A 129953-nucleotide genomic window follows, 5' to 3' on the forward strand; every position below is an offset into this window, starting at 1 on the left:
GTACAGCAAATGACTGGAGTCTTGGGACTAGATAAGCAAGCAGGCACTCTTTTTTGGGGGGGGGCTGGGCTGGGGGGGGGAGGTCCGTCCATGTCCTCGGTGATGTTGGCAGAGTTGGTAAATCAGCATCTGATTTACTCACAGTTGCCTCCTTTGGAGGAGGCTCTTCATGGCTAGGAGAAGCCACAGCAGGAAAGATCTGATGAGGGGTGTCCGGTGTCACAGAAACAGAACATTCCTGTTAACCCATGCTCTCTTTCTAACTTCTGAAGAGTTCTTTCTCTTTAAACTGGACTTGGACTAGACAGCCTTTTAGACAGAGGACTGTCCTCTGTAAAGCAGGAAACATGGTCACCTTAGTTAGGGAATTAGCCAAGGTGATCCTTGAGTGCCCCTCTCATCCACCCTTGTGGGCCTACTGCAAATCATCCAGATCCACATTGGGATCCGTTTGTGAAAGGCAGGTAATAAATTTAATCATTGGGATATTGCTTAGGTTTTCTTTGTTGCTGTTGTACTTGGTTAAAATCTGCCCCTTGTTTTCAACCCTCTTTTTACCTACAATGGTGGTGGTTGTTGTTGTTGTTTTACAATGATGCACATTGGCTCCATGGCACTGTTCCACAGCAAAAGACATCCTCAGTGGGGCAATGCAACTGGATCCACAACCCTGCCCCTATTAAGGCAGCGTTACATGGTGTTTGCCGGTGCAATTGCTAAGTTTCTCACAGTCTGTGAGCTCCTTAAAACGAAAGGAGATACAAAGTGTTGCTATGCTTTCCCAGACGTATTTTTAGGACTCTCTTGCCCTCTGCTGGAAGAATTAAATATGCTGTGATGGAATGGGCTGTTGCATTTGGACTACAAAAAGCAACACCTGCCCTCCTTTTAATATATTTTATATACCACAGTCACTTGTAAACTTCTAAGGTGTCATCATAGGATTATTTTCTATTACAGTTATTCCTCTTGAACTGGGAAACCTTATTTATAGAACACCCTTCTAGTTGATGGTGAGCAGGAGCAAAGTTTTGCTTTGGAGGGAGATGCTGAGTTGGGAGTTCATTTGTGTGTAGGAAGAGAGAGGGAGAGTTGAGGTTGAAAGTGAACCAAACCTTTCTGTCATGCCAATGGGAATTCACTGTATTTTTCAGTGTATAAGACTATAGTTCCCCCCAATTTTTTTGAAGTTTAAAATTGGGGGTTGTCTTATACACTGAATGTTTAAAATATTTATTTCTTAATTTTGGGATCAAAAATAGGGGCTGTCTTATACATGGGGTCGTCTTATACACGAAAAAATATGGTATACTGTGAGAAGCAGTTAACCATGTTTTGCAAGTACAAGTGTGGGGAATTTTTGGTCCTCCAGATGTTGCTGAACTACAACTCCCATCATCCCTGGCCATTGGCTATGATTGCAGGGACTGGTGGAAGTTTTAGTTCAGCTACATCTGGAGGGCCAAAGGTTTTCTCACACATGAAGTACAGCAAAACACCTTACAAAGGGTGAGTATTCATTTGTTATAACATTTGTTAGTCACCAAAAGATTCCAGGACAGAGAACCAAAGTGTGAATAAATATTATTTCACACATGACCTTGTTTTGCTTTATCTTGCAGTGTTCCGGTTTATTGCAAATCCTATATCCTAAAAAGGCAATTTCACCTTCATATCTGCATTACAGACAGAAATTCAACAGGTACATTCATGAGGGGAGACAGCAGAGAAAAGTAATTGTCTTATTGTGCTATGGCTAAGTCTCCTGGAAGCATCCTTCCAGTCACTGTGGAAGCAAGACTAAATGGACCTTTGATCTAATTCAGCAAAGCTCTTTGTTTTTAGATGAAACATTTCCCTACCACTTAAATTTCCATAGCAATTATTGTTTGTGAATATGGCCTATAAACACATACAGCCGACCCTGATTTGTGCCCTGCCCCGTTATGACCCATCTCACTCCCACCCCCATTCCACCCTCTTCCTGGTCAAAAAACAGCACGTGTGTGCCTTAAAAGTGCACAAAATGGGAGCTGCCTGTACATTTATCCATAAACTTGAAGGCTAAAATCCTACACATACTTGCATGGGAGTAAGCCCCACTGAGTTTATCTTTTAGTAGACAAGCGTAGGATTGCAGTGAAAAGACTGCATAGCTATCCTTTACTCATGTTCAGGTTTTCTGGTCTCTTCCTGTCTTTCTGTCCCCCCCCCCCCTTCCTGTCTTTCTTCTCCGTTTTCCTCTTACTTTTTTTAACCTGTTAACTTTATCCCCCCCCCTTTTTTTCCTTGGTACTCTTAATTTTTATGGGGCTTTTTTCTATCCCAAGTTGTAGCAGGCAGTTGTCTACTCATCCAGTTGGCATACATCTGTCTTAGGAGACAATTGAAGATGATGCCTCCAGGGCATAGAGACCAGTAAGGGAGAGACATGTTTTGTTGCAGCTGGGGCAGATGAAGGAGTCCTGCAGGTGTACCATGGGGTTTCTTCTTTCTGCACTCCTTCCAGCAGTCATTCCTCTTCTGGTAACTGCTGTGAATACACAACCTGTCTCCAGGCTCTGTGGTCATCTGCAAGAGATTCCCACTTAGAAGGATTAATGATGCCAGCCTTCATATCACATCTTTGTAACAGAGTTGGTCTGCCAATGGACCTGGTGCCTGAAGCCACCTCCAAAAGGAGCCCAAGCCCTCTGAAATCTTGCTACCGCAAGGCAGATAGTGGGGGCGGGACCCAACTTTTGTAACATCTTTTAAAATTCTGTGTAAGATTCTCCTCGCATTTTACCCTCACAAATATTGCCCATTGAGGTCGGTTGCGCTGCCCAGTCCCTTTTGTGGGCGACGGGGAGGATTTGAACCTGGATCTCAAGGCCAGCCTTAGCCAACCTGGTGCCTCCCAGATGTTTTGGAATAGCGGGCACCAGGTTGGCGAGGCTACCCCCGGCACAAAAGACCATTGCCTTCTCCTTTCCCCCTTTCCAAAGCCTCCTCAACTCGTCATGCCCGCCTTGTTGCTAGGCAGATTAGCCGCTCGTCCCATTCCCTCCCTTCCCTATTGGCTGCAGGTGATTATCCATCCCACCTCTAATCCCTCTTTCTCCCCTCTATTGGCTCCCGAAAGCTTCCCTTCGCCCCTCCCTTCCCCTCCCCGCCTCTTCCCCCTCTGACGGCTCCCCCCCTCCCTCCATCTCAGCCAGGTAACGCCCAATGCCCGTTCGCCATTGGTCCGTCTCCCCCTCGGGGGTGGGGCCGGGGGAAACCGGCTCCAGGTGAGAGGCCGCCCTCTTGTTTACTATAGGCCGGCGGCAGGTAGAGAGGCTCGGGCGGGGGAAGCGAGCTGATTGGCTGCCGCTGTATATGCGTGTGCGGCGGGGAGACTGAGGAGGGTTGAGGAATAAATCCCTCGAGGGCTGGCCTCCGCCATGTTGGGAGGAGGAGTGTCGGCGGCGCGCTGCCGCTGAGGTGGGAGGGAAAGGTTGCGGGAGCGCGCCCGCCAAGTGACCGACCGAGCAGCCTACCTTCTAAGCCAAGGCGCGCTCGAGGCGGCGGGTCGGGTGTTACCTCAGGAAGAGGCGGGCGAAGGACTCTGAGCTCCCCCCCCCCCCACATCCCGACTCTCCCCTTTCTCCTCCCTCCTTTCGCTTCGGAAGTTGGAGCAAACTTCCAACGGGTGGGGAAAGCCCGAGACCTGAGGGAAGAGGAAGGATTCTGGACGACCCCCCCCCTCTAAAAAGTTTTGGTTTTCGGGTTGTTTGTGTGGAAAGAGCTTGTCCCTAAAGCGGGACTGAGGGAGGGGAAAGGAAAGGGAAAGGTGAGTCTCTTCTGTGGAGTTTTTGAGGGGCGGGTGGGAATTTATTCGGGTGAGGGGAGGAAAATTACTCTTTTTTGTGGCAGAGAAGACAGCGCTCGCCTGCCTCCCCCCTCCCGCAAACACAAGTCGGTATGGGGCGGGCGGGCAGGAAGAGTAAGATTCATATGAATTGGAGTATAAATTGCAATTGTTTTCTAGGCTTGCAAGCAGCCTTGTGCAGGTAGTGTGCCTTTATTGTGTTTAAAAGTTGCCTTTTTATAGAGAAGTAAAGAAATATGATTATTCCTTTACTTCTCTATAAAAAGGCAAATTTATGATTATTCCTTTACTTTTCTATAAAACTAGATGAATTGCTGTTATTGTTAGGTGCTTACAAACACATGGGTGTGTTGTGTCCTTTTGCAGATAGTTGATACCTGTTGTGATGGGGGACGAAGGATTTTTATGTCTGAGGAAACTCAGTACACACATTACACTAAGGAGTTTAAGGTGGTTGGGGAGCAATGTGACAGTATGAGACAGAGCAGGGGGTGTTTTTATTCTTGTTTCCTCTATTACCATGGGGATAGGTCCCAGATCTGAGGAGTTTACAATCTATACCTAGAAGCAGGCGAGATCTTTTAAATGGAAGCGGGGAGAAAGATGAGTTGAGAATGTATTTTTTGTTAGATGGGTTCCCAACCCCAGTTACTTGAAGGAGGTCTGAAGCAGTGTAACATTAAGAGAAAGGTTTGAGAGAGGGTGAGCTGGTTCTGTATCACTTTTTATTATCATATAGTGCCAAGCATGTACATGACATTTCAGGAAGAATGACAGATGTGGCTTACAGTCCAGAAAATGAAGGTGGGGCAAGCAAGGGGGACAAATATGCAGTTATTTCTGTTTCACCTGCTTGGGCTTAGTCACAGTAAGGTCTTGAAACGGAGTTGTGAGGAGGAAGTGGGTAAGTTTTTCTGGAGGTATGTGTGGGGTAATCTGGGTGACATTGCTAGTGGAAGGTAGTGAAGAGTTTGTGCTGGAGGGTTCAGCTTGGTATTGGAGGTACAGTGGTAGCTCGGGTTACATACGCTTCAGGTTACAGACTCCGCCAACCCAGAAATAGTGCTTCAGGTTAAGAACTTTGCTTCAGGATGAGAACATAAATCATGCTCCGGCGGTGCGGCAGCAGCAGGAGGCCCCATTAGCTAAAGTGGTGCTTCAGGTTAAGAACAGTTTCAGGTTAAGTACGGACCTCCGGAACGAATTAAGTACGTAACCCGAGGTACCACTGTAATGTGGATCAAATGCAGGTGTAATGTTGGGGGAGTGACTCCACAGAAAATTGGAAGGTTGCAATCTTATACAGTGGTACCTTGGGTTACAAACACGTCGGGTTACAAACACTTCAGGTTACAGACTCCACTAACCCGGAGGTAGTACCTCAGGTTAAGAACTTTACTTCAGGATGAGAACAGAAATCGTGCGCTGGCGGCAGCGGGAGGCCCCATTAGCTAAAGTGGTAAGGTTAAGAACAGTTTCAGGTTAAGAACAGACCTCGGAACAAATTAAGTTCATAACCAGAGGTATGTACACCCATAACTAGGAGTAGGATCCAATGAACACACACAGGATTGCACTGCTAGGAAAGTCCAGAAACTGCATAGCATTGTTTGTTTGTTTTTTGTTTTTTGAGGGGCAGGGTGGTGGAATTCCCTGAAAAACTGGTCTCCTTACCTAGCCTATGAAGGGAAAATGAGTTAAGACTAATCCAATCTGAAAAGTACCCTTGGGTGTGTTTGTGCATGTGCTAAAGAGGCTAGTATATCTATTGAGGTGGGGAGTTTTGCTGAGGAGACATTTGTTCAGGACAGGATATTCTAAGGGAGTCTTTTCCTTTTTGGCAGGGTGCCCATATCTGCTGAAGGAGTAGCCACAGGTAACCAAATGTGTAGGTCAGCACTGTTACCAGATTGAGGGGGGTATAGGATTCTAGTGGAATGCACTGTTCTGTGGTTTTAATGTTGTCTTTGCAAGTAATTGGCTACTAGGTTATGTTGACAGCTCATAGCCTCAAGGCATATTTTGTGAATTAGAGGGGTTTCTTGAAATCTACATAGTGAGGATTTTTTAAATAAAGTATCTTGGTTTTAACTTTCCTATCTAAATGTAAGTTCTTAAAAAACAATGTAGTGTTTTATGGCTTTGGCAAAGTTGTAGACAAAAACCTGTGTAAAAATCTTTCACACTTTCCCCAAAATGTACTTTAGTGTGAGGAAAAAAGTATCTGCAAGTTCTTTCCTGAGTAGGGAAATGTATGACTGTCCAGAGTGCTTACAAATATCTGAGGGGGGACAATTGCATAACATTGCATTCTTTTATCTAAAATGTGGATTCACATGCTTTACATGAATACCTTGACATGCCTTACACATTCTATATCAAAGCTTACAAAAGGAAGACTTTCAAAGCAAAAATTGCAATGCAGTTGTGTATAGCAGAGAGTTGATCTTTAGGGAAATGCGTAAGCTTTCATTCTTACCTAGAATGCCATTTTGTACTTTCATGGCTTCCCCGCCTATTTTTTGAGTGTATGCTTTGTAGAAAATGCTGTAAGCAGGAATAAAACTTGCTGAGCAGTCCTATCTTATTCCCACTCTTGAATCCCTAGACTGGACTTTTCTCCCTGCTTTGGATATTGTGATTTGGATATATTCAAACTCCTAAAGTTCCTTTTTAAACATAGGGAAGCAAATAGTTTTGTGATAGTTTCGCCAATGTTTTTTGCAAATCCAGAAGATAAAGATCACAGACCATATCCCCACCCCAGTGATTTTGTAGGAAGGTTAGCAAGAGTGCTGGGAAGAGAAGGTGTCAGGAATGGAGCCAGCAAATTTCTTTGCAAAAGAGTTATCCTTCTGTTTGCTAAGCAGTGATGGCTGACATCACTGGCTGGAATCTTTAATTTTCTATTGTTTCAACTTTGTTCCCAAATAGAAAAAAAGTAATTAGTCTTATTTTAAATGAGCATAGTCTTACATTTCAGAATTTTAAAATATATTTGCTAGGTATTTAAACAGCTTTCATGGAACTTTAGCAATTTTATAAAAATAAAGTATCAGGATACTAGAAGAAAACATGAACCTGAATTCCTCCATTGATTTGTTGGACTTACTTGGTGTCTGTTTAGTTTAGCACAATGTATATTCTGTTTTCCAATCAGTTGTTTGCTTTTTTGTGTATTTATATCTTTTTTGTTTGCCTGCAGCCTAATGGGGCTATTACCCTGGAAGAAGAAGCATGGAAACTTTGCCTGCTCATTTATTACAATACCCCATTTCTCCTGAATGATTTGGAAGACAAGTCTGTAAACTCAGAACCTATCTTTAACTTTGACTGCTGCATTAGTACCATGCCTAGCAGAATGGGATCAAAAATGAATATGAAGAGAGATTTCATTAGAGTAAAAACACATTATAATGGGTAAGCTATATCAAATGTTTTTTGCCCTTCATTTCGCTTATTGTTTATCAGGTTCTTTGCAACTTTTGTTTTGTCTATATTGGGTTGTATCCAGTTAAGTCCTACTCAGAGCAAAACTGCTGAAATTAATTACTGTAGCTTCGTTTAAGTAGGTGTTCTCTGACTTGGACTAGCCATTTTTTTTTACTTATAATGAATGAAATTTACGTATGTTTTTATCAATTTCTGTAGTCTGTTGCATTGCCATTGTAAGATTTGGGAGGAAATGCTAATGCTGTTTGCATGGTGGCTTGGTGCAAAACTTGTGTATCACGCTCTTCTGAACAAAGCGATGGGTCTTTCATTTTAGGCTGATAATACTACAATTTAGTACCAGAACAGGTATAGTGCTTCATATTGGGGTTTGTAGGTGGTGGGGTGTCAAAAGATTTTCAGCAATCAAGGTTCAGATGCCCATGCTTGCATAAGTTAAATTGTTAAGAACCAAGCAATGGTTGGAGCATTTGTTGAGCAAATGGTTGGAGCAATGGTTGAGCAAAGAGCATTTGTTGTAGGAATTTTATTTATACTTCATAATAACTATAGCAATGTTATCAGCAAAGGTCAGTCACCCTTCTATATTTTTGAACAAAAACATTTTCAGTGTTGGGCATAAATATACTCATTTAAGTTTTTGTAGCAGTAGCAGCAACCCAACAGTAGCTCTGCCTTGTGGTGGAAAGGAGTTAATAAGACCTCCCCCACCCTCATGTTGCTGCTACAGTCAATTTTAAAAAACCCAAGACACCAAGAGACTGTATAACACTGCATTACACATTCTAAACTGCTGTTCCCCCTGTGATGTGGGTTTGTTTGCATTAGCACTTTATTTAGTTTAATATGCTCGGGGTGTGTGTTTTGCATGAAATGAAGCATGTTGGAAAGACATGAATTCATGTCTTTGCTTCTGATTTTGGCCAGACATGTTATTGGCCACTCACAGTGGACCAAATACTAAAAGAGTGAAGTTTTCAGTTGTTTTCTCTAGGCAACAATCACTTCTTTCCAAGGAAAGATTTTAGAAAGGGCTTCAGAATTAATCGGGAAGTCTGTCATCTGAATCCAGAAAAAAAGTCTAAAGTCACACATGCACCAGAGAAGATCAAAAAGCACTTTCAAAATGCACCAGGAAGTCTCTTCTCCAATGTTTGGAGGAGGGCCTTCCTGGTTCATTTTGGGGCAATCTTTGTTTTCCCTGATGTTAATGTGTATTTCCCTGTAACACTTGTCAGTCATAATACTCACACTGTCTTGTCAGACTACTCACACTGAAAGGTGGTAGGACACTAATTACTCAGAAAAAAATAGTGCTTGCATATTTTGCAATATATCTGTTTCCCTACAAGGCACAACTATATTTTCCATTGTTGGGGCTCCCTTCTTGCCCTGGACCCAATACAGCAGTACCCACTATACTCCTTATTGGTGGGCCTGTACATAGGAAATCGCAGTAAACTAGTGTACACTAAGAGTTGAGCTGCTGGGTATAAACATGTTTTAGGATCTATAGCATTACATGTGTTTCACAAACAGCTAATGCTAACCGAGTTGAATGTTTTGACTTTGGCTTTGAACAATTCTCTCCCACCTCAGAGTTATATCAGAAACTGGTTTTCAGACTCCCTTGTGTGATGCTGAGCAGAGGCACTGGCTGCTTTTTTGTGAAAAGCCCATTGAAATGTTCTTGGAACTAGTTTCTCACTTCCTTGGACCCTGGCTGTGGCACATTCTTGTGCTTTTCTAAAGAACCTAGCAACTAGTACCTTGTATCTCAACTCACAATTTAACCATTGGATTTAAGATTTAGCCCCTTTAGCTTTAATAGCATTGGCAGTCACAACCAAAACAGTTGTTCTGGCAGAGCTCTCTGTGACTGTGATGTAATGGTGCTGCAAAGTAATGCCATGTTGCACTTTGCCCTCTGGTAGCCAGTGGTATACCATTTTGTATGCAGTTACGAATATATCATAGGAAATCTTATACAAATGCTGACTTCAAAAGAACTTGAGCAGTAGTGTGAGGTGGGAAATATCCAAAAACTGATTCCCTGCCACCACCACTTCTTTATATTTTCATTGGAAAATTTCCCTTTGATAAGTTCATTGGTAAGGATGAATGGATGCAAATTACAAATAACAGTATTAGGCAAGCTTCACAGTGTCACAAGTTTTGTTTTCTAAAAACAAGTAAAATAAACATGCTAAATCAGGTCACTCTAAGGCATTAAAACATTTTCTGATGCAAATTATTTTTTGCTTATGAAAATGTTTCAGTTCAAAATTTTCTGGAAAACCCACATCCCTGCATTTGGTCTTCTTGTTTGTTCCTTGTATGACAGACAGCTCTAGATATGTGATAGAAATAAAACAGCATGTTTAAAACTCAGTATACGTTCTGGACAGTGCTGGATTTATTTGTGTTGATCATTTAGGACTATAATCCTATGCACATGTCACTAACTTGGGAGTAAGTCCCACTGAACTTGGTGAAACATACTTCTGAATAGGATTGTACTTTAAGACTTGCATGTGAAAATTTCATTAGGAACAGCCTGTTCATTGGCTTAAACCAGAGTGATTAAGGTTAAATGAATTGTCAATCAGGCTCTTGGTTGTGCAGTGCAATAAGATTTTAGTGGGTTGCTGACAAATGCAGCCTGTACAGCGTTTTGGGGACATTCTTCATGGCATATTTTAGCTATAGTTTCAAGTAACACTCAAGTTTCACTATGTGAGGAATGACGTAGGGTTGTATCCAGCTAGGATTTACTTAGAGTGCTTCTATTAGAATTAACCTAATTTGGTCATGCCCATTAGATCTAACATTGGATGCAACCTTTAATTTTCATTGTTTAAAATAGTGATGTGTTTCTCTGTTAACTCTGAACAACTTTTAAGTTTAGCCTCTGTAAAATGGGGACATTGTAAAGCATCAAATAGCAAGATTTTATGCCTTGTTTGTGGTAAAGGTAAAGGACCCCTGGACAGTTAAGTCTGGTCAAATTCAACTTTAAGGTGCAGCACTCATCTCTGCTTTCAGGCCAAGGGAGCCAGCATTTGTCCTCAGACAGCTTTCGGGGTCATGTGGCCAGCATGACTAAACTGATTCTGGCACAATGGAACACTGTGACGGAAGCCAGAGTGCACGGAAATGCCATTTACCTTCCTGCCACAGTAGTACCTATTTATCTACTTGCACTGGTATGCTTTCGAACTGCTGGGTTGGCAGGAGCTGGGACAGAGCAACGGAAGCTCACCCGATCGTGTGGATTCAAACTGCCAACCTTGCAATCGGCAAGCCCAAGATGCTTGATGGTTTTAGACTATAGCGCCACCCGCATCCCTCTATAGTTTGTTGTTACCCTCACTGGAAAGGGTAAAGCTAACATTGCAATGTAGGGATCCCTTTTTACTCAGCTTGGGTTTATTGATCATTCGTGAAGGTTTGTATAAGTATTGCTTTATGAAATCATGGTATAAAATGTAGCATGGCAGAATGCAAGTGTGTGTGTAGTGGATTCTTATTTCTGTGTGATCAGACATGTCAAACTGCAGTAAGTCACAGTTATCAAAACTGCAAAATTAGTGTCAAGAATTATTCAGGAAAGTACTAAATAATTCAAAGTGTCTGTTCATGGTACAGTACACCTTTGATATTATGATTAAACAAATAGGCTAGTAATAAAAGCATTAGGGAGTTGTACCATTCATGATTGTTAGTGTGTTTCCATGGAAGCTTGGGAGGGTAGATGTTTGTATATCCTGGGTGTGACAGTGCTTAACATAGCATAAGTGATCATGCATAATCTTCCTTTATGGCAAGCATTCCTTGCTTTGTTTACATACAGTTCATAGAATTCTTCTAAATTAAGCCCTGCTGACTAAAAATGTTGAGGAATGTGATGAAGGTATTTTTTAAAGTACATGCTTATTCTTCCACACCATTATATCTTGTGTGAAATCAGTTGATGAGGCTCATTTGACAGCTATAAGGAACTGAACCTTTAGTGTCATTGCACCATTCCAGTGGAATGCTCCGCCATGGAGATTCATCAGGCATATTTTGTTTCAACTTTTAAACACCTACTGAATTTTTTTCTATTTTGTCACACCTATGTATGCATGCATATATACGTAATTTTATTTGTGTGCTGCCTTTCCACAGTTCAAACCATGCTCAAGGCAGCTTACAACATAAAAAATGTTGCAACAGAAGTAGTCCTGAACAATAAATTAAATATTAAAAAACCCCAGACTGAACAGTTTCCACATAAATTTCAACAAAATCTAAAATAAAGATTTTTAAAAAACACAGCTACAACCCCCTCCCCAAAATACCCCAGCCCCCCGGGCAATTAAGAATACAGTGAGCCCATTACTTACATGAGGGTTTGGTTCTGGGGGTGCACTCACAGAGGCAAAATCATGTAAAGCCAGGAACCCCCTGAACCATTCCTATTTGTCCAGAATGAGCCTTGCCCTTACTTACTGGCCTCTGGGAAGGAGGCACAAGGGCTCAGAGTGTCCTAGGGCCCTTGTGTGACTTTCCCAGAGCACAGTAAGCAAGGCAGAGGGCTTTAAAAGCTCTCTTTGCTGTGGGTTCCACTCACATTTATTTATTTGGTTTTGAGTCAGGTGTGTAAGTGGTGGGCCCACCGTACAGCTTTCCCTGAGAGTTACCTGATTTCTGATTGTAACTTTTTTATATGGTTTTTATTATTTTATGTATAGTTGTGAACTGTTCTGATTTATTTTTTTTAATGAATGAGTAGTATATAATTAGCAGATGTTGGGTCAGTAAAACTGTGAGATTCTGAAATGCAAAATCTTTAGGGCTGCTGATAGATTGCCTCAATCTTTGCAAATGTCTTGTGGTTTAATGTGAACACATGTAGCTATTGAATCTGAATTCATCTCTTTCAGGGATATCCTCATAACAAATCTGGGTGCATCCATCAACTATGGTGAACTTTGTGATGAAGTTAGAGAGATGTGCAATTTACAACAGGAACAACCAATTACCCTTAAGTGGATTGATAATGAAGGTATTTCAGACTCATGTAAATATGCTTCTGCAAATATTTCTCTGATGCATTTTACAGCACAGTTAATTAACTGGGTGTGATGGAGATACTAAATAGGTAACTTTTAATTTTGAATCATCGTTGGTTTTCAAATTTTCACTTAAGAGCTATCAAGGGATACATATGTTAATAAAGCCCAGATAATCAGGCATGTATTACAGCTTGCTCCAATCCATTCTGAAAATGTTATGTACTCTCTAATTCTGATGTGTGAAACATAACCTTCCTTTATGAATGTGGGTGTGATTCTTCCTGACATAGGTACTGTGCGCAGAAAGATTTGCATACAGCCAAGCACAATTTCTTCCCCTTCTCCCAGTATCTGTGTAGGCATCAGGTTATTATGGGGCAGAGGAGGCCTATGGTTGCCTCTCATACATACCTTTGCTGGAAATGTAAGCCCCTTTCTTTTGAATGCCTGATGCATTGTGATTGCACTACGGGTAGGATTTGTTCTGCCCTACGGCATGGTTGGGAAACTTGCCCTCGAGATGTTGCTGGATTAGAGCTCCCATTATCCCTAACCTTTGTTCATGCTGACTGGAGCAGATGGGTGTTGAGAGTCCAACAACACATGAAGGGCCACAGCTCACGGGGATTCCTTCTAAGGAGGTGTGCTTATGTGGAGAAGGATCATACCCATTGACTACCTTAATATGCCACATTTAACTAATGCACTGTTCATTTTTATTTTAAGTGCATTCTACCAGATTGTTTGATACTGCCCAGGTTTCTGTTCTTTAATTGTTTAGCAATACCCACACAAACTGGAAAGAGATCAGTGATTATACAATTGCAATGTGTGTTTCCTAATATGAACTTCAAGAGTGTGTATTGCTTAATAGACAAAACTTCTCCATATCTTTTTATATACTGCTCACATCATTTCATAGACACTTCTTGTTTGGCAGAAATTATAGAATCAATTTATACAAAGGCAAGTGGACACTGAAAATAGGGGTCTCTGAAATCTTGTCTCACCTCTGCTACTTCAGATACTGAGAGGAACATACCTCTTCCAAGTTCTGTGTGTACAATAATGACTCAGTTGTGTGCACTTCATTTGTACTCGCTTTCAAGATGATGCTTCAGCGATACCATGCAGAAACTTGATATTTTCTAATTGAGTGTAATTTGTTTGCATAGGACACGTGAGTTGAGAACTGTAGCAGTTCTAGGGTCTTTCCTGCAGATCTGTAAATATTCTCCAGGCTACTAGTGTATTATTCAATACTTAAATCTTCAGGCAGCTGCATCAAGTTCTGCAAGTGTGACTACTGCTACTGAATTGATTTATGGTGGATTGATAGGAGAGGTATCCCAAGTGACATGCCATTAAAAGCATGAACATAGTGCTTAGTCTTAATGCAAGGTGAATCATTCCCATACTTGCTTTTGAGTTTAGCTTTTGTGTGTGCTCCTATTTTTCTGTCGTTGAGTACATTTAAAGAATTTTGGAAAATGTCATGCTTTAAAAGCGTGGTATCATTCTCCTGGTTTTGTTTTTGTTTCCTACTCCCAGTAAACTTGAAAAAGCTTTGAAATGCTGAGGCATCCATTAAATGGAGTGAGCCTGTTTCCCAGATGTATTCAAGTGGAGAGTCACTGTGAAGGGGGCTTGTCAACCTGTCTTGCTTTTTAAGCATGCAGAAGTTCCATCAGGTGATTTTACCCCCATTTTTAAAACTGAAAGACCACTGGCAAGGGCTGCATGAAAGTTGTGCCAACAATAAGCTTGCTGAGTTGAAAGCAGTTTTTATGGTGAGCATATGTGTCATTTAAGCTAAGAAAGGAAGCTCTTGTGGCCCAGTTAAGGGTTCAACATGAAGTTTCTACCTATCACTATTTACTGAAGGAGAGAACCCACCCATGTACATATCTTGTACTATTCCCCTCACTGTGAAACAAGTGTTGCTGTAATACCCATGATTCTCAAATGTGAGATGGGCTTGTCTACAGACCCACTTCGTTGCTCTGAACTTAGCTGCTCTGGCCCTTTAATGTGGATCTCAGGTTCCTGAGCTTTCTTGATTGGCTCTTTTCTTTTTAAGTCTGTTGGAATTAGAAAATTAGAAAATTAGAATTAGAAAAAGCAAGTCTGGGAAAAGTCTGGTGTGTGGTACAATGTGACATGTGTTGGGTAACTGTGCCATGATCCTCAATATACTTAACAAAAGATTCCTGCACTGCAGAGCCCTGTATAATTGCTATCTGAAATCAGAGATCTTTCCTTGACTATCTGAAAGGGAGAAATTTTCCTCAACAGTAAAATCAGAATATTTCTTAGGGCTTTTGCTTATGGGTCTCTAATATCAAGGGTATATCAATTGATATTCATGTAGCAGTGTTCAACTTGCTACAGGAAAATCTGATAGAGTATTCCCTTATTGTTCGTATTGTATATTTTGGCACATTTCAGGCAAGGACATGTTAGATGGTCATTAGGATGCCTTGAGCAAGTCACAGTGGTTCATTTCACATATCTGCAGTGTGCTCTGTATAGGACTTCCCATGTGCTTGACCCAGAAACAGCAGTTAGTGTGGAATGTTGCAGCACAAGTTGCTGACAGGAGTAAGACCTTGTCAGCACATAACACTTCTGCTCAGATACCTGCACTGGTTGCCTTTTTGTTACCCAGCCAAGTTCAAGGTGTTACTATTGGTATTTAAAACCCTTAACACCTTGGGACCAGTTTACTTGTGGAGTTGCTTTTCCCATATGTGCCAACTCAATTTCTTTGATCTGTGGGACTGACACTGTTACAGGTGCCACAAAATGGTTATTCTGAAGTTGTGAGGAATTTGCTTTTTAACGTGGCAACATCTGCACTTCGGAATTCCCTGCCTGTTGACACCAGGCAGGCGCCTTCACTGTACTTTTTGGTGCCTGATTAAAACATTTTTGTTTTGGTTAGCCAATCCAGACACATAGATGTTGGCATGTTTTCATCTTTTTATCATTCATTTTAGCTGTTTTCCAGTAATCTGAATATTTATTGTAAACCGCTTAGAGGTTTTATTACAATCAATGGGTAAATTAATTTTTGTTAGATAAAAAATTCAGTTTACAGTGAACGTGGAGGTTGGTTCCCTTCTGTTCCTTCCCCAGTGGGAGCAACAAGTCACAGTCCCTGGCTTGGCATTACATCTGAACTGGAGATTGCAGTATGTTTCACTTCCAACAAACAATGATTGGTAAACCAAGAACAAAGTTTAGCTTCACATTGCGGTTTGCTGCACTCCAAACAAGCTCAGTGCTGGAGCCGAGTGTAATGCTTCACCAAGAATGATGGTTTATTGCTCCTGCTACAGAAGGAGTAAAGCAGGAGTGATCTCATTCATGGTAAGCTGTTCACCATTCTTTCCTGCCACATGTGAATGCTGCCGCTCTTGCTATATCTGCATATCCCGATCTCCTTGGAGGAAGGAATATCCATGTGACGATAGGAAAATACTTTGCAGTGTTATGCACTTGGATTTCAGTTAACCTTTTAAAATTATTGTAGAAGCTGTCTATTAAGACAAGGTTCAAGAGCTTAAAAGTAAAGCAACCATATTGAAAAAACGAATGTACATCTTCAGCTGAACAGTTCTTAACTACTGTCATTTTTATCAGTTTGTTCAAGGATGTCAAGAACTACATGTCCTTCCAGGTCAGAAAGAAGCATTATTACACCCACACGTTTTAGTCAAGCTAAAGCACTCAAGGAGGGGACCAAGCAGAGACATTGAGGCACGTGACCTGGGCAGAGTCCAAAGGACCACATAGACAGGCCTGAGGGCAGCATTTGATACTCAGCCTGAGGTTCCCCAGCCTTGATCTACACTTCATAGATACTAATTTATTGAATAAGAACCCTGTACCGTTTGAGAACTCTGAGGGAGAGCTTAAAAAATATTTTCTTCCAGTGATGCCAACTGAAGAGCCCACTGCTAGGGGTGGAATGGCCTTCGGTCCCCTTAATATCTGCTGGCAGGGAGCCAGCCCCACTCAACATTGAGTGGGTGGAGGAGGCAGAGTGCAGCATGGTTCAGTGGCTGGCTCATCCTGAGTGCAAGAGAGGAAGCTGCTCCATACTAGGCCTTCTTCCGATGATTCAATGTCACACATGCGCCGGAGAAGAGTATGCAGCTTTGCCCTGTGGTATTCCCCCCCCCCCCAAACCTCATGCATTTTTTCTGTAGTCTTTTATTGCTGTTATAATTTAGACTAAGCAAACACTTTCATTTCTAACGTTGTGAACTATGAACTTAGGAGGGTCTCTCTCCCTTCAGATAAAGCTGACTTCTCCCCTTCTATTTTCAGTCTGGAACTAGCAAGGATTCCATTTAGCACAGATAATTGGACCTAGCCTTCAGAGTGACTTGCTCAACTTCTGCATCTCCACACCTTATAATTTGTTCTAATGATCCATATATTTGGAGGAGTTGAAGCTCTTCTGAGCCTTATCCTTATTGCCAGATTTGGGAGGGGCACCACCATGGCAAGTGGATTTCTGGAAACTTTGTGCAACTAAGATGCCTATGGCAAGAATACCAAAGCACTATACCTGATATTCCAGATGCATAAGTAGACCCATCCCTTCTCAAAAGGGATGGAGATTATCTGGAGAAGTTCAGGTGTGAGAAGCTACTCTTAAAAAACCTATTTGACTACACCCGCCAAGTGCATGTGCAAGTACTTTGCATGGGCCTCTCTGAATCTTGCCTTTGTAGAGGGATCAGCTTCTTTCAGCAAAATCATGAGCTTGTTGTCACTGCTTGGTTTTGCTGAGATACTGAGTTAATCTATGTTTGGCGTCAAAGATTCCAACCTACACTCCTGACATTTCAAACACAACCATGAATTGTAGAGCCATGTAAATTTGGTTACTTATTCCTCCTTGTTCTCATTCTCATTTTCTTTCGGTAGGTGATCCATGTACCATATCATCTCAGATGGAACTGGAAGAAGCATTCCGTTTGTACTGTCAGCATAGAGATGAAGGGCTCATTATTCATGGTAAGTGATGGTGCTGCCTGAAACAATTTGTTTAAAGTTAAACAGCAATTTTATATACCTTTTTGTATGGTATCCTCTTAGCAGTCAGTTTTACTATTTGAAGCTTTCGACAAAAAGTCTGGCTGTGCTCTTCTTTTCTGTCTCCTTTTGGAAAGATTATATAATGCAAGTTTTGCTGCTTAAATCTTTCTAGTCCTGGATATGATCCTATCCCCTCACAGCATCTTTCTATTCCCATATATGATCTTATCTCTCACCACTCTCCAAGCATGTACATGTCTTTCTGTACAAAAAATTTAAAAATCCAACATGTGCATGTAATGCTCTCCATCTTGAAATAACCCTGTCTAAACATAGCTGGTATAGCTGTAAGATCTGTTTCGTTGGCCGCTTAGCATTGGGTCCAGCAGATATATTTGATTTGATTATTTAAATTCCGTACTGCTTAATATATTAAAATATCTCTCAGTGGTGTATAAAAAACTACGAAATTCATATGAATTGGCCCCAATATCCTCTGTTGCCTGTGTCTGCCAGCCTTGATGTTGTTTTGATGTGCAAGCTCATCTGTCTCATGTTTCAGTTTCCCCCTCTTCTACATTTGTACTTCTTTATTTTAAAGTATTCCTCAAAAAGCACTCTCTTTATCTAGTACTCTTCATCCTATAAATCAGCCTTTGTCAACCTTGGGTCCCCAGATGTTTTGGGACTACAACTCCTATCATTCCTAGCTTGCAAGGCCAGAGCTCAGGGATGATGGGAGTTGTAGTCCAACAACATCTGGGGACCCAAGGTTGAGAAACACTGCTATAAATCACTTCCTAGCACCTATTGCTTCTGCAGACATTTCCTAGGTCCTTTTTTTTGCCTTCTGTACTGACTGGATCATCATCTGTGCCATTTGAAACCCTGTTGTCTGCAGCTTTGTCCTAAACCATATATTTTTAAGACACTGCCCTGCCTTTGTATTCTTTAGTTGTGGACGCAATATATGATTATTGTTTTTGGATAAAACAGTGAATGGCTAAAAATGTAATTCATTAAGACATAAATATATACTTTATGTTTTATTGCAGTTTTCCCCAGTGTTCCAGAAAAGCCAGGCATGCCATGTCCAGGAGAAGACCGTAAGTACTTTAATGTGGTGGTCCATTCTTCTGTATGTGTTTGCATTACAGTATAAAATGCCATCTTATCATTGAAAATATTTTTGTTATGAGAAGCATGTTTGTGTCCTTCAGAATGCTTGTGATGTACTGTGAAGTGTGTTTGGAGGTATTTAATTTATTTCACTCATTATCACATTAATAAGTGGTAATACTTTCAGCATAGGTGAAAAGGATAAATTTATTGCCTGTTACATAAAATTGTTTAGTAGCTGAGCAGCATTTAAACTGATAGTTCTTTATGCACTAATCCTTCTACTTCTAAAGTTGTGAAAGTATTAAAATAGTATTTTATGAGAAGAAGTTGGGCCAGAGTTTCAGATATATGCATTAATGCATATTAATGCATTAAAGGGACGCGGGTGGCGCTGTGGGTAAAACCTCAGCGCCTAGGACTTGCTGATCGCATGGTCGGCGGTTTGAATCCCCACGGCGGGGTGTGCTCCCGTCGTTCGGTCCCAGCACCTGCCAACCTAGCAGTTGGAAAGCACCCCTGGGTGCAAGTAGATAAATAGGGACCGCTTACCAGCAGGAAGGTAAACGGCGTTCCGTGTGCTGCGCTGGCTCGCCAGATGCAGCTTGTCACGCTGGCCACGTGACCCGGAAGTGTCTACAGACAGCGCTGGCTCCCGGCCTATAGAGTGAGATGAGCGCACAACCCTAGAGTCTGGCAAGACTGGCCCGAACGGGCAGGGGTACCTTTACCTTAATGCATTAATATGCATTAATATGGGTACCTTGGGTACCTTACTTTTCCAAGTGTGGGTGGTATTATGCAAATAGATGCTGAAAGTGTCAGATGTATAGTGAGGTCAGTATAGTATTAGTCTTCTGGGGTTGAAATACTGCAGTTAGTTTGTTGGATCCAGACTAAGTTAGTTGCATTTCATTCCCACTGAAATCAGTGGGACTTAAAGCCTGTCCAACTTGTCTCATGGATTTCAGTAAAACCTTAGTTTCACGAACTGGATCCAACCAACTTTATCAAACTATAGTCAACTCATGGAAACAGTTGCAACTAATTTGTGTAAACTGCAGAAGACACTACTGAAGATAACGTTAAATGTTCATATTTCGGGGTGTCTGAATGTCACATTGTTGCATGATATCTATATTTTAAAGTACAAAAAAAATTGCACATAGCATCTCAAAGTTTGTAAACATTAAGTCTACATGCAAATAAGCACATGACTAATTCCTTGAGCCTGAGGGAGATTAGGATTTATGCTTCTAAAAAGAGCAGACCCTGTTGCTAAATGACATCAGTAGAAATTTGTAAAACATTTGTGATACAGCATTGTTGAGGAGGGCCTGCTGTTCAGGAGTGGGTGGTAGTTTTTAAAAACCTTGAGCTATTTTAGGCATTTACCCATAAAAACAAAAACAAAATGGCACAATTAGAGGCCATCTGCAAGCCACAATTTGAGGCAGAGTTATATATTTTATTGAACCAACCGCTGTGTAACTGAAGTCTTCCTTGGCAGGTAAATAAGCCATGTCTGTAAGATCCCAGGATATTATCTGAAGGTACATGAGACCACCACTTTGCGGAAGCTGAGCAGGTCTGGTCAGTACCATGGAACCAAATGCACACTGTCTTGGGTTCCATGGTGGAAGAAAGATGGGATATAAAATGTCTGGGGTATATAATGTCAGGAAATAAAGTTTTTGTATTCAAAAGTCTGGATATCCCTTTATTCATTCATCTCCTGATGTTGGTTCAATAAAATATATCTCCTTAACATTTTTTATTAGTCTGCCTGCCCACATGTTTATGTTAGTAAACTGGACTAAAAGGGGTATTTGTGTGTGGAGCTCAACTTCTATGAAGCTTCCCTCCCTCCTCCTGGACAAGATATGTTTATAACCCTCTTCTGTGGAATCAACATTAATAATAACCGAGAATTCTGGAAAGCAAGCAATTAGTCCTAGATATACTGTTGCTATAACAGAGCAGTTTGGACCATCTAAGAAAATTGAAACATACAGGTACCTTATGTGCACAGGTCCTTAGGCATGCCTAAAGCAGCATTTGAACAGCAGAACCCCTAATTCCCTTGAGTTTCAAAAGCAGACTACAGCTTATGTGTGAGGGGAGGGCTGCTGTTCAAGAATTACACATTCAGAGCCCCTTATAGGTATACAGTACAGAAGTAGTTGTGCCATTCCTCCTATGTAGTGAATCAAAGCTAGAAAGGAAAGAATCACATACAGGTTTGGGGTATTAAAAGAATCACATCCTGGAATTTACTTGAATAAACTCTAGTTGTCTTTTATAAACTGAGAACAAGGAAGATTTATTCCCTGCTATTTAGTTACAGGAAAATCTCCAAAGCATCGTGGCAAGATTGCTCAGTTTTCAATGACCTTAATACAGTGAAACTAGAAATTGGTGTCAGAGAAATGCTTGGTGATCCGATTCAATCTGTGTCCTCACTGACCATTACTGTTATGCATTCTGCTTGATGAGGGTAGACCTAGGATCGATTCACACAGCCCTTTTAGCATGTCAGCATGCAACTTGATGGTGCTCATTTCTGACAAGACTATTTCAACTTATAATAAAAAGTAGATTATCAGTCCTTGAATTTGCCCTTCGAAATCAGAGGCTGCTAGTTCACTTAGTAAAATCCAATTTCCTTTTTGCTTATAGGTAGTCAGCATTTGAGTAGAAAACTGGAGGCTGCGGATGATAATGTTACTGAGACAGGCTTGGCATGCTTTTAAACATTGAGGGTCATGCTAATATATCCTGAGATAGAAGATTGCAGTGAATTTGTGTACAAACCAAGATCTTAAAAGTCCGTATATTGTACTAAAATGCCCCAGACTTTCCATTCAGCCTTTGTTTAAATACCCTTTATGCATGGCACACCTTATGGAGTCTTAGGATAACAAATAAACTGGAGTTCGGATAGCCAGGGAAACAGAACTATGTCCTTGCAGTGCAGATGGTGTACTGTGAGTTTTCATAGTAGTAATGCCTGGAAACCTATGACCACTTATCTCAGAAATAAATGAAATCTCTCTGGGGCTTCTTTACAGGTCCCAGTCTCTTCCAGCTATGGTAAATGAAATAGTACTAGCTGTTGAAAACAAACACATTTCTGCATATATTAATGATTACGAAAAGTGGCTTTTAAAAAGGCCCCTAGACCAAAGCCTAATGCTTCATAGTTTGGATATAGCCCTTTGATTCCCTCATTGAATAACTATTCAAATGGGTACTTTTATTAGGGCAGCAGGTACTTTTGTGTACATTGTTGTGTGAGGCTGTGGTCTGAAAAGTGGCTTATAAATACTCTGAATAAATGAATAATAAAGACAGTTAGCTTAGTACCCATAGAGGTCTTGATTTGACAGGCACATATATAAATTATGGATCTGTATAGACTCGGTTGACCTAGTTCTTCACTGGTATGTAGAATGCTCACGCTACTGCTGTGTTAGTGGTCAGGTTGAATCACACTTGAATTGTTTGAAAAGCCTGCCTAGTAGGATGCAGTTGGTGAGTGACTTCTTAGGATTTGTCTTGAGAACGCAGATATTATCTGTATTCTATAGGTATGGAACCTTACTGGAAACATGGTGCTGAGAGAGCTGCCTGTATTACTAAGCATTAAAGATGGTTACCAACCAATAAATGGTATTGGCTAGGATTAATTATTAACTGTTCAAACAACTGTGGCCTGTACTGCACACGTGGACTATGCTCAAGTGTGAGCAATGCTTGTATATAAATTATCTGGTTTTAGTCAACGTCATTAGTAGCATTTTAAGTGCCTTTATACAGTCAACTGTAAAATAAAGTTTTATATGAGAGATATATAGTATGAATCTGCTATATTTATATTGATAAATTTCTCAATGTAAATAAAAATCTTTTATAAACATTGGTTTAATTGATTTTGAAATTCTCACTCATTCTTCTGTCTGGTGTTTACAGTAAGCCATATTTAAACTTCTACGCTGGAAGATTATTTTCAGGGATAAGTGAGAAATTTTAATTCTTTGTTCACTCAAAATATGCTACCACTTAAATTAGCAATCTGTTTGTGCAGACTAATTTTCTACAATTGTACAAAAATATGGACTTTCTGGAATGAGTTGAATAGAGAGCAGTTGGACAAATTGTCCCTCCCCTCTGCCTTACGACTCCACATATTTTATATTAGGTTATTAAAAAATAGGTATTAACATGATTTGTGACCAGAACCTTGATTTCTGGCCTTATTTTTTGAGTGTGAGCCTGCCTGTTTACATTTTTTGTTGCCATAAACTTTGGTATACATGAAAGCAGTAGTTGCTTCCTTAAATGCTTTTCACTTACTCTGATTTTTAGAGTAAACGTTAGTGATGGCTTTTTGCTTTGGTTCCGTTTGAAAATAAGATGTGATAACTATATTTTCCTATTAGCAAAGCTTTGTATACTATTAATTCAACAGGGCTAGTTTGCATCTGTTTCAAGCAGCCGTTCTAATTTGTGTTCCTGAAACATATTGAACTATATTTTGTTCAGAAGTTTAAATAAATATTTCAGGCTTATTTTATTTAATAATGTAATCAGCCTTTCCTCCTACTCTTATGAGAATCCCATCTGCAAACCACAACAGTCTGATATAAAATAGGATTTCACCATTGTTCAGTCTCTGAACTCATAGTGACCCTGTTTGTGTTCCCACCCCTTCACTTCCTTGTCTGAATTATCACGTGTGTGTAAATTCTATCTTTATTCCTTAATCAAAGGTCCTGGGCGTGACAACAGCAATTTCCTTAATCAGGACTGATACATATGCAGATCAAGTTGGAATTCTGATCTGTGGAGTAAGGTTGTAGAGTACTGGAGCTCCTTAATGCAGGTTCATATGTGCTAATTGATTCATGGATGTAAAATGAAATGATCTCTCTTGGATGTCAAATGTTACCCACTTGCCTTCGGGCCTTGGATGCATTTATCCGGGCTAAGTTTTTGGGAAATAGTTAAAACCACATTATGAAAGGTGGTTGAGGCACTCTGTAGGAAAAAGCAAGTGAAGCCTTCTCTACTACTTTATTGCCAAGAAACTGTCTCTGGGCTCTGTGGTGTTGGAGGAGTAACAGTGCAGCTTGATGTGGCTGCAGTATCATTTATTAAAAAACAAACTGTGGCTGGCAACTTTGAGTTTTGAATTGGCTTTTGGCTTCTGATTCCTTGCCTATGGAGAGCCATAACAATACCTCTGTTGTAGCTGCTTGCTGTGGCCTCGTGAATGTATATTTATTAGCAAAGTCTCTGTCCATAATATTACAGGAATATTTGTTCTTTCTGTCATCGGCTCCTTGACATCCATGCCATGTTTTAGTTTGTGCCTCAGCTGCTAGCTACAGCCTCCCAAGGGAGCCAGTACCACCCGTGCCTGGATACATGAGGCAGAGATGTGAAAGAGAGAGAACAGGATAACCAGGCTTCCATTAAATATTTGTTCTTAATGTTCAGGCTGATTCTGCCTGTCGCCCTTTCTGGGTGTCTAGTCCTATTCACACAGCAGCATCAGTGAAATAAGGGCAAGGGGAAATCTCATTGCATGCCTACTGCATTGTAAAGCATAAAGAATTACATGCTGAGGAAGCAAAAGAATAAAACCCAGTGAGTAATGCATTTCTTTTCTGTAGATTTTATGTGCCTTTACTGTGATTGTTGTGAACCGAAGCCATTGATGCAGTATGTCTGTGCATGTGGTGCAATAGATAATAGAAGTCAGCATTTTGCTTATCTAGCTGCCTTAGCCTACAGTCCTCCTCTGCAACCACAATTGCTACAAACACAGATTTCGCCGCTGCCTCTTGCGTGCACTGGGATGTGGCTGAAAGAGCTCTGAGACATAGTGGGGGGTGGGGGGGATTTGCCCTGAAAAGACGTGTTCTTGCCAGGTGACGGATTTTTTTGGGGGGGGGGGCACAGAGACCAGACAGAGGAGTATGCAGAGTGAGTGATGCTGCTGCTAAGAGAGATTAATGAAGGAAATGTATCCCAAAAAACCTGACGGTATGTGAGTTGGGGCCTGTTTATTTGAGAGTATTGTTTTCTTTATTTCACAGATTTGTTTAGTGTTTGGTTTAATTGGTTACATTTGAAAAAAAGCTTAAAATGAATTAGTGTATTCTGTCGTCATGCTGAGGAGAAGTCGAATGGTACTGCATTGCTACATCAGACTAAATCAATATGTATAATGGTCAAATTGTATTTTGTGCAGTAGCTGATGTTAACGTATGCTAGAGCTTTATTTGATATTTTTTAACAGAGGACTGGAAGGGAAGAATCATTTTGCTCTTGTTTACTGTATAGCAGCCCCCCTCCTCTCCAATGTCCTTTTCAAGTCATTGAGCCACAGAATCTGATCAAGGAATCTAATCATATTTATTCACAGGAGTCTTCAGCCATAAAAAGACTATCTTCTTTTGCCAGGTATATATTTTATATATGTATGTATTTGTATATTGGAGCCGGTTGTTGTTCCTTATGATCCATTTGCCGTATATTGTTGTTGAAAATTAAATTCTAGGTCTTAAATGGTTTTCTGGTGTTTAATCAGCATGTCCCCTTGGGAATTTTTGTTCTATCTGTGCAACATATTATAAGGACGTAGTACATGGTATCTCAAATGGAAGGAAATAACGGCTTGTGGCCTGTAAATATTGTGCAACTCATACGGGCAGGTTTTCCCTTTATTTGTTGCTGTATTAGCAGCAATGATTAGGTTATTCAGAGCACGTGAACAAGACCCATCCCCCAGTGAAGAAAAGAGTGACTGCGACTATAGAGGCAACTCTGAAGACATAGCTTTGCTTGCAGAGAGCATTTCTTTTGTACTGCAACTACAGTACTAAGAAATGAGGTTTATTGGTTAGACAGATTGTGTGTGTGGGAGTAGTACAACCGTTTTTGTAAAAAGTAAACAGTTACGTAGGTATTAGCTGTACCACTATTTATCAGCAGTGCTGAAATCCCTGATCTGCCCCTTTTAGTGTGCTTGTGCTTGTGCTTGTGTGTGTGTCTCCATCCCAACCCCCAAAGTTCATACATGTTTTTTATCTCTGAAAAATAAATGGGGAATGGCTGTCATATGTCAGATTTGTTTGTTTGAAACAAGTTACATGACTTCTTCCTCTTTAATTGCAGCAATACTTTTCTCTCTTTTCTTCGTTAAATCTGAAATGACCATAGCATAATAGCTGGGATTCAAAGAATCACACAACTATTCTTTATGTGCTCATGGTGGCATTTGGCTTCTGTTTCTCAAGTGGCAGCCCTTCCTGTCACGTGGCAATCTACTTTTAAAATCTGAGGGCTTTCAAAAGCAGGGTGTTATCTTACATATGGACCTGCTACTTCGGTCATACCTGTGTTTGCCCTTGACTGCATCTGAAGTACCTCTTTAGACATTGGTCTGTGTATGGAAACCTCTTTAAAGGGGTACTATTGGTTTGACTTTAGAAAGCACATGACCTGATTTTTACATTTCTAGTGCCATAGGATTGTATCAAACTACTGTAAGTTTTACTCACAGTAGACTCATTGAAACTAATAGACCTTAGTCAAATCCATTAATTTCAGTGGACTAGGATTATCATTGGCTGCAACCCAGTACTGTCACACACTTTAAAATGTATTGGTTTGCATATAGTGGAAGTTTAATTTTAGGGTGTCTAGTGCGTGGCTTTTGTTGTATGTTATACTACATAAAATTAAATGGCAAAGCTGGCGTATTTTCTTACACACATCTTAGCTCTGCCTTGTAATAAATTGCTCTGTCTTCTAGGGCCAGTGTCAAGGTAATTTTATTCAATCCTTTACTATCATCCCTTAGTTAGTAATAGTTAGTTTCAAAACCTGGTTAGAGAGAATCCTTGTTAGAGCTAGTCTTGGTTCATGGCTAATATTGGAGTTGACCTAATCCTTAAATAATAGTTAAGCCACAGGGAGAGGCAGTTTGTATGTGAGGTATGTGTGCACTGTGCAATCCTGTAACCTATAGTCATAGTTAAGAGATTGTGAGTGTTATATCTTCACTAGCACCTTGTGCTATCACCTAGACTTCATAATGCAATGTTCTTCTTAAACCTGTACAGCTATCTCAAGCTCAAGCCTTGATTTTTAATATATGAACTTTTGACAGACCTGTTAATAAATTGCTTGACTGCTTGTTGGCTCAGATGTGCAATTGTGCTGAACTTGTTAAATAATCATTTTTCTTTCAGGGGTAATAGAGTCATGAGCAGTGTGCTCTGGTAATGAGAATCTCAAGGATATCTATCATAGTTCTTAAAAGGTGAAAGGTCATACCTAACTGCCCACAACTCTTAATTCAGCAATCACAGCTTTGTAATAGAAAGTTCAGAAGAGGCAGAATCTACAAATCAGTGACTGTATTTGCCTTTGATGCCAAACCCAAGGTTGTGATCCTGTGGTTGCTGGATTACAATGTCCATCATCCCTGACTATTGGTCATGCTGGCTGGGGCAGTAATCTCAAGGTCACAGGTTCCCCACCCCTGCGCCAAACTGTGGTTCACTGTGATGTGCATGAGCCACAGTAATCATCAGACTCACATGCTCTCCCCTTCTGAATAACCAAGAGAAGTCTGGAAGCTTTTGCTTTCTGATTGCCATGCCATTCAGAAGTAGAATTCTGGTTTACCTATAATTAGTTTCAACCAACTAGCTTTGCATTTAAAAGTTGGTCTATTTAATATTAAAAATAGTATTAACCACAGTTTGTTGCTCTAGTGACCCAGCAAGCAGCAGCTAAAGAGTGAAACTGAAAACCTCCCAACTTCCAGCTAGACAAATCTGAAGCTTTCTTCAACCCTCTCCTGTTTTGCATGTTGCACTAAACCATGGTGTAAATGCAGCCACTGACTCAGTTTGTATGTAATGCTAAGTCAAACTATGGGTTAGTTTGAATAAGCAAATATTCAGGTTCCTGAAGAGGATATTATGGCTCATTTTCTCTTCCCAAATCATTTTACCTCTGGGCTGAGTTAAGGTACAGTTTGTGATTTAGCTCTCTCCAGACAAACCTTGAGTTGAAATCAAAGTTTGTCCTACGATTTATAGTTTGTGGTTGTCTGGAACAGTTGTACCATGAGCCCAGATTCAGATAACGTGCTAAGACAAACCATGGTTTAATTCAGTGCAGCAGCCAAATGATTGGAGAGAAGCAAAGTGGTGGTCCATATTTGCTCGTTGGTACTAAACCATGCTTTGGATGAGTGTCAGGTGCAAATGAGGGTGTTGTCTTCAGAGCTGAAAAAAAGAGGTAAAAATCAGTTTTCCAAAAGTTTAACTAGAAAATGTGCAGCATCTCCTATTGTGGAAAAAACCCACAAAAACCAGTCTATAGGCATATGTGTAATTCAGATATAATTGATAATGTTTAGAAACTTCAAATGTTTGCAATTTAATGCAGTAATAAATACCAAGCATGACCTATTATCATTAAAAATAATAATTACAAAAAAGTTTGACCTCTCTCCGGGAACCCACTTGTTTGCACTAAGTCATTGCTTGGCTTATCATTATGTGCAAACTGAGCTGCAGCAAGGACTAGAACAGTAGTGTAACTTTTGTTCTCAGGTCTGATTGAAAGTGAATGACATAATTCTGCACATCAAGCAATAGTGGTCAAATGTATACATGTATTTTGCTGTTGCTAGGGCAACTACTGGCCTCAATAATAATTTGAGAAACTTCAAGTAAGGCACTTAAAGTTTTATAGAAGTCTGCCAGCCCTCAACACCCAATTGCCATCCAGTTCTGTTAAGAAACAAATAGTTTATAATCTTATTTCTTCATGGTTTGACAGACAGGAGAATTGCATTTTGAATGTAATATATAAAATATTGAACTTCTGAGAACTCATGTATAGTCAGAATTGATGTTCAGAATTATTTCTTGGTTGAAACCAACAGATAAGTTGTGAATTGATTTAGTGTGAGGCTTTTCTTAATTATTATCAAGTAGCTTTAGTATCAAGGTTATGCAGAGATTTAAATAAAAACATAAGTATTTATAGAGTGCTTTACACATACTAGTATTATGTGTGAAATGTCAAAAACAGGTCCTCTTGTGGAGAATTGGCTGCATGTTACATACAGCTTGAAATCACTTTGCAGAACAGAAATTAAAGGAAACCAAAACAGCTGATTTAAACTGTTGCATTGTTTCCTAGAGTTGGACTATAAAGGAAACATCTGCAATTGTTTGTTTATAGTGACTTTCTGAAGCAAGTTGCTTTGCCCCTGGTGGAAATGATTGCCTTTTAATGTGGAGATGTCTAAAATTTTCTCTTGTAGTGGAAATTAAACGTACTTACATTATGTCAGTTAGGTTTGTAAATAGCCACCTGTGTGTTGAGTAAAAGTCACTTTAGGTGACCTGGCATGGAAGTCTTGCACAATGGGAAAAAGTTAATTCTCTTTTCTTTCAGAATCTAACATAGATATCTGTTGACAGATGGACTAATATAGATTTCTGTTAGATGATAACATTTGCAGATTTATTGCAAGGCTGCGTTAAGCACAGCAGCATTTTTAATTTCTGACTGTTAGACAAGCAAAGTGCTGCCAGCAGAAGCAAAAATTACTTAAATTTCAGACTTATTTGATACTCTTGTTATGGCTTAATGCTACCTGAAAGAGCCTTGAGCTTGTTCATTCCTCTCTCCGGTGTAGCTATGAAGAGATTAAAAGTCTTTACTTCTGTTTTTAGCTAACCACACTTTGGCATTATGTCTGAACCAGGACAAGCAGTGGTTAGCCTTAACTATGGTGTACCCTTGTGGTAGGTAGTACAGTATTCTCAAATAAGTATACAGATGTGTGTTTTTTAGTACAGCAGACAGACACAACACTTGTTTTGGAGAGCAAAAGAAAGTAATTCCTTTTGGACGTTAGTTTACTTTCTCTCTCACTGCCTTCATGTCTGTGCTGTGTAACTAACCTCTCACCTTCCCCCCCCCCCCAATTTTTTCTCATACTTCTCCCAAGTTATGCAGAAACAAGCCAACTTCAAATGTTGGTTAATGAAGCTAGCTTGCTACAATAAACCATAGTTAACTTATGTTTAGTGTTACATCTCAATATTAAACTGCAGTTCATTGAAAACAGAAATGAAAACTTCTGATATCCCCTACAAGAGGAGGAAGCAAATGAGCCCAAGGCTCATGCATGTAACATTGAAACATGTCCAAACCATTGTGTCTAAATCCAGTCACAATCTGGAATAGTGTGTGGTATGGCTTCAGCTGGCATACATTATAGTAGCATCTACTCAGGGTAGGTTTGGTAGGCCATCCTGCTATAAAAATATTAGTCATGTTAGTGTACTCTGTGTCTGGAAAAGCCTCTCCTGGCCTTAAAGGTCTGCTAACCCTTAAAGCTAGTACAGTGGTACCTTGGGTTAAGAACTTAATTCATTCTGGAGGTCCATTCTTAACCTGAAACTGTTCTTAACCTGAGGTGCCACTTTAGTTAATGGGGCCTCCCACTGCTGCTGCGCCGCCTCCGCACGATTTCTGTTCTCATCCGGAAGCAAAGTTCTTAACCCAAGATACTATTTCTGGGTTAGCGGAGTCTGTAACCTGAAACGTCTGTAACCAGAGGTACCACTGTACTGAGTCCCAACCTGCAGTTCTGAGCTGGTTGTATGTTTGTTTCATGATCTCTGTCCAAGATTGTATCCCTTTAAGGCTAGGAGGAAGGTGGGAGGAGTTCACAGTTGCCTCTGTACTGCATGGTTGCCACTTGAGTTCTTGCCTATGGCAATTGAGCTTCCTGCAAGTGAGCAAGCATGTCTCCAATGGGAAGGCTTCCATAAGACATAGATGGTTATAGAGGGGTGAAAGGCATTAAAGTGTGAGTTTCTGCAAGGCTGAAAGATTAATGGAACTGTGCAGCATGTATGCAATTGGACTTTTACAAGCAAGCATTTCTTTTAACAGGTAATTAAATGTGGGTCTTAAAGCTGTATATTAAAGAAGCATCTGCTAGCTTTCCATAGTTGAGTGTTTCAGTTAATGATGATAGATATGGTAACCTGTATAATTTTTTCCCTTTAAAAAAGCCTATTGGATTGCGTTTACTTGTGTTCAATCAACTAGGAATTGATCAGGCCATATATCTTAAACCTAATGTGGAGGGGATGACATAAGCTTGTTCTTGATAACTGAGTATGTGGATAGATACTAAAAGGCCCTGTGGGTGGGGCAGGACATAAAACATATTATTGGAATATGTTGTTTATAACTAACAGTTTTATCTGTTCTTATACTCATATATTCTGTTGTTAGGATCTTCCCTGGGACCTTAAGGTGAAGGATGGGTACGAAATCTAAAAAAATAATGAAATTTATTGCACTATTAAGATAGCATTGGTTTGCTGTTTCTACTATGTGTACTTATGAATATATGGAACATTAGTAGTGGATGCCATTTAGCAGTCTAAATAATGGAATATATGGTGTTTGATTTGAAATAATAACATGGGAAATGTAAAAGGCTATTCAGTCTATAAAAGTGCAGGAAGATAGGTCCTGTCCCCTGCCCCTTATGTGTTTAAGGGATGCACATCCCTGTTTCTTTTCCCTAATGAATATTTTGCTGTCTTCCATTGCATTCCTCAACAAATCCACTATGATATTTCCAAGTCTTCCTACTAGGTGTATTCAGATGAACACAATGCCCTATCCCTTAGCCATAATTACAGGAGTGTTATGGGATCCCACGCTTCTTTTCTTGGCATTCATCACAGCTAAGGGTATGTCAGCATTAATGCTAGTCATGGTTGACACATAGAAAGAATCAAGCTTTTTGCCCCTCCATTATATACACTGACTGACAGTGGCTCTCCAGGATTTGAGACAAGGATCCTTTCTTTCCCTACCTGGAGATGCTGGGAATTGAATCTGGGACCTTCTGTGTACAAAACAAATGTTCTCCATTGAGTTGTGTCACTGAGCTTACCAAGGCTTGCTGCTAATCATGGTATGAAGCTAGTTATCACTCTTGGTTAAAAAAAAAACCCAGATTAATGTTAACTATGGTTATAATCTGTGACAACATAAGCCTCAGTGTTAAAGCCGGTGGGGAAAGGGTCAGCTTGCTTTAGATATGGGAGGCCCACTGTCCATCCCTAAACCTTGAATAAGAGGAGAATAGTGTTATATCTGCATCAGTTCTGTGATACTCACAGGACAATTGCATGTATCAAGTGAAGACCTTAAAATTTTCTGCTGCTGCTGCTGCAGAATCCAGGGTTTATTCCATGAAGTCTTGTTGTGGAGCTCAGATTTGGTTGATAGTGCTTTCTTTAACTAAGTCCTAACTCATATGTCACACTGCAGAAGTGTTTGCTCTTTGTGTGCTGTGTTTTCATAGGATGAATGTTGCAAAATGCAGAAGTGCAAGTGAATGCATAGCCATGGATGACTTGTATGTGCCCACTGTGTTTTTATATGCATGCCTTTCCTTCACACTTTGCAGCATTCACCATCGCAAGCAGTATTGTATGTGCAGTAAATGCATCTGTTGCATGAAGCTTGAATCATACTTCATTCCCATTTCTGTTCTGTAGTGAGAGAATTTATTAGCTCAGCTAATTTTTTTATCTGCTGTTATAACAGCTCTTGTTTGCTTTGTGGTTTCTATCAGTGTTGCTGTTGATTATTATTTGAGATGATATGGGCTGGTTCAGTACCATGTGTGATACAATTCTCTTGTTGGGAGTTATTGGAGAGAAGCTGTCTTATAACCCTCTGCTCTGATACATAGCTGAGTGTGTAATAAATATATGTGGGTTATAATATTGTTAATTGTGACAGGATTGGATATGATTGCTTGGATGGTTGAGGTATTGTATGAAGTGGTAAATAATTAGATGGTTGTGTAAATGGGTGGTGAGAGTGACATTGTATGGTGAGGGTGACATTGTATGGGGAAGGCCATAGATTAGTGATACAGCATCCGCTTTGCACGCAAAAGATCCTAAATTCAGTCCCTAACACCTCCATATAGGACCGGGAGAGGGCCACTCCCCAGCTGATACCCCAGAGAGTTGCTGCTAGTCAGTGTGAACAGTATTGAACTAGATGGGACTATGGTCTGACTCAGTATAAGGCAGCTTCTTATGTTGCTTTGTGAAGTTGCTATAGTGTATTTTATATAGGTTGGGAGTTTGTAACATTTTGCCTAGTAACTTACTCAATATGTAAGTCAATACAGTGGTACCTCGGGTTATGAACTTAATTCGTTCCGGAGGTCCGTTTCTAACCTGAAACTGTTCTTAACCTGAAGCACCACTTTAGTTAATGGGGCCTCCTGCTGCTGCCGTGCCGCCGGAGCACAATTTCTGTTCTCATCCTGAAGCAAAGTTCTTAACCTGAAGCACTATTTCTGGGTTAGCGGAGTCTGTAACCTGAAGCGTATTTAACCTGAAGTGTATGTAATCCGAGGTACCACTGTATTGTACATTTATGTGGGTTGGATTTTTCTTACTGTAAATCATCTACAATAAATTTATAATAAAAAAATGGTGTATTTTGATGTTCCTTATTGTAAGCAGCTTTGAGATGTGTGGATACTAAGTGGGCTATCAAAAAATAAAATAAAAGCACTAGTCCTGAGATGCTCTGCAGGGAGGAGAAAAGGAGAGCAGGTGCATTGGAAGTCTGAAGCACCTGCAGAGAGATACAGGCAATGACCGATTTAGGCATATCCGAATGACATGTGATTGTGCACATGGACACAGTGCCGCTCCAAAACATCATAAAGATGTCACAGAAAGGGGCAAAACAAGATGGGATGGGGACAGAGCGGGTTTATGCATACTCCTCTGATGCGTGTGGGAGTCCGGAATGGAACCCCCATGCAAATCAAGGATTGCCTATACCAAATTCTCTCACATTCTACTGCGAAAATGTGTCTAGAGTGGAAGCAATTCCTGACAGGAATCTTCCTAATACAGTCTTATTAATGAAGAGGCAACAGAAGTCTCTTCATGCATAATGCCAAACTGTGGTTTGGTGGTGCATGATCAAGCCCTAAATGAACAAATTGCACTTAGTTGCCTCCTGGTTTGTGGCAAATCATCGTCTGCAGTTATTTCTGAAGGCAAAATTTGTTTGGTGCTGTGCAGTGGCAGAGCTTCATGCTCCGGCACTGGGGGGCGGAGAGCAAGCGGGGGCGGGGCTGGCACGTGTCCTGGGGGCGTGGCGCACCACCCGTAGGGGTGTGGTGCGCCACCTGTGCGGGCGTAGTGCCCAGTGTGGGAGGGGGGGCAGCCACGATGGCACCCCACTGGGATCACGCTGCCGGGGGCAGTGCACTCCCCCCGCACTCCTCTTCCTCCACCAGTGGTGCTGTGTGTTAACTAGCCTCTAGTGTGATAACTTGTGAGCTAAAGTGCTGATTAATTGCATCTTGTGTTTAACCCGTCTATAAGCTGGTAGACTCTAAACAAACCCATGCGTTAAAAAACTGGGCTAACCATACCAATAAATAGGCTTTATTAATGAATATGAAGGTCTTTATTCTACTGTAAGAACAAAATGATGGGAAGCTTGGAGGACCATAGTGGGGATTATTGGCTAACAAAACTAGATGTGACTTTATTAAGAGCATGTCCTTAATTACCTGCAACTCTGGAATATATAATGCTGTTTTATTAGATAAGAAACCATTACCTCTCTGTACACTTTGTACATCATCATCTCTTTAGAAGCAGCGGTGAGGTACTCTGGATCTCTTATTCTCTGTCAGCAAATTTAGTTGCCTCTTGAGAATCTGAGGGGTGTTGTTGTTGTTTAGTCGTTCAGTCGTGTCCAACTCTTCGTGACCCCATGGACCAGAGCACGCCAGGCACTTCTGTCTTCCACTGCCACCCACAGTTTGGTCAGATTCATGTTTGTAGCTTCGAGAACACTGTCTAACCATCTCGTCCTCTGTCGTCCCCTTCTCCTTGTGCCCTCCATCTTTCCCAACATCAGGGTCTTTTCCAGTGAGTCTTCTCTTCTCATGAGGTGGCCAAAGTATTGGAGCCTCAGCTTCAGGATCTGTCCTTCCAGTGAGCACTCAGGGCTGATTTCCTTAAGAATGGATGCGTTTGATCTTCTTGCAGTCCATGGGACTCTCAAGAGTCTCCTCCAGCACCATAATTCAAAAGCGTCAATTCTTCGGCGATCAGCCTTCGGCGATCAGGCTTCTTGATGGTCCAGCTCTCACTTCCATACATCACTACTGGGAAAACCATAGCTTTTACTATACGGACCTTTGTTGGCAAGGTGATGTCTCTACTTTTTAAAATGCTGTCTATGAAGGGATCTGAGGGGTAGGGGGTATTAATGTGATAATCTGGTAGGAGAAAGCACTTTGATCTAGCTCAGATAGATGGATTAGACCTGCTGACATTTTCAGCTGGACACGCCCCCCTGTTGCTTACCTGACATGAGACATTTAAATCTGCAACTGCCAAAGAACACCTTTGAAGCCTTATTTTCAGGTGGGATCAGATCTACCTGATGTCATATGACTTCAGATGATCGACACCTACTTATCAAATGTGGCCCACAGAGGGTTGGCCACTTTTTCATTTGGCTTGCCCAATTAAAGTGCTCCCCACCCCAACAGCTTTAATGCAAAGCAAAGTGCATGCGATGATATTAGAGTGTTGCCTATCCAATGTATATTTATCATGGATTTCTTTTCTGTTTCCTCATGTCTGACAAATGATACTGGACATACAAATGCTAGAGGGGCTGCATCTGCAGAGATCAGACCAAGCGACTTCCATAAGAATGTGATAACTAAAGAAATGCTTTATAAGTTTGATGAAGTGTGATTGTTTTGAAATGTAGATACAAAATGGGCTGTAAAACTTAATGAAATCATTTTGCCCCGTTTTCAAGAAAGATTGCTGTTCTAGTATTCTGTAGGATTATGCAAGGGTAGAAAGAATATTTAAGGATAAAATATTGCTTACAGGCCTTCATGAATCTGTTGAACTTGAACCTCAGTTTTTTTGAAAACCCTCTTGAAAGAATTTCTTCTGCTGGCAACTATAAATACTTTCTTGGAATATCTAAGCTCCTGAAGTGAAAGAATTGTACAAGTCTTCTGTTTTTAATTGAATGTCAATCACCCTAAGCTATTTTGGGCAGATTTATTACTCTAATGTCACCCAAATGAAGGGTTCTTCACTGCATTCTAATTTCATTTTAAAAAAAATATTGTACCTTGATACAATTTTAGAGTTCTCTGATAAAGGCTGGTGTGTTCCGGAAAATGTCTACTTGGTGTGCTTGAGTTGTGCTTTTCCTGAATAATTATCATTTATACTTGAGCTGGCCAACTTTTGTATTCTTGAAGTGATACTCTGTTCTTGTCTTAAGTGCTCAGACTGCAAAGTTAGTTGGGTTCTCTTTTTACTAGACAGTTTCACTCCTTGATGGACGGTTGGATTCTGTATGGATAGCTCAGTCAGTAAGCTTGTGACTCTTAATTGTCTGGTTGTGAGCCCCACATTGGGCAAAAGATTTCTGCATTGCAGAAGGTTGAACTAGATGGCCCTCATGGTCCCTTCCAACTCTGCAGTTCTATGATAAGTCGGTGAAAGGCCAGGACTATGTATGCAAAAGCCAAAGAGATATTGCATTTAGTTGGAGAATATTTCAATATCTTGAAACAATTGAGTTTGACTGCAGATAAAAAAACAATTGTGATGTTAATGGCATAGAGAATTTGTTTCAAAGTCCATATCCAGCCCACACAGCTAAATGCCTATATGCAGCACAATAAGTCAGCATTTGTTGTCTGTCTTATTGACAGCAGTAACTGTATCCTGCTGAAGTTACTACACTTTAAAGGTAAAGGTAAAGGTACCCCTGCCCGTATGGGCCAGTCTTGACAGACTCTAGGGTTTTGCGCTCATCTCACCCTATAGGCCGGGAGCCAGCGCTGTCCGCAGACACTTCCGGGTCACATGGCCAGCGTGACAAGCTGCATCTGGCGAGCCAGCGCAGCACACGGAACGCCGTTTACCTTCCCGCTGGTAAGCGGTCCCTGTTTATCTACTTGCACCCGGGGGTGCTTTAGAACTGCTAGGTTGGCAGGTGCTGGGACCGAACGACAGGAGCACACCCTGCCGCGGGGATTCGAACCGCCGACCATGCGATCGGCAAGTCCTAGGCGCTGAGGTTTTACCCACAGCGCCACCCACATCCCTTACTTACTACACTTTACAATACCATAAATACTAGGTAAGAGATATGGACGAGAATACGCAACCATGTTTGTATAACTATACTCTAGTGTATCTTCATTTCTGAATTAATTATAGTTGGCATATGCTATGATCCAGAGTGGATGGGTATTTAACAGGGTTCAGGCTCAATTGCTTCAGTGGAGTAACCCATGGATGCTTGTGGAATCATTGATTCACCTGAACCTTCAAGTATTTGCTGCAGCTGTTTGCTGTTGTGCAGAATATTGACTTTGAAGACTGGAAGCTACAGTTGGTTGAAAATACAGGCAGCAACCATTTTGTCCAGGGATTCTGTTCTGACTTGTTCCCTGTTCTTTCCTCTTCCAGGTCCAAAAGGACCTGCACATCAGCAATTGCGTGCCATTTGGACATGCCTAAAATGGGCGGCACCTTATAACAGCTAGGCTACTAGCTGGAATTGATAATTTGAAAGATATTTCACCAGTGCTTCATAGGCTAACTCACTTGGCACCAATGTTAATATATCTTTGATTCTTATGATTTCCCAAAGCCCTTGAACTTGGTGACCAATTTCTATGTGGCAATATTTATTGTACTGTTCTGTTGACATTACATTATATCTTTCTTTTAAAAAAGTGAAACACTGTGAAAATGTTTATTGAAGAGCTGTAAACAAATTCATGAAGTAATTCAGTGTTGTTGTTTTTTCTTGATTTGTTACAGAGGTTTTAGCATAGCATGAAACAGCATTCCTGGATATTGAAAAAAAATTCAAGATCAAAACACCATTAAAAAATGCCTACATTGTTTCTTTGTCTCCCACATGTTTGCACTTCCATGTAAGAAACAACAACAGTACAGGCTATAGGGCTATGCTACACCTTGATCGCCCAAGAAACAGAAAATGGTTCCTAATCTCTTAGGTGCATGACACAAATTTGCTGAGCCTCTCTATGTGCTACAAATACTTTCCTCCAGTCACAAAGATAATTTTAATTTCGCCCTAAAATGCTACCTGAAGGCTCCAACTACTGTAAATGTGTTTTGCTGCTGAAAATTCCATAAATTGATTCTGATAGGTACTGTTGCATTAAGTATATGGGATGTTCTCTTGGTGGTTGTTTTTTTTTAAAAAAAAATATCTTTTGGGAAGGGGCCTGTTTTAACTCATTTTTACAGCGTAGTATTTTATTTTATTTTTGTTTTCAGCAAGTGTGAGCAGATTTTCAGTTCTTGCACTATAGTATCGCCCAAGGTGTGGGAGAGTGCATCTGCCATGTAAAATGCTGGTGTCAATCTGATCTTGGGTTTGACTACACTTCCACCTTATAAAACCTGACATGCCATGCCCAATCTTCCTGATTACCTTCTTGTATGTTAGTCTGCTTTTTTAACATCAGCAAATGTGATCCTTTCTCACGCTTACAGATTAAAAGAGGCAATTCAGCTTGAGCAATGTGTCATGGCTGAGAACAGGCAACACTGAAATGCCATGGTTGCATGGTACAAGAACTCTAGGCTGCATCAACAGAAGTAGAGTGTCCAGATCAATGGAAACAGTATATGCACTTCAACACCCAACTATGCACGTTTAGCAATGCAGGACTAGAGTAGTCTAAGCCAAATTTCTACAGTGCATTGCAATAATGAAACCATCTACCCAATGTGATATGGAGTTCCAGCCTGGTTCCTCTTTCCCTCCTCAACTCAGAGGCAAGGCAATGAGAGAGCTTAATTGGCCTCAGTTACAGTTAAATTCAATTAGCTATGTAGAGCTGTGATGTCATCAAATTTACAGATGACACCAGACTGGGAGGTGTAGCCTGTACCACCAAAGATAGAATCTGGATTCAAAATGACGATAACAGATTGGGGGACTGGGCCAAAACTTAGCAAAATGAATTTCAATAAGGACAAATGTTAGGTTCTACATGTAGGCAGGAAGAATAAGCTATACAAATATAAGATGGGGAATACCTGGATTGCCAATAGTACACATGAAAAGTATCTAGGGGTCTTAATAGACCATAAGCTTAACATTAGTTTAGATTCCTGCATTGCAAGGTATTGGACTAGATGACCCTCTTTGTCCCTTCCAACTCAACAATTCTATGAGTCAACAGTGTAATGCTGCAGCAAAAAAGCTAATATTCTGGTTGCATCAACAAAAGTATCAATCAAGGGAAATAATAGTACTCCTCTATTCTGCCTTGGTCAGACCACACCTGGAATACTGTGCCCATTTCTGGGCACCAAAGTTTAAGAAGTCTATTGACAAGCTAGAGTGTGTGCAGAGGAGGACAACCAAGAGGATAAAAGGTCTGGAAACCAACCCTTATGAAGAATTGTTAAGGGAGTTGGGTTTGTTTAGCTTGGTGAAGAGGAGACTGATAGAAGAAATGAAAGTCGTCTTCAAATATTAAAAAGGCTGTCACATGGAAGATCCAGCAGGCTTGTTTTCCTCTGCTCCAGAGGCTTGGACACAGTGCTTTTTTTCAGGGGGTACTCAAGAGTATGCAGTAGCACCTCATTTTTGTTAAAAAGTGGGGCACTTACTGTAGCAACTTTATGGTGAGTACCAGCACCTATTTTTCTAGAAAAAAGCACTTATAGGATCCCAACCAATGGATTCAAGTTAGAAGAAAAGAGATTCTGATTAAATATCAGGAAGAACTTTCTGATGGTAAGAGCTGTTTGACAGTGGAATGGACTCCTCGGGAGGTGGTAGATAGTCTTTCTTTGGAGGTTTTAAAGCAGAGGTTGGATAGGTCATCTGTCATGAATGCTTTAGTAGATATTTCCGCAATTGCGGGGGTTGGACTAGATGACCCTCGGGGTCGCTTCCAACTTTACAATTCTATGGTACTACGAACAACATTCCTGGATACTGGAAACTATTACAAAATCAAACGGTATAAAAGTGCATACATCATTTCTTTGACTACCACTTGTTTGCAATTCCACATTAAAAAAACACAACATCTCTGATAAGAATATGAATTAAGCTCTGGGAATAGAAATCTGACCAGCATAAAACTGTAACAAGAACAGCTTTGGGCTTTCTTGGAAAGAGAGAATCTGAGAACAAAGAGAAAATTCAATTGAGCATGACATTCGGGGAGGGGGGAGAAGGGAAGAAGAAGGGAGAGAGAAAAGGAAATGAAGGTCAGGTTTTATATTCCTGAGTGGCTGTTTTCCTGGTGTACAGATATGTGGAAAGTTGTTTATAAATCACTATACAGGAAAAACTGAGTTTAAGAAGCATCTTTACCTTAAATGCTTTTTTCTTACAGAAAACTGGCTTAACCATAAAAGGGAAATGGTGTGATTGTTTTGACTTAGCGTGTGTAATAATTAGTGTTCTGTAGCAAGCTATTTTTCATATTTCTTACAGAGATTGGAAATAATGCATACTCTTTTTTTTTTTTTTTACTCAACAGAGAGCATGCGTAAAATCCCACTCCTTTTCCATTTTTACAGGGATCGGGACTACAGTGGTGCCTCGCAAGACGAAAAGAATCCGTTCCGCGAGTCTCTTCGTCTTGCGGTTTTTTTCATCTTGCGAAGCAAGCCCATTAGCGGATTAGCGCTATTAGCGGTTTAGCGGCTATTAGCGGCTATTAAAGGTTTAAGGGATTAGCGGATTAGCTGCTAAAAGGCTATTAGCGGCTATTAAAGGCTTAAGGGATTAGCGGATTAGCTGCTAAAAGGCTATTAGCGACTTAGATCCGCTGATAAGTGGCTTAGATCAGCTGTTAAGCGGCTTAGCGATCAGCTGTTTAGCGGCTTACGAACAGCTTTTAAGCGGCTTAGGGGCTTGGGAAAAAGGGGGGGGAGGGGAAAAAACCCCAGGAATCGCAAGACATTTTCGTCTTGCGAAGCAAGCCCATAGCAAATTTGTTTTGCGAAGCACCTCCAAAACGGAAAACCCTTTCGTCTAGCGGGTTTTCCGTCTTGCAAGGCATTCGTCTTGCGGGGCACCACTGTATTGCATATTTTGCAGTGTTCTTTTTAGGGGATGTAATCATTGGTGTTCTACTGTGACTGACTTCACATGAAACTGGAGATTATTCTCTCTGATCCATCAAAATAGCTTCTAGTATATTTTGCTAGAACTGGAAGGATGCACTTCAGATACATTTTATCAGTGATTGCACTTTGGGTGTGACAGCTACACTACAGCTTCTCTCAAATTCATTTTTTCCCCTTTGGTGTGTCCCATAAATCCTAACACCAGTGAAGCAACAATGAAAGAAATCAAAACCAGTTATTTGTGAATAGAGATCAACTTACCTTTTCATTTAAGTTAAACTAATTGCAGGTTAGTACTCGGCTTGCCCGGAAGCCAAGCATGCAATAATGGGTGGACTCTCCACCAGTCAGCTCTGGAAATAATAAGGACTCTGTATTCTGTCCAGATCAGGTATTTCTAATACTCCTGTGTATCAGGCAATTGAAAATAAAAACTACCAGGATTCTTATACTGTTGTACAGATCTATAGTGCAGCCACATTTTGAGCACACTGTACAGTATACTGTAGTGGTGGAAAATGAGGTGGGGGACCGAAAAACTTATGAGGAAAGCAAAATGATTGGTGCTTTTTAGTTCCGAAAAATAGCAAATAAGGAGTGCATGATAGAGGATTATAAAGCTATGTTTTTGTTCCTCATAATATTACGTGGATGTGTATTTTAAGTTATCATTGTGACTTGGTGTTTATATTTAGTTTTAATGATTTGTACTATTTTTGAAAGTTGCTTTGGACCACTTGTTTTTAAGCAAGTCATAATATAAATAATAATAGAACTTTGGGTCATCCAATGATCCTGATTGGCAAGAAATTCTGAGCAGACAAAAGGTGCTTCCTGACACAGTTTATAGTTAGTTTACAGAATTCACTGACATAAAATGTGGAGGGGGGCACTAGCTTAGGTTGCTTTCAAAGCGGGGTTAGACAAATTCATGGAGGATAAAGCTGTCAGTGGCTACTAGTAGGCCTGGGCAATGTTTCAGTACATCACCAGGACCAGTATGAGGAACAGAGCGTGATAGCGGCTTCACCCAGCGGTATATTGCAGGTGAAACCGACACTGCTCCTGATTCCCTGTGCTACCAGCATCACTTTCAACATTGGGCCACTGGTAGCAGTGGGACTCATGAGCAGCGGCTGTTTCCCCCGCAATATACTGCTGGGTGAAGCTGCCATCACGCTCTCCCCTTCATACCACAGATGGAGGAGCAAGCTGTATCGCTGGGCTGATGCAGCTTATTCCTCCCTCAGCTTCTTTAAACTGCTCCTGCCCCGCAGATGAGCAAGCTCTGATGCCTCCTGCATGAACCAGAGAGGCATGGAGCCGTTCAGGAGGGACATTGGGGCTCGCTCAGCTGCGGGGCGGGAGCAGTTTAAAGAAGCTGTATCAGCCCAGCGATACAGCTTGCTCCTCCATCTGTGGTATGAAGGGCAGAGTGTGATGGTGGCTAAACGTGCATGGTTGGGTGTGGAAGTGCATTCAGATACAGCATTTGTACATTTGTCTTGACTGGTTGGCGATTTGAACTCAGTTCTCCCCTGTGCCGCTCAGACGCTTGCCTATGAACAGTTTTGTAGCCTTTTACAAAAGGGTGTGAAAAGCACACAAGGAGAAGACATATTTCAATTTGATGGGTGGTGATGATTAAAATATTCATGAAACAGCTACCACTGCAGCCACTGTTTTGGCTCAGCAGTGATTTGAATATGGGCTCTCTTCTGAGTTGTCTAGAGCTTTCAAAATTGCCATCCTTTATTGTTTCTGTGCAAGCAAAACATCCTGCCTGCCCCCAAAGAATGCATTTTAAAGATAAATTACAGCGCAGTTTTTTGGGAGGCAAGCGAGGTGATGCGTGTACATAGTGTGGAGATACAAGGCTATATGCAGTGAGTTGTAGCAGACATGCATGATGAGTTGCCTATTTGTTCATAAATTCACTGGCAGCGTGAGAGCATTTGATTAAACACTGCATGTTTAGAAGACATTTTGAAGTGCCAGTGTGTTGGAAATTCTTTCTACATTTCCTTTAAATAAATAAACAAACAAACCAAAGGTCGTGGTAACAGGATTACCACTGCTGGAAGTGGACTGGAGCACAGTAACAATCGGTTTTATCACATTTGTCATGGAAGAGTTAATAAAGCTACCGTATTTATTAGCTGCTGAGTTTATGGGTGCTCTGTTTAAAATGTATCAATGCATTCCCCCCCCCCCCCCAATACACTGCAAACATGTTGAAATGGCACTCCACAACATAATTAGAGGAATACACAGTGGTCAGGAAAAGGACTGTGATAAGCCAGTAAATGGTTGGGGTATTGGTTTAAATGCGGAATTTGGCATGCAAAACTTGAAGAAATCTAGCGAAACATTGTGAAGTTTCTGTTAGTCACTCTTTGCCGAGAGCAACCAACAATTTATAGAGGGGAAGGCGACAGGAAGGGCAGGTGAAAGAAAGCATAGAAGGAAAGGACAGCTGAGTGAGAAGTTGCTGTGGCAAGTACTGGGGAGCCTGGCAGACAATGTTGGCCATAAATTGGAGCTGTGGACCAGAAATGTTCCCTGTTTATAATATTTAGGGGTCCTGTCCAGGTTTTTTTTTAATACTTTAATCTTGTGATTGATTATCTTTGCATTAATTTTCACTAATTTTCACAACCAATGCTTCTGAAGAAAAAAATTGCTTACTAGATCAGGGCAGTTTTGGTAGTAAGTCCAACTTGGGTTTATGCACAAGGAAATCTGCAGCGTTTCAGCCTTAGAGCTTGCTCAGAAGTGTCCCAAACCTTTTTCCTTGCTGAACTGGCTGGCTCCTCCAAGAGGTGGCACACAGACCCGCAGAGGGGCAGTCGTGACACAGTGCATGTAAGCACCTGCATTGTGTTTTCACTGTGGTATTCTGCTTCTCTGTGTTGCTACTACACAAGGCTCCTTTGAGAATGTGACTAGTTCTTGGTCCTCATTTTGCTCTTCACTCTGGCTTGGTCACTTAAGCATCTCTTGCCAAGACACCATCTATTTCCTCCCTCCTCACCCCAGAAGCCTTTTAGGTTGCATTAATCAACTAAAGCCTGAGTATAGTTTTGGCAAGAACTCATGCTAATTGAATGTCATAATTAGCATGCTTTGTTTCTTCACTTGGCTGTAATGTAGCAGTTTGGATGACAATGTTATGTTGTAATGATTGCAAAGTATGTTAACTGCTGAGAGTAACTACCATATAGATAAAACTCCTTCAAGAATATTGCAATTGTTTATTTTTGTCTGGTGGATGGATGGAAGGTAGCTGATGAAGGATGTTGGGTGGATATTTTAAGTTCTGACACTAGGAGAAGGTTTGTGAAGATCTATTTATATTAAGTGCCACTTGAGCATCTGCAGTCTAAAATTATAGTTAAATTGATCCCCAAGTATCACGTAATTGAACTCAGTAGTTGTACTGTCCAGACTTGCTTGAAACACCTAATCCTTGAATGGGGAACCTGTGGTCCTTTAGATGTTGATGGATTCCTGCTTCCATCATCCCTAACAATTGGCCATGCTTGCCAGGGCTTATGGGAGTTGGATTCCAACAACATCTGGAGGACCATAAGTTCCCCATGTCTGCTGTTACATAATGTCCTTGCATTTGACCAAGCCCTGACATAAATATTTGGTTTATAAAATACTTAAGGAGTATAAAAACATTGCTAAAATTCATTATTTCATGCTGTGGTTTTTGAAATAAAACCAAAACTGTCTTAGTTAGAAAAAAGAATGTGATGTATATATGAACATTTTAGAGGCAACAGTTTGGTATATGTATGGTGCCTTTCTTGGCTGGTTCTGTTGCATGTATTTGTAATACCTTTTCATGGCTGTAATTCTGTGCTACCAGTCATGCCGTAGGCAGCTGCAGTGAGCACTGTTGGGTGGTTTTATTTTACTTAACCTTAAATTGCAATGCGTGCTTGAAGCACCATTCTAAAGCAGAATTTTGAGTACTGCACAGCCACCTACATAGTCAAATTCACTTTATATACCACTTTTCTGAATACATGACACTCAACAGAGCATGACAAAAAAGGAAAGGAAAATATAAGTACCTACATCAGCAATCACTATCTATAATAACTCCATTTAAAAACAATTCTCTAAAGTAAACAGTATCGTAATAAAACACAAAATTCAAAAACATCCATTAGCAGCACCAGCACCACAGTAAACCCTTTTGAGGTGCTGCAGAGGGAGGTGGAGCCAGTCTTTAATTCCAGGTGTTGGTTAAGAACAGGGTAGAACATTTTCTGACCTGAATGGTGAATGCCAGCTAGTAGAGCCCTCTGCTCTGGTGATGGTTGCTATAATAGGGATGGAGGAGAATTTCATTTTTACCTGAAGTAACTAATTTGTACCTCCTGGGCTAATACACAGATCAGAGAGCACAGTTATGGTAATTCTTTGAACAGCATACATTTCTGAATTTTATGATGCAGTTCAAGCTGAAAAATAAAAGTCGAGAAATGTATGTGTGAGGGAAAATGGCTTATGAAAGTATATATTTTAGGAGGAGACACAAAGGAAAATGTGTACAAAATCCATATTAGGATAAATGCACACAATTTAAATGCAAATGTTTGCACATTGTTGTTTTTTTAAAGGGAATGGATTTATGCAAAACAGGTATGGCCAAATACAGACTGATCCCTTCATGCAAATAATCTTGATCCATTATCATTTATTCTTTAGTAAAAGAGTTTTTCCTTTTTTGTGGAAATGACCATTTTTCTTGTATAATCCACAAGAGTTTACAAAGAGCCCTCACTTGTTCTTTAGCAAAGCTGTTTTTAGGCAGAAGGACATTTTCAAACAGTACAGCTGGCAGGCGTCTTATATAATTAGTTGTACTTGCTGGTAAACAAACTCTTACACTATGGAAAGCAATGACAACTCCTACATTAATTATTCTATTCCATTCAATACTGTAAGCCTGCGTCAGAGTTTATCCCTTTAACAACAGCTTTGCATTCATATTCATTACACAGAGAAACTTGATTGATGATCGTAATTCACTTGCTACTTTGAAAGCCACGCAATACAAGAGACTATTAGTTAAAAAAATACATTTTTGTAAAGGCAACCTTATTCTATTATAGCTTAACTTTTAAAGTTCCATTGCTTAGCTTGATAAATAAGCCTCATTCCGTTCTTTGAACTTGTAAACTTGCAAGAAAGAATAGGCTCTTCTGCATAGAGTACAAAGCTCTTAACTATGGATGGGGGACTTCAAATGTATCATCTATTCATTCAGTATAAATTGTAATACTAAAATACTTGCTTCCTTCTCCTCATTTTAAGGTGTTGGCCATTAATCTACAGCTAGTTTCCAAGGACAGGTTTCATGCAATACTCACCGTGCAAATGTTTGAGAAACCAGTTCTGAAGTAGGAAAAAAATGTCATGAGCAGCTGGTGATAGGTATCAGTAATGCTGTTCAAAGGGGTGAAAGTTACTTTAACAAAATGACCCATTCGGTATTATATTTGTATCTTAATTCAAATGTTATGTAGAAATGTTATGTAGAAAGAGAGATGAGTGGTACCTCACCCTGAAACTCCAAATGACTGCTCAGTGGCTTCATGTAGATATCAAATTGCACTGGGGATAAGATAGGGGGTACCACGGAGGACTAACATACCCACCAGGGGGCCAAAATACACTTTTCCAATGATCCTCTCTGGACTGTAAAACAGTGCCCCGGGAGGATACCATAGTTGATAATATCAAAGGCTGACAAGAACTCTTTGGCATTACTCAGTGATGAAATGACAAGAATGTCCGCTGTAGATCTTAAATCACAACCAGGACAATTCAACTAGAGCCTCTCCTTCAATTAGTTATGTCATAAGTCATTCAGGACTTTATTTGCCAACACTAAAACCTTGAATTTGGCTCAGTGAAATACAGGCAGCCAAAGCAAACCTTTTTTCAAATTGGTTATGAGCAGCTGAACTTGTCAGTTTTCTGGCTGAAAGCAGCTGCAATCTCTAGACCATATTCAAAGGCAGCCCCATGTACTGTGCATTTCTGTAGCCTCAACTGGAAGGTTACCAGAACATGGGCTATTGTGGCCATGGTATTTCTGTCTGAGCGGGAAATATGCACTCGTTGCCACTGGGGTTACTTGATGCTTCAAATGACAGAGCAAGAGAGAGCTGTGTGTCAGCATCATATTGGTTACAATGCGCCCCATCCCACAGACAGGTGGATAATCCAGTTGTGGTCACAAATGTCTGCCACATCTTCTCACCTGGCATAACCATCCACCTGTGTTATGCACTCTGTTTTCTGTGACTCTTCAAATAGGTGTCTTTACCTAGTCTTTACCTTCCCCCTTTCCTCCAGCCAGACATAGACCTCATATTGACACCACAGAACAGACGAAGGAGCACTTAATCTGAAGTGAGAAATAAGATCCCCAGAAGAGTAGGAACACTATAATAATTCATAAACAAAATATCAAAGTTTTTAAAGAGTTGCATTCAAACAGTTGGCAGCAGGCTTAAGTGCAGATGCTCTAAAAGAGCAGAGAGGTGATGGGTATGATAGTGTGGTGTGAAAGAGCAGCAAAAGCTTTGCAGTATCTGGTTTCATACTTCTTGCAGCTTTGTGCACCTCAGGCTCACCTCCACCCCCCAATTCTGTGTATTTTTAACACACCTGCAACACTACACTTGGTGGTATAATCTTTTCTGAAAGATTTTTCAATAATGCCTTTTAAATGATGCAGTTATTGAATTTACCAGGAGAGGGTAGTCAGAACTGAATTTCCTGTAGTGTGAAAAAAGCTTCTCACATAGTTTCAGGATAATTTGTCTGAAATCATGTTGTTGTAATAATGCACGCAACAGTAGAGGACTTGTTGACCTATTCTCTGAAAGGGAATTCATAAGAAAAGCTATCAAATTGCTTTAGCTCATCAGTGGCCACCTACCGCCTGTTGCCCTACACTTAGATTTAAGTGACATCAGCATTTTAAAGATTATATTTAAATCCTGTCATTTCTTCAAAAAGAGACTATTCAAGCATTTGCTTGGCAGGGTGTGTGGTTGGATACAACCTTATAATCATATGTCACTGGTCTCAGTCAATTTCAACACCAAAGTACTGTATTCATTGGATGTTTTACTGGCAGAACTCTGCTTTCTGCATTCTTTTTTTGGAGGAGGAATGGCAGATTGCTTAAATGTAAATGTAAAAGCAAAGTATTGCAGATTGGATCCGGGCTAAGTTGAACTTCATTCCCATTGAGATCAGTGGAACTTAAGTCATGACTAACTTGATTTCTTTGTGACCTGATTTCAGATCCAACCCAGTATATCACTGCTGGTATACATTTTTTTCCCTTAAGGAAAACTTAATTTTAGCTGGGTATTACTAGAGATCAAATTAAGATTGCTTAGCTTTTTTAGTTCTGCTGCCTGCTTTGGGGGATAACCATATATACATTTGGGGGCCCTAGTGTTTGTTGCCAATCTATGTAGAATTGTGATCCAGTAAATGTTTTGATGTTCATGCAGACTTAATTTTATGAAAAGCTAAGCTTCTCAAGGATAAGTAAGTTTCTTCTTTCAAAAAAACCCTCACAAAAAACCAACAACAGCTAGGAGCTTGTTTAAGCCTTACAAGATGCACGTGGTTGTATTCAACAAAGTCCTACTCAGAGTAGACCATTTACATTTAATGAACTTTAGTTAGTCATGGACATTAACTTCAGTAGGTCTTGGCCTCTTGCTTGTCCTTTTCATTCTCAGCTTCCCAGTGTTTCATCCCTTTCTGTGTTCCATTTTTTCTCCTCTAAGAAATCACTAAACATCACAATTCGTCATTTTTCTTTGAGAAGAACTTTATTATGGTGAGCGTCACCAAGGGGCAATTTGAAATGTAAATTAAAACTAAGATTGTCTGTAGTTTAACATCTTAGCTATCTGGTAAAATATTCAATTGCTCCAACCTGTATTTGCGTCTGTATTTGTAACCCACTCTTCTTAATCCAAACTTGCCTTGATCCTGATGAGAAGAGCATCCGTGTCTGCTTGCTGCTACAGTGGTTTAGAAGGGTTAGATAGCTTTCTTTCTCTCTATCTCTCAAAAGAAAACAGAGATTCTCTCTCATGAAGCAGCTTGTAAAACATTCAGTTGCTTCCGTTACATATTACTTCTCCTCTAAAGTCCCACCTTGCAGTGAGAAATGCATTTATCAATTTACAGAGCCAGACAGGGGCCTTAAGCAACTCCAACAGAATCCAACCTTGGAGGAATATATTATTTAGTTCAGGTTTTCCCTATGTTGACTACTAGAGCTGGAAGTATGGAAAAGCAGAAATTCAACAGGCAGAGGACATTGCTCTGTTGACCAGGCAAGAGCAGAAGGCCATGGTCCTAATATTTAGAGTGCTTGCTAGTTACAGGTATTGATATTGCAGACTCCATTTTTCAATCCTAGGTAGCAGGTCTCAGCTTCAGGTTCCTGTTTCAAACCCCAGAGTCCCTGACAAGTATGTTTTTATAACTAGTTTAAGCCTACTCTGCTGTTTAGAGACCAGAATGTATTTAATTTTCCTCACCCCTTGTGACTAATACAGGCTTGTTTCTAGACTGTGTGTGAGTACTAAACAGCTGTATTGAGTGATCATGTTTTTTAAGACTAAGTGCTTCGAAGTAAATTAATTGGAACATTATATGAAATAAAACAGCTATGTGTCCTATGCAGGATGAACACAAGAGAATTAAGTTCAGCTTTTGACAGGAGTTTTACTTTCAGATTCCGGGCTTACAATATGCTGAAGTACAGGCAATAGTACTTTTGCTTGGGAATTCTAAGGTTTATGTACATGGTCAAATAATGTATAAGTCCATCATTTCTTAAGCTGTGTGCTGGGGACCACCAGCGGATATCAGGCTACTTTCGGGGAGGGGGCTTATTGCCACAGCCTGCCCAGTCCCTTACTTGTCTGTCTGTTCCCAGCTGTGCTAAGTGAAGATGGCAGGGAGGCCAAGACGTTGGGGTAGGTTAAGGGAGGTTTTCTTTTTCTAGGGGAAAGAGGTCAGAGGAAGTGTTGAGGGAATAATAATAATAATAATAATAATAATAATAATTTATTTATACCTCACCCATCTGGTTGGGTTTCTGCAGCCACTCTGGGCAGCTCCCAACAGAATTAAAAGCACAATAAAACACCAAAAACTTCCCTAAACAGGGCTGTCTTCAGATGTATTCTAAAAGTCAGATAGTTGTTTATTCCTTTGACATCTGATGGGAGGGAGTTTCACAGGGTGGGCACCACTACCAAGAAGGCCCTATGCCATAAGGAGATAAATTGATGATAGATATAAATAGATAGATAGATAGATAGATAGATAGATAGATGGGAATAAGAGGAGAAAGCTATTACAGGAGGAAGAAGAGATGAAAAACCGGCATTTGTGTGTGTGGGGGGGGGTGTCGTTATGTGTCCATTTCAAGAGACAATGAATTGTGCCTCTGTGGTGAAGTCAGACCACTGCATTAGTTGCACTGAAACGACCTCTCCAGGGAACAGACCTGGGCGGACGACAAGACACCACTTTCAGCCTCACAAATGAGGTCCAAAGGAAAGCAGAGCAATATGTTTGGCACCAGCTTGGCTGCAGGAGTTGCCAGAAGGAGGGCATACAAGGCGCCATCCAACTGTTTTAGGGACTCCACTCTGGATTCGTGTTGGGTTTAATCCTTAGCCTTTTCCTTCTCCTAGATGAGCTCCCTTCTCAGGTTGATGAACCCCATCTGGCATATCCATCTAGGAATGCAGGAGAGTACAGCACAGAGGTGGAAGTGAGACAGTTTTGGAATGCTGGAGGTCCCCTTTTCTATCTGCTTTAACCCCATGCAAACCCACCTACCTTAATACAAGCTGAGTTGCATTCCCACACTTCCAACAGTTTGTATGACACTGTGAACTATACTATAGCTAACTTCACAGGTACACATACTCTCAAAGAGGTGCTTGGAGCAGCTTTGCTTGGTTCCATCCTGTCCCATCCTCTGCTGCCCTTTTTGCCCGAGCTGTGGTTAGCCAAGGCCCAGCTTATTGTGTCATCTGAACTGTGGCTCGTAATTAAGCACTCTTTATTACTCACCAGAAGCAAAGATATCGCATCTAAGCAGTCCTGATTCAGACGGCCTAGTGCAGGTTCTTCAAGGGCTTCTGGTAGTTCCTGGAATTCTCCAATAACAAAAGGATACTAAAAATGCACGGAATTCAAATAAAAAATCTAAATTCAAAGACCACACCAATAGCAGATATGAAAAGCTTGTGGGCAGTTTGGTTGAAAAAATGGTGCTGCAAGGTGCCAAAAAAACACACCCATCGCTCAGTATGTTTAAAAAATCTCTAACGAGTCTCCAATTTGCCATTTAGGGCATGAAGAACTGTCTGAAAGATAATTGTGGAGGGCTGAGCACAAACCCATGTAACAGATTAAAAACTTGCATTTCATTTTAATTCACTGGGCCTGGAGTAAAAGAAAGTGCAAGCTGCACCAAGTTAACAATGATCAAATTATTCTGGATGGTGAAGTTGGGTCATGGACTGGTTGTAATCCTAATACTTTATCCCCCCCCCCCCCCAAAAAAAAAACAACAACCCTGAAAACACATTTAATGGTATTGTTAACTTTTTACTGTGTCTGGGTCATTTTTTTCTGTAAGACTTTGAAATATTTGGGGGAGAGAAGGGTATCAATTTATTAAATAAAGCCAGAAATAATAAATAAACATCCAGCCCAGAGATAAAACACAACCCCTCCCCAAAGGAACTTGATAGCAGCATAAAGAATCACTCATGAATAAGCCAGTGAAAGTAAGTAGTTCTTCAAGGTCCTTCTGAAAACACAAAGGCAATTTACAACACAATAATATACTTAAAATAGAAATAAAATATGATTAATAATAAATACCAACATTAAGCAGCTGATGGAAGAAGTTGAAACTCAGTTCCAGGAAAATTAAAACTTAGCAGGTTGATAGGTCAAAACTTCACCCCCAAAACCATGAGCTAGTTGGCATGTAATACTGTCCCAAACCATGGCTTAGTACAAATGTGCTGGTTCTTGGAAAGAAGACTTTGACCACTGCACACCTCCTCCAGTCCTGCTATTGTGAGCTAAGCCATGGTTTGTCTTAGTGTAGTGTTGTGTTTGAGTCCCAGCTCATGGTTTGCCTCTTTTTGACAAATCATAAGTTGTAAACCGAAGAACAAACCATGATTACAGTTGTGGTTTGTCTGGGCAAGACATTGAGGTCACATTAGATAGCTCAATGAAGGTGTTAACCCAGTGTGTGGCAGCCTCGAAAAGGGCAAATTATTTTCAAAGGAATTGAAAATAAACCAGCCAATATCTTAATACTGTTATGCAAATCTATGGTGTGACCACATTTGGAGTACTGTGTACAGTTCTGGTCACCATACCTCAAACAGGATATTGTAGAGTTGGAAAATGTTTAGAAAAGGGCCACCAAAATGATCAAGGGGATGGAGTGACATCCCTATGAAGAAAGGTTGCAGTATTTGAGACTTTTAGTTTAGAGAAAAGGTGACTGAGAGGTGACATGATACAAGTTTATAAAATTATGCATAGCATGGGGAAAGTAGGCAGAGAAAGGTTTCTCTCTCTCGTAATACAGTGGTACCTCGGGTTACATACGCTTCAGATTACAGACTCCGCTAACCCAGAAATATTACCTCGGGTTAAGAACTTTGCTTCAGGATGAGAACAGAAATTGTGCGTCAGCAGCGGGAGGCCCCATTAGCTAAAGTGGTGCTTCAGGTTAAGAACAGTTTCAGGTTAAGAACAGACCTGCAGAACGAATTCAGTTCTTAACCTGAGGTACCACTGTACTGGAACCTGGAAACATCCAGAGAAGCTGAATGTTGGAAGATTTAGGACTGATAAAAGAAAATACTTTGCCATGCAGTACATAGCATAGCCAAACTATGAAACTCACTCCCCTAGGAGGCAGTGATGGTCACCAGCTTGGATGGCTTTAAAAGAGGATTAGACAAATTAATGGAGGAGAGGGCTATCAGTTGTTACTAGCCATGATGGCTATGCTCTACTTCCACTGGTAGAGGCAGTAATGTTTGTGAATACCAGTTGTTCTGTTCCCTAGTTTCCCACAGATATCTCTGGTTGGCCAATGTGAGAACAGGAAGCTGGACTAGACACATCTTTGACCTGATCCAGCCGGCTGTCATTAAGTTATTATGTTCTTAACAGCTCCCCCACCAGACATCGTTGGACTACAGTTTTTGTCATCCCTGACTATTGGTCATACTAGCTGGGGCTGATGGGAGTTTGAGTCCAGCAGTGTCTTGTTTCTTCATCCCTGTCTGTTGGTGAGGGTACTGATTGAATGATTCTCCCACAGTGTTGTTTAAAGTTGTGGACTAGGTCCGATGCACTTCTTGAAGTATCCATCAGCAATCCTTGGTAGTTCTTGCTCTACCTCATTTCTTCAAATCACTTTGCATAGCTTGTCTCTGTGGTTCTTAAAACAGCCTTGTAAGCTGGACCAGTATTTATTCCCCTATTGCAAATGGAAGCCAGTGCCAAAGTGGTATCTTTCCAAAGACCACCCAGAATTGATGGCCAAGCTAAGCCAGAGACACTTAGTTAATTATTTTGACTATTATGTTGCATTATGCCAACTTAAAAGAAAATATAGCATAAGGGCCTTTTTGGTGGCAGCACCCTTCACTTCCAAAGGAGGGGGAAATAGTCCCATTATTTACATTTAGATGGGCAGTGTTAACATTCTTACAGCTTTTTGTGGTTTTAAAGTATGATTGAACACTGATCCTTTTGGTTTTGTTTTAGTTTTGATTTTTGTTACTCGGAGACCTTTGTTCTCTGGAGACCTTTGTTCGGGCTGGAAAGTTGTATAACCCCCCCCCCCAATAAAGTTAACCACTCCCCAAAATCTGAACTCTGAAGATTTTTTTCTTTAGTTGTTAGTTCTCTAGTTTTCGACAGGATTTGAAAGCATTTGAATTCTGCATGCTGCTTTAAGCATTTGCTTGAAGTCCTTTATTGGAATTAGCAATCTCTCCAACCAATGCCAGAATTCTGTCAACTCTGTTTAAAATCTTGAGTTTGAAGATATTTGCACTTAAGAGTCCCTGCCTCAAGGACATTTTTGTTATGAGCGCTGGTATTTCTGCTGTGAATTGCGTTGAGCTGCTGGGGGAGGGGATCTTCAGTGGCCTTGAAATAGACATTTTGTTTGCCTTGGTCTCTCTTAAATGCATTGGTGTTTTTTTTTTAAAAAAAATATTGTTTGAAACTTTTTTTCAATGTTCGTTATACTAATTAAGACTTGTAGTCCTAATGTGTTTTAAGGGCTTTGAAACACTGCACATTTTATTCCCAGCTCTGAGGTAATTCAAGAGATGCTGGCTTTTAAAGGACATTTACATAAGTGTTTAGTTGGTTCTGACTACATTTTAAGTTTTGTTTAAGAATTGCTACAGGATTATTCCATTTAAGGAGGCTCTGTCAAAATCAAAACCCTCCAGATCTTCATATGTGCCTCATTTAATTTAGGTGGCAGCAATCCAGAAGCTGCCACAATTGTCACTTTATCTTTGTGCTGAGTCCCCTGGTGTGTTTCTAAAACAAATGTAGTATTTTGGAACTGAATTATTGGGGTCTCCTACAAAAATTTGTAGGGCATTCCTACCTCCTCAGAGGAGTGCTCTTGTTCAGGACACCTGCCTGCCATCCTGGAGGGTGGAGTCTCGTAGTACTGTTCCCATCTCTTAAGGAGGAAATTTTTGTAGAAGAGGGTGCAGGAAAGGACAGGTGTTTCTTCACGCCAAGACTTTTTCCTTATTGCCGTTCTAGAGGGGCTAGGAATTATATCCCCGAATTATAAAGCATTGCTTCTAAGCATTGTCTCATACATACTTGGAGTTTTGTGTCCTGCTTGTGTGTGTAATACTAGTTACCTATTTTGTTTTTAGGAACACTAGTTCCACATTGCAGCATTCATGTGTGTCACATAGTTGGTTTCAAATGTGTTATTTCAAACCTTGGGCATACTGTTCTTATAGAAACTACTACAATTCCTTATGAATATTCTACTAATAGATGTTGAAATAAAAGCTCACATCAAGGTTTGTTTTTCTTAAGGCCTTCAGTTTCTGACTGGTCAAGACAGACTAGGCTTGGATGCAGAAAGGGGAGATTTCTTCAAAGGGAATACTGTGTAATAAATGGGCAGGATCTGGTGTTTTCAGGCCAAAATAAAATCTCTGTGGGTAATGAGTATTGGACAAAATTCATGCAGTATGACTCTTGGGCAAAACAGGCCTAATGAGACTTGTTTTGCTAAGTACTTTCAGAACAGTCACTTGCATCAATCTTAACTTGGAGGCTGCTAGAGTAGGGGTGTGGAAACTCAGACCTGGGAGCCAAATGTAGCCCTCTAAAACTCTCTGTCTGGCCTTGAGGACTCTTCTCATACTTCCTCCCTACTCACTCACACTCTCTCTCTCTCTCTCTCTCTCTCTCTCTCTCTCTCACACACACACACACACACACACACACACCACACAATCACTCACTCAATCCCCAGGCTACATCCATCTCACCAGCTTTGCCTCACTCACTTCTCAAGTACTTTTGCTTGGCGATAATGTGTCCTTGAGCTCTAATCATGCCTTCTGCTAGCCTGGGTGGAGCATAGAAAGAGAGGTGTGTGAGAGTAAAAACTAGCCTACTGTACAAAGGTAAAATGTGCTGTTGTTACTTCACTCACTTTTGCTTCTGTTTCTACTCTCCACAGGCGTTTATTTATATAACAGAATATATACACCACTTTATCAATAATCTAAGTAGTTTACATAGAATATAAAATGTTCATAAAAATACCGATACAATTAGATATTAAAAGCTAGTAAACCTAGTTTATCAACATATATGCCATATCAGCAATTATTTTTAAAAAAATACATAGTATTACATGGCTGGGTACACTTTTCTAAACAAGACAGTTTTAAAAACTGCCTAATATTAGTGGGCGGGCAATTCCTGGTAATAGGTGCCGCCATTCTGAAAGATCCATTTCTTGCAAAGAAAAAGTGGGGGAAAGAAGACCCAGGTAACTACCATCCGGTTATCATGACATTGATTCTAGGAAATGTCATCAAACAGATAAGTAAACAATCGGTCTACAAGCACTTAGATAAGGTTGCTGTGATTATTAAGACCCAGCATGCATTTCTCAAAAACATAGAAAATGGAGCAAGCTTGTTTTCTCCAGCTCCGGAGGCTAGGAGCAATGGTTTCAAGTTAAAAGAAAGGAAATTTCATCCATTGGTTTTCTGTTTTTACTCATTGAATGTATTGATGATCTTTGATTTTTAGTTAATCTGCTAGCTACCATAGGAGTTTTGTAGACTGAAGGGCTGTGTTTATTTAAAATAAATCATTTTTTCCACCCCTTCAGAGAAAGCAGAGCATGATGAGTGCTACTTTTCAAAGACAGTACCTTGTTTCAGCCGCCTACATTAACATTCTTAACCAGGACCCAAAAGACCCAAGACGCTGCTTTGGACTATTGTATTTCAAATGGCAACTCTTATGCACCATGAAAAACTGTTCTTAAAACGGAACAGACTCAAACTCTATTGTGAGATTACATAGTTGAAGGGGTCCTGTTCAAGGAAAAATCCAAATATTCCATATAAAAGTAGTTCTTCAAATCTTGACATGTATTAGCACTGTAGGACAGGTTTCTAAAACAAGAAAATGGCACTTTCTGTGGTACTCAGTTGCTCATTCTGTTATCTCCTTTAAATCTGGTTTTTATCTCAACTTTTTACTTTTCATTCTTCAGGGAGTGGAAATTGGTTCTGAATTAGCCATAACCTAACTAAAACTGCTACACAGCCAAGTCTAAGTAAACTTGTTCAGAAAACAGTTTCTGCGTTAGGAAAGCTATAGGTCTTTCATTAGTGGTGAAAAGAGCTTTTGTGCATATTTTGATAGCAAAATAAAGCAGAAAACACTTTTTTTTTTTTTAGTACTGAATTCTTCAGATTGTCTCTTCATATCAGTTTGGCTAGAGTGGCTGTGATCCCAAATAAGTTCTGTCAGCACAAATCTCATCTCAGAGGTTGTAGTTTATTATGTCAGGATATTTGAAGACCGCCCTCGTAAATAGATGAAATAATATTCAGTGTTCTCTGAGAAAGTCCAAGAACTCGCATGTACATTTTTTTTTAAGGAAAGCATTGAGCGGACTTCTTAAAATTTGTAACCTGAAAATTATTAAATAGGATGTAATTGTGTCTCTCTTAGGGCACAATTCAGTTCCTACTGTAGCTCCCAACAACATGGCTTTCCCAGGAGTAACTTTTAATTTTAAAAGTAAGGAGTGTGACTAATGAGTTTCACTTTTGCCACATCCTGCTACCTAGCCAATTCACTAGCAACAACTTTGTACACCTGGCCTCTTCTCCTCTGCTTCCTTTTGGGAAATTGTAACTAGTTATTATAGACTGCTGTTTGTGGGGTATGAGTAGAGCAGTACATCTTTCCTTTCCCCCAGTGTGGACTGCTAGCGAGTCCTACTGCTTACAGCTGCCATCGCCTCTACTCCACCTTACCTCTGGGGTGGTAATTGTGAATCTAGACATTTATTTACTCTGTTTATATCACCCCTTAAGGAGCCACATCATGTTCCTCATGTCTGCTCGTAATCCTGTGTGAAAGGCAATATATAGTCCATTGGGTAGCGTGTTCTGGACTCTGATCTGAATGGCCTTGGGCAAATCCTTACCTGTCAGACTCTGTTCCCTCTGTATAAAATGCCAGTAATAGTGACTTGCATCACAATTGTTGTGAAGATGAGTTATGACTATCAATCCAATTTCATCCTGGAAAGCGCAGGTGATGCAAAAATCTAACTTGCCACGGTATCTATCTGAGTGGTCCTCATGTCCCTAAGGTTCCTTTGTCCTGGTTCTGTATTTTTAAAATTACTGTACAACTGAGAAAACATTTGAATTGTTCCCTCTTTTATTTTTTTAAAAAAGGAAGATCAAATAGTGACATCATCTTCTAGCACAGGGAAAATGGGAATCATAACTGTTCAAAGATTTGTATGGTTTTCTTGTACTTCTTGCACTATCCTTTTAAGCTAACTTGTATCCTTGATGTTTTCATGAAAAGCTGGTACAGCAAGACTGCCATGATGAGGGTTAGCAAGGAATGCTGTTTCTTTAACCCAGTTATCTCTCTCCATCTCACCTGAGCTTGAAGCAGCAAGCAGTCACAGAACTGTAACAAGATTATAATCATGTGAGGGGAAACAGCAAGAGGGGGGGATGGAGGAATGGGAGAGGCTGGGTGGGGGGAAGCATCTCCTCCAGATGCTTTTTGACAGCAGATTGTGTTACCAGCAATATTTAGCTGTGCGTGGATGCTCAGGAAAGCAAGATTAAGGCGCAACTTGCTCGATGTAGAGTGCGTGTGGTATTACTATGCTCCTGCTTTACACCTTTTTAATTTCCTTCTTAGAATCAATCTACCGACGTGGAGCCAGAAGATGGAGGAAGCTGTACAGAGTGAATGGGCATCTGTTCCAAGCCAAACGCTTTAACAGAGTGAGTACTGTTGCTTAAAAAAAAAAAAGCCTCGGGAGTGGTGTGTGTATTGTATATCTGTGTGAGGTGCTGTGAATTATTATCCTTTCCTGCTGGAAGCTTCCTATACTGGGGAAGAATAGGCAGAGATTTGGTTCATCTCAATTCAGTTTATGCAATATTACTGAATAAAAGGTCTTTGAATTCATTGTGGGGACAGTAATGTAGGATTAATTTCTCCTCTATGCGTTTGAAAACTTGCCTTTTGTGTGTGTCTGTGTCCAAATAAATATTTTTCATGCTGCCTTTCCAGCCAGTCTGCATCGTGAATACTCCCCCTAAGCCTATTTATTGTCTTTCAGCGCTTCCTTTTTCCTATTGTGTGTAATTAGCGTTAAGATGCTTAGAATTCTCTTAAAATGCAGAGGAGCTAAATGGATATGACCTAATTAACGAAACCACAAATATTTTTATCTACTGAGCTGCAAACTCTACTGCATGTACTAAAGACACAGCCGTGTTAAGGGTCTGACTTCATCTATAAAAGCAAAGGAATCCAGAGACCCCTCCTTCCTTAACCCAGCCCATTATGCTGCAGCATGTATTCTCTACATAATACAGTCTTCTGAAGTTTTGTGAAAAATGTATGAGCAGGGGAGTGTTGGATTTTAGGTTAATTATAAGGATTGTCTGACTATTGCTGCCTTGTGGGAAAGGTGGAGAGTTCTTTAATGGCTACACACACACACACACACACACACACACTTACTTATCTACATATGTATGTATACATGAACCCCTAATAAGCGGTGAGCAAAATATTTCCTGATTATGGTCTTAATATCTAAGTGATATGATTCACAGATTAATGTGGGGCTGTCATATGCCAGTGCACTCTGATTTGAATATTAAGAGGTTTTAGGGGACAATTAAACCAGAATTTTGGGATAAACAGTTTTTTATGTGGCACATAAAGCACAAAGCTCAACCTGAATGGTATGCACAGTTTTAAAAGCTTGTGAATAGTACCAGTGTTCCCTGATGCTAAATGGAGGCCTAGTTAAAAATAGTCATGTAAAGGCTAATGCCCCTGACTCTACTATTATGAATTTTCAGACACACACAAACATAAGTGTGAGTACCTTCTGTACATCCATTTCAGTTCTGTCCTTACCTTAGAATAAGTTTCTTTTCTAGTAAGAAAGATGTTTTAAAACATTTGTTACTTTTTATGATATGGGGGGGAGTGTTATGAAAAAAGGGGGTGGAACATACAGTATACAAGGGCTTGGGCTTCTTTGAAAGCAAAGGGGCTTTCAAAAGCAGATTGTGATATGGTAGGGATAGAGTCCACTGTTTAAAAGAAGCAAAGTCAAGAAGCCCACCATATGCATGCCAAATATTGGTAGCCATTTGGATCCCAGACCTATGAGTATGAGTACTCCTATCCCAGATATGTAGGGGACGCGGGTGGCACTGTGGGTAAAACCTCAGCGCCTAGGACTTGCTGATCGAAAGGTCGGCGGTTCGAATCCCCACGGCGGGGTGCGCTCCCGTTGTTCGGTCCCAGCGCCTGCCAACCTAGCAGTTCGAAAGCACCACCGGGTGCAAGTAGATAAATAGGGACCGCTTACCAGCGGGAAGGTAAACGGCGTTTCCGTGTGCTGCGCTGGCTCGCCAGATGCAGCTTGTCACTCTGGCCACGTGACCCGGAAGTGTCTGCGGACAGCGCTGGCTCCCGGCCTATAGAGTGAGATGAGCGCACAACCCTAGAGTCTGGCAAGACTGGCCCCAACGGGCAGGGTTACCTTTACCTATCCCAGATATGAGTATTTTTAATTGAAAGTTTGCTTAGAAATCAAATGGTATAGGGTTGTATCCAAATACGGCGTACTCAGAGTAGACTCACTGAAATTACTGGAACTGTTAGCCATGATCATTAACTTCAGTGGCTCTTTTCTGATAGGACTAACATTGGACGCTACCCTGATTTTATTCTAACCAATACATTTTCTCATACTACTATATTCATGTGGGAATTCTGCCTCTTCTGCACACACAAAATAAATCTTGAGGTATATGAAAGAGTCTGCTTCAAGTAAAAGTGTGCATTTCATGCTGAAAGCCAAAACTTCTGCTTAATACTCTGTGTGCCATATATTGCACAATATAAAACAAATAGCAGGTCTCACTCATTTGGGTAATGTACAGACTTGGGCCTTGCTCAGAATTGACCAAATGTACCACAAGAATGTAAAAGAAGGATGCTTTTATCCCAAGCAGATGCATAGCTTTTTATGTTCTTTATTCCTTACAGTAAATATACCAAAACAGGTGCAGTTAATGGTTAAATTACACAATTTGCTATGCTATCAGATCATTGTTAAACTAAAGTAGCAGCACAAAACATGGTATTACAGCTACATTGCAGAAAGATTTAGCCTGTACACATGTTTAAGATCAAGGTACAGGATAAGGATGAAGAAGCTTGACCCTCCAAGTTCCAACCCACATCAGTCCTTATCAGTTTTGCCAATAGTCATACTGTATACCCCCTGTATAGGGGAAGAGGTTAGGAAGCCTGCATCTGTGAATGCAATCCTCTTCTAGTCATTTTGTATTCCACAAAATTTTGTTAGGTCTAGAGTTTCCTCAGGGTGACTTCTTGTGTGAACACTTTAAGCAGGAGTCCAGCAAGTGGAAAAAGCAAGCATCTCTTCTCCAGCATAGATGCAGTGAATTCTACTGTGTAGACTGTAGGCCCTCCTCTTGTCGCAGTACCATTTAATAAGAAATGGGCAGGCAAGAAACTTTCATAAACTGAATATATATATATAGTGTGTGTGTGTGTGTGTGTGTGTGTGTGTGTTTACGCTGCTTGAAATAGAACCATGTGGATGCATCTCCTTGTGGCAAGCTATTTGTGTGAAACGTCTTCCCATAAAGCGTGGGCAATTTCAGTTTGCAGTGGTGCGGATGAAATCACCCGAACTGCATGGGGAGCTGCTTTCACACACATGGCTTGCTACAGAGTTGCTCCCACACAGCTCCATTTCAAGCGGCCGCCCACATGGTAAGTTGAATGTGTGAATTGGGCCATAGTAACGTCTAACAAGGCACAGAACTGCTTTCAGGGCTACTCAGTCAGGGGCTTCTGTTCCCATGATTGTCACTGTGGCCTGAAAATTAGGGTTTATTCTTCAGTGCAAAGCGACAAATAGTAATACGCTTTTGATATTAGGTAGCTTAGTTACGTTTTTTTAAATGCCCCCTATTATATATAATTTTCCTTTCTGCTATAAGTGTCAGCTGGTCTTTATTCTCATCCCAGGAAGTTGTAAAATAATGAAATTTAGTTTATTGTGAACCTTTCTACCCACACAGAGTGACACCCCCCCCCTGCAAAGCTGAAATTCTTGACAATCCATTGTTCCATTTTAGAAAACATTTTGCTGGAGCAAGTCTCATTTCTCAGTTGTTGTAGCACACTCTTGGCCATTTCCACTCAGGAGTGCTGTTACTGGCTCATCCTATTTACTCTCTTTTTATAAGCCAATCACATTGTGAAGGGGAGTGATGGGTGAGTGTTTTAATTACAGAAGAGCTAGAGGGGTCCTTGCTCCTTTTATTTTTTTAGCTACTGTTCGAGAACAGCAGGAAATATATTTTGGAGTCAGGATGGTGGTTATAGATTTCGCTAAATGCCCATATATCTTCCCCTGTAATTTGAGAAGCAGATATAGGTGGGCTTACAAATCCAAATTCTTAATGCTAAGCCAGTTCAAGGTGTACACAGCCAACGGGTCTGATGTACAGTTTTTTAAAGCTGAAAATGGAGTTAGATTTATAAGTGTGACTTTGCAAGCAAAGTCAGGTTGGGTTCAGTGGCTACTGTGTTGAGTTATGGTGCAAGATTAAGTATTGACTTTCAGTTTGAATTAATTCCCTTCTAGGGTGAGCAATGTCAGATCTAAGGATGAGGGTTTTGTTTTGTTTTTTAAGAGCATTTTAGATTTTGTAGAAACAAGTTTTGTAGTTGGGAATATTTGGAGGATTTTTAACAAGGTAATGTGTTGGCACAACATAAAAAATAGTTGGTGTTGTGGAGTTATCCTCCATAGATCTTCCCTATCCCTATAGTAGAGTTTGACTACACTGTGGTGCTTTACTCTCAACTTCAATGTTTGTTTTGGGGGAAGGGAAGAGGTTAGTGATCAGACTGAATGATAGTTGTATGTGTTTCCTTTAAGTTATAAAAATGAATTTATTATGCAAATACATCTTACTCATATATGAGGCTTGCAGTGGTCTCCCATCTCTGTTGCCAGCCAGGGCTAAACCTGCTAAGCTTCTGTAATGCTACAATGTCTGGTTTTCTAAGATCATTTGTTGGGCCCCTGTGTATTTTTTAAGAAGTAGGACTAGTTCATACTTTCTAATTTTTTGGGATGGAGCAACTGGGGCTTACCGGAAATTGTAGGTTACAAATGCAGCCATATTGAAGCAGGCTTATGACAGCTGTTCTGTGGTTATATTTCTTTCTGCATGTTTAGATTATCTTGTTTCCAGAATATGATTGGAAGAAAATGGAAGTTGATAAGCTTTCCCCACCTTGTTTAAATGCCTTTTGCAGGTGAATTATAACATTGGTTCATATTGACTGAAATATTGATTTGCCTGCCAGTAAAATGTTTATTGGAAATCCTGTTTTATTTTTTGCAAAGAACAACAACAAAAAAATGGCTCCTTGGCTTGATTCTCCCCCCCCCCCCCAAAAAAAAATTAGGCTCCAAGTAAAACACTTAGAGCAGGAGTTATTGGAACACTTTCGATAGAAAATCCTACTACTGCTCTTTTTAAAGGAAGGATAACCCTATCATTATTGCTAAGAAACATTTAGAAATAAAACCTCTCCCCAAGTTCCTTTTAGGAATGCTTATTGTTTAGATATGGGCTGCACAAGATGGCTTTTCTTTGGCAACTGTCCTTCCACTTCTGGGGCAGAGGCAGCAAAGTAAACTGGATTATTCTCATTCCCAGGTCTTCTAACAAATTTGGAAGATTCTTTAGAGATGCTCTCTAATTTCACAAGTCAAATACTTCCCCTTTTGATATATCTTGCCTTAATAAGATGCCCCTCTTAATTTGCGGAACTTGGCACAGATCATATTTCCTGAAGTACTATTGGGAATTGGATAGCAATTGATGTGCAGAAAGATAGCACTTTTTTGAGCCTCAGCTGTGGCTGATAACCTTCCACTTTCTGTTAGGGTTTTCTCTGTTGTTTTCTCACAGTGCTGCTCAAGTGTATGTAACATCTATGTGTGATTTGTTTATGAAGTATTAGTTCTTCTTTATCAGCTTTTAATCAGACAAATTAAACCAAGATGATACAGCTAAAAAATATTGAGGGGAGGAGAATCAAGCCTATGGCAGGGGGAGATCTTTGGCCACCTTAAAAGGCCAATACACACATTCTTAAGTTTATCAATACAGTTCTGCTGAGGCATAAATTTTCATTGAGCATCTTGCAAACCCAAGAATGGGGTGCTATTCATTTGTTTCACTGACCTGAAAAAAAATAATATTCAAGCAAATAGGCTCTTGAATCTAATGCATCTCTCAATGCTTAGAAAGAACTACTCATCCCTTCATGATAGCAGGTTGTGCTCTTCCTCTTTTGAAATCACTGCACAGTCATTGTTATCTTATTGTTCTTTTGCTAATGGAATACCCGTTCTGATCTTTTGCCTTTGCGTCATGAAAGAAAAAGGAAGTGTTTGTATGAAGGCATAACAGCAGAATGCCTCTTGCTGTAATGGTGGTAGATTTGCGAATGGTTTTGCATGTACACTATGAATTAGGGCACTGAAGTATGTACATTTGGTGGGGACTGGTTTGAATCTTCCATGTGTATTACGTGTGGGTCACTGAAATCAGGCCAGTAGCTTGGATGTACGGAGCTCCATAGTTCTACCTGAGAGCTTTGCATAAGCCAGGTGTTTGTTTTTACTTTGACAAAAGTAATATTAACCCCAGAAGAGAAGCATTTTCAGTGATGTGTCCCATAGAAAGTACCTGACAGCACAAGCTTCTGTTTGCTATCATCTAAGGAACGGCCATAGCTCAGTGGTAAAGTTTCTGCTTTTTGCAGGTTCAATCCCTGTTAAAATGTAGAATGCAAGAAAGAGGGAGCTCTGCCTGTGACCCTGGAGAGCTGCTGCCAGTCACAGTAGAGAGTATTGAGCTAGATTTATTTGTTTGTTTTCAGTATGTTTATTCTGCTCTTCAGCCAAAAAGGCTCCTAGAGGAACTCACAGCTCAAGAAAAAATAAGACCATCTCTGCCCTCAGGCCTAAAGTCTAGAAAACATGTGACAAAAGGGATGGATCGATTGGGAGAGTAGCAGAAAACCAGGCTTGAGCATCATTTCTTAAAGTTACAAGGTTCTTAAAGAGGACCATCTGGGACGGAAACAATTCAGCAAGAAAAGGAGCCAAAGGGTGTCTCAGGAGAGGCAGTGGAGTGGCCTGCCTTCCCATCTCTCCCTCTGCTGCTCCTGCTGAACAAATAATCTGCTCCCTAACTTTCCAGCCAGTGAAAGTTACGTATGAGAGAACCTATTATTAGTCCTATAGAAAGTTGTCAAATTGCACTTGTGAGCAATTTTTCAGTGTGCAAAATGCTTTAACCCCCCCCCCCCCTTTAATCTGGAAGATGTCTGTAAGTGGGTGTTTCTGAAAGATGATTCATACTTTTTTTCCCCCTCCTAGAGAGCATACTGTGGCCAGTGCAGTGAAAGGATATGGGGTCTCGGAAGGCAAGGCTACAAGTGTATCAACTGCAAGTTGTTGGTCCATAAACGCTGTCACATTCTTGTCCCACTGACCTGCAAAAGGCATATGGTAAGTTTGGCTCCAGCACAAAGCTTCAGTGGGGCTGTGTACTTTTTTCATGTATGAAGGCTATACAGATGTGCAGATCATTAGTTTTAAAAGGACTGGTGTTTGCAGCTGTGCCTTAAATATCTTGGGCCTATGTTTTTACTTTATTCAGGTGCTTTGAGCTATTCTGAGTCCCTCATAATATAAAAGGCCTTTCACTAATATCATAAACATATATTCTCTTAAACTATGGGAATAAACTCCACTCCCATATCCTTTGCCATATTACGTAACCCTTACTAAATTATTTTAATTGGTAATCTCCCGATCCTTTCCATTGAGGTTGACTTGTAGTCCTGCTTTGATATGAGATGTTAAGCTCTTTAGAAAAGGATCTTGCCTTACCCTTACTTGAATCTATGCTCTTGTGCAAGCCATGCTAACTTCAAGGGAGTTTCTCCAAGATTAATAATACAGTATCTAATTCATTCATTCATGTAAAATAGATATGTATGTATTTGCCTCCTGTATAGTTGGTTATTTCTGACAGGATCTTATTAGTGTCCTTGCTAACCCACATAAGAAACTATCCAGCCATAGCTTTCACTCTGCTTAGGGTTTGTAAGCTTAAAATCAAAACCCATTGGGAATTCATTCTTTCTAGATTAAAGATCCTTTGAATGCTTTTGGAGTTCGTTTCTTGCCTGTGCTTTCAGGACTTTCCTGCTACTTTAAATTGGTTCCAGGTTTTTGCAATATAGATTTAAGAGGCTCTGTGCATTATATATTTGTCCCTGGAATAAAAGAAGCAATTAGAATAAGAAAATGCAAAAACTAAATGACATCTTTGTACATAAATGCAAAGCTTTATAAAGCATATGAAGTCAAGTTGGGTATAAAATGTCCCACTTAATAGCTCAAAAGCTGCCAGCAGTTACATGTAGTTGTAACAAAAGTCAAAGTTGAAGGTATTTGTTAACATGTGCTGAGGCAAGATCCTCTACCTTGTAAACAAAAGTGGCTTTTGAAGCAAAGAATCCATCCTGTGGTAATTTATATGCCACTTTTCCAGATGTTTGTCTTGGGAAATCCCAGGGAAAACGACATAATGCTGACATGGAAATTTATAGAACTTAATTTTGCATAATGCATATGTGTCTAAAACTATTAAGTTCTTAAAATGTTAGCTAAAAAGGGATGCTTTGGAATGGCACTTGAAAAATGTTCAGGTATGAGGATTGATTAGCCTCCATAGATAGGGCACATCTTTAATTTTGGCTTTGCACCTGCAGAGGTTCTGTTACGTCCCTGAATGTTCATGTTCTAGAATGCAGCAAGCAGAGGGCCAAAGAGATGCAGGTTTGCTTGTAGGAGGAGGAATATTTTTAACCGAAAATGTTTCTTTTTTTATAATTCAAAAGCATTTGAAAAAGGAAATAAGTCAGCTTGTTGGCTTCTGTGACTCCTTGAGCAGAAAGAAAAAATAAATCCCCATTAGTAAGCACGATGTCTTGTCAGTGCAGAGAGGTATTTTTTCCCCATAAACGTAAGGTTGTGAATCCAGATTTAAAAAGTTTTCAGAATTTGGAGACCATTGATTGAACCAGAATTTTCCTTGGGGGACAAGGGGGACCTAAATGGTCCTGTTCACACATTAGAAGTGATGGGGGGGGGTGTTAAAAAAGTGGAGGAAATTATCAAATCAACTTAAACAGGAAAGAATTCCTGGAGTCATATGCTCCATTGTTGGAATATTGAAAGACAAGACAAGGGAAATTTGGGGACCTCTTTAAATTAAAGTATATATTGGAGGTTTGGTAATATACCCTTGGAAAGATGTGTTTAACAAGTTTTCTTGCACTTTTGAATCAAGGGTTTTAAAATGCTGTCTGCCATTTTGGCAAACAGGCTGAAAAGGGGGATACTTGCTTGTGTGAATACGGATAAAATGAATTTATACCAGAGTAAAATATTTTATTCATTATAGAGAGACTCATATAATGGATTATGTTAATGACAAGAACAGGCCTGCATTATTCAGCTTTCCCATCCTATGTTTTGAAATATCCATGGAAACTCCTCAGTGTTTCGTATATTCTTGCTCTGAGGATCTGTAGGTGTGAATCGGATGCATGTTAAAATGTGTGTTCCGATGTGGATATGCTCCTTTGCACCATTATTTAGTCATTTATTTAACGCATCTTTGTCTTGCCTTTCAGCTGTAAAAGGCTCCCACAATGTCTTACATCAATCCAATAATAAGATTGTCTTTGCCCTCAGGTTTACATACTAAAAGTCATGACACAAAAGGAGAAAAGACAGGGCGAGAGTAGGAAAGAAGCAAACTCGGGTGCTAGTTCTTAGTTACAGTGTTCTCTTTAGCAGGGAGAGGAGAATATAAGCTCAAACTCGGGTGCTAGTTCTTAGTTACAGTGTTCTCTTTAGCAGGGAGAGGAGAAAATAAGCTTGCTGCTGCAGCTGCTCCTCTGGCATATGAATATGAGCAGGTAGGTCTCCATCTTGCCAGGATAGGAGTCAAAGGGACCTGACCTCCCAGTAGTCCTTGAGGCTAATAGCCCTACTGGCTAATGAATGGGGCCAGAGCATGCTGCCCTTTTATCTGTGCAATCCCAGGGCAACTGTCAGCTGGAACACTCAGTAGGGTGCACATTCAGATGTGTGTCTCAGCTCTTAAACATTTGACTACCTTGCACAAGTCTTTGTACGTTCAGTTGCCAGTAACGTTTTCCACAACAGAAAGTAAATTTGAACCAGAGCGGAATTGGGCTCAGAATAAATGCCCCCCTCAGCAGAACTACAGTATTCACCTTCAGAAACCAAACCTGTTAGAATATATAATGCTTAATTGAAGTCTACAAAACCCATGGCAAAAACTCATAGCAGATCTTGATAGGAGGCAAGATAATACCTATTTAAAGCACCATACAACATGTGTTATTTACCTAATTTTCCTCCATGTAGGAAACTACCTATGTTCTGCAACATGTACACTGAGTTACACATGTTTGTCTCACATTAAACTACTGCTGTCTTTCCTCCATGAAGTGATACCATTTAGTGAAGGTGGATGCTTAGAAATCCTGAGATTTCAGTACCATTTTTCTGGTTTCCAAACCTACTTTTTGCAGTCATGACTTAAATTTCTTCATACAAAAAAAATGGTTTTTTTTCAGCATGTGCAAGAACCTACAAATGATACCCAAACATATTGGGGTACACTAATATATTTTGAGAGTGCAGTCATGTCTCTTGGGCTTTTTAACCACCTCCCCCAAAATCTACACTCTTTCTTGCTGTATGCTGTTGCTATAATCTCATATGAGACAAGTTGGGAAATCTTCTGCAGGTTTTATTTTAAAAAGAGAATAAGTGTAAGGTTTGTTTCCATGTCTAGCTATATGCTAGTTAATTGGAGAAGCATACTGCAAGGGTGGGGGGAGTCTTCAGGGAGCATGCTAGAGTTGCATGAAAGTCAACATTAGTGAGTTTTCAGTAATATATATTCTTACAGGATTCTGTGATGCCTTCCCAGGAACCTCAGTTAGATGATAAGAATGATGAAGTTGACATTCCCACAGAAGAGAGTGATGGAAGTAAGTAATGTTTCTTTTCTCAATGTACATGTTTGGGGGTGGGGAATCAGCTAGTCTAGCCCTTATATGGTGCCATTAAATGTAAAAATCCCTACAAATTTAATTGGCAGTTTGGATCTCCCAGTTGCAGCCTGCTGCAAAGTGAGAACAACTGTGTTTGGTCCAAGACTATGGAATGGCTTTACCATGAGAAGCCCATAGTTTAATAGTAGAGTGCACACAGTAATAGAGCATACATAAGTTCCTGTGTTCAGTCCCCAGCAACTGCAAGTCTTCTGCTTGAACTGGAAATCGGCAGCCAGTCTGCGTAGTAGTATTGATTGCTTTTATTCTGCTTTGTCATTTTCTCTTGCAGTACCTTATATTCCTTCAGCCCGAAAGCATGACAATATTAAGGATGATTCTGAGGTAGGTTTTCTTAAAAGGTTTAACTGTTGGGTTTTTCTTCAGTCTATTAAGCATGCACATTTCCTTATTTCTGTCATACTTTTTCAACAATTAAATAACCTTTAATTTTGATCCTAGCAGGTTCATTAGATAGACCTGTTGCATCTCCTGTATTAGCATCATCTCTAGCAGTCTTCCTTTCTAGGGTTACAATCTCCCATTCACCTCCAGATGACACCTAACTGCAACCCCCTCCCCTGCAGTGGTGAAATCAATACAATCTGCCTGGTCCCATTTACCTCCTGTAACTTATGGTTCCTGTTTTCTAATAGCTATCCATGGGAAAGAACTGTTCCTGGAAAAACATTGGGTCTTCAGGAGTTAAAATACTGAGTGGGATGCAAATTGAGTGCCCTTGTATGGGCTTGAATGCCCATGCATGGTTCTCCTTTCATCCCTCCCAAGAATCACTATACAGATCGTTAATGTACATGGAATCATAGGACTTCCCCTGCAAAGACAGGCTCTGGTGGATTGAGCAGATGAGACCAATAATAGGTCCAATAGTCAAGAAGGTGATATCTTCCTGTCCTGTAGAGGGAAGTGAGGGGCAGGTGGAGCTCATCAACATGGGAAGGTAGCCCATCTAGGAGAAGCAAGACTCTGATTCTAAACCTCCACTGCCTTTGGAATATCTTTTTATTTGGGAGAAAAAAGGGCTAAGGAGTAAACCCTACACAAATCCAGAGTGGAGTCCCTAAGACGGTCAGATGGCACCTTGTACGCTTCCTTCCGGTAACTCCTGCACCAAGCAGATCCCAAATGCATTTCTCTTCTTTCCTTTGGACCGCATCAGCGAGACCGAGGGTGGGGGTCTTTTTGTCTGGGCAGCTCTGGACTTCCAACACACTGCCCAGGCTTGCGCCCCAGTAGGGTCACTTCTGTTTGACTTCACCCCCGGAGGCACGCTCCGTTGTCTCTTGAGACAGACAGATGCCAACAAAAATAGAATCATAGGACTGTAGAGTAGGAAGGGGGATGCAAGGGTCATCTAGTCCAACCCCTTGCAATGCAGGAATCACACCTAAGGAGTCCCTGACAGATGGCCACTTAACCTCTGTTTAAAAACCTCTGGCGAAGGATAGTTCACCACCTGAAGTAGTCCGTTCTACTGTCAAACAGCTCTTAACATCAGAAAGTTCTTCCTAATGTTTAGTTGGAATCTTCTTTCTTCTAATTTGAATCTTGGTTCTGGAGCAGCAGAAATCAAACTTGCTCCATTTCCACGTGACAACCCTTCAGATGTTTTGGAGTTACAGAAATTCTATAACTTGATGTGTTATGAGATGAGAATTGTCAAAAAATATATGCTTAAACATCTAAAAAAACTTACCCTCCCCTTTTTATAGAGGTTATCTCAACAATCTAGGACCATTCTCCCCCAACCTCCAACTAGCTGCTTGATAAGTCCAGAAACACTTTAAATAGTCTTAAAGTGCTTTCAGAACAATCACTTTTAAAAAACAAAGATGCCAGGCAATTGTTTAATAAACAGACCATCATTTGAAATGCTTCATCTTCTTTCTTCACTAGATTGGCTGTCAGTGCTAGTAATGTACACATGAGTGGCTTCTGCAGTTGACTAGACTGTCCTAATTTCTGCCCATATATTCTCTGCCTAAAGCAATCGTTTCTAAAACCCCAAGCTTAAATACAAGTTAAACATAATAATTGATTGATTTTCTTAAGAAAATCTAAGAAAAATGAGTATTTGTTGTGTTAGATGTACACATAACTGGACACGCGGTTCCCCTACCTTAATATTCTTACATTTGATCATCCCCACTGCCCTAACAAGTCATTCTAAAAAGCACATCCTGGAGATGTGTTGTGTCGCTAGTCTTATTCAGAGGAATCTTTAAGCTCTGTTCAATCTCCTGTTAATAGCAGTCAATCCTAGATCAAGACTCCTTATATAAATGCTTTCCCTAGTTCAGATCCTTGATCTGGCTAAAAGCAGAGTACCAAAAGGTCAAACCAAAATAGACAGTTAAAATGTTAAACATTGTACATATAGTTTAACTATTTTAAAGATCTGCGTTGCATTTGGTTTGGGAAATAACCCCACATTGCTTCCAATAATAATTACTCTAAAATAATCGGAAGAGGCAACTTTCATAAGTCTCTTGCTAGGGAGGGAAAATCTTTTTTTGAGGGCAAATATTTTCTTTCGGACTGAGGTCAGATTAGGGCATATTCTCAGTTGTTTATTTGATCTGGTCAGTTTCAGAGCAGTTGTATTATTATTGTATTATTATGCACAAAGCAATGAACAAAGCTAAGAATGACATCAAAAGCACCATAAAAATCTCATTACGACTATAAAGTCTTTCTCCATCTTATTGAATTTTTAGGTTTAGCATGAAGATGCGTCTTTTTAATCAGGCCTTTGGGAAAGTATAATGCTGTATTTGTGATTAGAATTTTTGCTGCGGTTTTGTGCTTACTTAAATTGTTAGACTGATTATTTTAGTATCTTAATGGTTCCTTAGGTTTTTATGGGATGTGGGTGGTGCTGTGGTCTAAACCACCAAGCCTCTTGGGCTTGCCGATTGGAAGGTTGGTGGTTCAAATCTGCGTGACGGGGTGAGCTCCCGTTTCTCTGTCCCAGCTTCTGCCAACCTAAAAGTTCGAAAGCATACCAGTGCAAGTAGATAAATAGGTACCGCTGCGGTGTAAAGGTAAATGGTGCTTCCGTGTGCTCTGGCTTCTGTCACGATGTTCAGTTGCGGCAGAAGCGGTTTGGTAATGCTGGCCACATGACCCAGAAAGCTGTCCATGGACAAATGCCGGCTCCCTCAGCCTGAAGTGAAATGAGCTCCACACCCCATTTGACTGGGGTCAAAGGTCCAGTCACCTTTAACTGGACTTAAACATCCAGGGGTCTTTTACCTTTAGCCTTTTACCTAGGTTTTTATATTTCCTTAGTTTTATTTATTTAATTGCACATTTTTTTAACCACTTTGGTGAAGGGCAGTTTGAAATCAAATCAAATTAACAGCAACATTTATGCCGAAACAGAGCACTAAGCAGCTTGCTTTAAACAGGAGTTTTTCAAAAAGCCTTAAAAGGTAGAACAGGCATAGGCAAACTCGGCCCTTCAGATGTTTTGGACTACAACTCCCATCATCCCTAGCTAACAGGACCAGTGGTCAGGAATGGTGGGAATTGTAGACTCAAAACATCTGGAGGGCAGAGTTTGAATATGCCTGAGCTAGAAGGAAGTCTGATAGATCTTCTCAGGGAGGGCATTCCAGAGTTTGGGCACCACCACTGAAAAGGCACCATCCCTTCTAAGAATGAGTCCTTTGGTGATGGATCTTTGAGGGTTATGTTTAGAGTTTGGGAATGTTCATATCAGAGAAGTGGTCTTAGAGGTAAACCAGTCCTAGGCTGTTTAGCACAGGGAAATACAGGGAAACAATGGCACTGGTACATTACTGGAGTTATACGATCTAATTGCTGAGCAGTTCTTCCGGGCAGCCTAGTCTTCTATCTCCACCACATGCTTTTAGTATCATATAGCCATCAGAGGAAAAAGCAACTGCACCTAGGAATCCTTCGATTGTTCATTGATACAGCTCCATCTAAGAGCTGCTGCCATGTATATGAAACTAAATTATCCCTTATTTGTATGAAACAAATTATCTTTTGTAAGCTACCTTGGGAGGGCATTGCCCTGAAGAGCAACATATAAGTTCTAAGAATACACAATCAAAACCGAACAGGACTGCTGAGTTTCAATCTTTCTCCCAATAGTTCAACCCTACTTTTACCAACCAATGCCTCTAGAAGCTGAAAGGTCATTCCACCAGGGGAATGGCCATTTCTAGCCTTCATCGTAGGTTTGTCAGTAGAGGAGCTGTGCAAAGCTTCCATGTAGTCCACACCACCTATGTTTCTGTAATACTGTTGTCTAGAACCTCCCAAGGGTGCACCACTTTCCTCCCAGGTATGTCAGTTCACTAATCTATCATATATAGGAGACTGCAAAAAGGTCGCAAAGAAGACTGGTAGGTTACTTATCTGTCAGTGATTATCTTCGAGTGGTCACCTCTGCGGTCACACAACATTGCCCTCCTTTCCATTGTGTGTGTTGTCCTGTGCACTGGGAAAGTTGTAGTCACTGAGAAGGAGTGTGCACACCCTCCCTTCACTGGTATTTCCCTTTTGGGGAATGGAGGAGGCAATGCCTGCTTCCTGACTAAAGCACCAGAATGTTCTTTTGAAGCACAGGTCTTGTGCACCTAGCAGTACAAAGTGCTACTCACTTTAAATACAAGCAACAGTGCTGCTGATGAGACCTCTGTGAGCAAGCTGATACTGGAGAAGAATGATTTACACTCACCTAAGACAAGTGTTGAAAATGAAAGGATATTTTTATTTATTTAAGTATGATTGAGCAAGAGCAGTATTTAGCAATTTTTAATGGTATGTTAAGCTGCCAATGTTTGTTTGTTCAAAAGGCTATGTGGTGTCTTACCTGCTTGCCTCTCCTTATAGGAGCTCAAGCCAGTTATTGATGGAATGGATGGAATTAAAATCTCTCAGGGGCTTGGTCTACAGGACTTTGATCTAATCAGAGTTATTGGACGAGGAAGCTATGCCAAAGTTCTATTAGTGCGGTTAAAAAAAAATGATCAAATTTATGCGATGAAAGTAGTGAAGAAAGAATTAGTCCACGATGATGAGGTAAGAGCTTAATTCAGCACATTACATGAAATCACAGAAGCATAGCGAAGAGAATTAATTATAAGGCGAAAATGTATGGTTGATTTGATCATAAGTTTCAACCCTCCTCAGCCGATGAACACTTAACAATTGTTGCCATTTTGGTTAGACACAGTAGGCAAGATGACTTTGGGGGGAAATCTATGGGAGATCTATTATGATATCACCCATAAAAAACCAAAACCCTTCTTCCGCAGAATTTGCATGTGGCAATTTCTTAAATGTATTTACTGCTTTTCATCGAAGGATCACAGGGCAGTTTACAATATACAATTGATGTTGTCAGAGAGGGTATTGCATCACATGTCGTTTGGCCCTTTGTTGTCTCTGAAGGTGAGCAGACCTAGGCTCAGCCAATTACAAAAGGCTACTGGTAATCCCTTGTATACTCCTGAGCTTCTAGGGAATATGCTGGCAAAGCGGTACCAAGCAGGATTGAACTCTCCACTCACCAGCTCATGAGCAGAAGATTCAATCCTCCTCTCTGCAGGGGTCTGCTTCTCCAGCATGAAACAGGACTCAGGCTATTGAACCCTTTCCACCAGCTGATGTTTCCCAGTGATGTCATCTGATTGACAGGTGGACTTGGTTTGGGGGAAATGGCCCTGCTGGCCAAGTTATACCCCCTGGCAGGCTGAGACCGGCCCACAGGCCAGAGGTTCTCTACTTGTGATTTAAATGCACATTTTTCCCACTGATGAGAAATGGAGATAACCCCAGCTGCACAGAAACAGTTACTAGATTTTTAGGTGCGTAAATACATACGTACATACATACATAATTTTATTTGTATGTCATCTTGTTTCCCAAGAAAGACAGATGTCAGCAAAAAAGCAAAACCTTTCCATAGCCAAAACCATGCTCAAGGCAACTTACAACATGCAAAATACCATATAATTACAAACAAAGCAAACGTAGTCATAAACAATAAATAAACATCAAAAAGTACACAATGAATTGAACAGTTTCCACATAAATAATATCAAAAATAAAGCTACAAAACATTCATATCAATAACTGCTACCAAAAAAAATCGATAATAGCACCCCCCCCCCCAAATACCTGAGTCCAAGAGGCTGTTCAACAGCCTCAGCTTCTGCAGCTGGAGTCAATCAAGGCCAGGTAGAAAAGAGCCTGCAAGGCAGGGAGCAGGTCTTCCAGGACTCACAACCAAGAAGTGTATTTTTAAAAAACACAGATAACTTGAATCAGGATTTGGTCAAAGTTATATGAAAGGGAGCATCCCCCTATAACAATTTTATAGAATGATTCATTCAAGAGTAAGGTGAGGATGGGAGAGAATGTGTTTTCTCTTTCTCACACACTCACCCGAACCTTAATTTTCTGATTTTTAGTGCTTCTGGAACTTTAATATTTTGCACATACAGGCAGGAAAATGTTAAATGGGTCAGGACATCAGTTTAAAGCAAATGCTTTAGTAGTGATATAAATATGTGCAAGAAGATTATAAATGTGTTTGACTGAACTTCTTGGTGTTGTCCACAGCCTGTTGTATAGCTGCCATTGTAATGATCAAATTACTCCGTTTCAGGATATTGATTGGGTGCAGACAGAAAAACATGTGTTTGAACAGGCATCCAGTAATCCGTTTTTAGTTGGCTTGCATTCCTGCTTTCAAACGACAAGTCGGTAAGTGAGCAAATCCTTATCTTCTTACAAAATTTAAGATAACTACTTTCAAGAACCTTGATGGACATGGCAATCTCTGCATATCTGTGCTAGAGCTTTGCTACCAGAGTGAACTGAAGTGAGACTTACATACTGTACAGTGGAACTTCGAGTTGTGGACGTAATCCCTCCCGGAGGCACGTCCGCAACTTGAAGCATTTGCATCCAGAAGCGCCGCGTCTGCTCATGTGCGAACGGTCAAACCCGGAAGTAACCGTTCCGGTACTTCCAGGTTGCCACGGAACGCAACTTGAAAAGACGTAACCTGAAGCGGATGCAACATGAGGTATGACTGTAGTCTTGACTCTAGGAGAGTGAATGGCATGCTGCCATTGATTATTTCTCTTTGGCCCTTGTTACCATTCTTGCTCAAAGTTTACATCTCTCTAACATCTCTGAAAGGTACTTTTCTGTGTTGTTGTTATTAAATTTATATACCACCCTTCATCCAAAGATCACATGACAATATTCAACATAAAAACACAAAAGACATGATGTAATTGGAAAAAGCAAAAAGTATTTTCAAGAATTATTCTAGTGCTAGGGGATCCTTGTTGCTCTGTGTCCTGGTCCATTGCACCAGAAAGCAGGGTTCTGTTGGTTTAACAGAGCTGACTTAGATACTAGCACATTTTATCAAACACACATGAGCAAAGCATGCATAACATTAGACACATTAGGAAGTAGAGTGTCCTTGTTAAGATACCAGGATGGAAGAACAGAAATGGAAAAAAAAGTGAAATAAAAGGCAAATGACAAGATAAGCTGTTAAAGTGTGGTGTAGTGGTTAAGAGTGGTGGACTCGTAATCTGGTGAACTGGGTTCGCATCTCCGCTCCTCCACATGCAGCTGCTGGGTGACCTTTGGATAGTCACACTTCTCTGAAGTCTCTCAGCCTCACTCACCTCACAGAGTGTTTGTTGTGGGGGAGGAAGGGAAATGAGATTGTTAGCCGCTTTGAGACTCCTTAGGGTAGTGATAAAGCAGGATATCAAATCCAAACTTTTCTTCTTCCAGAAGGGAGGGAATTTTATAAAATAAATAAAAAACATGAGGTGTAGTGGGCCATTAACAGCGGTACAGTACAGTAAACACTGCTTTATATGTCAACAGAAGTCTCTTAAACGGTTTACAAATCCCAGCGAAAAATCAACATGAGAAGTAAAATGCAAATTCCTCATTAAAAAATGAACAATGCTACTTTGGTTTGATAATGCTTCTACATTTGGAGGGAAATGGTGTGTGCGTAGTGGAGGCTGGAAAGTGTGTTTGTGTATGACTGGGAGCGCGCGCAATAATATATCTGTCTGAAGATAGTGCAGGATACTGTCATCTACCTATCCTCATTGGGATCTGTCCAAAGAGAGAGAGAGAGAACGAACGCAAGGGTTGTCATCAGAGTGAATCCAAAAGAAGATAGAGCAGGCATGCATCAGTCACAAAAGAATTTACTGGGCAAGGAGCGGTAGATGGGGGGATGCAGAGACAGGCACTAAAAGCTGGGAGTTCAAAGAGTCAGTCAGGCTCAGTGCATGCCAGCAAAACTGCTTTCCTAAAATCACACTGAGTTCTAGGCTTCAAGATCTGTCTTAGGGCAGATCCACACCATACATTTAAAAGCATATCCAATGCACATTTAAAGAACACGACTCTCCGCAAAGTATCCTGGGAACTCTTCTTTCCCCTTCACAGAGCTACAAGTCCCGACATCCTTAACAAAACTGCAGTTCCTAGTATTATACGGGGGAGAATTCATTTGCTTTAAATGTGTGTTGGGTGTGCTGTAAACATATGGTGTAGATATGCCCTTAGAAAGGTAAGAACTAACAGAAGATCTGGAAATGGTGTGGCAAAAACTAGCTACATGATTCCTCTGTTGACCCCAAATGAAGATTTTAAGATGCAGTGTGCATATTTAACGCACTTTTGAACAGGATATAAATTTGGACGATTAAAAGGCCCTTCTTAATTAATCCTCTTCTAGAATGCGCCTTGGCATTTGTGTGAGTTTTTATTTATTAATAGTGCCTTCTGTCCTTTCATTGGATGGCATCTTTATGCGTAGCACAGCTTGAAAAACAGTTTTGGGTTCTTTTGGGAGCACACTTAATAAACTCTTAGCTGCCGTCAAAGTACTAATGGATTTTTTCTTGTCTGCATGAGCTGAAATACTACTTCAGGTTTTTTACCACTTCAGCTTTTAATAGTCACACAAAACTTATTGTCAGGTTCAGGGGTTGAGACTCATCCCAGGAGACTTTGCAGTGGTGTCCAAACTTTTTTCAAAGAGGGCCAGATTTGATGAAGTGAAGGGCTGAGAGGGCTGACCAAAGGGCCATGCCTGCTTTAGGGAATCTGAGATATTCTTGGACATTCTCGGGGATTTTCCAGTTCGTATGCCTGGCACTTCTATTGATGCCTTGGTCTCATTGTACAATAGCTTCCTTGTGATCATAGGGTATTGATGGTGTTCTTTGTTATGCCTGTTTACAAATAAATAATGTGAGCAGAGGAGAGCAGGCAGGCAACCAAATGGGCTAGTCTTCAAAGATCAGCTACCCAAGAACTCACCTGCTTGAAGCTGGCTGTTAAAAGGCAGCCTTGAAGAACTGCAAGGATGTGCTGCTTGCCAGCTAGCTGTAAAACGTAGCCTCATTTCTTTGGCCATAATTAAACCGCAAAGCTGTTTCAGTTCCTGTCCCTCCCTGCCCAGGTTTGATACAGATCCCAGCTATCGTAGACCCCTAATCAATCACCTTCAGTGATCAAATGATACTAAAGCTGAAAGGTAAAGGGCCATTTTGCTTAACCGCATAGCATACTTACAGCAATATTTTAAAAGCTTTCATCGGTTGCCATGGTTGTAGAAGTACTTGATAGGGTATTGTCTTGAGAATATGTGGAAGTTCTGTGTGGCTGTCTAGACAGAGATTGTGTTCAAATTGGATGTACAGGGCATAACAAAAATATAATTCACAGCTGGAGGTGTTCACAGCATTACAGATGCATCTCACTATTTTTTGGCCTGCACAAATCTGGAGTGGAGTCGCTAAGACGGTTGGATGGTGCCTTATATGTCTCCTTCCGACAACTCCTGCAGCCAAGCTGGTTCCAAACTTATTCCTCTGCTTTCCTTTGCACCATATCAGCAAGCCTGAGAGGGGGATCTGGTTGTCTGAGCACTGAATTCTGACGTTCAGTGCTCCAAAAATTTACTGAGCAGGATAAAATAATTGCAATGTCCCGTGGCTTAAATTCCATTAACACCTCACCCACCCCCAAACCCACCCCCAATTGAGGGCACCATACCCAACTTAAAATAAAAGAAAGTTGACCACCTGCCTCTCCAGATGTGAAAGTCTGAATGTCACAGTTCTGAAGTCAGTGTGTGCATGTGTCCATGAAAATGAAGCATTTTGGAGTGGATGGGTTTGGGATTTGTCCCATTTCTACTAGTACACTGATTACAAAAGACAGCAAGGAGATTTTACACGAGAACAAGTATAGCCCACCCTTCTGAGAGGAGAGGCCATCATTCATTCATTCATTCATTCGTTTGTTTGTTTGTTTACTTCTGTAAACGTATATCCTGCCCTTCCTCCTAAAGGGATCTCAAGGTGGCTAACAGATATATATTTCTGACAATGCAGAAATACCAATAAAAGCTTTCAAAACAACCAAAGTAAAATAGCAAAATCAGTGGAAAGATTCTTAAACTCCAAAGTCTTGGCACAATAATGAAGGCCCAGGAGGATATGCTCTCTCATCAAGATCAAACCATCCTACCTGCCTTTTATCAGTTTTCCTATCTTCCATACTTTCTGGACTTAAAAATGGTATTCTGCCCCCAGGTCTGGATTTATTGATCATAAATAAGTGTAAGGGACAGCTATTTCATATGCCATCAACAATACAACCTGAAGTCTTGATATGGCCCAAAATAAAATGAATGTATTCCTATATATGTTGCTTTTATGCCATAATATTTCTTAAACAGGAGACAATGTTTTTCAATAGTAAGACACTAAATAGACTAACAGCATACTGTTGGAGTGTGTTCCACAAAAGTGAAATAAGAGGGTTGGTGAACTGATAATTGTCTTCTGTAATTAGAATGTTACATGACTGCTTAATGCTGATTGGCTTGTGTGGGCAATTTCCTCAAGCCAGATAATCAGAACTTGCATGTTATACTTTCAGGTTGTTTCTTGTTATAGAGTACGTGAATGGGGGCGACCTCATGTTTCATATGCAACGGCAAAGAAAACTCCCTGAAGAACATGCAAGGTATTTTAAGTGGCAGCTAAAAATGCATTGTTATCTTTTTGCAGGTGCCAACAACTTGTTTAAATCAGCTTAGTTCCACTGAAGTTGTAAGTGTATTGTTAATGCTTTCGGCAATGTATGGGTTGCCTTAAAGAGTTCTACTTCGCAGGCAAAACGTTGATCTCCCAATTCTAGAGTCTGGGTGCAATCCCTTGGCTCCTATTACCTGGAGTTCTTTTCTGCTGAACTTCTGTGAGATTTCTTATGCTCTCTTGTTGCCTGTTTGTTATATTGCCCTTTAATCTTTCTAAATGTGGCAAGGTTGGTGCCACAAGCACATATGAAACCAATTTTGCTGTGGAGGCCGGTCCATTAGGACAAATGAGACACTGCCCCACCAAGCTCATTCTGCCCTCAGTCAGCCCTAGCCTGCTCACCTTTGCCCTGGAAGAGCTCAGCAGGCTGAAGGAGGATGGGGACAAAACTAGAATTAGTTTGGGCAGGGCACACCTTTATCGGCACAACCAGACGCCTTCATCTGCCCCAGCTGCAACAAAATATGTCTTTCCTGTATTGGTCTCTATAGCCACAGCAGGCACTGTAACTCCAGTGATTTGACTTCACCCCCGAAGGGGCACTCTTCCATTGTCTCCTGAGACAGACGGATGCCAGCATGTCACTGGCTCTGGCTTCACCTACTGCTCTGGCTCACCTCCTACCACCCAACAATTCTCAATGGGTGACAGCCACCACTGATATAAGAGTTATCAAAAAAGCATGGCATCCTGTTTGGGCTTTGATTTAAAGTGAGATACTGGTTTAAACACTTAGCATATGAGCTTCTGAATCAAAACAAGATTAGTGTAGATGCTCCTCACATTCGGACTGGGGAGTGTATTTTTTTTTTAAAAAAATGCATTTTATTAACACTGCTCTTAAAAGTCACTGTTTCATTTAAGGTTCTATGCTGCTGAAATCTGTATTGCTCTCAACTTCCTACATGAGAGAGGCATAATCTACAGAGATTTAAAATTAGACAATGTTCTCCTGGATGCAGAGGGTCATATCAAGTTAACAGACTACGGTATGTGCAAGGTAAGTTTACTCTTCAAGCCTTTGGGCTTTTTTCATCATAGTGTGTTTTTTTTAAAAAAGCAGAATTGATTATACTAGGAGGAATTTGAGAAATGTTCTCGCACTTTTTTTCCATTGAAGTAACTATCAGGCACATTACTGGTCTTTGCAGAAGACTTTCCCTGTGTCTTTGTACTTCCTTCTAGCTGCAGTGCAGTTCCACTTCTGGGAAGGGTGCATACATAGGCCAGTCCCAGCCTTTCCCACAGCCCCTTAGAAGCATGAGTGACGCCTTATTATTTTCTGCTGTTCCTCTATCAAGCAACACACCCTCCCTCAATTTACTCTATTTAGGGTGCCTCCATAGCGCATCAGGAAGCCACTGTGTAGATGTTCTTAGCATGAGAATGGAAGGCAAAAGAAAAATTAGCTGAAAATACTGAAGGTAAACAAGAACTGTGCATGGTGTAGATAAAATGGAGAAGTTTCTCAGACACATAATACTAGATCTCAGGATCATCTATTGACACTGATTAACAGAAGATTGTGGATAGTTAGAAAATAGTAGTACATTACGTAGTACATAATGCACTAGGGGAAAATTAAAACTTCCAGTTTAGAAGACTAGAAGAGATGTCTACCAATGGCTACTAGTTGTGATGGCTGTGTGGAACTGCCATTCCCCTGCAGTTGTGATGGCTGTGTGGAACTGCCATTCCCCTGCATGGAATTCTGTGCACTCACCTATTGCTACCAGGCTAGTGCTTAAATAACAATGGCTATATAAATAAATTCTTCAGAGTAACAGCTTCAGTTGCATTAAGTGGTATGTGTGAATTGCTTTTACTTACTTTGCCAAACCTTTATTAGTCATTACAAGTATAGGCCATCATAAACAATAATAAAATATCCATATACAGTGGTACCTTACAGACGCTTCAAGTTACAGACGCTTCAGGTTACAGACTCCACTAACCAGAAATAGTACCTTGGGTTAAGAACTTTGCTTCAAGATGAGAACAGAAATCGCGCAGCGGCGGTGCAGCGGCAGCGGGAGGCCCCATTAGCTAAAGTGGTACCTCAGGTTACCTCAGTTTAAGAACAGTTTCAGGTTAAGAACGGACCTCCGGAACGAATTAAGTTCTTAACCCGAGGTACCACTGTATAAAGTTTTAAAATACATACAAATAAACAGCCATGTAAAATATATAATGTGTGAAATGCTGAATTTTTCAGGTTTTGTGGAGGAGTCCTGGGAGTGTGGCATCTCCTGCTCCTGACTAAAAGGAAATTTCGGAAGGTCGTGTTTCTTTCGTACATAAACTGTTGTGTTTTATTTCTGCAGGAAGGATTGGGCCCTGGTGACACTACAAGCACTTTCTGTGGAACACCAAATTACATTGCACCAGAGATTCTACGAGGAGAAGAGTACGGTGAGTTGTTATGCAGTGTGTATAATGATTTAATTGCTGCAAGTCATTAAAGTTCTAATTTCAAGAAGCTATTGATGTGCTACTTATTTATTTATGTGTATGTCTTTCCCCTAATAACTAGATGCCAGGGTAATAGCAGGGTTTGTATGTTACTTACTTTTTCATGTGAAGGAAAATGTTGAGTTCTTTTTAAAATATGCATTGTTCAGAAGAATTATAAGACTGGCTCAGTACTCTGTGCATGGAGACCAGGTAGCAAAACTCAAATGAAGTTTAAAAAAGAAGAAGTTTGCCGTCATCCTCTGTGGTTCAAGATGTAATGGCATGTAAGCTAACAAAGAGCAAAATTTACAGCAGCACAGAACAGCTAAAGGTCGAGTGATGTTTTCCCTCCTGCCACATTGCTGTTCTGTGCTGCTGTAAATTTTGCTCTTCCTTAGTTTTGTGATTTTATTTTATGATTTTAATACAATATATTAATGTAGCGTTGTATCCAATTTTAATCTTACTCAGAGTAAACCCATAGAAGGTAATGTACACGACTAACTTAAATCCATTAATTTCAGTGCTCTGAGTAGGACTAACTTTGGATACAACACACAATATATATTTAGTGAGGAATGTAAGTATAAATAACAAAGGCAATATTAACTTTTTTGCTGTTTGTGTTTGGCTTTATTTTCACAGAGGGCACAAAGTGCTCAGTGATTTGTAAATGACACAACAGAAATGAGTACAAACAAGGATATGAAATGATGCTTGAATGTATGTGCTGCTTGAACGTATAAATCTCAAATATTTTTACAGGGTTCAGTGTGGATTGGTGGGCACTTGGTGTCCTAATGTTTGAAATGATGGCAGGAAGATCTCCCTTTGATATTATTACAGACAATCCAGATATGAACACTGAAGATTACCTCTTCCAAGGTATTGCTGTTTAATTTTGTATGTATGTCTTGGATTTATATCACATGCTGAAAGTCAGTGGCTCTCCAGGATCTTGTACGTCACCAACTACCTGAACCATGGTTGCTTCTTGGGCAGGCTTCCTCAACCTTGGCCCTCCAGATGTTTTTGGCCTACAACTCCCATGATCCCTAGCTAGCAGTGCCAGTGGTCAGGGATGATGGGAATTGTAGTCTCAAAGCATCTGGAGGGCCGAGGTTGAGGAAGCCTGTTCTTGGGCATTCTGAGACAATATAATGGAATAGCACTTTGAGTTTTATAAGTGGCCTGTATGAGCTAGTGGGATTTGCCAGTCAGGACAATTTAATAATTCTGCATACTTACTAATTAGCGGGGTTTATCTACTGTTGTCCCATTACTATAGAACATCTGTTTAGAACTTGATCTTCTCTTAAAGTGCTCCCCAAATCCGCTCACCAATAGAGGACACCCCTTCCCCAAGTTCTCTGGTAATTGCAAAGGTTGTTAAAGGAGGAGAACTGTCTGGATTTGCAGAAGGCATAAATGGTGCCACATCTGCAAAGTCTTTGCTGGAACTTAAACAATCCAGGCTTCTGTCATACAGAGAACTTGGGAAATGGTAACAATCACTTGCAAATCCCCATCCACACCTCCACAAACTGAAGAGGCAAAAGACTTGGGCCATTTCTTGTCTTCTAGAAAGCCCCACAAGAGGTAAAACAATATTCTGTCCCATCTCATAATCCTCTGGTACATGTAGAGGAGAGGGAGAATAGCTTATTTTAATCCACTTTCTCCATACCATGCATGAAGTTATACACCTTGATCGTGCCCACCCTTAACTTTTTTTAGAAAACCAGAAAGCCCCAAATGTTGCAACATATCTTCATAGGGAAGTGGTTTCAGCCTCTTAATTGTTTTAGTTGTCCTTTCCTGAACCTTTTAGGTCTTTACAATATTATTTCTGAGGTGTGCCAACCAGAACTGTACACAGGTGTTGTTGTACCATGTTTTGTATAACAGCATTATGAAACTGGCAGTTTTATTTTCAATCCCTAATGATCCTTGACATGGAATTCACCTTTTTCACAGTTGCTGCACACTGGGTCAATATCTGTGTTAACAAATATACTTTGTCTCTAAATTTCACAAAACAGAATCACAAACTTTCAAAACCATGCCCACTTACTGTAAACTTCTATTTGTTTCACTCCAATTTCTGCTTTCCTGTTAGAGGCAAGCTTTCCTCTCAGTGCTGAATAATCTGCTCATTCCTGGACTGTTTAGTAAGAATTATGGTACTGTATCAGAGAATAACATCTCTCTTTTTTTAATTAAAAAATCTCCTTTTAACAGTTATCCTTGAAAAACCAATCCGAATTCCAAGATTCCTTTCTGTGAAGGCATCCCATGTCCTGAAAGGATTTTTAAATAAGGTAAATTCTGCACACCTGATCTTTTGTTCTATTCTTGTTTGTTCAAAACCACTTATTTGACTGATTTCTCTCTGCTTCCTCTATTAGCCCCGGAACAGCCATTCTTCTCTGGTTGGCATGGAATATATCCACGTGATGGATTGTGTTCAATAGTTTGCTTAAGGCAAGGCATGTGACTAACTGAACTGTTGGAGGTCTCTCTTTTCCTTAGTCTTCTCCTTCAGTTCAGCTCTTGCCTGAAGCAGATGTTGTCATCCTCTCCCTCCTTTTCAGCTTTGTGCTCAGGTTCCTGTGAACTTCATCTTCCATCTTTTCCTGTATTTCACTGCTTCCTTTTCTTCAGCCCCTTTTCCCTGTTTGTTCAGCTCCATAAAAAAAAGAAGCAGCATTCCTTGTACTGGCCTTTTCTTCTTCTTTCTCACTGGGAGTTTCTGAGCCACTTTTCAAAGGCAGCCCCATGTAGCATGTGTTACAGTAATACAAACAGCATGTAACTGTGGCCAAATAAGACACCTCAAGGAATGGTCGCAGCTGGTGCACTAGCTTTAGCTGTGGAAATGCACTCCTGGCCGCCGCAGAGACCTGGTGACACCAAACCCCAACACTCTGGGCAAGTGTCTTCATGTAAATATTAAATCGCATGGGGAACAGAACAGAACCCTGAGGGACCTTGGAGGCCAATGGCCAAGGCATCAAACAGAATTCTCCCAGCACCACCTTCTGAGTACAACTATCCATGAATGAACAGAGCCACAGAGCTTTATCAAAATTGTCTTAATCTCACAGATTTATTACTGATGTCTCTCTTGACATGGTGCTGCTCATTGGCCATTCTTTTTTTGCCAGTGCAAAGACTAGAAGAACAAGCAATAAGCTGGCCTTTGTTTCTACTTCAAGGCAAACTTTTTTTGGCATAGGAAGAACTAATAGACCTTTTGTCAGTTTTAAAAGCCTTTTTCCTCCTTTCATCCTCAAAGACTTTCCTGTCGCTCCAGGGTTTACAGATCCAACAAACTGGTCTGGACCAGAATCCAGTTCTCAAGGCACAAGCCATTTTCTTGCTTCAAGACCAGCAACATCAGCCAATCCACGTCAGGCAAACGACTTCTGATGCCCAGATTTTTATTCAGATGGCTGTCTCTACTCTTCTTACATTGCCCTTTTAACTCTTTTGTAAGGTCTGTTTTTTACACTTGTAAAGAATTGGAGCTTCCCTCCCACTGGAAAAGAGGTGGCCAGTCATGTTCTCCATTGTTTTCCTTCTGGAGTAATTTTGAGGTTTTCTTGTTCAGCCTGCGCTCTCTCTCAGGGTCTGGCCTTTTGTAGCTTGGCTATGGACAGAACTGGAAGTGGATCTATCTATCATCTATCTCTCTATCTCTCTATCTATCTATCTATCTATCTATCTATCTATCATCTATCATCTATATCTCTGTCTATCTCCATCCAACAGTTCAGCTAGTCACATGCCCTTGCCTTAAGCAAATCATAGAACGCAACCCATGACGTAGCTGTATCCCTACGCCAACCTAGAAGGTTCATTCATGGTAAGTGACCAGTGTGTCTTTCCCTCTCATAATTATAATTGCTTTGAGCATTTTAAATGTTGTTGTTTTTTAACAGGAAGCTGTTTTTAGTGTCACAATTATGGACATTGTGCAAATGGATATGATTTTCTCCAAATTTCACAAAGTAGAATCCTAAGTAAAATGAGAGTAGTAAAATATAATGTCTAAAATTACTGAGCAAGTCTTATAACCCTTATCAGTAAGCATGCGATTCAGTAGGCAGTTAGATACGGTGTGTGACCCTAAGCCTGCTGATCCACAAGCAGTTCTCAATAAATTCAGTGGGACTTTCTAAGCATGATTAGGGCTGTACCCATAGCTAATTTAATGAAAAAGATACATTTACTTAGGTAATTCTAGCAGTTTTCTTTGAAAAGAGTAGGTGATAAAATAAGACCAAAGTTTTCTTAATCATAAATGGTACCAAAAGAGCTTCTCTCCCAATACAAATACCAGCTTTGGAGGGGTGAATTTCATAAGAACTGCAGCCTGTCTGTGTTGGGGGAATAAACTCCTTTCACTATGGCCCTAATGCTGAGTGGGCCCTCTAGTGCATATGTGGGGAACCTGTGGCCCTCCAGATGTTAATGAACTACAACTCCCATCAGCCCCTGCAGGCATGACCAATGGCCAGAGATAATGGGAGTTGTAGTTCAGCAACATCTGGAGGGCCAAATGTTTTCTACACCTGCTCTAGTGGTTGCTAGTTGTGATTTTTATTTTTTAATGCTAATTATATTTCACAGCAGTTGTAGTTTGGCTCTACATATTTGTACTTCTTGTACTTGTAGCTGTTGTTTATATCATGGACAAAATTAATTTTGTTCTTGCCTCTAGGATCCCAAAGAGAGGCTTGGCTGCCAACCACAAACTGGATTTTCTGATATCAAGTCTCATACATTCTTTCGCAGCATAGACTGGGATCTGGTAAAGTTCAATTTCATATGTAACCCATTGTGGTGGTTCTTAGTTTAAAGTATTGATGCAAGCCAATATCACACTTAGCAAGTACTCTGTCAAAAATCTACAAGAAAATACAAACAAAAATCTACAAGACTCAAGGCAGGGTGCAGACGAAAATGTCTTGCAAACTTTAGAAGGAGCTGTTTATAATGTTCTGACAGCTACCCCATTCTACTGTTAAACTGCTTAGGGAACTTAAATAAAAGGTCTGGAATAGTTAAACTTAACTTGATATAAACAGATGGACTCTAGGCTCTAAGATACCAAATGTTATGCTAACTGTTGGAATATCTTAGCAAAAATTAATTCCAGGTGGGTAGCACAAATTTATTACGGTGTAAGCCTTCATTGGCTTGAGTCCGCTTCATCAGGTACACTGCAAATACAGCAGAAGCAGCATTTGGGTGAGAGATGGTTTGTAATGGGAACCAATTTAGAGCAGAGAAACACACAGACTTCACCACATCCAGCAGATGTCTTTCCCAGGACATAGATTTTATATAGGCCTGCAGCAAACCTGGCCTGTTTTCCTAGCTTCCCCACAATGAAGAGGACCAGAGATGTGCATTATGAAAAACAACAAACCCAAAGGGTTCTTAAGTTTCTGTCTCTTTATCCCCATTTCAGCTGGAAAAGAAGCAGGCAACCCCTCCATTTCAGCCTCAGATCACAGACGATTATGGTCTGGATAACTTTGATACCCAGTTCACCAGCGAACCTGTGCAGCTAACTCCAGATGATGAGTATGTTCTAATGTTGTTAAGCATGCTTTATAAGAAATGTATATTATGCAGGTCTTTAGACGTTATCAGATCTGATTTTGTGTGGACTGAATAGCTACTAAACCTGGTTATGCTCCTCATCAAAATAAAAGAGTGATAGAGAGCTTTTGTTGCATTTACAGGCAGTCAAAAACTAAGAAACCAAGGTGATAGTGTAGAAGAGACAACAGGGCATGGGACCAAGGGAAAGAGACTTCTGTTTTGGCAGCCATATACACTTCCATTTAAAAAAAATTAAGCAAATGTTCACTATGTAGAAAGGTAGCATATAATTTCCACATATTGCATCACTTCATGTTCCCTGGTTTTCTAACATTGAGAATGAAAAATGTACGTTTCTATGTCTTTAGGCTGCCCTTATATGGTTATTCTTTGCTAGGGATCAGGATCCAAAGGATTGTATGTGTATTAGGGTTTTTCCTCCTTCCTGCTGCAACCCCTTGAGATCCCCTAGAGGAACATCTGATGTCACATGAGGAGCAGCAGCTAGAAAACAAAGCAGGCAGTTTTCCTTTGTCACAAAGGCATGCACTTCAAGCTGTTGAGATTCCAGTCTGAGGTATCTCCACACTGATGAGATTTGTACCTGCACAGAACAACTTGGCAGATTTGCAGATTTAGTCAGTAAACTGATGCTCACACCTCCATCCGTGCAAGGGGAGATGCTCATAGTGAAAGTTGTAGCATGTGTGCCTTTCCACTCGCTCTTCTATCACAGTAGCTTTGTAAAACACTCCGCACTGAAGTGCTCACTGCAGTCTTTTAGTTAGATCTGTTTCTTTTGTTATTTTCCTTTCCTTTGGCCTCAAGTCCCAGGTTACTGCTGTTGGTCTGTAAATGTTTAGCAGAAAGTTACAACTTGGGCAGCTGTGTGTCTGTAGTGTAGTAGCCAATCCTCAAGTACAGCCACTTTTGTGAATGGAAGCTCCCCATACGCTCTGTTTGGTACCTCAAAACTGAAATCAAAGACTTTGGCACCAGATTTGGAAATGGTGTTTTGATCTGGGTCAGCAACTTCTGCCATTTGCTTTCTAGAGTTGCATGCTCTTGCAAGTAACTGTATCCCCCCACCCCACCGCCAACACATATTCTGGGGCTTCAGTGTCATGCCGCCAAACCCTTCTCGTGGCTTTTTTTTACCACTGAGAGTTGAAAATGCCTTCGGTGATATCTAAATACTCTGCAAAGGAGGAGGCAGATTCCAGAGCCGAGTGTAAGATGTCATCTATGCAGTTACGCAACCTTCCTCCATTGCTAATACCTCTTTCATCTGGCAGTGGTTAGAATCGGAGTGGCAAACCTGTGCCACTTCAGATGTTGACCTCCCAACTCCTGTCAGCCCCAGACAGTATGGCCAATGCCCATTGTTAAGATCGCAGAAGGGAAGGACGTCTCTTGCAAAGACCTGTTTCTTGTTGTCTGATGTAGAGAGGTATATATCCTTTTAGAACATCCAGATTTCTTGCCAAGGCTTTACGAATTTGTTTAATAAAACTTAAGGGGGAATGGGAAATCATTTATCCTGTAAACGTCGGGGATTAGATATGTAAACCGCTATTATTAGCAGTATGCTTGTTATTAATATTTTTGTGTTTGTAGTCGTGGCTGCTCGCTAAACACAATAAATTGAACTAATTGACTCAGCTGGCTAACAGTATAGCCAATAGTCGGGGATGGTAGGAGCTTTAGTCCAGCAATACTGTATCTGGAGGGCCAAGGATGAGCCCACCTCTAGGTTAGAAGAAACTGAGTGGGATGGTGCTTATCCTATTGCTTTATGCATTGCAGGGGGTTGGATTAGATGACCCTCTACAGTTTTATGGTATGTCCTTTTCTAGGAAGGATAAGCACCAGTTCTCCCTGCTACAGAAGTTCTAGAGACTTCTGTAATACCTCTGCACAAGTGCAGATCCCTTCTGTATGGCTGCACTGATGACCATTCAGAGGTAGAATTGTGTGTCTTACAAAACACCAAAATGGTTGCAAACAAGAGATAATTGTGTATGTGTGTGTGTTCCGTTTTCAGAGATGTAATAAAAAGAATAGACCAGTCGGAGTTCGAAGGATTTGAATATATTAATCCATTGTTGCTGCAAACTGAGGAAACAGTATGAGAGAATGGCATCGACACAGAGGACAAATAATGTGAATGAACTTTGACATTTAATCCTTAACAACAGTATATGCATGCAAGGCTGGGGTAAACTGTAAGGTTTTGAGTGGAGACCAATGATGATAATTGCTGCTGAAAAATCAAAAAAACATGATTTTGGTAGGTGTCTTCCTCTATTTTTTTTGGAAAAAAAGAAGTTTGGGGCACTGACAGAGCTGGCTTCACAAAGAAATCTGCATTTCGTGCCTGCTTCATCAAGGATCAATAGTTGTTTGCATCCTTGGAAGAGAGATTCCAAACCACTTTCAAAGCTGCACGCTTCTGATGGACATTTTCATGCAATGAGCTACTAGAACAGTGTAACATCCTGAAGAATAAAATTGTTAGTGGTGTTGAAGCTTACTTTAGATGCCTTTTTTCACAAGTGGTACCTATCTTAAATGTCTGTTTTATATATATATATATATGTTTTACATATATATATATAATGTGGAATAAAAGGAGTTGTGTTTTATTAGCAATTAAAACAAGTTTGGGTACAGTATTAAGTGCCTAAATGGATAAACTGCATAAAAATATTCCGTATTTGGTACACTTGATAAACCCTGGTAAGTTCTGGTTAAAGAAAAAAGTAGTATTTTACACATGGAACATAACAACTAACAGCTGCTATCTAACATTAACTTATATCTTCATAGAACTTTTAGACGGGACTTGGATCTCAGCAATAACAATTCCAAATTAGAATTTATCAATTGAAATATCTAGATTATGTTTAATGTGGGAGAAAACAAAATTTACCAAAATCTCATTAGAAAATTTAAATTTGCACATGGTGGATTTCTGAAAATACTTGAGCAGTGCCTACAATGTCTTGTGTTGTATACTAGATTTTTGAATAATATTTTTATCAATGCAATATTCAAAAGGAACAATGGAAGTGTAATAGATCATAGCCTTAAAGTTTTAAAGAAATAAATTATAGGATATCCATCAACATATTGCATTTTTTTCTGATAAAGCACACCTCCTATTTAAAACTATCTGCTTTGAAATGTTCAGCATCTTGTCACTAAGCTCTACAGGAGGATGTTTGGTAAACACAACACTCAAAGCAGTAATATAGTGATGGAGAAAATGAACAGATGTATAAATATTGTATGACTATAATATAAAATATGTCCATATTTCCTCTTTTGAAAATGGAGGATGTTGCATCAGGTTAATTGTCTGTCAGCTTTGGAATAAAAACGTGTCCATACGTTTGAGGACAAACAAGGGCACGTTGCTATCTAAAACCATTCAGAATTATTGGTCTCTAAGGGAGATAACAAGACACCGTATTTCTTCCTTTTTTTAGTAGATTTTCGTTGTAACTCCATTGAGTAGCTTGCAGTTCTGGGGAAGAAAATTCTTCAGGAAGGAGAGAAACCCTGTGTGCCATGATATCTCACCCAATTCGGTATAAAATGCAAGACAACTTGCAACCGTTTTCACATTACTTTTATTGTATAGGTTTCTCAGGGTACAGCATTACATTAGGTGCTGAACATGACATCTCAGTTGCATTCAAGTCCATGAGGTGCTAGGATAAGACTGCCAAATCATGGTATTGAAAAATCTTTCAAAGAACCATCAGTTAAGACTATATTTTGTATGTCCCTTACCCTGACCACTGAATTAACGCACATCTGTGATAATTCAACTTTATTAGTCCCATCCAGAGTTGTTGGAAGTTGCTCTCTGAACTATCTTTTTTGTATTAAGCAACATATGTTCTAACCAGCACTAAGTAATTCAGTTAGATGTACTTTCCTCAAATGCTTGGGGTTTAGATAACCAAGTCACCTAGCTAAGAGAGTCTTGATTTCTTTTTAATTGAATCATGCAAAAGATTTGAATGCCATTTTTCTTCTTCTTCTCCTTGGTGAACCCTGACTGGTCTGTGTCTCTGTATCTTGGATTCTCAGTGTTCCCTGAATGTTTTGTGTCTCTGTATCTTGGATTTACAACTGAGCAGCTGGTTTTGCATGGTGATGTGACCTACGGATGCTGTCTGGTTCTGGGGCTAAGGGGGCTAGGCAAAACATGAAGGGTTCTTTGCCCTGAACTTCTGTGATATCAGAACATTAGAGTAGGGCGAGTACACATACTTGCTCAAGACAAAAACAAATCCTTGATTTATTTACAATTGAAGGCAATTTACAATGTTGCTGTGTTGCCAAATAAGTTGCTGGTTACAAGTCAGTTGCTTGTGTGCAAGTGTATGACTAATGTTCTGTTCATGATGAAGGGGAAATTTTTTATATAAAGTACTTGTTTTATAAATTAAAGAACAAATGAAGGATGTAATTAAATGTGTGGTTTAAAAAAAATCCTAATATATTGCAAATGGATCTGGTAATGATATAATTGTCTTAGTATGTAAATGAAATGTAAATGAAAACACTCTAGCTAATTTAATGATTGTAAAACAGTAAATATGTTCTTGTAGTTTTGTATAATTAACTAGTTGAGATCTTTGGCCAGTTTTATTTGTGCAAAAGATGGTATACTAACCCGTAAACAGCTAAGATCATTTATATTCTTGCACATCTATTAAAGACTTTAATGAAAAAGTTTAGACTAATTGTTTCACTAAGCAGACATTTCCCATATAATTTGCTTTGCCACATGTTCCATGTGCCAAAAGGACTTCAGCATTTTATACCTTTGTATGCTATACTGAATTTATTGTTTTGAAGGAAACCGTGACAAAAACAGATCTTATATTTTAGGCTCTGCTGCTTAATGTTAAAATACTTCTTACTGGCCTGTTACTGATAAGATCAGGATTATTCTTGTTGTAAAGGTAATAACAGGTTCAGTTTGTATCAGGTACCAGGTCTTGGTGAACTTGTGCTGAATTTGCTAAGGTATTTGTGAAGCTATACAGTAAATTGACTGAGTATCTTAATGAAGTACATCGTACAAAAGCATTAGTGAGCAATCTGAATAAACACACAGAAATTGCAGCGGAGGAAAACTGCTAGCTATCTATTTATTGAAAACTTTGTGGCTGGATGACTATTTAATTTTCAACAAACCTCATCCCTAAGCACCCTGAAGCAGATAATTTTGTTATTAGATTTTAAACTCTGTACAGTCATGGTTCATAATATGTCCCATAGAGAACATACACTTCAGTAGTGCTTTTATTCGAAACATAAGTCATGTGTATCCAGACTTCACTGAGGTTCCCACAGACATTTACAATACTGACCTGATAGCAGGATATACATAATGAAATATGACATGGCACTTGACCACCTCCTTCTTTAGTTTTTTTGATCTGTGGTAAATTGCTGCAAATTTATTGACTACTAAGAACCATTGGCTGTTCTCTGCTATCTTCTTTGTTACCAAATTACATCTACATCACTTTCAGACAAACATTTAGCAAGATGACCATCAATGTCCAGTTTTGACCACCTGAAATTGGAAAACAGAATTATCAGACTTGCAGATTTTAGTATATGCATTTATGGCCTTCCCTTCCCCATGCGATCTCAAGGCAGGTTAGATAGCACTGAATGTCAATTCGGCTGTATCGTGCAGGAAGAAATATCGTCAGTAAGCAACACTGCAGAGGGAGTGATAATCTGAACCACAGCTGTCAACTTTTCCCTTTTGCGATGAATCCTATTTGGAATAAGGGAATTTCCCTTAAAAAAGGGAAAAGTTGACAGCTATACTCTGAACTCATCCTTCATCCCATCCTGAAGGCATGTGCGAAAAGGTGTGTCTTGATATGTTGCAGTGTTAGAAACAGAGATATTAAAGCTAGGAGCTAAATGGCACCTTAAACTTAGGTTATGGGCACCACAATGGAATGTCTAGACACACTTTTTTATAATGAGAATACAAAGCTGAAAATGGATGAACTGCAGCTAAAATATTATGTTCATTTTTCACATGGTCTAGTCCTTCCCCTGCCCACTCCCCTAATATTCTTCAGAGGGTCTCTTCTCCAATCTTCAGAAAGTAGCTGGAAGTGGGGAGGCAGAAAAAGGTCCCCCTTTCCTTCCACATTGCAGTTTTAATCTGAAATCTTAGGTGCAGTACTGCGCCCGGAGATCAGAAACTGCTCATGCTAATGAAATTCCCTGTCGCAAAATGCGCCTAGAACAATGGGAGTTTTGAACGCTGGTCTGTTGCCGAAATGCACCTTGGAGGGGTGGAAGGGTCTTCCACAACCTGGAGACCACCACTGAAGACCCTCTCACACCCTGCGGCAGAATCATCAGCCAACCCTCCCCTGTAGATCTTAACGCCCGGGAGGTGTTACATGGGAAGTAGTACATCTCAATTTTGTGTTGAAATGAGGAAAAAATGGCATGCAAAGGAGGGTATTAAAAATGTGTTAAAGTCTCCCAATACAAAGAAATAGTGTTTCAATTTTGCGTTTGTTAGGGGAAATCTTCCATGTGCCGTTTACTAACAATTTCTACCTTCCATCCTCCATTTGGCAAGAGCAGCCAAACCCTTTTCTGTCTTCCCATTGCTTTGTGCCCCAATTTCTTCCTATTGGCAGTGTTTCTCAAACTTGGGGTCTCCAGCTGTTGTTGAACTGCAGTTCCCATCATCCCTCACCACTGGTCTTGCTAGCTAGCTAGGGACGATGGGAGTTGCAATCCAACAACACCTGGAGACCCCAAATTTGAGAAACACTGGATGTGGTCACTTCCATGTGTGTGTGCTGTGGATGTCATGACGAACTGAAAAATGAATTTGAGTAACATAACCAATACTTACTTTCCAGTAAAGTGGATCTGACACATGGGACACTGGCTGAGAGCAAAGATTTCCTCCCTGTGGTCCTCTGTTTTTTCTTGGTTGCCGACACTCAAACAAAGAGCAGGAGATTCCTGCACAGGTAACACTGATGTGGCATTGTTAGGCTGGCACAGCAAAGTACTTTGCTTATCATCATTTGATAGTATTTTATTTTCCTTTCTGCTTTTTCCTTCACTCTGTGTTGTAGCCCCTTTCCAAAGCTTTTCAAACGCAAATACTCTTGGCTGGCTCTGTGCAGCTGTTGATGAATGTCCTGGTGAATTCTGCTGGGTTGAGTGCAGGCACATTTCAATCATTTCTCTACCTTCCAGCTTAGGGGAAAGATGATTGTTGTGTCCAGTTGTTGTTTCCTCAGCAGTATATTTACCGGCTGGAATGGGGTTTTGCTTGGGAACAGGAAAAATAACACTGGATCTTCTATCTGCATCATTTCCTTTTTCTATCAAACTAAGAGCTTGATTTTCAGGAGGTTTTTTACTTCTTGAATTATTTGTGTGGTAACGTGGAAATGGAGTCCACTGAAACTGTTTCATTCCAATGTCAAATGTTTCTGGGGCTGGCTGAGGATTTGTAGTTTGTGAGCTCTGAAACACAGACAAATTAAAGTTTTGCTAACTCTGTAGATTTCAGAAGAATATATAAAAGAGGAAAGCCAGTAAGATACCATAACCAGTGCTGGGTTTGAATGTGGAAAATACAGATTGAAAGAGCTCCCAAGATTTTTAACCACACTTCATGAGTTTATCCAGCTTACCAACGGCAGGATGTTTGTGTTATCACCAACACAGCCTTGTTTAAGTGTCACTGTAACTATTGTGCCTTTGCATAATTACCACTGTCCCTTTTACATTTCACTTGCCTCTGACTTTAGTCCTCACCATTCTGCCTTACCCACAATGTGTATGTGTGTGTGTGCATGTTGTCATGCATCCAAGGTGGATTCTGATCAACGAAAGCTTATGCCATAATAAATTTAAGTCTTTACAGTTCCACAAGACTGTTTTGCTTTTCTTTCATTCTTTAGTGGCTCCATGGTGGAAACAGCCTTTAGTTCTGTCAAGTATCTCCTCTTGGTTGACAGGCATGGAAACTAATGGAAGTGACTAACTTGGGCCTATTAATTTCAATGGATCGACTCTGAGTAACACTTAGATGGATTCAACTCTTGTGCACACGCCTACGCATCCTCCCAAAACCAGTTAAGTGTGTCATCAGTGTCTTGTGACCATTTTCCAGGACTTTAAAGCCAAAACCACTGCCAGAGGCATGTCAGTTTGGAATAATAGGAGTGTATGCTGCCTCTTCTGCTAGCTTGACATGGGGTGCTGCGGCAGGAATGGGGGTGGTACTTACTTTGTAATAACGAAACCCAACTCCCATTCCAGTGGTCCTTCTAAACCCATGCTGTTGCCACAATTCAGTCTCACTCCCCAAACCTGCACTCAACAATAAGAATAGGCATACCTTCTATACTCTTCCATACTAAAAATTCTAACACCAACCCTTCCTCACACTGTTAAGGCCCCAAGCGGCAGTGAAACCAAGTTTCACAGGACCAAACAGAAAACTTCCCACATCAAATGTATTATTACACAATGCCCATTAAAACGTAATACAAATACGCAGGATTTCGGCACGGACAGTTGTGGGATATGGTGGCCTTTTTATGCTGTGCTATTACTGCTATGTTTGCAGCTACTTTTTATTACATCCAAATGTGGCTTGAGATGCCAACTGCCTCTCTCCATATGAAGCAGATCCTGCAATTTGTCATATATGGCCTTGTTTCATGTGCTGCCTCCATGAGATGTTCAGTGGGTGGTAACACAACAACAGGCCTTTTCAGTGGCGATTACCCACTTATGGAATCCAGCTTTTTAAAAATAGAATTGCCTTTTAGATATGTCTTTGTTTTATGCCAGTTATAATGTGTGTGTGTGTGTTTATATACTGTAAGGCACTTTGAGTTACCTTGGTAAGAAAGTGACAAATAAATTTAATAAATAGTAATCAAAATGATTTTATATATTTGTTGCTAGACTGGGAGTATGAGTTTGTGGCCCAAAGTTATTTTATTATCCCACTGCTATACATTTTGTGGATTTTGTACTGATTAACTGAATTGTCAAACCGTGTTTCATATTGTTTGCATTTTCCCTCCTATTTTTGTCATTTCTGTTAGCGTCAGCCAATTTGGGCTTCCTCCTGGAGAAAAAAAAGCGGGGTACAAATAAAATGATGACGTATGAAGTACAGCCTCTTGTCCAACTTTATCCTCCTACAGTTCAAGGCTAAATGCAAGAAGTTTGGCTTTCTGGCAGGTTTTACTGATGACTCTGACAGGCTCAGTGTATCACAGCCAGCATCAACTGAGAGGGTTCCTTCCATTGTATCACATTCTTGAAAGCATTATAAAAAGCAAATTAGGGCAGTGGGGAGCTTCTCTAATATCAAATCCATTACCTTCAACCTTATTTTCAATTATTTTTCCATTGCATGTTACTCTCCCTTTAAAGTGAATGAAGATGAGGACTTGTTTTTAATCTTGAGATAGTATCTTATTGGTCAATAAGTATCTTAATGGTTAATAATAATTCAAAACACGTTTTACCTTTGTAAGAAACTTGGGAAGGTTGACTACTTTTTCTAAACTCAAGCGATGCAGATGTGGCTCCACAGACTTGAGTAATGTCATCCACGCGATTTCAGCACCACTTAAGCCTTGCTCTTCAAACCAGCAAGAGCTGCTGGAAAATGTACTACAAAACATAAAACTCATGCATAGCATCATTTCTCTTGTCAGAACCAACCTGGTGCAGCTCAAACCACTTGCAAGCTTGGAGTGGAATTGTTGAGAATCTTACATTTGCGAGGCAATCGTGGTGACTGCACACTGAAACCAGTACGAAAGACAAACAGAAGGCTCCTTTTTAAGGTGCTCCAGATTGAAAAATTCCTCACTTGTAACAGTAAACTCTTCCAAAAAAAACTCTTTAAGTGGCCACTATTTGCAAACATTGGGTCCTTTGGTCTAAAAATGAAACAGGACACAGGTATAGGCGACTGCTGTAGTACTATGCAACATAAAAGGTACCCCTGCCCATACGGGCCAGTCTTGACAGACTCTAGGGTCGTGCGCTCATCTCACTCTAGAGGCCGGGAGCCAGCGCTGTCCGCAGACACTTCCGGGTCACGTGGCCAGCGTGACGAAGCTGCTCTGGCGAACCGGCACCAGAGCACTATGCAACATAACCAAAGCCTAAACGTGTGGCTTATGTTATTTAACTTACAATTGTAAATAATAATATCAAATTAATTAGCCTCTAGTGATGACAAGTCTTGCTCTACTTAATCCTAATCATAAAAACCTGAGGCACTTAACATATACAGTTGATGCACACTTCTTGCCTCTCCTACACGAAGACCTCTCAGATTCTTGTTCACCTACACACCCCTTGAACATGACCGATTCTTAGGTAAGTTTCGAGCATTTATTACAACATTCTGTTAACTGGTCTGCATTGACAGCAAAACAAAACTGTTCTGAGGATTTTTAATAGGTCGTGTATTAATATTAATACAATATACATGTTATATGAGAACAGCCCTCATCATCCTCATAACAAAACCCTGAGGCTTTGCCCCCCCCCCCGCTTTTAATGCACATCTAATTCCTCTTGACACTCAATTACCTAAACACTCCCATAATACAAATCTTAAAAGGAGAGGTTTTTTTGTGCCTTTACTGCTGTAACACGTTTATTGGCTTAACCTACTTTGTTCTATTAAATGATCTTTTAAATCTTATATTCAAGGGGCTCATGCAGGGCCGGATTTAGGTTTGATGAGGCCCTAAGCTACTGAAGGTAATGGGGCCCTTTATATGTCCAGCTGTCCTTTGTCAACAACAAATTGTCGCGTTTTTTTGTGTTGGATATACTGTATGGTAAGGAGGTGGCCACTGGTCCCATCACCTCCTGGCAAATAGAAGGGGAAGAAATGGAGGCAGTGAGAGATTTTACTTTCTTGGGCTCCATGATCACTGCAGATGGTGACAGCAGCCACAAAATTAAAAGATGCCTGCTTCTTGGGAGAAAAGCAATGAGAAACCTAGACAGCATCTTAAAAAGCAGAGACATCACCTTGCCGACAAAGGTCCGTATAGTTAAAGCTATGGTTTTCCTAGTAGTGATGTATGGAAGTGACAGCTGGACCATAAAGAAGGCTGATCGCCGAAGAATTGATGCTTTTGAATTGTGGTGCTGGAGGAGACACTTGAGAGTCCCATGGACTGCAAGAAGATCAAACCTATCCATTCTTAAGGAAATCAGCCCTGAGTGCTCACTGGAAGGACAGATCCTGAAGCTGAGGCTCCAATACTTTGGCCACCTCATGAGAAGAGAAGACTCCCTGGAAAAGACCCTGATGTTGGGAAAGATGGAGGGCACAAGGAGAAGGGGACGACAGAGGACGAGATGGTTGGACAGTGTTCTTGAAGCTACCAGCATGAGTTTGACCAAACTGCGGGAGGCAGTGGAAGACAGAAGTGCCTGGCGTGCTCTGGTCCATGGGGTCACGAAGAGTCGGATATGTATTTTATCAAAGTAATTGTTCTAACCAGTCTGTGCAGAACGTAGGCACCCTATATATAGAAATGAGCAAACCTGTGATATTTTAGGGAGCAGGCTAGCTGGTGGGGCCCATTACTTACATCATAGGAGCCTACACAGCACAAAACACTGTGGCTGTATGTAGGTTTTATCTTATTTGATTTTTAGCTTGCATTTTGGAAATGTACAGCCAGTGTTTTTCCTTTAATTTTTGGGGGGGCCTCCAAGAGAGGGGGAGCACCCTAAACTATAGCTTGTTTAGCTTACAGGTATATCCACCAATGGTCATGCCTTGTTGCAACTCGCCTCATCCCAGTTAACTTGAAGCATATGCATCTCTCTCTCTCGCGCGCGCGCACACTCAGAGCGATCCAATCATTCCACACTCATCCACCTGCGGGCGCACGCACCCCCCCTCCACGCCGCTGCCGCGTTCCTAGTCCTCGCGGCGGGCGCCTGCGCATTCGCACGCAGACTCCCCACCCTCCCGCTGCGTGTCTGAAGGAATCCTAACCCGGACTCACGTTGCTCGGCGAGGAATGGCCGAGGGGCGGCCTTCCGCCTCTTCTTCTTCCTCCTGCTGCTGGTGTGGCTGCCGTCTCTTGCGCTTGAGGCTGAGCTTTCCTCCCCGGCTGCTGCCGCCGGGTTCAGCCCGGTCTTCGTCGGCCATAGCTCGGTCTCCTCCTCCTCCCCCCCCCCCACAAAAAAACTCCCACTGGGGTGGAATTAGGGGCCGCCTCCTTCCGAAAAGGCGGGAAGGGATTTTCTGAGGGGAGAGCTCGCCTGCTCGCTCAGCAGCCCCAGCTGGTGGCCAACGGGCCGCCCTGCTCCCAATGCGACCGAGAAAATGGCGGGTTGTGTGTTTTTTTAAAAAAATTATTTATTAACCCCCCCCGCCCCTTTGAAAAAAAAATTATCGTCATCCTATGGAGGGCAAGCCCCCCCCCCAAGGAGCGCTCCCCACCCCCAAATTACTGGGTTCCTGTCATACTGTGTACTTTTTATTTCAGAGATGTGGGTCACATGTGGGTCACAATTCACCCACTTCGAAATATACTCTGCCCCTTTTGCCCCCCTCTTATTTCCTCCCCTCCCCCCACCTCCATTACTGCCTTGCTAAACTTGGGAGGAAAATCTTACCCTCAAACAGGTGCCTGGCAGGAGTGGATTTTAGTCGGCCAAAGCTGCTTAAACCTGATACAGCACGGCCCTGTTTACTCTGAAGTAAGCCCTTATTTTGCTCCTGAAGGAGAGTGTCGTTTAAAGGATAGGCTACAAGCCTGAAACCTGCCTTGGGGTTGTGTTCCGTGTTCAGACCTGCTCAGAGTAAGCACATTGGGTCGTCTCCAGTAAGTCCTTCTCAAGAGTAATCCTATTGAAACAGATGAACCGAAGTCGTAGAGTCAGAAGGGATCCTGAGGGTCATCTAGCCCAACCCCCTGCAATGGAGGAATCGCAACTAAAGCATCCATAACTGATGGCCGTCCAACCTCTGCTTAAAAACCTCCAAGGAAGGAGCGTCCACCACCTTCCAAGGGATTCCACTCCCTAGTGGAACAGCAGAAAGTTCTTCCTGATGTTTAGTCGGAAATTCCTTTCTCGTAACTTCAATTAACTCAGAGCTGCTCTGAGTAGGACTAGAATGGGATACAAGCCATTGAAAATAATGGTCATGACTCACTTGGGTCCACTGACTTTACTGGGTCTGCTCTTCAAAGGGCTTAGGTACAGTTCATTTACTTTAGCAAGCGTTTGGGTGGGAATGTCTCAAGAAAGGGATTTTCTGCACAGATGGAGGAAAAGGCTGCCTGAGAAAATTTAAGAACTTTAAACATTCTTACAGATCTGAGTCTCTGGGCAGACTATATTTTAAAGGGGTTTCCATCTTTTTTCATGTTTCAGTTAATATCTGAAGTGGTGAATCAATGAGATCAGCTTGACTAATGTTTTCATACAGCTAGACAAACCTTTAAATTTGATTTGCAGATTTTGCATTGAGTTTGAGAAACAGTTTATAGAAAAAAAAAGGAAAAAAAAGAAACAGTTTATAGATTGCTCTTCATGAATGTCACCCTAACCAAGTCTACACATGGCATGAACATTAAGAAAGCATAAAAGGAAAAGTCCAACAGCAGGAAATAATTGCTTCATTGCCTCAAAACTGCAGCTGTAAAAACAAAAATGAAAAGTGTTTTCCTCCTAGTTCGTACCTTTTTTTACAGCACTGTCTGCAAGCTGGAATGTAGTTATTTACCACTTGGTGGCACCAAATTATTAAAAATACTTCTTGAGAGTACAGTATTCTATTAACATTTTAGTAAATGGATTTAATTTTGGGGAACTAATATTTATTTCACATTTATGTGTAAGTGGAAAAAACTGACCCTAAGCCTCCACTGTCTTGTGGTATACTCATTTGTGAAAAAGGCTTTGGGATTAAATCCCAAGGAAAAAATCTGTACCCGCTGCCTTGTGGGACATATTTTGGGAGAAATAAAGGCTAAGGAGTAAACCCTACACAAATCCAGAGTGCAGTCCCTAAGACAGTTGGATGGCGCCTTGTATGCCCTCCTTCTGGCAACTCCTGCAGCCAAGCTGGTTCCAAACGTATTGCTTTCCTTTCCTTTGGACCACATTAACGAAGTCATCCTGGCAGCCCAGAACCTTCATACACCCTACCCAGGCTTGCGCCCCAGAGAGGTCACTTTGGTGCTGCTAATGCAGCAAAAACAACGTGAGAGGTAGTAGTTACAAATTACTCATCTCTGCAGCCACAGTAGGTGCTGTGATTTTCCAGTGGTTTGGCTTCACTCCCAGAGGCGCACTCCATTGTCTCTTGAGACAGACAGACATCAACAATAAGTGTATAGTCACATGCATGTATAGCACACATGGGGTTACCTGCACTGCATGTATTTGTTTTGTAGTATTTTATGCATTACCCAAAAAGAGAACAAATATATGCTTAAAATTTGCACGTGCTAATTTATAGGTATAGATGCAATATTAGAAATAATTACTACAGTACAATTTGAATGGAAATACAATACCTAGAACATAATACAACCTGTGAGACTACTAAAGTATGCTGACTGTTGATGGGCAACCTCAGTGCCCCTTCTTTCCCTTTGGGATCTTTCATATCTTTAAACTCGACTTGGACATGACACCCTTCAAAGAGTACATGGCTACCCTAATTTTGTGACAGTTTTACAAGGGGAAGAGCAATTGCCCCCTTCTGTTTCTGCCTATACGTTGAACAGTTCTCAGATGCAGTGTAGCAGAAATCATATTGGAAAAATCATTTTGTAAAGATTGTGAAACCGGAACATGAATGCTTGGTTCATTCCTACTGTGTGAGTCTCCATTTGTAAACAATTGTTTCTCCTCTGTTTCAAGGTAGAAAAAGAGCAACAAAACTTCAAGTCTACGCATGACATGAAGTAAAGAAAGGATAAAAGTCCTAACACCAGGAAATGAGGTAGCAATTTTTTTGTAGAAGAAAATGTTAAGCTTATTGCAGTAGACATGTCCAAATGTGTTGCTTAATTTGTTACAGTCCACAAACACATTAAGTCCTTTAAATAGATATTCCAACATGTTTCTACATCTTAGCTCTTTTTGTCTCTTATCAGCTCTCAATAAGTTGTTGGGAATTAACAGTTCTGGATATAATTTTTCAGAAGGTCATGAACTTGGTTGTCATATCAGAAGCTCAGAAAAGTAAAATGGGCCCGGAAAGAGTGTGTCTTCTCCGCTACACTTGTGAAACTCTATAGTTAATTTTGTTTTTAAAATTCTTACATATCATTTCAATTTAAATTGCAATTCTAAAATCTTAGACTTTTAATGGCATTCTTATTTTGGCTATAGCTAGCTTGCAAAACTCATATGCCTATGGTGGAGAGTTCATTTTTAAAGCAAGGATTAGATCATTTGAACCCAGTTCACCACTGTGGGCTTTGGCACAGATGAATCTCAGCTCACCCCACCCACATCTTTTTATTTATTTTAAAAATGTTGTGTGGAACTACCTCCTGGCTGAGATCACTCAGGCCCCCCTTCCTTTTAAACTTCAGGTACTTGACAAATATATTTCTATTTCAGCAGGCATTTTAAGTAAGTTGTAGTTTGCATAATTTGAGGTATTGCTTTCCACACCTATGTCACAAGGCTATTTACAAAATGCAAAAAACAACAATAACCTACCAGTTACATATCAGCAAATAAATTTAAAAACAATACTAAATAAACACCTGTTGCACAGACCTGTTCTTTCAGCTGGGAAAACTTGAGTGAATAAAAACATTTTCAGTTGTTTCTGGATAAATGCAGATAGTGGGTGACTATAGAGCTTACATTTTGACCTGTGGTTTTTCTTTGCTTTAAGTACTGTATTATTTTGAGTGATCAGTTGTTTTATTGATTATATAAACCACTTTGTGACCAAGTATGGTGAAATACAGTGGTGCCCCGCAAGACGAATGCCTCGCAAGACGGAAAACCCGCTAGACGAAAGGGTTTTCCGTTTTTCAATGCGCTTCGCAGGACGAATTTCTCTATGGGCTTGCTTCGCAAGACGAAAATGTCTTGCGATTCTTGAGATTTTTTTTCCGCTCCCCACCCCCTTTTTCTAAGGCGCTAAGCTGCTAATAGCCTTTTAGCAGCTAATCCCTTAAGCCGCTAATAGCCGCTAATAGCCGCTAATCCGCTAATAGGGTTGCTTCGCAAGACGAAAAAACCGCTAGATGAAGAGACTCGCGGAACAAATTAATTTCGTCTTGCGAGGCACCACTGTATAAATAATGTAAATAAATAATAATAAAAATCAGATTGAAACAATTGACATTCCGTTTATCACATATTTAACACTCTATTGCCAAGCAAATGTGTAAATACTGAGTGGAATTCCTTGCTATTAACAGCATCTCTCTCTGTCTTTCTCAATATCCCTTCTTAAAGAAATAAGCAACATAACTCAAATGTAATGCAAGGATATGTCATGTTTTGTGTGATAGGGTTGTAGCCAACTAAGTCATACTCAGAGTAGACCCATTAAAATTAATGTGCTTAAGTTATACGTGCCCATTTATTTTAACGGGTCTACACTTAGAAGGATTAACATTGGCTAAATGCCATAGTCCCAAGCCATGGAAAGCACGTTACCTGAAAGCCAACAATTCTAGAGACTAAAAAAAAATTGTATAATAATTGCTGATACCACTGCTTACTACCTCTGATGTCTGCAGTTCCTGGCTTTAATCTTTTAAAAATACGATTAGTCTGTAGTTATAACTTATGCACCCTTGTAAGTATGTAACAAAGATGCTAGCTTGAGGGAAGAGAGCTAGAAAGGGAGCAGTTGTTGGAACAAATTCTAGTTCTCTTTAGACATTCATATAGACAATAAATCCAATGATATAAATCAAGCACCAAACATACTATATCAGGGGTGTCAAACTCAAATTCATCGGGGGCCGCATCAGCAGTTTGGTCACCCTCAAAGGGCCAGTTGTATCTGTAGGACTATGTGTCCGCCGCCGCTCCTCGGCTTCCTCCGGCTAAGCTTCCCCTGGTGCACGGGTTTTGCTTTCGTGCTCTCTTTATTTATTTTTTTGCAGCAGCGACCCGTCGCGCGTGGGTTTCTTGGAGGGGGGCGCGCACAGAGCGACCCGCGCGGCTTTCCGAGCCAACCCTCCTCCAGCCCACCTTAACAAGGGCCTAGGCTTGCTAACTTTGCGGCTAGACCTCGGTGTTTGTACACACAGCAGAAAATGTGCAGCACTTTAAAGGTGCAGCGACCCTCCCGCATCCAGCCTGCCTTTCTGGGAGGAGAGGAGGAGGAGGAGGCGGCGGCGGGGGCGGGGGCGGGCGAGTCACCCATGCAGGAGGGAAGAGCGAGCAATGGCCCGGGATCAGGCCTCTCCGATCAGGGCCAAAGGTGAACTGAGGGAGGGAGAGAGAGAAGGATCCCTAGCCTCGTGTGCAGCGGCGGTTCTTACGCGCGCGGACCCCGTGATGGCGCAGCCGGTGTCGTGTGCTTTGCTCCGTCCAAGCGGGCAAAGCGAGGGCGGAGAGCCGGGAAGCAGTCCACATTTCCCAGAAGCAAGCGCCGCAATGGGTACTGCGAGCCAGACAGGCCTTGACAGCGGAGGGCGGTCTCGATTCGGGGCTCGGCGAGGAGAGGGAGAAATCCGAAAGGGCACCGCGCGGCTGAGTTGGGTTGCAAATCAAGTGCGTGAAAGAGTTGCCTTTTGCAGAGCTGGACAGGCTTGGAAGGAGCGTTCCTGCCTTTGTCATTGATAAAAGGGCTTGCGGGGGAAGGGGGGCGGCCCTTACGGACACCAGGAATTGCTGGCTACACGGGCCACATGACGAGGTCTGGCGGGCCGGATTTGGCCCGCGGGCCTTGTGTTTGACACCCGTGTACTATATGCATACTTCATTGGTAGACGAGGAGGGAGGGCCAGAAAAGGCAGCATGTGAAACACAGGTGTCAGCATTTGCTGAGGAAGAACTGGTACATTATCAACTAATCCACCTTCTGCTATTTGTGATTTCCTCCCCAACAGCTGTGGCATTAAATAAGAGCTCACTGCATTTGGGAAGAATTAGAGAACTTAATGGGGATAGGGGTACCACTGCTGAAACATTGGGGAAAGACAGGGGAAGTGGGGATTTTGGAGGAAATGTTAGACACTTGGGGTGGGAGTTGGGGGAAGAGTTCATTATTCAGCTGTGCTTCTAGATTTATCAGTGGGAATTGCTATGGTTCTTTGTTCTTGTCTTTCCACTAAGGCTGATATGGCACTATACATGCACCGTAGGCTCTTGTATGGTCTACTGAGAGAGTCCTAGGGAGTTTATTTTAATTGCAGAACAGAGTTGGTGTCGACTTCTGCCAGCTGCTAACAGGAGTCCTCCAAGATAGGCTAGATAACATGCACAGATTCTTGTGCTAACTGCTTTATAGAGAGATTCATTCTTTGAGTCAGAAAGAGGTGATTATATACATCCTAATTATATGCATCTTTACTCAGAAGCAAGTGTACATAGTACTGCAGCCATAGTGATAGATCTCAGTTTATTTAACCTGTTCCATTGTTCTTATGCAAGAAAATGTTGACTTTTTAAAGACTAGGGCGTGCAACCTGTAGGCCAATATTATTCATAGTTTTTCAAAATAAAGAACCGCTGAGTGAAATAGGATTTACTTCAAAGTAAGTGTGCACAGGATTGCAGATTGAAGTTTAGGTCAGCGAAGTTACTGTTTTGCACAGGGCTATATTACCATATTTCAAATCTGCATGTACTCCTGACTTTGTTACTGGAGAGGACACCTGGTTAGGCACAATAAGGTGGAATAAGGTGCTGGTAGGATAGCAGTTCTTTGAATTTAAAATGGATGCCTTTGCTGTTGATGTATACCCTTAATGGCCAATGAGTTTCAGGTACAGCCGTAATGGGGGAACATGTGACCCTTGTATGTCATGGAACATTATCTCCCATTAGCCCAAGTCAGCATGGCTAATAGTCAAGGCTAATGGGAGTTGTAGTCTATCAAAATTTGGAGGGCTACATGTTCACTATTCTTGAAGAGTATCCTAATGAGGAGTGACCTTAACTATTACCGACTTTGAAGACAAACTCATCTGTATACCAGTGTCTTTTCTATGTATGTTTCAGGGAACTTTGTGGGTTTTTTTAATACTTATGAAGAGTGGGGCCACAGTTAGGGTGATGGTAAAGGCATAAAGTGTCCCATCCCTCATGCTGTGATCTGGAATGGGGTGAGGGGCACACTGCAATTTGTGTAAAAAAACAAAACAAAAAAACCTGCACATTAATATCCACAGATACTTAGCTAATGTATCATCCATCTAATCTGGCTCTCAAGCGCCTGTGTTCTCCTTCTCCTATGTAGCCAGGAAGAAGAATTCAGTGGAATTTCATTTTTCTTGTACAGAATCTTGGCTCCTTGTTGTGTAGGAACCAGAGGTCAGTTTCAAACTCTGGTCAGTTTCAAAATAGCTTAAGAAGAAGCCATGATTCTATGGAAGTGAAACTAAATGCTGTCAGTGTCCTCCTCTAAGCAGTGCAGGAGAGGGGAAGGGGCAATGTGCCAGCTGAACTCTTGCTGGGGCTCATTCCAGTTCAGACATGTATCACCAAACCATAGTTTAGTGATACATGCTACATAGGCTATTACTACATAGGCTTACTCCTTGGCAAATGTGTATAGAACTGCAGCCTTAAAAATTGGTTTTAGCTAGCTGAGAAGCTTTCGCTTTCTAAGCTTCTGCATGGAAAATTTGAGTGGAATGCTGACATGGACAGATTGTGAAATGTTGCATGGGCTTTGCCACACTAATTCCACACTTCTTTATAGCAAAGTTTTTTTTTTTAAAAAAAATCCAAGTATCCCATAACTTATAAGGGATATTTCTTTACCACCTGCTGCTATGAGCAACTCGTGGAATGATTTGTTTCACATGAAACCATGGTGTTCCAGTGGATCACCCATGCAGTTTTCGATGCAATTTGCTTGCACGGAATTAAGACTTTCACTTCTGAGTAAAAAGGGTTAGTATTTGGTTGTTGATCATAGAAATACCGAAAGAATCAAGCTACTGTTCCTCAGCTGTATATAAGCCAGTTGTGCAGATGGTGCAGCCTAAGTGCATGTTTTCACATGCCTTCTGCTGACTTTAACATTGAATTCAGTTCTCATGAGTGCTTCTGAAGGGCATAAATTTACCCCCTTGCATATTTGCTGTCTCACTTTCAGCACACTGTTTTTACTTTTCAAAGCATAGAATGACATAGTCTGTAATGCTCTCTTCCCCCACTTGCTGATGCCTCCTGACTATCAAACTTTATCGATGGATGACAGCAAACAAAACACAGTCTGGGAGACGTGCCTTGGCACTGGGATGATGTTCCTAAATACAAGCACCCACTTAACCACATGCAGCCTTTTACCTTCCACCTGTTAGAATAGTAGCCTAATGTATTTCACATATGTTAGTGATAAATACCACCCTCATAAATCATCTGATGGTGTCTTTCTCATGGACTGGAGATAGTCAGCAATTCAGACTTGCCAGCTTTGGATTGAGAAACTCTGGTCACTTGAGATTGTGTGTCTTTATCTCTGGCATTTTTTTTCACATGGTAGTAGTATTTGATCCATCCCATGCTGATAGGAATTTTATCAGTGCTGCATGTACCCTGCACAATGCTATATATTTTCATGCAATTCTGAAGAAAGCTAACCAAAATTTGCCAACAAGAGAAGTATTATTTGAAAAGGATATACAGAACAAGCAACTTTGTATGATGCTTACTTACTCTGTTGTAATTTAGTCTGCTTCTGATAATTAAACCCTAAAGATCAATAATAGAATCATAAAGTTGGTCATCTAGTTCAATCCCTTGCCAAGGCAGGAAATCCACTGTTACAGTATCCCTGATAGAATCATAGGTTCACAGAATCGTAGAGTTGGAAGGGACCCCAGGGTCATCTAGTCCAACCCCCCCTGTATTGCAGGAATCTCAACGAAAACATCCATGACAATGGCCATGCAACCTCTGTTTAAAAACCTCCATGGAAGGAGAGTCCACAACCTCCTGAGGGAGTCCATTCCACTGTCAAACAGCTCTTACTGTCAGTAAGTTCTTTCTGGTTTTTAGTCAAGATCTCCTTTCTTTTAACTTAAAACCATTGGTTTGAGTCCTACCCTCCAGAGCAGGAGAAAAGAAGCTTGCTCCATCTTTCATGTGACAGCCCTTTAGATATTTGGAGATGGCTAGCATATATCCTCTCAGTCCCCTCTTTTCCAGGCTAAACATACCCAATTCCCTCAACTGTTCCTCATAAGGCTTGGTTTCCAAACCCTTGATCATCTTGGTCGTCCTCCTCTGTACATGTTCCAGCTTGTCAGTATCCTTCACAAATTGCAGTGCACTCTTACACTATAGTGCAACAAAATTGGGACAAAAATAAACTGGAACATTTGTGGTTTGGAAAGTTACAGGATTTAAGCAAGAAGGTCCAGGACATACATTGAATGGAAGTGAAGCAGTATGTCAGTCCCAAAAATTTTGCAGGTTCCAACAGTTGAAGGCAGGATCACATATAGCCACACCAACTCTGCCATGAGCACAATCGTGAATTCATAACAAAAAGGGTATCTGGAGAGGCCCCACAGACAGTCTGTTCCACCATCAAGCAGCTTAGATTGCCAAGAATTTCTTAAGTTTACAGTATTCCAAATCATTTTCTTGTAATTTTAAACCCATTGGTTTGTGTCCTGTCTCTGGAGCAACAGAAAACAAATTTGCTCCATCATCTGACACCCCTTCAAATGTTTGAAAATGCCTATTGTATCGTCTCTTAACCAACTCTTCTGCAGACTAACAGACGCAACTCTTTAAACCTTTCCTGAGCATGGTCTCCAGGCTCCTTCAGATTGCAGTCTTCATCTGCTAATCTCAGCCAGTTATATGCAATCCTGTTTTCTGCCTTATGTCTCTGTTTTTTCCTCTTCCCTCTCACTTTTTCCTTGTCTCTCTCCAGCCGTTCCTGTTCTTTCTACTTAACCATCTTTCCCCTTTTAAAAAAAATCCTGTTAAAGAAGAAGGATGGTTATGCCTCTCTGGTGTGACCCACTTAAATTTGGCTTGCAACCAAGTTTGAGGTCCTGACCCATCAGTTGAAGATCAGTGCTCTAGAGTAACTAGACCTCAGAGATTAAAAAGGCATTAAAAAAATGAATGAACAGTTCCAGCAGTTTAGAAGAAAACAGACAAAGGAAATAGGGAGGAGGGGAAATTTTTGGTTTATTTTTAGAATCTGTGGGCGTCTATTATTGTCAACAATGTCTGTATTTATCGCTGCAGAATGTTTTATCAAAGTGTGTGATTAGATCCATATAAATTATTAGATATCTACCCAAATGCTACGTGCAAAACCTCAAAAACACCAACACTTCCCCCCACCCGCACTCTCCTTACACAAAGGCGTGCAACCCAACCCTAGTGTTAGTTCTGGGTTTGAAATTTTCCTTTGCCAGGAACTAACTCACTAGGTGGCTGTAGGCCAGTCACTGTCTCTCAGTGCTTTAGTTCTCTCAGGTGAGGATAGTAACTAAACTGTAACCCTTTGCATGAACAGTGAGAGCATTTAAGGAGCTTCCCCAGGCCTGGACTTGGCTTTGCTGCTGGGTTCCCATATGGTAGCTGTGCTGAGGAGTGATTTTGCTCAGCAGTGGATGGTGTGCCAGCTGCCCAGGTTTGGGAGGAAGATGGGCCTAGTATTTGATCAGACATGTCTTCATTATACAGACACTAGACTACTATAGTATGCTTTACATGAGGTTGCTTCTGCAAACCATCTGGAAGCTACAGCTAGTATATAATGCAGCATCTCACTCATGCCAGCTTTCTGGAGAATGGGGCTTCTCTTTTATATCAGTTGCACTTCCTGATGGTCAATTTCTGAGCATGGTTCAAAGTGCTGGTTATCACTTTAATAATCCTAAGGTTGGGAGCAAGAAGCTTAAAGCAGAAGGGGGCAGTCTTCAGACTTTTGGCCTCTACTTAGTTCCTTACTTTATTGTGATTTGTCTTCTTAATAACACTGGTTACGGGTTTTTTGTGTTCATTGCTAAGATAATTATTCTAAGCATGTTTTGTTTTGTCCCCCCCCCCTTCTAAGCATTTTGAAAATGTAAAAGGTGTTATGCATAAGTACTTATTTTATTATGGCCCATAGGATATTAGAAGACTTGAGGTTTTAGCCAACCAGCACAAATACTAACTGACTCTTGATTACAATATAATCAAAACAAGTTAATCTCTGAGGTCCACCAACTAGAACCAGGTGCAAAGTGGTGGCTGAGGAGGTGATGGAGCCAGTTGTCTACTGGACCCCATGTGGTATAAACAGGGAAAACTTGCAGATATAACTGAGTGGCTCCAGGCTATGGATTTTCTAATTTAGAAGTAAAAAATAAGCTTTTTTCATTTTTGCCATTTCTGAACAATTAGAAATCAGTTCTTTCTAATCTATTGCAGATAATATTAGATCTACTTGTAGAACTCAATCTACCACCTGTCTGTCCACCTCTTCTCTTCTCATTTCCATGCAAGATCATGCAAGAGGGCTTTCTCAGTTGTGGCATCTAATTTTTGAAACTCCACACCCCAGAGGATCCACTTAGCATACTCCTTGATTAAATTTTACCACCACCTGAAAACATCCTTATTCCAGCCTTTGACCTGACATTTTGATGTTTCTCTTTTTCCCCTGTTTCTCTTGTTAATTTGCTATCTGTTTCCTTGGGTTTTGTTTCTAATAACACTGATTTGTGTTTTTAATAGCCCTGATTACAGGATTACCAAGATAATTATTTGAAGCATTTTGAAAATGCAAAAGGTGCTATGCATAAGAACTTGTTTTATTATGGCCCATAGGAAATTAGAAGGCTTGTGACATTTTAGCCAACCAGAATGAATAGTAACTGTGTTCCCCTGTACAACAGAATCAAAATAAGTTAATTGTTAACTATAAACATTGAATAATTTGCAGGCACTTAAAATCACCAAATAGCCTTAAACCAGGCAATTACATGCATATGTCCCTATAAATTTATCTTGGTCTCTGTGCTGCAAATGTGAAGTATTCCTGTATTTTATTTGTTTACTACTTTTCAGACAATTATCCTCACCCAAAGCTGCTCACATGAATAGAAAAGAGGAAAGCAGGATATGCTACCAGGCTTACAAAGTAAAGACAAGACACAGAAGCGAAGGGGAAGTCAGTTATTCAAGGCCATAACAAAGTGCTGAACATGATACCCAGCTCAGGTAAGGTTGATCTTCGTGTGCTGGGGTTCTTGCTTGATTAACAGTTGGCGGTTTTTGTTCCTTTGGTCATTAAATGGGATCTGAGTGTCCTTTCCCGCTTGTTTCTTCAGTCCCAAGCAAACTGGCCACTAGAACAGTGTTATTTCTGCCAGGGCATTGGGTAAGCAAGCTGTTATGTCCGTCCAAGATGTCAGGAAACGGTGCAGTTCAGAGTGTGGTTTTAACAGGCTTGATGGGGGGGGGGGGAGCAGGTCCTGCTCTTAATGTGGTATGTGTATTATTTTACCTACTGCAACATGTGGTAAGCCAGCTCTGCTGTGTATGAGGTTCCTTTGCTCCAGCCCCAAGGTGCCCTAATGGCACCACTTATGGCACTGTAATTTGGTTGTGACTTAGGTGAACAAAAACCCTCCTTTGCAGAATAACTGTTAAGATCTGACAGGCAGCATCTGCAATAATGGTCTTACTCAGGCATAGGCAAACTTGGCCCTCCAGATGTTTTGAGAATACAACTCCCATCATCCCTAGCTAACAGGTCCAGTGGTCAGGGATGATGGGAGCTGTAGTCCCAAAACATCTGGAGGGCCAAGTTTGTCTATTCCTGGTCTTACTTAATCATAAAATAGCAAGGTGTGCATATTAAGTTTGTTAAGTATGGCATAGCTCCCTCATGGGAAAGATACCAATGCAAAGTAAGGCTCTAAAAAACATGAGAGCCAGAGATTATTTTGAGGAAATGTGATACAGGTTTATTTAGTACATCAGAAGAGACAGTATAACAATGAGAACACCAGCAACTCATGGCTCTCTCTGAAACAACTTGTTCGGATCAGAATAGATAAGAATGCTCAACAGTCACAGCTATCCAAAATCCAGCACATTACCTTCACTTTTACGGAAACAGACATGTACACATGGAATATATTAGGGAAAGGGGGAAGATGGAAATTTGTTATGAAAGTACAAGTATATAAACAATACAATATTTTTAAATTCAAAAATAAATATTATTTAAAAAAAATGTTTGTCAGCTAAGGCAAATTTTGCTTTATGAAAACATCTTCCAATCTTATTTTAAATTTGGCAGTGGCAACCTCAGAACTGTGTATCTGTGTGTAGATATGACACACACAACATATACCGGTATATACACGTGTGTGAATGTGTTTACACACACTCACACACAGAAGGGGGAAAATATTAAAGCAATGAATTTTTGGGAGCCAAGTACCTCCTTTTATGGAATCATTTAAAGATTGCTCCTTGAGGCAAAGTTTAGGTAATCTCTGGTCCCTCGTGGCTTAGATTTTGAGCTCAAAATAGAACATATACAAATAAGCTCTCATAACAACTGGCAACATATCTGTTTCATTATGTAGGAGAAGAACAGAAGGCGATCCCTTTGGGGTCATCACAATAAGTATATAAAGTAAATACCACACAGAGAGGAAATGTTTGAAAAAGTTATAGCTAAGAGGCTGGGGCTGCTTACACACCTTTACATTTAAAGCACATCCCCCTGCACCATGTCTTCTCTAAAATAATGCTTGGGACAGTAGTTTACCCTTCACAGAGCTATAATTCCCATCACCTTAACAAACCACAGCTCTTAATATACTTTGGTAGGGGAAACTTATTTTAAATGTGCTTTAAGTGTATGGTGTGTATGCAACCAGTGTAGCCGACACAAGCCTGTACTTCAAATAAATATTAATCAGAAGCCTGTGGAGAAACATATATTATAGAAATATGAAACACAACACTGAAAAGAAAATAGGTGAGTCATTTACTTTGCCAAAAGAGCTGTTTCCCCTTTAGCTGCAAACTGAGGGCATGGCTTTACTTTTGTTACTATTCTTCTTCTTCTTCTTTTTAGGCTTTTAAATACTGAATGGTTAAAGGTTTGTGTTTGTCATTTGGTTGATATTGATTAGTCAAACGGCAACCCTAGAAGATACTGAATTCATAGCTCTTAATAAACCACCTAGAAACTGCAGAACAACAAATACAATAAATAAATAAATAATGACAGTCTTCCAAATGATTCCTCAAAATGAAGTAATGTCAGTGTTACTGCTGTTGGGTCAACGGAGAAGTAGATTTCTGAGAGACAGTAAAATGCTTGGTATATATGACCTGCTTTGGGAATGACTTGGAATCTGATCTAATCCTTGTGGGGGTAGGGAGTGCAATCCTGGGCTGGTGCTGTAAATTTATTTTAAGTGGATGTCCTTTGCTCCACATTCTCACAAACAACTGGGGAATATATTATAGTTGTTGCTGAAAGCCAGGGTGAGCACATGAGAGAGCAAATAATACTCTTGTTTGTTATGTTTATAGTACACTTTGTTATAGTGTACTATATTTGTTAAAATTAAATATTTGTTAAAATTAAAACATGAGCAAAAAAAGAAAATTATAGGTAGAAATGTTTCAACAAAGAATGGTTTTTTGAGAAAGACCATTAATATTCTTAGAAAGTGGGTGGTATGGTGGTATTTCTGCATTAGTTTCTTTAAAAATAAATATCAAAAATTAGGTAAGTGTGAGAACAGGAAACATCAAACCCACTTTTTTGTATGAATCTGTGACAAGGAAACTGCTGGGCGAATTGACATGCTCTCTTGCACATCTGCTTTCTCCTAATTCGATTCTAAATTCATATGATGCATCACCATGTTTTGGATTTTATACTAAACCACTTTCTGCTCATTTAAGCACAATTTCAAAAGCAACAGCAACTCCCCTGTATCCTGGCAAAGCAAACGCAAAAGTGATACTCAGATTGTTTTTAATTTTTTTAAATTATTTTTAAATTTATTTTTAGATTTTTGCAATTATAGTGGGAAAAGAGAGAGAAACAACATCAGCTGACAACATACTCTGATTGTGAGTTTTGAGGAGATTTTGAGCATCACATGAGAAGGCAAAAGAAGAGGTAACTGGGCTTACTAATTAACCAACATTTTGAAGTGATAAAGTTATTATAAGGGAATGCTGCACTTTGAATTACATATAGTGAATACTCTTATTGCAGGGCAAGAGCTGGTTTTTTATTATGTGTTCAATGCAGTTATGCCAGCTTTCCCTGTACAAAAGGTGTACAAGCAATATATTCAGTATGCAAAACAAATGAGATTCCTTTGTAGTGTCTTCGCCATACCAAAAAATATTATGAGTATTTAATCTCATTCTTTTGTTTTGGATATTAATTGCCTAATTTGAGTTGAAAATGTGCTTTTGCCTAGTCAGAGTGGCTAGTTACTCTAATGGATACTTTTGCATTTGAGTTTCTGTGTGTTTCACTAGGTCCTGTATATTTGACATCTATGTACAGTAAGTGGCTTTGGCTTGCTTTGTTACACATTGACTTTCTGTATACATTCTTTTCTGCAATCTGGTTGCTTCTAGACAGCCTGTTTGCTGAGCAATCATCCTGATTTGTCTGCTCAAAGTTTGCAAGCGATGCAAACTATTTATTAAACATCAAGCAGTCTTTATCCTACACTTTCACATGCATTTTCCACTACCTCTATGGGAAAAAAAAAAAAAAGATTGACTGGCAGTTTTGGGGAAGCAGAGTTGTTCCATAAGTGCTCCAAAATGGAGGAACATAGGAAGCTGCCATATACAGAGTCAGACTATTGGTCCATCTAGCTCAGTACGGGCTATACTGACTAGTTTCAGACACATTCACAGAGTTACCTGAGGATGCTGAGGACTGAACCAGAGAACTTCTGCATGCAAAGCAGATACTCTACCACTGAGGCTCAATTCTTTTCCCTAAATTAGCTACATTTTTATGCAACCTGAATTTGCTGGTGTGCGATTGATTTCCACCTGAAAACAATGACAGTCTGGAACTGCCTTCTCTTTGACTGGGTGGGTGGGGGCACACAAGATTAGTTGGTCCTCAAAGCACAGCAAACATTGCCCCCTTTTGACCCTACATTTATGTGATTGTCTATAATATCACCCCTTCGTGCTCCTCAGTTTGCTTGGTCTTCTAGTATGATTCTCCTCTGCTCTCTCCATTCTCCCATCCCCCCACCCTCACCCCCGGTACTGGCATACTCCAAGCAATTGAAGCTGGTTGTTAACTTCTTCCCTGCAGTTGTCACTGATCCTTTCCAAGTAAAACATTACACATGGAAATTAGAACATGTTTGGCACCCGTCTCTGGTGGAAGGTGAAGGGGGGGGGAGCTATTGAGAGGCGATGGTCATGACCAAATGTCAGCCCCGGAGAGGTCCAGCTGGTGAAAGTTTATGCTGTGTTTTCAGTGTGTGTTTGTTTAGACAGACCTGAAAGCCAGAGCCGGATCACAGAGTTTTGGCAAGGTAGAAGGGCACCAAGTTTACAGCGCACATTAAAGCAATGCTTTGAAGTCATATGAATACTGGATGTTCCTATTTTGTTTAAAAGTGTATGCAAGCCTCATTTCTCTGCTCCCCCCCAGGCAGCTCCTTTTCAGGGAGAAAACCCCTCTGAACAGGGTTCAGGCTTTACCCCATTTTTAGAAATGAAACCATTTGAACCTTATGGACATTCAGATAATAATGTGGCAGGGAGCAGAGGGTTCTGAACAGAAGAAGAAGAAGAGTTTGGATTTGATATCCTGCTTTATCACTACCTGAAGGAGTCTCAAAGCAGCTAACATTCTCCTTTCCCTTCCTCCCCCACAACAAACACTCTGTGAGGTGAGTGGGGCTGAGAGACTTCAGAGAAGTGTGACTAGCCCAAGGTCACCCAGCAGCTGCATGTGGAGGAGCGGAGACGAGAACCCGGTTCACCAGATTACAAGTCTACCGCTCTTAACCACTACACCACATTGGCTCTCAGTGTTATTTTTAAGTATTCAGGTTTTGTAAAAAAAACTACCTACGTGGTTGGCTCATTTAGTCATTTTATTTAGGTTATCATGCCTGATGTTTATGTGAGTTTGTTTTCCGTCTCCTTACTCATGTGGATCAGAATAACATAGGAAGAGCCTGCTTGCTAGATCAGGCCAAAGGAGCATCTAGTCCAGTATCCTGTTATCACTGTAGCCAACCTGAGGCCAAATGTGCATGATTCACTTAAAGCACATCACTTCCCTCACAGAATCCTGGGAACAGTAGTTTGTTAAGGGTGCTGGGCATTATAGCTCTGTGAGGTCTAAACTACAGTTCCCAGGATTCTTTGGGGGACGTCATGTGCTTTAAAAATAGGGTGTGGATTCAGAGACACTCTCCATTGTTCGGCATTGCGGTTATGGGAAGTCGTCCTCCCATTCTCTCCTACACCAAGTGAGATAACACATTTGGAAGCAACAGGAACTTTGCAAGCAATGCCTCTGAAGCTGTGGAATGACTCCCAATGAGCTTTGCAACTTCTCTGATCCTAGTGACTTCTTGGAGGGAAGGCAAAACTTTCCTTTTCTGAAAGAGCTGTTCTGAAAATTCCTGTCCTACGCAGATGGAATCTAGAGCACTTTCAATTGCCATCTTGAGGCAAAAAAGTTGAGAGGGAATTCTGGCAGCATAACTTTCTACAAGGAGACTTAAGGGGGTTGGCTGTTTTTCCCACCACACATCTTTTCTCAAAATGTTACGTTATGTTACTGTTTTATATGCCTCCTTTTAGCCAAAAAAGGCTCCCAAGGCATCTCCCAGAGAATGGCACACAAATTCAAATACCTATTATAAGAATTCAATACAACAAAAGCTTAACATTTCAGAAGCTATTAAAAACCACATACATTCATGTTCCTTCCAGTAAAGCAAAGGGCAGTTCCCACAAGATGTCTGAGAGAACACATACTGGTACTTAGGCAGCATCTCCTCCTTGTAAGGTCCCAGGCAATCTCTCCCTTTGTAGCAAAATGGCCCTCTAGAGCACCTACCTTCTTAGCAAACACAGTATACTATCCTTTGGCAAAATAAAAGTCTTTGCGGAGTTAGCCGTAGACAGGGGTCAGCAGACTTTTTCAGCAGGGGGCCTGTCCACTGTCCCTCAGACCTTGTGGAGGGCTGGACTATATTTTGGGGGGGAAATTAACAAATTCCTATGCCCCACAAATAACCCAGAGATGCATTTTAAATAACAGCACACATTCTACTCATGTAAAAACACCAGGCAGGCCCCACAAATAACCCAGAGATGCATTTTAAATAAAAGCACACATTCTACTCATGTAAAAACACGCAGATTCCCGGACCATCTGCGGGCCAGATTTAGAAGGCGATTGGGCCAGATCCACCCCTGGGTCTTAGTTTGCCTACCCTTGGACTAAATGCTCACATCCCTTTATCAAAAGATTGCTTTGGGGCCAAGAGAGACTTATTCCGATAGTTGCTTTGTTTATTTTTCTTACTGACTGGGAACATGATGTCACAGGTCAAACCACGTTGTAACTTCAGCTTTGCTTCCCTTTCTTCAGAAGCACTAAGAGGCTCAGGAATGTTTGGCCACCAACAGCAATGCAGAGGTCTGGTCTCATCACCTTGAAAAGTATATTTTAGTGTTGGAAGAGGTTCAGAATAGAGCAACCAAAATGATCAAGAGGCTGGAGTGACTTACCTGTAAGGAAAGGTTGCAGCATTTGGGACTTCTTTGTTTAGAGAAAAGGCGAGTAGGAGATGAAATGGTAAAAGCTTATAAAATTATGCATGGCATAGAGAAAGTGGACAGGGGAATGTTTTTCTCCTTCTCTCATAACTAGAACATGGATATCTAGTGAAGCTGAATGTTGGAAGATTCAAGACGGATAAAAGAAAGTACTTCTTCATACAACACATCATCAAAATGTGGAACTTGCTTCCACAGGAGGCAGTGATGGCCTCCAACTTGGATGGTTTTGAAAGAGAATTGGACAAACTTATGGATGTCAAGACTATCAATGGCTACTAACCATGATGGCTGCACTCTGACTGTGGCTGAAGGCAGTAATGCTTCTGAATACCAGTTGCTGGAAACTGCAGGATGGACAATGCTTTTGAGTGTGGCTCCTGCTTGTGGGTTTCCCACAGGTATCCGGTTAACCACTGTGAAAACAGGATGATGGGCTAGACTGGCCATTAACCTGATCCAGCACACTCTTCTAATGTTTTTAATGGACGGAATGAAACACCTGCCAATCACTAACAGCTTACCTCCAAGTAAGGGCTGATACAGCCTAGCCTCCTAGCCAGCTGCCAGTGTTTAAAGGTGTTCTGAGATAAATTCATTACAAGGAGTTCCCTTACTCATGACAACTTTTAGCCTTCAGGTGTGCACTTTGCTGTGGAACTGTGACTTGCACTTTTAGGTGCCTGCGCTCTTGAAAGATGGTGCAGAGGGTGTCTTGATCTCTACCTTTGACTCAACTGGGGCCTTTCTGTGGGCACTCAGACTGGAATCCAGTCTGAGGACTGGTCTGGTTTCAAAGTGGATAGGAGGACCACGGGTTGAGATTACTGTATTGCAGGGGTTGGGCTAGATGACCCTTGGGATCCCTTCCAACTCTATAATTCTATGATTCAGGGTTGGCAACTCTGAGGAGTTGGTGCCCGGCTTTGGGTCAGGGCTGGACTTGAGGTTCCTGCGCATTGTATTTTCTCATTTCTCCAATAAAATCATGGGAATGTGTGCAATTATTGCTGCACAGCTTCTATTCAAATGGTTGGTGACTTGGTTCCTGATAAAAGAGCAAAGGAATATGCATTTTGTCAGATAATTCCATCAAAATCACCTTGGAACCTGTTCAAGTTGTCATTTTTTTTTAAGGCTTAAAGCCACTTCCTGTGCCCCAACTATTTTTTGTTTGTTTGTTAATTGCAAAACTGATGTGGGAATGTGGAAAACGAGATTGGAAAAATGAGAAATTTAGAAAAACTGAAATTGACTGATTCACACATCCCTATCCTGGGATGGTGCCGGACTTCAAAGGAGCCTTTGGCTTGGTCCAGCTGATAACCTTGGCTGCCACTGGAGCCCTACTACTATTCTTCTCTTTGTGGCGGCAATGCCACCATCCTCCTCCTCTTCCTCCCAATTGTCCCCATTCTTTCTACCCTCCCCTGTGCCCCATCTCTTACTTAAAAACACATACAACACTTTTGCAATAGCAACAACAGTGCTGGCACCTTTACTACCTCCTAACACAGTGGAGATATTTTTTAAAAAAAATTTGCATGCAAAAGGCATTTCTTAAAGCCGCTATGGGAAACTGTAGAAGCAGTGCAGGCATTTTCCTAGCCACTTCATTCAAAATGCCTAAAAATAAGGCTCCCTTGCTTCTTTCTCAGAGACCAGGCATCAGGTAAGGGAGCAGGAGGATGGTGGAGGTCTGTGACTAGACAACTATTGCTGTGAATGAGATTGCTGCCAGAAGGGACTCGGTGGCAGTGACTGAGCAGGCAGCAGGTCAGGCCAGTGAGATGTCCCTTCTGAGTCCAGGGGCCCCTGGCTAGTGCCCAACCTGGCTGACCACTGGTGCTAGACCTGGCTGTAACTTTCAGCCTACAGGTTCATGCCTCATAAAAAAAATACCACATGAATGCAAGCCATCTATGCTAACATCACACACACACACACACACACACACACACACACACCGGGGGGGGGGGGGCGGAGAGACAGATGGCCACATTTCATCATGGGTGTTTTATTTAAAAAATCAATTTTTAAACTTTTGCTAAGGGTTCCCCCGCCTTCTGTAAAAACATGGTGTGTGAGTCATTAAACATGCCAAAGTGCTATCTGCATGGGATTTTCAATTAGGAAGCTGTTTCCATTAAACTTTGGTTGGGCCAGAGGCCAATATTCCCAATGGGGCCCTAGCTCTATGAACAAGAAAGGCATAGTTCAATAAGACGGCATGCTTAGGGTCAAGCTACATGTGACGTGAAACTTTGAATCCTGTGATTTTGATTTTCTCTCCCCCACCCCCCCTTTTTTTTTTACAGGCAGGAGATGTTGGCTGGCCTGATTTGGACTGGGACTATGGTGTGTGTAAGGGGATTTAACCTTTTCGCCTCTACACCATTTTCTTGATGAAAATCACCTCTCAATAGATAGCATTTGCCCTCTTAACTGCTAATAGCAGCTATAGGAGAGAATTTCAGCAAGAAAATAGTGTGGGAGGAATGATTATCCCCAGCCAATGTCATAATCCTGATCAGGATCAGGGTGCCTTCTGGTTGCTCCTAGTAAAAATATATATGAAGGGGGAGGGTTTCTCAAAAATAAGTAGTCTCATTTCTTTTTTTGATAGTTACAAGCTTGTTGGACCACAGGTATGCTGTGGACTTAGTGTATCTTGACATCTAGTTCGTCTTAGTAAACTACAAGCTTAACATGAGTAAACTGTGATGCTGCAGCAAAAAAAGCTATCGTTATTCTAAGATGCATCAACAGAAGTATAGTGTCCCAATCAAGGGAAGTAATTGTACTGCTCTATTCCACCTTGGTCAGACCACACCTGGAGTACTGTGTCGAATTCTGGCCACCACAATTCAAGAAGGATATTGACAAGCTGGAACATGTGCAGAAGAGGGCAACTAATATGGTCAAGGGTCTGGAAATCAAGCCTTATGAGGAGTGGTTGAGGGAGCAGGTTATGTTTAGCCTGGATAAGAGGAGATTGAGAGGAGCTATGATTGCCATCTTCAAATATCTAAAGGACTCGCTGTCAGATCAAAAATGGAGCAAGCTTATTTTCTCATGCTCTGGAGGGTAGGACCTGAACCAATGGCTTCAAGTTAGAAGAAAGGAGATTATTGGGGTTATTGGGTTGTTGTTTTATTTTTATTTTATATTTTGTGGTTTTATATTTTGATTTTGTTTTGTGAACTGCCCTGAGACCTCCAGGTATATAAATTCAATAAATAATAATAATAACAACCAAGCATTCAAAAAGCAGTATATAAATATTGTAAACAACTAGATCCAAGCTTGTCCCAGCTCCAGATCCTCCTCTGCTTCAGGCTAACTTTACACTTGACTTAACATTACTCACTTGCGTTGTCTGCAGCTATTTACACTGCTGGCACAGTTTATGTGGTACACCTCTTCCCTGACTGGCACACACTAAGCTGTGTGGGTTGATCTCTGGGCACGAAAGTAAGGAAAGGGGGCTGGCCTTGCAGCAGGAGGCTAGATTCAAGTCCACAGCTCCTCCCTCTCCACAGTCTGCCATCAGTTTAGGCTTGTAGACAGGATGGCACTGGCAGCATTAACGATAATGCTTTTTATTGTGTTGGCATTGTATTTTAATGTTCTGTTATTTCAGTATTGTAAGCTCCTCAGAGATGTGTTGTTTGATGACTAGAGAAATATAGTAAATTATAAACAGACTAGCAGATTCATACCTGCTGATGCTCGGGAATTCTAAGAAAGAAACAAAATATATATATATGCAGTTTTGAAATCATTGGATAAAATAGTGCAGTTCTGAAAGGTTCGGTCTGCCATCTTGATTCAAAACGGTCTCCAGTTGTATTCAAACATAGATGAAAACCTGATCCTTGATATCAGAAATCATTCTGCATAATTTGGTTATGGTATATTAAGAAGTGTCCAAATGCACTGCAAACAATTTTCCAACATGTGCCCCTCTAGCCCTCTCTGCCTGGCCCTTGGGACTCTCCCCAGGCCACAGCCTTCCTGTTGCATCCTCCTTAAGGTCCTGTCCCCCCCGGCTGGAATGTGTCCTTAAACACTGGCAACAAGCCCCAAAGTTAGGGATTGTGGGAGTTGTAGTCCCAACGGTAACTGGAGAGCACTCCATTGGCTACTACAGATGTAGAAACTAGCCCTAGTAAAAGTAAAATCTACATTTGTTGTCCTGCCCATTTTTTATTTATTGATTTTGTTTAATTGTTACATTTATACCCCACATTTCCTCCAAGGATCCTCATGACAAACCTGTGTGGTAAGCTAGGTTGAAAGAGAGTGAGTAAGTAGGGAGTTGAACCCTGGTTTCTCAAGTCTGATACACTTTTGCCTTTGGGCTCACCCACCACTGGCATGTGGCTTTTGGAAGGCTGCCCAGTAGGGAATATCGTGCTCAGATTGGAAACGGTTCCTCATGCCTGGTGTAGATGATCATACATGCCCTTAGAATTCCCACATACTGTTAACCTTCCCTTCCATTTCAGACCCACAGCAACTACCACAGGAACCTATCCAGATAGTAAACATTGCTGATATACTTGAGCAGCAGTTATTAAGTACAATGGATCCATTGTGAAATTTAAATGCTGCCCTTAAAAGAAAAGGAAATTATTATGGCAAATTTTAAAAACTCTCTTTCTGAAGCCATTGTATGACAGGCTACTTCAGAGTAAGAACAGCATAAAGCAGGTGGAGGAGAGCATTTGCAGTGTTTTGTCATATTTAGGTTGGGTTTGGGAAAATGATCAGGCCATGTGAGAATAGGGGTACACCAGCATGCGCCCATTTTCATTTATAAAATTGTGGAGGGTGCACTATTTACCCCAAAGAAATTGTTCGCATGCTTCATTTAATGAATGAGCTCATTTTTCATGCCTCTGCCAGAAACAATAAAAGTTAGAAATGTCCTCATAATTAAAATAAAGTGTTGCACAGATTTATGGCGAGAAATGTGAAATGTCAGCCTACTGACTTCACAAATAAACCTCACATTCATCAGAACAGGTTGCATTCATTAGTAGGAGAGCAGTGTGGGTCCACAACAAGCCCCGGGGGTTTTGTGCTGACCAGGAAGAGGGGGTGGGGTGGGGTTAGAAAGTGGAGAAGGTAAAATACCAGTTTGCTTGGCTTGAAGTAACATGGACAAAAGCAAAGTTTGTTAGGTACTCCTGTCAATGCTAGTCTGTGGGTTATAACTTAATTCTATGATGCCTTCACATATAAGAAGAGCCTGTTGGACCAGCCAATGGCTCATTTAGCCCAACATCCTATTCTCATGGTGGCCAAACAGATGCCTATGGGAAGTCTGCAAGTATGACCTGAGCACAAGAGTACTCTTCCTTCCTATGGTCCCCAGCAACTGGTATTCAGAAGCATACTGCCTCTGATTGTCACTGTTTACATGGGATCATTGTTTTGGGTTTTGTTGACATCCATCTGTCTCGGGAGACAATAGAGGAGTACACCTTTGGGGGTGAAGTCAAACCATTGGAGGTTTACAGTGCGTGTTATGGGAGAGGCATGATTTGTTGCAGTTGGGGCAGATGAAGGCTTCTTGTTGTGCTGCTACATGGCTTTTCTTCTCTTTGCCCTCCTCCAAGCACTGCAGTTGTCTGAAAGTGATTTCCACACGGCGGGGTTGATGTTGCCGGCCTTCATGTCTTGTTTGGAGATATCTTTGTAACGCAGAGTTGGACTACCAATGGGCCTGGTGCCTTGAAGCCAGCTCCCTGTAGATCACATCCTTCAGGGATCCTGTCATCTTCCATTCAGTGGACATGACCAAGCCAGTGTAGTTATTGCTGAGACAGGAGTGTGAACATGCTGGGAATGTGGGTTTGGGAGGGCACGACTTTGTTTGAGACTGTCCTGCCATGTAATGCTCAAAATCTTCTTGACACAGTGGATGTGGAAGGTGTCGAGGTGTTGCTCCTGGTAGTTGTAAGTTGCACTTGAAAAAAACTACAGTAAAATTTAAGATTGACCCTGGAGCAGAAGTAAAGTGTATCCCTGAGAGAGAATCAAAGAGAATATCCAGGAGACAAACTAACGTGTGTTATATCAACAAAACAAGAAGGATATGAGAACCTCTCAGGGAAATAGGAATACTGAGTATAAAAGGCCGGTACAGGGAATGATGCTAGCTTTCAGATCTCCATGGTCAACATACTGATTATGTTAATATTGGGGCCAAAGGTCGTAGCTATGGTCGCTAAACGTAATAAAAATCTTAATGACAGTGAATCAACCAACTAAGCACATCACTGAACAGAGTATCAAATGGGAATTTCCTGACATGGTTGAAGGCATTTGATGCTGCCAACACCAAGCCAGTTGTGAATATAGTGTCAGTTGTATATGTGCCATGACAATTATAGCTGATGATTAAACCAAAGGTAAAGAAGAAAGTTTATTACATGGAGCAGCTGTGCATGAATTAAAAAATGGAATGAAGCCTCAAAATAAGTAAGGTTACAGGAAACTGTCTTTTACTGCACCAGACCATTGGTTCATCTGGCACAGTATTGTTAACTCCGAGTGGCAGCAGCTCCCCAGGGTTTTATACAAAGGTCTTTTCCAGCTTTACTGGGAGATGTCAAAGATTGAATCTGGGATCTTCTACCACTGAGCTACAGAACTTCCAGACTCAGTGGGTGCACTATAAAAATAAATCTGCTGGTGTTATATTGATGAACATGAATTCCCAAGACCTGAAGAGAGGAAGCATGCAAAAAAACATTACAGTCTGCCCACATTCAATGACATCATTCACAAGTGTATTTAGTGCTGTGAATGCCCAGTCTAGCAGATCAAACTGGATGAAAGCAGATGAAAACTCTCCCTCTTTAACATGTCATATGGAAAATTGAGATTTAGTAGACTGCCCTTTGGCATATCATCTGCATTGGAGTTCTTTCAAATAAATTCATGGAATCTTACGGAGTTCTGAAGAGATCATTGGCAATATTCTAGTACTTGGAATTTCCAGAGAGCAGCACAACAAAAACCTAATTGACGAGCAATAGGGAGAATATCCTGAAGCTGGACACCAACAGAATACTGTACAAATGCTGATTGGACAAAGTGAGCAAGTTTGGACATAACCTAGAAAGAGGAGGAATTAGAACCAGCAGGCCAAACTTAAGCATAGAAGCAATAAAACAACAAAAGGTATCAACCTCCAAGAAGGAGCTAGAAATTATCCAGATGCTGTTTGGGACTGGTAGGGCAGAAAGCGCAGAGACAACTGGTAGGTGCAGCCAGAGCCAATGACAAGCAGAACCCCCCTAATAAATAAGATAGCAGGCGGGTGTGGGCTGGATGAGGGCAGAGTGAGGCTGGTGAGGCAATGTCCTACTTTGTAATGGACCAGCTTCCACTGAAATCCCAGGGATGGTGAGCTACTTGACAAAATTCAAAGCAACATAATTGATAATATGATAATTAAGTCATTATGGACACAGAAAGACATCAGGATACCAACATGAACAAGAGCTAGCAAATAAAATTAAAATGAAGGATGCCATCAGCCTAAAAATTATCAAATAGGGAAGGCAACAAAATATTGCAGGGTGGAGCACTCCTGTTCAGTGCTCCAGGCAGCCACGTCTGTCTTCCAGAAAACTCCATTTAATTTTTCCTCTGCTGATGCTCAGAATTCTATGTGCTCTGAGCATAATCAGTCCTAATAGGTCTGTTTTAGGTTTCCCCCCACTTTTAAGTTTCACCCCTTTAAATATATGTGAAGATCTACAGCTGTGACATGATTAGGGTTGCCATATTTCAAAAAGTGAACACAACACAAAAGTTGTTGCGCTTTTAGCTAGTCACTATGTCGTCCCTCCACCCTCCTGTATTTGAAGATCATTCATGCATTTTGAAAGCATATATTGAAAAGGTGCATGTGGAGTCATAACAATAGATTCTACCATCCTCATTCATCTTGATCTGGATCATAAATTTTGTGACATGCTCCAGAATTCTAGTTAGGACTCTCCACCACCCCAACTGGCTAGAGATCCTAGGAGAGGGCAAACACTGTCCTGCTTTCCAACACAAGGCTGTCCTTGCTCAATTTCTAAGTTGGTATATAGTGCAGTGGTTAAGTAGATGAGCTGGGAACTCAAATCTTGCCAGATCAGATAAAAAGCCTGCAAACCAACAAAGCACCTGTTCAGAAGCCTCTAGGTGGCTGTAGCAGCTACTTTCAGAAATTGAATGTTGCAGGCACTCTTTGCAAATACTCCTTTCAACAGCATTGCACACCACCACCACCTGTTTCATTCACTCTCCCTTGAGCAGCACCTGGCTTCTTCTAATGGAGGAGAATAAGTAGGTCCTCATGGACTCATGGTGTCAAAGGCCAGGACAAAGAGGTGTGCCTTAAGTATAGGACAAAAGCTGTATAATGAAAATGCCAGACACACTTTTGTGAGAAAGAAATTCTACAACTTAGGAGGTGACATAGTGAATGCCCTGTCTCAGACCACTGCTACCACCCCAAACTTCTGAAGGTGGTGAAACTGCCAAAAGGACCCTCTCTGTTAATCTTAAAACCCAAGAGGGCCTGTATGGAAGAAGTCAGTCTTTCAGGCATCATTTATTGCTGCTTTTAGAACAGGGGTGGCTAACTCATGACCTTCCCATCAACCATTGGCCATGCTGGCTGGGGTTGCTGAGAGTTGGAGTCTAACAACATCTCGAGGGGGGCACTGGTACAATAGGAAAAGGCAGGTGCTACAGAGGGCGGGCAAGTGAGTAATATTGTGCAGAAGTGCTGAAAAGGGATATGCTCTGTGAGTGACTAGCCACAATTTCTTACAGCTGCTGTTAGAGCAGCATTCCAGAGAAACCACCTTCTGACATTTTAGTTGGCAATATTTTATACATGTCCTCTCAGAAGTAAGCCCCACTGAATTCAATGACTTACTCCCAGATAAGTGGATATAGGATTGCATTCCTACGCACAGCTACGTGGAACCAAGCAGCTTTGAGCATACTGGGACCTACATCTGAGTAAAGCATAGGATTAGACTCTTAACGTTCCTCTTTCAAAGAAGTCACATAAATATGACTCCATGGGTTAAAATGTTCCTCAGTGACCGTGAGAGTAACTATTAAGGGGAAATCTTCTAGTGTTTTAGCCAAGCAACATGCCACTATATCCCCATGGTTAATCTACTTACTTTCCCTCTGATTTCTCCTAAGTTCTTCCCTCTCCAAAATGTTTTGCAGAATAATCACCAGAAGTAGCCCAATCATCTTGTCAACCATTCACCCTGAACAACTGATAGTAGCAGAGGGTCTGATGTTGGGAGCATATTTCCTCTGTCCCTCAACTTGCATGCACACACACATTTTCTGTTCAAGACACAGCCAACACACACACACACACGTCTGTTCCCCCTGTTGGGGACATGGAAGCGACAAAGGGTGGCAAACTCTCCAGGATAGCGTGTGCAGTTTCCCCCTCCAAATGAACCAGATGTGGGATGGGAAATGAGAAAGACAGAAACAAACTGCTGCCTTGTAAAATAGGGAAAGAGTAAACATTTTGTGGGTGTCTGCATGTGTTTTGTTGTTTTGTTGTTGTTTTTGTTCTGGGCCTTTTGGAAACTGTGGATGGACTGTAGCTGGCAGGCAGAGATCAAGCAGCCACCCACCAACCACAGGGTTCAACAGTTCAGAAGTTTACTAGAGCATTTGTGTTCCAGAAGTGATTGGCCTTTAAGTAAAAAACGAGGGTGGGAGGGCAGGAATAACTACACTATGGTGCTAGGGCCCTTCCTCTAATATTTTCCTCCACTCCCTTTTCCCCTTCCACACTGTTGAGCCCAAGAGGGGGGGGGGGGAATGAATTAACAAAAGGAAAGGGAGGCAGTAAGGATTCGGATTCTTGACAACTCATTTCCTGTTGTTCAGTTTCCTAAAAAGAAATGCATTGCTTTCTTCTCAGCAGAGGTTGGCACATCTAGCCATTAAGTAAAACGCCATGGATTGTGTAAGTGTGATGTTGTATCCACTAGAGGCTAGTCTATTTTCCCCATTACGGCAAATGGGGCACTACCCGCCACCACCTTCAGTCTGCCCTCAGCTAGCTCCCATTTGCCTGCCTTCCAACTTGCAGCCAGCCAGGAGGGGAGCCCTCGCTGTCAACTTCCACCTCTGTAGTCACTGCGTTGCCCTTGTATAACTCAGCAAGGAGGATGGGGGACAGGCCTAGAATTAGTCAGCCCTGCCCAACCTCGGCTTTGGCTCCGTCTACTGTTGGGCACCCTGCCTTCTGCCCTACAAGTCCCAGTGGGTGTCACAGCCACCCGTGTTTGTATCCCACATGTATGTACCTCAAGGGGTAATTTGAAGAAACATATACATGGCCTATTTATTACCGGAAACCCCTCTTCTGAAAGTATAGAATCTGTGCCACATGGGCCCTTGGAGAGAATAGGAGTCGGAGCATGAGGGGTTTGATGAACTTACTGTGCAATCCAAGTGTCCTATGAAGTAGGACTGTCTATGTTAAAATGTGTAGATAGATAGCCAATAGATTATCAGTGGT

At 40.9% G+C, this 129953-nt stretch overlaps 2 protein-coding genes and 1 long non-coding RNA gene across 7 annotated transcripts; 2 read left to right on the forward strand and 1 right to left on the reverse strand.

Annotated features, from left to right (window-relative positions):
- The first annotated feature begins 3158 nt into the window (after positions 1–3158).
- Positions 3159–96268, forward strand: PRKCZ (protein kinase C zeta). Of its 5 annotated transcripts, none has more exons than XM_083454008.1 (19): positions 3159–3272; positions 7059–7273; positions 12235–12356; positions 17308–17397; positions 18474–18524; positions 58452–58537; positions 65290–65421; positions 68933–69014; positions 69370–69422; positions 73965–74153; positions 75745–75842; positions 80082–80168; positions 81107–81242; positions 82567–82654; positions 83462–83581; positions 84938–85017; positions 87423–87512; positions 88176–88291; positions 90357–96268. In XM_083454008.1, exons 2-19 carry the CDS (start codon positions 7203–7205, stop codon positions 90442–90444), a joined length of 1779 nt encoding a protein of 592 aa, XP_083310134.1. In that variant the 5' UTR covers positions 3159–3272; positions 7059–7202; the 3' UTR covers positions 90445–96268. The 5 variants fall into 5 exon arrangements, with proteins under 5 accessions (XP_083310134.1, XP_083310137.1, XP_083310136.1 ...); XM_083454011.1 differs by lacking the exon at positions 3159–3272 and adding an exon at positions 3332–3814; XM_083454010.1 differs by lacking the exon at positions 3159–3272 and adding an exon at positions 3339–3814 and having other exon boundaries at positions 68954–69014.
- Positions 91930–100559, reverse strand: FAAP20 (FA core complex associated protein 20; the record flags this gene model as incomplete). Its single annotated transcript, XM_083454231.1, has 4 exons — positions 91930–93914; positions 95238–95863; positions 97891–98038; positions 100414–100559. The coding sequence occupies 4 exons, from the start codon at positions 100557–100559 to the stop codon at positions 93842–93844; spliced, it is 993 nt and encodes a 330-aa protein (XP_083310357.1). The 3' UTR covers positions 91930–93841.
- Positions 100560–100614: 55 nt separating this feature from the next.
- On the forward strand, positions 100615–115701 carry LOC310683953. The gene is made up of 4 exons (XR_014514581.1): positions 100615–100743; positions 103293–103370; positions 112607–112759; positions 115587–115701. It is a non-coding gene; the product is annotated as an uncharacterized lncRNA (long non-coding RNA).
- Positions 115702–129953: the final 14252 nt, after the last annotated feature.

This window comes from Podarcis tiliguerta (genome assembly GCF_965153285.1).
Source record: "Podarcis tiliguerta genome assembly, chromosome: 8".
Lineage (NCBI taxonomy): Eukaryota > Metazoa > Chordata > Lepidosauria > Squamata > Lacertidae > Podarcis > Podarcis tiliguerta.

Coding starts and splice junctions, on each gene's coding strand:
- PRKCZ (XM_083454008.1), top strand. CDS start 7,203: ATGCCTAGCAGAATGGGATCAAAAATGAATATGAAGAGAGATTTCATT. Junction 80,169..81,106: donor CTCCCTGAAGAACATGCAAG/GTATTTTAAGTG, acceptor GTTTCATTTAAG/GTTCTATGCTGCTGAAATCT. Junction 83,582..84,937: donor TGAAGATTACCTCTTCCAAG/GTATTGCTGTTT, acceptor TCCTTTTAACAG/TTATCCTTGAAAAACCAATC.